The following is a 140,191-nucleotide window of genomic DNA, read 5'->3' on the forward strand; positions in this document are numbered from 1 at the left end:
AGTCCCTAATCATTAACAAACTAACCGGTAACCCGATTTAACAACCGAACCTCCTCGTTCAATGTTTCCAATATAGTTTCATTATGGCTTCAAGTTCATTAATATATGTTACATTATTTATTTTAGCTAAGGTGTTTATCGTTTCAAGTCGGATCTGTTCATTTACCGTTCGAGCTTCATTTATTTATCTATTTATTTCTCGGTTCATCAATCGAGGTGAGTACTTTCATACCCCTTTTTCCATCTTCCGTTTTTGGGTGACATTTCATACTTATCAAACTAAATGCTTTATTTACTTGAATCTTAAACCCACAAACGTGATTGTATACATTACTTAAATAATTGCTTGATTTGGTGTTCTATGCTATATGTCTATATGTTTATCGATTTCGGTTGGCTAAATCTATAAATCCTAGACTACTTGGCATCCCCTTGTAGCAAGGTGTCGTTAACGTAATGCAATTAACGATATTCTATTAAATCCTAGACTACTTGGCAACCCCTTGTAGCTGGGTGGCGCTAACGTAATTCTATTAGCGATTGTCAATTTATCCAAGTTGTTGCTTTTATTTATCGTTTTGTATACAAGTTTTGTGGCTTTTTATTACTATATACTTTTATGCTCAAACTTATGAATTGCTCACCAACCTTTGTGTTGACAAACTTTATTTTATGAAATGTTACAGGTTTGACTTTTTGTTGACTCGAGGACTTGATGAAAACGTTACCAAGACTATTAGGATATTAGTAAAACGAACAACATAATTTCTACTTGTATTCAACTTGTTTGTGTGGACGAGATGTGTTGTTTATTGATTTGTTGAAATAAAATGAGTTGATTAAATATTTTCACTTTAAATAGTGTCTTGTGTATTTGTCCAGTCACGTTGCACCCCGGCATGTTCCGCCTTTGGTCGGGGTGTGACAATTAACGCCAATCAAAATCACATAAATTCTTGTCCATATATAACTGGTTTAAGAGTGGGTTAAAACATTTACTATCAACCATAGTAATAAAAACAACATAAAATAAATTACTTTAAACATTATTCCCTCCACGTATTTATTTTGGAGAACCAGTTTTAAAATATGAGTGAATTATTTGAACACTCGGGTATCTATTCTTCCATCGTTTTAGTATTGGATCACGTTCCTTAGGTTTACCCACCTCACTTTATGCAAACTCTTTATAGAGTGAAAACAGTTCTTAAGGCTTGCCTCGAAGGCGACATAAACTTCATACATACAAATATCGAACATTGTAATGGAGAGGCTGAAACGCTTCTTGGCGAAGCATTGAAAGCTCTGTGATGGAAACGCTTGGATGCCTTCATTGCAAACCGGGTGTCTATGGAGCTCATCACTAATGGGGCATATACATCTTTATATTATTCTAGAAATTTATTCTGGAATCTACAAAAGCATCGATAGATCAGTTAATGTGGATTACGTCGATGTGCTAGTATGTGATATTTCGCAGGCAATTTGATGGGCAAGATTCGGTGATGTTGGTTAAGGAGACTGTCCGGGCAATGAAAAATGTCATTGGCAAGGACCTAGCTTTATACTTGAGCGTCGCGAACTATGACATCTCTAAAATCAGAGAGGCCCTTCGAGTAGCCAATGAATTGAAACTGGTCATGGTTGTGGTTCATTGCAGTTAATTCAATCAAACGGCTTCATAATTCTTTTTTTTTACATTTATTTATGAATATATTATTTAGATACCCGGATAGTTGTTGATGTATATGAATTCCAACAACCCTGACACATGCAACGAACTTGGCCTAGCGGTCATTTATTGTCGCTCGCTAGAGGATGTTTTAAGCTAAAAATATCATGGGTGTGCCCCGTAAGTGTCGTTATCGCTTGCCAGTATTGAGGAATCCGGTAATTCGTTCATTCAAACTAATTAATAATTAAACATTTAGGTTGAGTTACATGTCTGTTAAATGACAAAAAACAAGTTGGTGAGTAATGAACGCAAAGGAAAGTGTGGATATATATGTAATCTGGTATATACTAAAAGTCCAAGATAAAAAAATCCAGGATTTGTGGCTTCTTAAAAACCGTTTTTCATCCCATAATAAAAGGCACAAACAAAATGCACTTTTTATTATACCCAAATAGCTTATTGGGCTTATTGGAATTTTGAAAAGCCAATAAACAAATAAGCAGTTTCTAAAAGCTTAGCTAAACACCCACTAAAATTGTTTATAAATTACCATGATCTAAGCTTGGTTTGTGTCAAATAAGTTATACAAATAAAGTTGTAACGATATAGTGAGTGAATATGAGGTAACTAAAAATAATAAAAATGAACAAAATGTTACCTTATAAATTTCCTTCCGAGACCACTCATTCCAACAATCATACAACCACCATGAATTCTTATATTTTTCAAGTCTCCAAACGAAAACAAATATGTAAAAAGAATAACACATTTAGAAGAGGTTAAACTCTTTTGTTATGTTAAAAAAAATACAGACTGTAATATAACACACCATCTCCGACAACTCCGACCTCCGGCCACCCAATTACGGTGTAGTTAAGTCTCAAATATGGGATCTTTATAGATGAATAAGATATAAGAAATAAAGGGAGGGTGGAAATAAGAAATAGAGAGGAGACAATGTCGTTTAATGGCTGAACAGAACACGTATTAAGGGGATGTATGGGATTGCTTATTTAAGTCCATAAGGACTTTGGGTGAAAAGGACTTATAACTACTTTACTAAAATAAATAAAATGTGTTTAGATTAACTTATAAGAAAATAAGTCAATAAGCCAATCATTAATAAGTCAATAAATTGTTTCTTAAAAAGTGTTGAAGTTTACTTATTTATGCTATTAATACTTGTTGTCACCCTGACACATTGAAAAAAGAAATTATGATTTTTATAACATAAAATTCGTTTACATATTTTATATTTTTTTACTAGATCATAATAATATTACGTTCAGATTACTAAAAAAACAAAATGCACAATAATAATAAAATAATGTCATACTACATTCCTCTTCTCAATTCCATTATGTCTTACGCAACGTTTAGTTTTCCCACCCAACTCTATTAAAGTGAGTGTCGGGACTATTCGCTTTTCTAAGTTCAAGCAATCACACATCAATCATCTCCTTAAACGTATCATCATTCCATGCGAATTTAAGTTCATTTTTCACAAGCAACAACATTTGGACGGACAAAACCGAATATCAAAGAGGAAAAGGAGTAGCTACCATGAAAGAGGACAAAAGAGTTACCATAAAACTTCATATAAACTGATGGCAAGGACAAACTACACCATGTGTTTTATGATCGACGAAGAGGGTTGGCAGGGGTGTCGTTTTCATACAGATATTTGGATCTAAGTGTTATTACCTTTTACATAAATAAGGCCAACTAAGAACGAGGGATGTGGGGCTTCAAAGGGGGCGCTAGAGCCCCTTCGCTCGCGCCCCCAGGCGCTAATACCACACCAAATGGGCGCTAGAGGGGGCGCTACCGAGGCGCAAACACCACCCGTGAGCATGGTAGCGAGAGAAGAGAGAGAGGATGTGGGGCTTTAATATGGGTGCTAGAGGGGCGCTACCCACACCAGGGGCCAGGGGCTCCACCAGGGGCTCCAACACCCCCCTTATCAAGTTTCTCTCTCTGCCACACGTCATAATATTATTGGTTCTTGGCTCTGCTGGAGCCCCCACTAGAGCCCCCACACCCCTTAGTCTAAACTTGCAGGACTTAACCCAAAACAATAAACATTCCCACTCATTTAATCAAAAGGACTTGAAAACAAGGGCAGGCCTAAGTGGTCCGCATAAAGGTCGCCTGCACCACATTAATTTTTCGTCTTTCTTGTTGTATATACGATTTAATTTGACACCAAAGAAATTTAGACACCGACCCTCATGATTGTTTTACATGGTTTGTTTGAGTAGAGAGGAAACGGTGCAAAGAAAGAAGATAACTTTTATTATTTAAAATACACATATCTATTCTAATAAACAAAATAACTGAGACACATGTCATTTGTAGATTCATTCATAGCATAATTTTCACGCTCAAACTATTTTTCTATTTTTAATGAAAACATATCTATGTCCGTGTAATCAAAACATATAAATATATTCTTTAATTAAATAACTAACTTAACTAAATTATATAGATTAAAAATATGAGGTCGTTTATGTCAATATAATCCAAATATTTATATTTAATGAAAACAAATCTATCTTTTTTAATATAATCAAAATATTTATATACACTTTTGAGTGTAGGAGATGAATATTGTAAAAATATAATATGATAAATCCAAGAAGAAATTGCGAATGAATAACAGTTTTATTCTCACATATTCAATCAACATTCATGGATTCATGGATTCATGGAGTTTTAATAAATCTCTTTCGAAAGTGTAATACAAAATCATGTTTTACTCATGTTATTTTATATATGATGCTTCTTTTTTTATGTTATTCATAATAAAACATCTTATCATTTTTTTTAGAATTCGTTATTTCATTAAAAAAATATAATTACAACTTATAAAATCAGTAGGTTTATTTATTTCATTGTTATGAAGAAATTTCGTGAGAATAAACCACGTATTCGTATGAGTATTCCATTAAAAAATATAATTTAAACTTAGAAAATTATTTAATTTGATAAAATATAGTTTCTTTTTTAATTTAATCATTATTGCTTAGTTTTATTTTTCTTAAGCATCCCATGGATCACAAATGTTCTAAAGCTAGTATATGTATATAACTTAAAATAACTCGTTGTGTATCGTAAACAATAATAATGTAACGAGACTACCACTGTAAACACGAACCCAGTTAAATAATTTACTCAGTTCAGACCTTAGATCAAACTAATTATTATATTGTTATTTATATTGTTAGATATATGCTTTTATCTAACACACGATTAATTTTGTTTTAATTAGATTATTTTATAATGTAATTTTGTTTTAAATTTTGTTGGGAATGCTTAGAATACTCTTACTCTTAATATTCAATGAATTTTCCCTTCTTTATATTTTTTTAATTTCTTAATTCATTTTGTATATAATTGTGTGCAACTTAGGCTCCAACCATATCCTATCTTCAATCTCCCAATCTCCTTCAACTCCAAAACACACAAACAACAACACAAGAATCAAACCACAATGCATCCTTCTTCTTCAACAGCAGAGGATCCATATAATAATAATAATAATAATAATGTTAACTCCACCAATAATATATCCACAACAGGTCTACCACTTTCCTCTCTATTAATCTTCAAACCCATAACCACAAATCACATCCAGAAAATAGTAACTGAGTCTTCCAACACTTTAGTTTCCAACATTCATAAATGCATCAACTTTCTTCATATCTTTGCTTCCCAAAACCCATTTTTCACCAAATTGCATTCTCTTCACTCAGAATACCACAAGTTTTGTCAGGTATTATTATTATTATTATACCTGTGTTTCTGTTAATTTATATACAGTTTAGCTACTTTTAGTTGAATTAGTTAGTAATAATTTAGGGCAGTTTTAGTTCATTGTGTCTCTGTTAAATTAGGGCTCCATTTATAGCAATTTTAATGCCCAAATTAGTTCAAAATAAGAGGGTCAGGCGGGCGGGTTGAATAACGGGTCAATGACAGTTTCGGTTGGATGACTGGATCGTCCCTCGGTCACTTTTATGTTAGTTTTTTACGGCTGTAAGCGAACCGAACCAAACTGGACGAGACCTTGTTCAGTTGTTCATGTTTGTTAAATATGTAATGTGATCTTCATACACCACCCCCATAGTGACTGTACATGCCTATTCAACTCGTATAGTGTTATATGGGCCACACATAACTGACAAGTGTATAGAGGGGACCCACAAAAAAAATCCTTTTTGGCCTATATATGAGTCATATCTCATATACAGTCTGTATAGCTCTATACAAGTCGTATAGGCGAGTGTGTGTGAAGATCCTATGCCTTAAAATATTTATCAGACAACCAGATGTACATGAACACATAACGTGATGGATTTTGTTAAATATTTATGTTCGTTTTTGTTCATTTTATTTGTCAATTCTTAGTGGGTGTTTGGGAATTGGGATTGCTTATTTTCACTAACTTATGACTTATTAATTTTTTGAAAATTGAAAACTAATAAGGTGTTTGGGATTGCTTTTAGTGTGAGAGAGAAAAGTTAATAAGTTATTAACTTATTCAAAAGTTATAAGGAGGTAAAATAAGGAATGCCAAACACCCCCTTAAACTCAAGGATTCTACATGGTTACCCAAGGTCAATATAAAGTTCAGTACTTTTGACATAATTATACAATAATACTTAATATTATAAACTAAAAATTAATAAAATCTTTAAGGGCCAAACATAAAAAAACGAACACGAACAAATGTAAACGAACGAATATTAACAAATATAAACGAGCTAACGCGTTAACGAATGTTCACAAAAATGATTAAATGAGCACGACTCTGTTAATGTTCGTTAATTTAGTTAATCGAACAAAGTTTCTTGTTCATGTCCGTTCATTTATTAAACGAACTTCTCACCGAACGGTCAAATGAACATTTGGTTCATACATTCCTATCAATTTTTGAAATTTATAAGTTTTTGTTTGAGCTATACGTATAAGGCAGTTGTATGCATTTGAATACACGTTTCACGAAAGTTTTTACCCATAAACATGTATAGTTTTATCCATTTGACCCGTTACAGATAGAACATAAACAAACCCGTTTATGACTAATCTTCACTGTTTCAGATTAACTACCAAAATCAAAGGAATTCAAGGCTTCTACCAAACCATGATTTTGCAGCCATTATTCCAGGAGATTCAGTTGCAGGGCTTGTGATCTCTAATGGTGTTCTAAATTTTTTAAACATCTACAACACATTATTAGTTGTGAGACTAGTTCTCACCTGGTTCCCAAACTCGCCTCCAGCCATTGTTAATCCCCTCAGGTATAACATTTGTTAAACACGGATTGGTTTAAATATTTAATCATCAAGTTACAATTTTTTTGGATTATAAAGTAATGTTTTCTATGTTCTGCAGTACTTTATGTGACCCGTACTTGAATATATTTCGTGGGGTCATCCCGCCTCTTGGAGGGACATTGGATCTTTCTCCAATACTTGCGTTTCTTGTGCTGAACGCGTTAACTAGCACTGCTTCTGCACTTCCTTGTGAGCTTCCGTCTACAGAATCGTCTCAAAAAGGCCCGTTATCTCAAACGGGCCAAACGGGCTCGTTGTTTCATACTTCAATATCGCGTCTTACTTCTTCCCAAGAGAAATGGATGAAAAGATTCTGTACGAAAAGGTCAACGGGCTCGGGCAGTGATGAGTAAAACATGGATAAAGTGTTGAACTAGATGCATGATACAACTATATGAACTATTGAGTTGATTATTTCTGTTAGTGTTTTTGCTGTATGATATTTTTTTATTTTGTAATTTGTGAAGTTGAAGTAACCTTCCACACCAAATTGTTACTTTTTTGAAACGAAATGTTTTTACCCGAACTCATTTTACTCAGAACTCATATTGACAGGTCACCCAAAGCTTCTTGTTTACCCGAACGACCGAACTCGTTCTACTCTTAAAAGTCTTAAATGGAATTTGACTAGACTAGGGGGTTGCTTGATTCGCATGATGTTTTTTAAAGAAATTGAAATCGGTATGGAATCATTTTAAAATTAATAATGTGTTTGGTTGGTAATTTTGTTAATCAAATTGGAACGTTAAAATACTGAAAAGACAACTTTGCCCCTCCACTCTTTTCTTCAACGCCGATTGTCTTCTCCATTTCTAATCTTTGAATTATTGCGAGAGAAAAAAAACAGAAATCCTAAATCATTTTTTTTCTCCATCATTGGTTTATATTTTTAAAACTTTACTTCTTACATATGTCTACGTTGTGTACTTAAAGAAAAACTTTTAAACTACAACATGTATGAGGTTGTGTAGGCGTGTAGGAAATAACATACACATGATTTACACATGTATAGGTTCTTAATTAAAAGAATTTTGTTTATATGTTTTTTAGAATGTTAAAGGAAATGAGTAAAATCACATTTCAACTGTCTTCATGTATTTTATTTTTTCTTTAATTGAGAAAATGAATGATTTATTCTGTGTTTTTTTTTCTGTGCTTGCAACAAAATGATATATTAGTGATCAAAATATGTAAATATGATTATTTGATACAAAACTTTAAAAGATTACTAGTAATGTCACTGTTAGATTATAAACAGGTTTGCATGACTATAAAACATCCAAATAAATGTTGAAGAGGTATGTACCCGCCTCAACACCGAGCGAGGCGGGTCAACCCACAAGATATAGACAAGAGGCTTGAAATCAAGACATTATGAAGGCACAAAGCCAAAACCTATGCGCATGGCGCATATCACATATGCTCATGCATCACATGCTCATGCATCACATGCTCAGGCATCACATATGCTCACGCATCACATATACTCACGCGTATCACATCTGCGCGTGGCGCATCCGCGCGTGGCGCATATCACATGCTTGTGCATATCACATCTGCGCATGAAACATCTGCGCGTGAGAATAAAGAGAAGACCTCGCGCATCCTCAGGATTGGCGCATATCACACATGCACATAATCAACCTCGTCCTTATCCAAATTAGGGTAAGGACAACCTTGATTGTGCACGTCAGACAACCTTCCAGAAGGTATCTTTTTAAGGAATAAGAATATGCTGATGTTGACAGCTGCCAATGAAAGGTGGACAACTCAGCAAAACCCATGTGCAACTAACCAGTGAAAAAGCACCAGGTGTCCCAAGGACACGTGGTGTGAAGCTATAGGAGGAGGCCACGTTTGGCCCTAATTGGGTCTGAGCCCAATCATTGGAAACCCTAGCACTATAAATACCACATCAACTCCACAAGGAGAGGGACACCTTATTACACAGTATTCAGCTATATTAGGCAATACACTTCAATTTCCTTACTCTGAGATTATTATCTTCTCCTACAAACTCTTATTCTCACACCGGAGGGTTACCCCAAAGAGGACCCCTCTGTCCCTTTCTGAGGGGTAAGTTTACGGTGCTGTTCATTTTGTAGGTGGAAGAATCCAGATCCCAGAGAACCATCGGTGAAATAGCATAATCACACCCGAGGAAAGTAGATCGTCTACCAGTGAGTCGATCCACGTTTCTTCATTGGCGCCATCACCTGTTACAACGGCAACAAAATCTCCAGTTCTCTAAAAAAAATTCTCACCATGGTTTCTGGTGTTCGTAACGTCGATCAAGTTCTGGAGGATATTGAGCATGAGGATGTTAATGGGGGGACAGCAGTTTCTGAGGGTGCCGCGTGATTCTACGTGCACCACCAGTAACCATCCCTTCATCACAACTCCTCATAGCCAGACTGAAACTCCTCCAGACGATCTCACGTTCCAAAATCTTGCCGGCGCGAAACAAAAAGGACCAATGGGTCCAGAAGATGAAACCAATGACCCTAAAGAATGGCTCATAAACGAGCAACGACGTCTAATGGACAAGTACAATGAAATGGTCAAACACAAAAAGACAGCCGACTTAACACAAAGGCTAGCGTTTGACAAGCAAACCGTTCATGGAACAAGAAGGGCGCGCGCGCCGGAAGATGGTCATTCTGTTCACACTGAACACGCTGAGTTTAGTGATGAAGAAGTGCACAGCATGAGGAAGACGCGAGATACTCATGCAGGAGGCTCACAGCTCCGCGCGCACATGAACGTGACGCCTGGAGCCAAAGCCGACATGGATCTGCACACACCGTACAGCCCACCAGTGAGAGGGCAAGTGGACGTAACCACACCATACATGCCAGCCATCTTGGTGAAACATTCAAAATTCACTGAGCGCATCGCGAAGGCTCCCATTCCGCACAAAACCAAGATGCCAAGTGGTTTGGGCAAATATGACGGCACAACAAATCCAGACGATTTCTTACAAGGTTTTTACAACACCGGAAACCTAGAAAGCTGGACGATGCCAACATGGTGTCACATGTTTGCTCGCTGCCTCACGGGCGCGGCGCGTGTCTGGTTCGAGAGTTTGCCGACTGGGCAGATCGATGGGTTCGAGGAACTATTGGAAAAGTTCCAAGCTCACTTCGTACAGCAGCGCAGACACACGCGCGACCCTGATGACATCATGCACTGCGTGCGCAGGAATGATGAAACGATTGAAGACTACATAACTCGTTTCAATCATGAGTCTCTGGCAATCGAGGTATCACTGAGCAACTCTTGCGCGTGGCCTTTATACAAGGCGCGCGCAGTGATCAACTCCGCCGAGCTCTCGTAAGCAGAGATGGCATGCCAACCACTTGGGCCAAGCTAATGGAAGCATCGCGAGTCTTCGCGAGAAATGAAAAACAAATTGCCCAAGATAGGGCAAGAGAAAGAGGGCATCAAGCTGAGACACCGCGCAGCAACGAAAGAAGGGGCAAACAGAACTCTGTATGGTCCAGGTTGCAACCAACCAGTTTTTCTTCCGCAGAAAAGCAGGCGCAACCAAGCTCACCCCAGCCCCAAAAAGACGTTCGTAATCGCGGGGAGGGTGACAAGAGGGAAGACGGCAGAGATCCTAACAGACCTCTGCCAAGAATATGGACTCCCCTCACTAAAACACCTTCACAAGTGTTAAGCACTGAGAATGTCCAGTTCAAAAGCCCCAAGCCATTACACTACAAGGGACCATCAAACAGTGGCAAGTATTGTGAGTTTCACAAGTCCACAGGACACAACACTGATGCATGCCACCACTTGAAGGATGCAATTGAAAAAGATGTAAAATCAGGCAAGCTGGCTCACCTGGTGAAAAACTCAAGGCCAGAAGATGAACAAACAGAAGGTGCCTCTGCCAGCAAAAGGTTCAAAAGAATCTGTGTAGCCGAGGGAGGAAGGCAAGGGCAAAATTCAAGAAAGAGAAGCGCGCAAGTCCACGGAGATTGGCGCGAGCAACAAGTAATCTTCCCAAGAATCAGGGGAGGTCCTTCTATCAGCAGTCCTCTTGTCATCACTACACACATTGCTCATTATGAAGTGTCAAAAGTCCTGGTGGACACTGGCAGCGAATCAGACATCATGTATGAGCAATGTTTCAGGAAGTTGGATCTGGCAGACCAAGCAAGACTCGAAATTGTGAATGCACCAATCTCTGGTGTTTCAAATGAAAGCATTCATCCCCTAGGTCAAATACAATTTGAGCTAACTATGGGGGATGAGAAACACAAGCGAGCCGAAGTTGTCAACTTCTTGGTCTTGCCCACCACTTCATGCCACAATATGATCTTGGGTAGAGGAACGATTGCCCAATTCAACGCCATACCGTCGCCAGCGCACGGCGCGTTGGGGTTCCCAACACCAACAGGTGTAACTTTTGTATACCGAGATCATTTGTGTGCAGTGGCAAGTACTCCGCGGGAAGGGAGAATGAAACTTCCAATGGCAGACAACGCGCCAGAGGAATGGATTCTCAACCCAAAATTCCTGGAGCAGACAATCACAATTGGCGCTACGATATCAGACGACACGAGGTTGAGAATGAAGAGATTGCTCACAGCATATATGTCGGTCTTCGCGTGGCAACACTCTGATATGACTGGGGTTCCGCGAGACCTGGCGCAACATTCTCTCAACACGTTCAAGTCTGTAGAGCCAATTGCTCAAAAGAAGAGAGTCGTGGGGGATGAGAAGGCGAGGGCCATGAATGAGCAAGTTGAGGATCTATTGCGCGCAAACATCATCCGTCCTATACGATACCAGACATGGGTAGCCAATCCTGTGATGGTAAAGAAAAGTAACGGGTCGTGGAGGATGTGCATTGACTTCAAGGACCTCAACAAAGCATGCCCAAAAGATTGTTACCCCCTCCCAAACATCGACGCAAAGGTGGACTCCGTGGCGCCATTCAAGCTCAAATGTTTCCTGGATGCCTACAAGGGCTATCACCAGATTCAAATGGCACCACAAGACGAGGACAAGACTGCCTTCAGAACCGACAAGGGTGTTTTTTGTTACACAAAAATGCCCTTTGGTTTGAAGAATGCGGGAGCCACCTACCAAAGACTTATGGATGCTGTTTTCAGCGAGCAAATTGGAAGAAACCTAGAAGTCTACGTGGATGATTTGGTGATCAAAAGCAGGGAGGAAAAACAAATGCTCAAAGACATCGAAGAAACCCTTGGGCGCCTAAAGGAAGTTAACATGAAGCTCAATCCGAGCAAATGCACTTTCGGCGTACAAGAGGGAAAATTTCTAGGTGTAATGGTCACCAATGATGGTTTCAAGGTGAACCCAGAAAAGGTGGAGGCCATCCTTGACATGCCCTCGCCATCCACCATGAAAGAAGTCCAGAAGCTGAATGGTAGATTGGTTTCAATCAACAGGTTCCTAGCGAACCATGCAAGCAAATCTACCCCATTTTTCAACACATTGAGAAATTGCTTAAAGAAAAGCCAATTCAAATGGACTCCTGAGGCCGAGCAAGCTTTCAGTGAGATAAAAGAATGTTTGATAAATCTGCCCGCGCTCACAGCTCCACTTCCTGGTGAAACTTTGACATTGTACCTATCAGCAGGAGAGCGCGCCATCGGCGCAGTATTGTTGGTGGATCGCAAGGGAATCCAAACGCCAATATACTATGTGAGTCGGGTGCTGACAGATCCTGAGACGCGCTACTCCATCATGGAAAAGTTAGTTTTGTCACTAACACACGCGTCGCGCAAGCTTCATAGATACTTCAATGGTCATCCTATTGAAGTTCTGACTGGTTACAACATCCAGCAAGTCTTGCGGCGTCCCGCGCTCTCAGGAAGGCTGACAAAATGGGTGCTGGAATTAGGAGAACACACGATCGCCTATAAGCCCCGTCCAGCAATAAAGGGACAAGTCTTGGCTGATTTTATCGCAGAAATCCCCGAAGGAAAAATTGAAGAGGCTCAGCGCGAGGTAGACCCTCCGCGAGCCAATGATGAAGAAAATGTTTGGAGATTATTCACTGACGGAGCTTCAAACAACGAAGGGTCCGGCGCAGGCCTCAAATTGGTGGATCCAGAGAATCATGAATATACTTACGCCATCAGGTTGAACTTCAAGAGCACCAACAATGAAGCTGAGTATGAAGCCCTGCTGGCTGGCCTGCGCATCGCGCACAAATTTGGAGTTAAAAAGCTAGAGGCCCATGTTGATTCATACTTGGTAGCAGCACAGGTCAATGGCCTTTATGATGCCAAGGAGAACACCATGCCTCTGTATCTAGAGCAGGCGAAAAAGCTCATCTAGCAATTTGACTGCTTCAGAATCATTCATATTCCGCGCAGTGAAAACAAATCTGCCGACGCGCTGAGCAAGATGGCATCAACCAGCTTCGATCACTTTGGCAAAGATGTCAGGGTAGAAGTAATGAGCAACCCGTCGGTGGGAGCGAAGTCTGTCCTGGTAACTCATACAACACCTTCATCATGGATAACTCCAATAATGGAATTCTTGATGGAGGGAAAGGTACCAGACAATCGCGCACAGGCGAGGAAGATAAGACACAAGTCGCAGAACTATGAATTGCTTGATGGTACGTTATATCGACGCTCCTATCTTGGACCGCTCATGAAATGCCTAGATGCTGAGGAAGCAAGCTATGTGATCAGAGAGATACACGAAGGAATCTGTGGAATACATGCTGGCCCGCGCATGGTGGTTGCCAAGGCAATGAGCGCAGGTTACTATTGGCCAGGCATGTACTTAGACGCATTAAAAAAGATCCAAAAATGCAAAGCATGTCAGAGCTACGCGCCAAACACCATGCGGCCAAAGAACAACTTGATTCCGGTGACCTACCCATGGCCTTTCCACAAATGGGCAATCGATATTGTGGGTCCCCTACCGCAAGCGCCTGGGCGAGTAAAATTTTTGGTAGTGGCAGTAGACTATTTCACAAAATGGGTCGAAGCCAAGCCACTAGCAAAAATCACAGCCGAGGCGATGAAGCAATTTATCTGGAGCCACATCATATGCCGTTTTGGCTTGCCCATGGAAATTGTGAGCGACAATGGCAAACAATTCACTGACAAAAAGATATCCAGCTGGCTCAAGGAATTGCGCATCAACCAAATCTTCACTTCAGTATACCACCCTCAGGGGAATGGCCAAGTGGAGCGCGCGAACCAAAGCTTGCTAAATGGGCTGAAGAAAAGGTTGGAGGGGGAATCCCATTCTTGGGTCGAAGAGCTACCTAATGTCCTGTGGGCGCACAGGACATTAAGCAAAACCAGCAATGGGGAATCCCCGTTCAGCCTAACCTATGGAACGAAGGCTATGATTCCAGCAGAAATTGGATGCCCATCCCATAGGGTGCTCATGATGAGCAAGATTGATAACGAGCGCGAAAGGAGGTTGGATCTCAACTTACTTGAAGGGCGCAGAGAGGCGGCTATCATTAGTGAAGCCAAATACAAGAAGAAACTGGAAAAATATTACAATCAGCGCGTGAAAGAATGCCACTTCAAGAAGGATGATTTTGTCCTTCGAAACAATGAAGCTAGCCGCGCGATATCCCTGGGAAAGATGTCCCCCAATTGGGAGGGACCTTATCAAGTCTCGGAAGAATTGGGAAAAGGCGCATACGCCTTAAAAGATTTGAATGGAAAGAAGATCCCGCGCGCATGGAACGCGGCACAGCTTAGAAAATGTTTCATGTAAAAATTGTACAAGTTTGTAATCAAGGCTTTTTAAGCCATTATGAATAATGATATGCGCTATCTTCTCTTAATGTGGATTCTACTACATTTTGCATACATGTTTCACACTTCCCTTTATTAATTTTGAGCAATATGACAACATCGTATTGACATCAAAACAAAATAAAACGAAGTAAAACATACATGCGCGAGCTTCAAGCTCAAACGCGTTAATGAGTCTTAACTCTAAAACGTCAGGGCCTTAGCCCAATAATATGAGCCTTAGCTCAGGGCCTTAGCCCAATAATGTGAGCCTTAGCTCAAATCACTCAACATCCATCCTACATGCTGCGCAGCCTGACCATAAAAATACCTAAGCACAACTAAGGCAAAGCACATGCCAAAACATAGTTGTTAAGGTCTCAGGTCGAGGTCGCGCATGAAATTGTAATGGATATCTGAGTAACACATACTGACACGTAAAGGCTAAAAAACTCATAATTCCCTATAATAAATGCGCGATAACGTCGCGCAAAAGAGGAATAATGAAACGCCAAAGCACGTGTCAACATAGTCAGGATATTGCAAAATCACTTACAATATGACAAGGATTAAGTAAAATAATTTCATTACAACCTTGTTCTTATTTCAACGTGCAAGCATATCTTATATTCAACAAGCAAACATGCAATATAAAGAGATGATTCGGGAATGCGCAAGATGCGAATAAGGGAAAACAAAATTTCATTCCAAAGCATTGAAATTTACAAGTTTACAAGATGATGAGATACAAACTACAAATAAAAAAAAAAAAAAAAAAAAAAAAAACATGAAGGGCTTCTCAAGTCTCCACGTCGACGTCAGCCTCTTCATCGTCCTCATCACCGCCTTCAGCGTCTGGCGCAGCCCGCTCCTCGTCATCTCCAAACTGACCATAGTCAAGTTGTTCATCCTGAATGGAGTCTTCTATCACAATAGTGTCAGGAGCGGGTCCTTTGGCCACGCCAGAGCCGCTAGCAGGGGCAGCATTCCCCGCGCCATCATCGCCGCCACCAGCCCCTTCGCACTCGTCAAGTAATTTCTTTAGCGCGCCGAGATCGGGCTGGTCAGCAAGCGCGGATATCTGCAAATCATAAGGAAAAATATGAGTACAAAAAGACTTGGAAAATAAGTCAAGGTAATCTCATTAAGGTTAAAATACCTGCGCAAGGATGGGAATGGGAGTATTCAAATACTTCTCCCCCATCTCGGCCATGTCCGCGCAGGCAACGTCGAGCTGATAAGGGTAATCGGATGGGTTCTTCTTCAGATTGCTATATTCACAGCCATCCTTAAACCCTTCAGCTCGTCCCACCAAGCGCGCGGCAGCGTTGCAATCCATCACAAGGGCCTGAAACTCGTCTGAGTATTTCATCGCGTAAGCGCAACGAGTCATACCCTGTGAGATTAGCCATTGGCGATCCTGCGCGAGGGAAGAAACAGACGTCTCGAGAGCAGGAATCTGAGAGTTTAACAACTCAACAGTTTCCTTAGTCTGTTTCAGCTCTTCTTTGTCGGACGCTGCTGCCGCCAAGGCTTCTTCCTTTTCCGCTCGCGCAAAATCGAGGGCTTCCTGGCTAGACGCTGCCGTCGCCAAGGCTTCATCTTTCTCGGCCCGCGCGGCCGCCAGCTCCTTCTTCAGGCGCGCAACCTCACTCTCCAATGATGATTTGTCAGTTATAGACTGGACAAGAGCTTGGTCACGCGCCTCCGCGTCCAGCTCCAAGTCGCGCACTCTACGCTCGTACTTGGCTGAGTCCGCCTCGGCCGCCTGTAGCTTCTCCCGCGCAGCCTGTAGCTCATGACCGCGCTTCACGAAGGCGGTGTTGGCACTTGCTCTGTTCTCACTGAGCTCTGCTTGGAGCTTCTCAGCTCTCTCTCGAGCATCAGAAAGATGCCAAGCAGACACTTTAGCCTCTTGCTTGGCTTCCGCAAGAGCATCACGTACCTTTACGTAATCATAGCGAAGCTCTTGGGAGGCAGCAAAGAAAGCCGACCCAGCAAACAGATGATCGTTGAGCAAGTCATCGCGAGCGCGGCCCTCCTGAAACCTCCTTTCAGCTGGAGGCACAGAATGAGCTCAGAAGTCCTCACACACACCCATGGACTGAAATGAGCTGTCTTCAGTAATATTCCATCTCGGGCGGTAAATGTGATCGGCTTCCTGCAAACACAAAGTAATGATCTAAGTCATCAAAACACTAATATGGAAGTCCGCGCAGCGGAGCAAAAACAAACCTATACCTGCGGGGATGAAGTAGAAAAGTCAGCGCCAGCCCCACGAGAAGACTGCGCCGCGAAATCTCGTGGCGCTGCAGGGCTGGCGCGGCCGCTGTCGGAGCCTTCAACTTAAACCTCCTCATCCTCTGAAACAGGCCTTTTCTCCTGCGACCTGGAAGAACCAAAATCAGTCTCGCGAGGAGGGCTGCGCGCAGGAGGAGGTGAGGGAGGTCTCGACGCCGCCAGATCGGCGCGTAAGACTGCCTCCTGCTCCTTAGTAATCCCGATGAGGGGAGATTCAGCGCTTGCAGGAGCAGGAGCAGAACCAGCGGCGCTGGCACCGGCGCCAGCAGTGCCGCCAGCAGCTTGAACGCCAGCTATGACTCCTATGAAAAATCAACAAAAACAAATGATTCATGACTTGATCTAAAAGAAAAAGTCAGAAAATAAAAGTGCAATGCATACCTTGGCGCAACGCAGTTCGCGAGTCAAACATCGCCATGAAGTTCATTCTCCCCTTTTTTGAGGGTAAAACAGGGGACTTCGAAGCGACCTCCGGCGCAGCCTCGGCACCTGGTTGCGCCTGAGGTTGATCCACCAACGTCGCCGGCTCTACAAACATTTGAGTGAGCAAAGATTCATTAGTAATTCTATCAGAATCGCGCTCATAAAACCATAAAGTATAAAGTATACCTGTCGATGAGGAAACGGCAGGCGCAGCGCCGGTTCCCTTTTCCGCCGCGCTAACGGAGGAGGTAGCGGCACCATACCTCGTGTGGACAGGAGGTCTGCCCACTTTTTGAGGCAGGGAAGAAAAGGAAAACTTGGAGGTAAACTCCTGGGTTTTCTCAAGTTCCCTCGCCTGAGTAGGAGGATCCTGAGCAACAGGGGCAACATCTTTCTTCTGTTTCTTACTGGCCCCTGCGCCAGTTTTCCCCTTAGCTTTACGCTTTAGTTGGGGCAACTCAGCCTCCTCTTCCTCCTCCTCTTCCGCGAGCTCCAGCTCGTAGTTCTCAAGCGCGTCTACATTACGTGCAACATAAGTGTTAGCCAAATTTGGTATTATAAAGGCAAATGCATAAGTACAAAGGCTTACCAGGCGCATCGCTGTCAAAGAGAAATCCCAGATCAACAGGGATGAACATGTCATCGAAGCGATCGGGGAAGCCAACCTCCCCAGCGCCCAGCGCGACGGAGCCACCCTCCATATGCTCATCATAGGCGGCGTGGACATACTCCTTGCTGACTGCACAAAACAAGTCAAATGATATCAGCAAAACGAATTATAGTCGCGCAGAAGTAATGCAATGAGTTAACTTACACAAGCCGTCAACTTGGATAACGGGCTCAGTCGCGCTGTCGGCCCACCTCCTGCTCATACCAACCCCCACCAGCGCCTCCTCACAAATGTTCTTGGCGGGGGATGGTTCGGCAGTCAACTTTTTAACCCAGGCGCCAGTTGGGTTCTTGAAGACACCCACATCCGTAGGCGCAGAAGAGATCGCGCGCATGGTCATGCGGATGGGGATCACACCAGCCTTAATGTAAAAAAATCTCTCAGACCAGTCATGAAGGCTCTTGAAGGAAACAGTGCAGCACTTGACCTTCTGACTACGAGGAATGAAGGAGAACCAAGAATCTTGGATCTTTGGCTTATAAAAAAATTGAAAGCGCCGAGGGGTGGGCTCCTCGCGCTGAGATTTGCACATGAACTCAAAGTGAGTCATGCGCACAAGTCCAAACGGATGGACTTGGGATATATGAATCCCATAAAACCTAAGCAGCGCACCCACTAACCTTGTCATCGGGAGACGAAGGTTGCAGTGGGTGAAAAAATGGCAATAAAGGGAAATATAGCCGGTGGGCGGGTCCGCCGCCGTTTGCCCGGCCCCCGGCAACATGCAGCCATACTCAGGGAGAAAACCCTGAGAGGCGATAAGGCTGTCAAAATCGGACTGCCTAAGTTTACAGGGGATCTCATCCCACTTCTTCACTGCCTTGGTCTTCCCTACCTCCTCCGATGAGGCCTCAGCAGCCTTCTTCCCCTTGCCGGTCTTCTTCAACATAGACATTGCTAACGATTTCACACGGCGAAAGATGGGGGAGATTGTGTTGTCTGAGCTATCAGACATACAACTTTAAAATCGGACAAAGGATGCTTCTGAAGAACAGAGATCGGGAAGCAGAAGACAGGTAATCGGAATAGAATGAAAGAAAGGAAAGCTCTGAATAAACAACAAAGAAGATGAAGGATAAAAAACTCAAAAGGGGTTGCTTTGCCCAGGAGAGAGAAAAATTGGTACTGATCGGACTTCACGCGCCACCACTCGCAGGTGTAAGCCAACGCGAGCGCGACACGTGTCCCTGACACTGTCTGAGGGGACACGAAAAGAAACGATACAGGGCCTGCCAGAATTCACGCGCCACCACTCGCAGGTACGAACCAACGCGAGCGCGACACGTGTTCCTGACAATATGTGAGGGGACATGAAAGGCAACTGTAGCACCTCGAGCACACGAAAAGCCTGACACGTCTCCATCACTGACGCATGTCAGCAACAACCAACCACGTACAGGGACGATTCGTTTCAACCAAAAGGATAGAATTTCGCGCAACGATGAGTAATAAGAAGAAAAAGACAAACCCCTACTAAAAGAGCAAACTATTAAGTCTAATATCTATCTTACCTCGCTCGCGCGAGACAAGACACACATTAGACTGGGGGGCTTGAAGAGGTATGTACCCGCTTCAACACCGAGCGAGGCGGGTCAACCCACAAGATATAGACAAGAGGCTTGAAATCAAGACATTATGAAGGCACAAAGCCAAAACCTATGCGCATGGCGCATATCACATATGCTCATGCATCACATGCTCAGGCATCACATACGCTCAGGCATCACATACGCTCAGGCATCACATATGCTCACGCATCACATATGCTCACGCGTATCACATGCTCACGCATATCACATCTGCGCGTGGCGCATATCACATGCTTGTGCATATCACATCTGCGCATGAAACATCTGCGCGTGAGAATAAAGAGAAGACCTCGCGCATCCTCAGGATTGGCGCATATCACACATGCACATAATCAACCTCGTCCTTATCCAAATTAGGGTAAGGACAACCTTGATTGTGCACGTCAGACAACCTTCCAGAAGGTATATTTTTAAGGAATAAGAATATGCTGATGTTGACAGCTGCCAATGAAAGGTGGACAACTCAGCAAAACCCATGTGCAACTAACCAGTGAAAAAGCACCAGGTGTCCCAAGGACACGTGGTGTGAAGCTATAGGAGGAGGCCACGTTTGGCCCTAATTGGGTCTGAGCCCAATCATTGGAAACCCTAGCACTATAAATACCACATCAACTCCACAAGGAGAGGGACACCCTATTACACAGTATTCAGCTATATTAGGCAATACACTTCAATTTCCTTACTCTGAGATTATTATCTTCTCCTACAAACTCTTATTCTCACACTGGAGGGTTACCCCAAAGAGGACCCCTCTGTCCCTTTCTGAGGGGTAAGTTTACGGTGCTGTTCATTTTGTAGGTGGAAGAATCCAGATCCCAGAGAACCATCGGTGAAATAGTATAATCACACCCGAGGAAAGTAGATCGTCTACCAGTGAGTCGATCCACGTTTCTTCAAATGTCGTGCCTTTCTCAGACAAGTTATAATATTAAATGTTTATTAACATAAGTCGTAGGATAATAATAGTTTTTATAAAATGTTATGTTTTCCCCCGACAATTCATGATAAAAAAAATGGCTGAAAACTATAGTTTTTAAAACATGTATTGACTTAATAATCACAAGCACGTACGTTGAACGTTGAATTTCTTTTGTGTTTTTGGGTTTAATAGTAGTTTTGACAAATAAAAAGGGATTCGAAACTTGATTCAATGAGGTTTTTATAGAGTGGTAAGTTTCATTCTTGATAGTCTTCCAGAGTGAGTCAGGCAAGAAACGTCAAAATCAATATAGAAATTTTCTATAATCATACTTCCACATTAAAATTTAGTCTACGACTATTTTCATATACCCAATACTTTGTTATGCATACTTATGCCTACCATTCTTCATTATTCGCCACTTCATTGCAATTTCAGCACATCCTACGTCATTCAGCCTTAGCACTCAACCTATGTTATACTTACAATTTTTCATTCTTTATTTTTTTTGTATTATTTAAATAAAAATCACAGAGAGAGATGTGCGGGCTGCATGGAATGGACCAAGCACACCACTAGTGGAACGGAGATCGGGGATGTGATATTCCCCTTGACCATTCTGGTCCCACATCAAACCACTAATGGATATTTTATGTTCAAGACAAAACGTACGGTGGCGTTTTAGAAGAGGAAAAAGCCCCATATCGCCCAGAACACCACCCCTCGGGGCGTTATGGGGCGTTTGGAGGCTAAATATGTCTTGGGTGTTTTGTAGAAAGCGCCAATATTGTGGGTTTGACTTTGGTCAACCACACTTCCAACCAATAATCAAAAAATTGGGGAGGCGCTTCCACCCCACGTACCACTACACCAGGTCTAAGAAGAATGTAACTTTCATATTATTTTGTAAAATCACAATTACGATTTATTGCATATGAATAATTTAGAATAATGACTAGTTTGAGTTACCTACTAATGTTGATTCATTGTAAATGAAATGGTAAAGATCAAAACTTTGACCAAAAAACTACAATATTAATCCCATGATTTCAGCAGTTTTTTATTTTCATTGTCACTGAATTCATGAACATGTCTACCTTAAAATTATCAAATGTTTTCTTAAGATACTCTTGACAGTTCCTTAACTATAAAAACAAATCTAATATGTTGGCACTCCAACTATCATCCAAACACTTAGGAACACTATCACCATCAATGAAGGCATTTCCCATATTCTTCATGTGTTGTTTAATTCATTTCCATGCACTAGCCGATCATACCTTCGAGCAAAGAAATACAACGTTGGATTGTGGTGTAGATGAAGGGTTTGGAAAGTATTTGTCTCTAAAACTACCAGACACACGACGATCATGGGTTGACATGAATATGACCTTAAAGCAGTGCGCGGCTAAATGTAGAAAGGAGTGTAATTGTACAGCTTTTACGACTTTAGACATCAAATATGATACCGGGTGTTTGTTAGTGTACAATGAATTGATCGATATTCACACATTTCTGGACGATGGACAAGATACATACGTACGAATAGCTACTATTAAAATAGGTACGTAAAAAACCATAATATTTTCTATACACTATATACATGGTCATATAATCGTTTCTAACTGTGGTGATGTGTGTTTACATTGATAGAAAAATATCATGAAAGGGTCTACAAAAGCAAGAAAATGATGATAACCTTTATCGTCGTCTTGATCATCGTTGTCTTTATTCTCGGATTAGCCATTTTGCTTGGGCATTGCTTAAAGGCAAAAGGTGATTATCTTTTATCATAGTCTTTAGTTTCATTTGGGTTTCATCGATCGTTTAACACTTTAACTCCAACCATTGTTGTTGTTTTATAGGGAGGCTTGTTCCACTTCCGGAAGATAATGTTCTAGACTTACCGTTGTTTGATTTGTCGACGTTGCTAAAGGCAACCAACAACTTCTCGGACAATAACAAGATAGGGGAGGGTGGGTTTGGGTCGGTTTATAAGGTAATATATTAAATTTAAGACTCAAAAGTGAACAAGTATCAACTATGTCTTATTGTGCTAGCGTCTTGCTAGTTTTGGTTACAATGGTTGTACGATAATGATTGTAAGCATGTATGCAAATGTTTAAGGGGCTTCTTGAGGACGGAAGAGAGGTTGCAGTGAAGCGGCTTTCCAAGAAATCAACACAAGGAGTAGAAGAGTTCAAGAACGAAGTTATCTTCACTTATAAGCTTCAACATCGGAATCTTGTCAAGATTCTAGGATTCAGCATCCAAGGTGAAGAAAAGCTATTGGTTTACGAATGGATGCCTAACAAAGCCCTCGACTTATTTCTATTTCGTAAGATCTAATTTCATGTAATACGGAATATCATACAATCGAATCGAATGAACTTAAGAACTAGTGATCAACACCGAGACTTTTTCAGGAGAAACGGAGAAACATTTACTTAGTTGGCCACAAAGATTTCACATCATTAAGGGAGTTGCTCGGGGTCTACTTTATCTTCATCAAGATTCTATTCTACGAATCATCCATCGAGATCTCAAGCCCGCCAACATTTTACTTGATCACGACATGAATCCTAAGATATCAGATTTCGGCATTGCAAGAAGCTTCAGAGGAAATGAGACCCAGACAAAAGCAAAAAGAGTGGTTGGGACACAGTAAGATTGCATTACAAACATAATTATATCTCTATATATTTAATATGTTATACTTAACCACATTTTTTATGCAGTGGATACATGTCACCAGAGTACGCAGGAAAAGGAATCACCTCCACGAAATCAGACGTATTCAGCTTCGGAGTTTTAGTTTTGGAAATTGTTAGTGGGAAAAAGAATAGACAATTCTTTTGTCATGATCACAATCACAACCTTCTTGGTCATGTAAGATAAGCAAATACTTTACATGTTAAGTATCAAGTTAATTAGTTCCTTAATCAATAGTCTTGATGCGTTAGTTTTAAGTTTTAACTATTGGTCGTTAGGCGTGGTTACTTTACAAGGAAGGAAAGAGTTTGGAACTAGCTGACGAGTCATTGATCGAGTCACTCCTCACACGTGAAGTGGCACGAACAATCCATGTGGCGTTGCTATGTGTTCAAAGCATCCCAGAAGATAGACCAGACATGTGTATGGTGGTTATGATGTTGAGCTGTGAGTGTTGTTTGCTGCAACCGAAACATCCAGGGTTTTATACACAAGATGGTCAATTTGGAACTGAGAGTTCATCAAGCATGCAAACACAAGTTTCTAACAACAATGTCACAATTACAATAGTTCCTAGATAGAAACCAACACTCTAAAAACTCACCTTTTGTAGTGTATTAAGGAAACACCTACTTAAATTCATATCTTACACAAAACTACCATAGTGTAAAACATTTTCTTTGCGTGTGTTCTTATATAAAGCTACGTTCTGCGTATGAGTTCAAATCATGCAAAATTAGTTTTTCTATTAATGAATGAAGCTTAAACGCGTCTATAAACCAATTACACAACTCATCTAAACAATAATAGTTCGAGTTCACTACGAATCAATGGTATTTTATCGATGATGGTTATTTAAGCACATCAAAACTATTTAAAATCTGTTAATAGGAGTTGATTGTTTAATTAATTTGATAATCAAGTTTATTATATGTTATGTTTATTTCTTGATCTTTTCTTGTTCATATCGGTCTATAGCTTGAATACCAACAAACATATCATCATCATCATCATCATCATCATCATCATCATCATCATCATACTTGTACTCAGTAAATCTCACCAATAGTAAGATTATTGTATGATTTGAGGTGAGTAATATGTAAACAGTCTTACCTCTACCCCGTAGAAATACCAACAAACATATATATATATATATTATAATAAGTTGGCTTACACTATCCAATACCCGAAAAAGTTTTAATTTTGATTTTTATTTATCCTTACCATTGTCTATTGATGCTTCATTTTAATAGATACATAGATTAAAAAAAAATATTTTTATGGGATACGTAGTTATTGATATTCTTTGTATTTTGTAGGTTGCGAAGTACATATATAAAAAGTTATATAAAACTTATGATGCTATTATTTATTTATTGTAAACACTTATATATATGAATTGTATAATATTTTATGTAGTAGTTTTTATATAAATAAAAGAAATAAAAGAATTATAATGATAAATAAAATGTACTTGAAAATCCCAACTTATTATTTTTTTTAACAATGGAACAAACGTACACAGTAATGGACTAGGTTTGAGACTCGATTTTACAAAAAGGCACGAGCATAGGATTACCAATACCCTGTCCATTGCCAACCCATAACCACAGATATAGAGGGGTATAAATTGTTATTAAATAGACATTGAAGGGATATCACTTCCAAGGGTAAAACTGTAATTTCAAACAAAAGTGAAGAAACGGATAAGAGAGCATCACTCCCGCGAAAAGTGAGCGAACGAGATGACGACGACCACCACCACCACCCATGCGCATTTTAGCACCAGCCACCTCAACTACCGGCGGCGATTAACGCCGGCGAGGAAGCTGACCGCTGTAACGGTGAGGTGTAGCGTGTTCTCCGATGAACAGAGGCAAAGCAGGCGATTGGTTTCTATCTCTCTTGTTCTCTTTCATTGTTTATCAATCCCTAAAGGTACTCAACATTTGATCGTTTGTTAGTATTTGAATTGAGATGTGAATTTGAATTTGAATTTGGATGCAGATGCTGTGGCCAGCCCGTTTGATAAGTATGTGAAAAGGTAATAGTGAACATTGATTTTGACTTTGGTCAAATACCAAAAAATCAATAGTAACTAATATGATGTCAATTGCAAAATTACATAATTAGACTTCTTTCGTGTTAGTTGTTTGAGCTATGCCTATAGCAGTATAGCCAGGGGTGAGCTAAAAACCGAATTAATCGAACTGAAACCAAATTAATCGAATCGAAAAAACCAAACCGAAGCATTATCCGACGGTTAATTTTTTTGAAAAACCGAATTTTCGGTTTCATTTCGGTTTTCCATTTTAAAAAAAACCGGAAAAAAACGATTAATTGTGATGAAGGTTATGAAGATGATGAAAACTGAGACTAAACTTTAAAGATGAACAAGATAATGAATGAAGTTTAAAACTAAACTTATTAGTGTTTTTTGATTAAGAACTATGTTGAATTTTAAACTTTGTTACTCTAGCAATTTTATATTCGTATGGTTCCACGTAAGTACGTAACAAGCGTCTATTTTTGTTTTTTGTATTCAATATATTTGTGTTACTCTAATACACTCTTACATGCTTAAAATTATCATCTTTATTTTTTAATTTTTTTTTGCAATGTCCATACATAATTGAAAAAAAACGACTATAACCGAACCGAAACCGAAAATAACCGAAAAACCGAAACGAACGGTTTGTATTTCAAAAAACCAATGACTTCGGTTTCGGTTCCGCTTAAAAATCGAACCGAACCGAACCGTGCACAGCCCTACCTATAGCTGATTTCAACTTAATCGCATTAACAAAATTTGTCAACTTCTTTATGTTAATTGTAAAATACAGCCTCTCCAAAATCCAATTAAGAAATATATTTATAGGTTTATGATAGATGGGGCTATGCTATATGGATGGTATTTTAGTATTTTCCTATAAATGGGTTGGGTTACAATTTTAAATGGTCAAACAGGTTAAAATCCCAAAAGATTAACTAAAACGAATACGGTTCAAATGGATCGTTACTGTAGTATATAATTTTGTTTTTATAATTGTAATCATATTTAGGTTATTAACATTATAAGTTAATAAAGAAAATATAACTAAAAGGTTTCTTGGGCGTCCTGCGCTTAAAGATGACCTGCTTGACTCATTCCAATCCCGACCGACACAGTCAATTTTTCACCTTAACTGTGTGCAATTGAATTATTATGTTTGATATTAATCATTTCTTTAATATATTAACCAGAAAAAGGCTTGAACCGTTGGAGTCATACGTGCCGTCTATCATCTTGACAGAATTGCAGATTAAAGAATTAGGTAATGTTAGTCTTCAGCTAAGTTACTTATGAATGGGCCTTTTTGGGTTATGTTTTTTTTCTAACATGTAAAACGGTTTTAGTAAAACAACTAGCTTTAAAAAAAACAGGTTGAAAGTTACCCAAAGTGTATTTTAGACTTTTATTCAAAGGTCTACATAAATACCAACTCCTCGGAACTTGGTAAATTCAACATAGTGAAGTAATATAATATAATTTCTGTAATCGAATATGACAGACTATAAGTTTAGCATTCCCTAAAGGAATTGTTACATTGTTTTATTATAAATGTTCTAAGTTAACTTATACGTACGTTACCTTTATTCATGATTTGATCATAACATAATCTTAGCTTCATTGAATCTGCTCAACAATATTTCCCTATCATGTTATCCTAGGGAGGGTATGTTAGACATTTGACTTACTGTTAGACACTTTAATCTTATAGTATTATTTTGGATTATATAGATATTGTACCATGATTTATAAAAAAAGCCTTCTTACTGTATCTTTATACAGGCAAAACACTGGAAACAGATCGGCCTGAGTTTGCTGCATGCAGGAGTCTGTTACGTGCTGGCCCAGCAGCATCACTGCGTATGAACATTCGAGCTGTAAGTCAAAACCTTTGTGAACTATCAAATAGTTCAAATAATATGTGGATGATTATGTGTTTGTGTAATGAATGTATAGGTAGCACAGTATGCAAATGAAGTTGGCAATGATCAAAAAGCTTCCAATGACGTGGATCAATGTCTCAGGTACCACTTTTATCATAAATTTATTTATGTATATATAATTTTCACACTTTTTGCCCGACTAAGGGATTTCTTCCGTGAAGAGCGTTGGAAGAACTTGACTCACTGTTGCTACACGCATCAAGAAATGAGCCCGGAGCTTCGGTTAAGTCAATGAAGTCAAACATTGGCATAGCTGTTAATGCGTTGAACAGGTTTGTTTTTTTAAACTACGCAATTGAATTAATTTACAATCCTTTTTTAAAACCGTTTGATCAACCATGTTTTAAAAATGCAGCCTGCTTCAAACTGTTCCAACCGATGTACTGGAAAAGGGTAAGGCTATAGCTGATGCATACAATACTCCTGAAGAAGATTATCCACCAGAAAACTTAGATCCGAACTTGAAGCAGTTGGAGTCGATACTGTGATCACACTGCACAGTTTGTGACTACAGACATGCTGACACGGTATTTTTTTTAAGTACGGTTGGTATTAATACTATGATGAGGTGAAACCGTGAAATAGGTAAATATGCTATGTACTTGCGCACATACAAGAGATGTCGATTAAATGTTTGTACTTTCTCGATAATATTGTCATCCGTGTTTAATCAAAAGAGAAAATTTAAAAATATTCAAGCTTCCTCAAGGTTAGTTTCCAAGGCAGAGAATATGTATTTACTTGTTTTTTTTATTTTCTAAACTTGAAGCAAAACAATGGACTATGTCAAGATAAATGATACAAGAAAATAATGAAATGTTTAGTCCAAAAATGTGGCCCATTAAGTTTGTGGTTCAATCATCAATGTGACTATGTGTGCCTTGTTACATATTGTATTCTTGCCCATTGACTTATTTAGGTTACTTTATTGAGCTCGAAAGGCCGAAACCAACCAAACCCAAAGAATCTGAAATCTTATTTGGTCCAGTTATCAGGCAATATGTCAATTGGTCAAAAATCAACATGAAACTAAACCGATCCAACATCCTTAAGTTATGAATGCTGACCACAATCATCATAGACGCTAACATTATTCATTTCCACCAAATATAGAACACAAAAAAGTTGAGAAAAATAAGACTTTATCTGTATGATTATGTGTATGCTAGATGATATAATGAAGCTGACTCGGTACTGTTATTGTATAGAATGAAACACAATAAAAAAAATAATTTATTATGTAAAACAACAACGACGCTTTGGCCGAGTGGTTAAGGCGTGTGCCTGCTAAGTACATGGGGTTTCCCCGCGAGAGTTCGAATCTCTCAGGCGTCGTTTCATTTTTTACTTCAATTATTCCATTTTACTTCAATTTTTATATTACATATAATCACGGCCCAAAAAGCTTATTTTTAGTAAGGAATTAATTTTCTAATTTTATAAAACTGATCAATAATAATCTCTTTATCACCTCTTGTTTTTAATAAAAAAAAAAAAAAATCCTTATCACCTCTTTATCGATAAACATCTCAGATGCTTGTTAGTTGTTATGTGTCTGAATGTTATTGTGAAGGTTTACCTAAAGACCTGATACAGAGCACCTAAGGATACGAGTGGGGTTACACAAAATACAATAACAACTTCACCTATAGCGCTAATATCGTCCACAAACCTAACATGTGATGGTAAAGAACCATTATTGAGGAGAACCAAACTTGTGTAAATACGAGCCTCTGTAGCCGATCTCTAAATGGAGAAGCACATCTTCTTATCTTACTATTTTTTTAATTTGAAATTATTTAGCTGGAGAACTCACACGCACAGAGACACGCCCCCTTGAAACCCAATGCTCTGTTAACCGCCAAAATTCATTTGCTTTGTAATCTTAACGATAAACTTCTAATGATAGCGTCAAAAGCATTTCCAAAATCAACTTTAAACAAAAGACATAAATTTGAAGTATTTATTCTTACTCAGCTGATACGGGTTTAAGCCCCCACAAATTTGACATTAGTTGGATTTTAGTGGTATATATTCATCGTTAAAAAATAAAAATGAAAACTCATTTTGTATTTTATATTCTTAAACTGAATATGTGCGGAAAATATATTATTTTTAACTTGTATTTGTTTACTTTTGTTTGACTTGTAATTTGTCTTGTTGAATCATTTGCTTACATACATTTTCAAAACACAACCGTACCCTACACAGTGGAACAAAAGAAATTGTGTTTAAACTGAATACTTATAGATTTTGTCCGTATTATAATTTGGTTTTTATATGGGTAATATAATAGTTTCACAAGGGGTACTGGGGTACCTAATGTTGTATTTCTCAGGTGTGTTGATTGCGGGTGTTTTGGTGTTTGGATGGCTAGTGTTTTGCTAGTCTTTAGTTTTAATAAAATTGGTTGTTCAAAAAACAAAAACCTAATGTCGTATTTTACTTTACAGTTATGTTGATAAGTATAAACTTAATTTTATGTTGTCATTATTAAACAAATAACGTTTTGGGATCGCTTTGCTAAGGTAAGTAGTTTTTAGCGTGCAAACCACAAGCCCATGCAAACGATACGAATTGAAAAGCAAAACTGCGTGATGGCATTTTGGTAATTATGCTAAAAAACAATTACACTATATTATAAAAAACAACTAAAATAATTAAATTGCGGAATAGAATTTACAAATGAATTCAACACACAATACTTGTCAATTATTATTATTATTATTATTATTATTATTATTATTTTGCGCAATCACATCTCGTCTTATCAAAACTTCTTATTAATCCTTAATACAAGCGTCTCATTCTTCTCCAAGACTTCAAAAAAGATCTCATCTCATGTGTAACACATTAGTTTTTGATATAAGGTCAAAAACACAAATACACCTAATATTATTATGACTATTATAGGAAAACTCTTCAAAATAGTCACAATAGTCCATTTGTGAATAAATGTTCTCAAAATAGCCCTATCTTTTTTTTTTTTACATTTTCAGAGTCTCTCCAAAACCTATCAGCGGAGACAAGTTTTGAACCAAATTCGTCTTCTCCGACGAGTTTTGTTTGAACCAATCAAAACTAACTTGTTTCAAATCCGTCTTCGTCGACAAGATTTAAACGAGATCTTCCTTGGACAACAACTTTTGAACCAAATTCAAATTCCAATAAAAGTTGACGAAGACAAGTTTTGAACGAAATCAGTCTTAAACAACAACTTTTGAGCCAAATTCAAACTCCAACAAGACTTTTCAAAAGTTTTATTTTAATATTATATTGTAATCATTAGTTTTATTTGTATTTTGTTTTTCTTTTATAACTTGAAATATAAAGTTTTATAAAATTTCGAATATACCGTTGAGATGTACTTACTTTATATACCTGCCAACATAAATTTTATTCAAAATTGAGTTGGCTCAAGTTTTTATTTAACGCTTCAACATAAATTTGACCTAACTCGATTTTGAATAAATTTTTTATCGACACGTATATATAAACATGTTCGTCTCAACGATATTCGAATGTTTTTATAATCTTACTATATTTCAAAAGTATAAAAGAAAAACTAAATATGAGTAAGACTAAGTATAAAAATTAAATAAAAAAAAAGGAAGAATAACCAAGTTTTGTTAAAAAAATTGTCTTTCAATACAGACTTATTTGAAACAAGTGAATGGTTTTGATTGGCTCAAACAAATTTATCAAAAAATACAGAATTTATTCAAAACTTATCTACACCGATGAATTTAGAAAAGAATTTATGAAATCTTGAAAAGAAAATAGAGCTATTTTTGGTTTCTCTTTTCAAGATTGAGTCATATTAAATTAGTTGGTCATTTCAAAAAATAATCATATTAATTTTTTTCCTATTAATATTAGCAGTTATTAGGACATAAAGAGTCATATTAAATTTTTTTCCTATTAATATTAGCATCATATTAGGACATAAAGAAAAGTTAAAATAATAGTCAAAGCTTAGTCTAACTTTTGGTTAAGTTTGGTTGTGGCTCAATGATAAAGCACTTACTTTATAAGTGAGAGGTAGGGGTATCAAACCTCATTACCACCAACTTATATGGGAGATATGAAGGATAACCCTGACTTGCCAGGGTTCGAGTCCTGATGGGTTTTATCCGGTGAATCCCTCAACAGGTGAACCGCTAGGGGCTCCGTCCGTCCGGACTAGTGGCCGGCTCAGACTACCTTTAGCTAATGGAGGCCGCGTATAAAGTACCTGACGTTAATTAATTAGTCGTTAAAAAAAAAGTCTTTTGGACTTTTGTGAAGTGAACACACAGACACACACATTAACTTATAACTTAACCTAACCATGGTTCCATCAACTCTGGCTTCACTTTAGGTCTTCCTTTCTTTCTTTCAGCACCAAACAGATCACTCTCAAACTCTTTCATCAACAGATCCTACACTCTCTCCTATCGGTAATTAGTTCATTACAATACATACATTTGCTTATTATATTCATTCTCTATACAAATTTATACAAATTGATTCAACTTTACTACGTCTATATATGTTTTATATTCATCCGCAATTGTTCGATTCAGCTTTTAAGTACCACGCCGCTTCAATTCGATGAGTTTTGAAGTGTAATTATAGCGTTTGTTAGTGTAATTTGTGCGTTTAAATGTGTTTATGTGAAATTTGTTCGTTCTGCAATGGCATTGTTGTTGTAGTTGTTGTTTGTAACTTATGGATGCGGTTAGTTAGGGTTTTGTAACCGTCGTTAGTGTGTAGTTGACTGATTGTGCTTGTGGTAGGTTATTTGTAAGTGTTTACTTGCTAAATGAAATCTATGCACTGCTTATCGGTTATTGTAAACACGTTAAACTTGAGTCCGCGTGTGTTATATAGGTTTGCGAATGTTTGATTCAGCTTTTAATTATCGCGCCGCTTAAATTCGATGAGGTGTATGGTATAATTGTAGCGCTAGTTTGTGTAATTTGCGTGTTTGAATGTGTTTATGTTTGTAACCGTCGTTAGTGTGCAATTGACTGATTCTGCTTATTTTAGGTTATTTGTGAGTGTTTACTTGCTAAATGAAATCTATACACTGCTTATCGGTTATCGTAAACATGTTAAAATTTAGTCCGCGTGTGTTATATAGGTTTGCAGATGTTCGATTCAGCTTTTAATAATTGCGCCGCTTAAATTCGATGAGGTGTATAGTATAATTGTAGCGCTAGTTTGTGTGATTTGTGCGTTTGAATGTGCTTATGTGAAATTTGTTTGTTGTGCAATGGCATTGTTGTTGTAGTTGTTGTTTGTAACTTATGGATGCGGTTAGTTAGGATTTTGTAACCGTCGTTGGTGCGTGATTGACTGATTCTGCTTGTGCTAGTTTATTTGTTTAAGTAGTTATTTCGTTATTGCAATCTAAGTGTTTACTTGCTAAATGAAATCTATACAGTGCTTATCGATTATCGTAAACACGCTAAACTTTAGTCCGCGTGCGTTATATAGGTTTGCAAATGTTCGATTCAGCTTTTAATTATCGCGCCGCTTAAATTCGATGAGTTGTATAGTATAATTGTAACGCTAGTTTGTGTAGTTTGTGTGTTTAACTTTGAATGTGCTTATGTGAAATTTGTTCGTTCTGCAATGGCATTGTTTTGTTATTGTTTGTAACTTATGGATGTGGTTAGTTAGGGTTTTGTAACCGTCGTTATTTGTTTAATTAGTTACTTCGTTATTGCAATCTAAGTGTTTACTTGCTAAATAAAATCTATACATTGCTTATTGATTATTGTAAACACGTTAATCTTTAGTCCGCGTGTGATATATAGGTTCGCAAATGTTCGATTCAGCTTTTTAATTATCGCGCCGCGATGAGTTGTAAAGTGTAAGTTTGTGTAATTTGTGCATTTGAATGTAGTTCTGTGAAATTTGTTGGCTGTGCAATGACATTGTTGTTCATACGAATAGTTATTGGATGCGGTTAGCTGGTTAGTTAGGGTTTGTAATTTTTGATTAGTTAGTGTGTGACTGTGCGTGATTGACTGAATGTGCTTGTTTTAGCTAATTTGTTTAATTAGTTACTTTGTTATTGCAATTTAAGTGTTTGATTTATTTTAATTTTCTTTCATGTTGTGATATAATTGAGGATTTCATGATTTGATAAGCGGATATACCTTTTTATTTTCTTAATTAGGAATGTTGAAAATGAGCCCATTGAAAATTTTTGCTTATATGGAAACTTGAATAACCAGTTACATTACATAAGTTCATCTTTGACTTGGTCTGCAAAATGTTACTTGAATTTGAATGCTTATGTTAATTAGGGTTGTTCAATGAACGAGTTTGGGCCCGGTCAGCACCAACTCGGGCTCGAGACAGCGATAATATGAGCCGAGTCGGCCCGACGGGCCGGAAATTGAGCCTGTATTGCACTTTAGGTTAGTTAATCGCAATTTGCACCTAGCATTTTGGATGTTTATCTGCTAGGTAACTAGTTTTATATCCATTGGTTTGAAGATATTTTAATTTCATTTTGAATGTCCAATACACAGGGACTTATCATGTCAACAGTACATATTTGAGCATATATTGAAGAAGCTTGTTGTTCTCATTATTTACAACTACCAAACTTCTCTCTATTTATTTGCATAATAAGAAAACAATTGTTACAAAATTTCACCGATATTGAGTTTCAGTTAAACCCTTGTATTGGGAAATTTATTGAATTTCAGCCTTTTCAGGTGAGATCTGTATTCTAAAGAAATAATATTCCACAAGATTGTCTTGATAAAAATGCATCTTGGAAGTTAAAACTTGGTTAGTATAAGCTATAAACTTCCATGCTAGATATTGTAGTTCACAACATGGGCTTGCTGTGCAGTAGACACAAGCGTGGTAATCAAGCTACCTCAGAAGAAAATGATCATGTAATCCTCACAGCATTTAATTATATTCCCATTTTGCCCTTTTGTTCACGTATCCTTCAATTTGATACGAATGCAAATGGTTTTCAGGCAGCAGAAATAGAGAGGCGGATCGAGCAAGAAACAAAGGCTGAGAAACATATTCAGAAACTTTTATTACTTGGTATGTAATATAACACATTCTTGAGTAACATATTCAATTTTTTCGTTTAAATATCTCATGAATACGTAACTGGAATAATTAACTTTTAGGTGCTGGAGAGTCAGGAAAGTCAACCATTTTCAAACAGGTAGCATTACTATGCAAATCTATTTCTTAATGTTATCAGTATATTATGATTTTTTACCTATAAAGAGGGAACACGTGATTATTGTGCAGATAAAACTATTTCAAACTGGTTTTGACGAGAGAGAGCTTCAGAGTTATACCTCAGTCATTCATGCAAATGTCTACCAGACAATAAAAGTATGCAATACTTGAAAGGGTGTGTTTAGATTAAAATATTTATTTTGATTTCACGCCATCTGGAAAATCGTATTGATGTAAACTATAAAAAAAGTGATTTGAAAACTTGCTGTGTTATTTGATGTTGAGTTTTGAGAACACCAGATACCCGAAGTGATTTTATTGATTATAAACTTATATCATGTTTGAATAGATATTACATGATGGGGCAAAGGAGTTGGCTTTAAGTGAAGCAGATTCATCAAAGTATGAATTATCGGTTGACAACAAGGTAGTATTCATTGACTTTATTAACCTGTATTCTATCATTTGTCCATATGGAAGTTGCTAATGTATCGTGACCTTAATATATTTTTTACCAGGAAATTGGAGAGAAATTATCAGAAATTGGAGGTCGGTTGGATTATCCCCGTCTTACTGAAGAGCTTGTTCAGGACATCTTAAAAATCTGGAGTGATCCAGCTATACAGGTAGCTCTATCACATGTGCAGACTAATATCTTGTAATTTTATTTTTTACTTTTCATTGATTTGCAGGCTAAAATTTCACTTCTAGTTTTTTTATAGTTATATTGTGTGTTGCATGCAGGAAACGTATGCACGTGGGAATGAGCTTCAAGTTCCAGATTGTGCTGATTATTTCATGGAAAACTTGCACAGATTGTCAGAGTCAAATTATATTCCTACGAAGGTATTTAACGCTTTTTTGTCCATTTCTTATTTAATTTTCTAAATACTGAATTTCTATCTGCTTAGGCTAAAAGAAATCACTATTATTACTATATTTATTTTAAATCTTCGGACAACAATTTATGATTACTGCAGCTTTTTTTTTCCAGTATAAAGTATAAACTGTGAAGACTCCATGTTGTAACTCATCCGTTATACAGTCACTTCTTTTAATGACGACAATCCTCTCTGCCTAGGGTTATAAATGAAATGAATGAACAAACATGAATGAAGTATGTTCGTGTTTATTCATTTAACTTTACTCGAACAAGCAATCGTACACGGACGGTTAAACGGACAAGGTCTTCTTGTTCGTGTTCGCTTGTTAAGAAAATGAACATTTTCAGGTTCGTTTATGTTCGTTCATTAACAGTATAAACGAACGGTTCACGAATGTAAACGAATGAGCATAACTGGACATAGATGAACGAACATAACTATGCTAATACTAGTTAAGCCTGGAAAGTTATTTAAACTATACTGAGTTGTAACAACTAACAACAACCATACCTAGTAAAACCCCACATGTAGCAAAGCTGTTGTTAGGGTCTCAGAAAGGTGGGATGTAGCCATGTAGGCAGACCATACCTTTATCGCAGGGGATAGCGGGGTTGCTTCCAGGGAGACCCTTGGCTCCAAACATGGCATGCGAACATGAATATACTGAGTTGTAAAGGGCCAAAAAATTGAACAATGAATATATTAACCGAATGTAAACGAACAATTAAAAGAAACGTAAACTAACAAACATAAATGAAAGTAAACGAATTCAGATGAACAAACGTTCACAAACATAAATGAACGAACAAGATGTGTTCATAATCGAACTTACCGCCAAATGGTTCACGAACTGTTCACTTGCTTATCTCTTCCTGTGTTAATTTTCCGTTTAAATCAATTTAGGTAAATAAATATTCTTTTTGTTGTATCTCGTATTGCTGATATTCTTTTCATGATCAGGAGGATGTTCTCCATGCCCGTGTTCGTACAACAGGTGTAGTAGAAATCCAGTTCAGGTATTGTTTCTAAATGTTATAATATATAAATTTTATCAACTTTTAATGATTAGCTTCCATTTGTTTACATAATTTCGCATATTCCCAATTTTGCAATATATTTCTCTACATATGCAGCCCTGTTGGCGAAAACAAAAAAAGTGGTGAAGTATATAAACTTTATGATGTTGGAGGCCAGAGAAACGAGCGAAGAAAATGGATTCATTTATTTGACGGTGTTACAGCTGTCATATTTTGTGCTGCTATTAGCGAGTAAGATTAATTATAGTTTTATAATTTATATCATATGCATTTTATTAGTATATACCAATTTTAAACAGTAAGGTGACTTGATTTATTTTAACTGTTTTATTCAGATATGATCAAACCTTATATGAAGATGAAAATAAGAACCGGATGATGGAGACAAAAGAACTCTTTGAATGGGTCCTAAAACAAAAATGTTTTGAGGTTAAAAGCGGTGTTATTTATAGTTTTATGTAATATTTTTTTGTCAATAATATTCATGACTTGTCTTTTTGGCATGCCTGCAGAAAACATCCTTCATGCTGTTTCTAAACAAGTTTGACATTTTTGAGAAGAAAGTTTCAAAAGTAAGTGGTGGTTTGAAGTTTATATCTAATTACTTTATTTATCTTGCATCTTTAGTTAAAAATTTTGGAATTGATTTCTTAGGTACCGCTAAATGTGTGTGAGTGGTTCAAAGATTATCAACCCGTTTCAACAGGAAAGCAAGAAGTGGAGCATGCATACGAGTAAGCGTTTATCTCATTCGTAATCTAAACGCGTAATTTGTTGCTATGGGTGTAAGTGAGCCGAGCTCGAGCTCAGTTTGACTTACGAGAGTTTGAGCTCGGTTTGTTTCGAGCTTTATTTCTACTCCTTTATTATTTATTTATTCATTTGCATACATTTTTAATCCCTTTTTTTATTTATTTATAGTTATAATTTTTCTATATAACCTAATATATATTATTTATGTTTTTTTTTAAATTTTTATATATAGTAATAGTAGTTATATAACTATATATATAATAAAGGTTATATAAATAATAAACTCATTTATCGCAAGCCAGCTCGAGCCCAATGAGTGAAGCTCGGGCTAGGGCTCGTTTATAAAATAAACTCATCTTTAGGCTCGACCATGTTTAAGATCAGCTGAAATCGATGAGTTTTAGCTAGCCAATCTCGAGTAGCTCACGAGCGGCTTGGCTCGTTTACACCCCTAACATTATTCAAATTTTGATAAATTGATTATGTTTTCAGGTTTGTGAAAAAGAAATTCGAAGAGTTATACTATCAAAACGTGACATGTGATCACCAGGACCGTGTATTCAAGTTCTACCGAACGACAGCTCTTGACCAGAAACTTGTGAAGAAAACATTCAAATTAGTAGATGAAACCCTAAGACGAAGAAACCTCTTTGAAGCTGGATTATTGTGACAAATGACCCGAATTTCACATGCTACAATGTCAATATTTCAGTAAAAGCTTCATCAAAATTTAATTTTTTTTTGACAGTGAGATCTACAAAATCAATCAGTATGGTATTTCATTGGTTTAAAATATGATTTTATTTCTTATCACCCGTTTTTTCGTCTGTTACCTGCGACTGTTTTTTACATATGTTTTCACCTTGTATGTAGCTTTCTTGTTGAAAGAAGAAGTTGGATTTATGATTATACCTCTCTTTTAACTTTATAAATTTCTTTCGGGTCTCCTCTTAACGAAATCACACTTAAGACTAGAGGTGCATAAACCGGGTATTTTCAGGAACCGGGAACCGGGTAGGAACCGGTTCCGGGTTTGGTCAACAAAAGTCAACACCGGACCCGGGTAGGAACTGGTTCGGGTATAGTCGGATATTTGACCGGTTCCACCAAGTTTTTTTCAGGTTTCGGGTAGGGTAGGGTCGAGTTTTGACCGGGTATTTCTTGTTCCGGTTCCGGGGAGAAATCCTATATTTGGTCCTACCCACGGGTCGGGTACGGGTAGGAACCGGGTATTTTGTGCACCTCTACTTAAGACTATTTTATTATCTAAGTGATTAAGAAAAGTTAAGTTGTGTAAATGTACCGCCATGTTTTGAAAAGCGGTTTGGCAAGTTGAAGCGGGAAGGGAACGGTGATCTTGGCTCAGTTAAAAGCTAATGGATTGGAAACAAACCGGTCGGTTTAAGTGAGCTATAAAAAAAACCCAATGAAAACTGAGCAAAGCTAAGTTCAAACTGATGGAAAGCCACTGATGTTTACCTCTTACCTTTGATGGCTTTCCGGCTTTCTAGATGATTAAGTGTTAGAACACAGGTTCGGTTTTTAAAACATCGAGTTAACGTGGCATAAGAAAATTAAAATAGGAATGAATTTGTTGGTAGTTTAGGGAAGAAGTTGCGGAGTTGGAATGATTGAGTATTTGTAGGGGTAAAAATGAGTTGAAAAGTTTATAAGATACTTGAGGTCAAATCGTTGGAAGCTTGAAGTGAGCCATGCTTAAAAAAGATCGAGCTTATATTGACCCATTCAATAAACGAGCTCAAGCCTGAGCCTCAAATATCGAATTTGACTAGGCTCATGAGCTTGTTATCTATATAATTTTTATTTGATATAGTAGATACATATTTATAAGGGAAGATTAACATACAAATGAAATTAACATGCTAAACATGAAAATCAAGTAAAGTAATTATATATACAAGTAGAGTATTTATGTAATTACATCATATAGTATTTACATAATTACTCTATGATGTAATTACATAATTACTCTACTTGAATATTAGGTTTAGCACGTTAATTTCATTTGTATTTGATTCAAACCCTATATAGATTAATAGTTATCATATATAAAATTACAAACAAAATGGTTAAATAGTATGCATTATTTTATAAATAAAATTGTATATCTAAATAAATACAATAAAAAACTAAAAATATAATTAAATAATTAAACAAATAATAAACAGGTTGAGTATCTGTTTATTAGTGATAAAATATTATATGGAATATATTGTATATATTTAATCAAATATATTACTTATAGTTTAGTGTAATTATCTTTATCGTAATTGGGAGGTATGATTTAACAGGTTCTTTTGTAATTATCCTTGTTATGGCCGTAATTTTAATTGATCAATAATGTATAAACATGGGGTTTCCGTTATTCAATTGCGTTAAACCCACACGGAGTTCACATTAAAAAAAATACTTACGAGCTGAGTTTTAGCTTAAACAATCTCGAACCAAATTGAGCTTATTTACACCCCTAATTATTAGCCCAACAAAGATGACTCGTCGATAATCATCCGGTCAAATTATATACTTATCAAACAAATACAAAATGACATGGTTTTTTGTAGGGGTGTCAATTGTGTCGGGTTGACGGGTTATCGGGTTAATAGGTTCCGGGTTGGCGTGTTGAGATTCTTCAACCCTAACCCAACCCATATATTTATTTGTGTCGTGTCGTGTCGACCCATTTAAATTCGTGTCGTGTTCGGGTTGTGTTTCGGGTCAACCCGTTTACGTTCATTTACGAATATGATTAATATCTAGTGGCTTATTAATAACCTATACAATCAATTACTCTTATTCATATAAAACATTTTAATAACTTTGTGATAGATCTAAATATTTTTGTGTATTTATCTCTCATTTTCATTTAACAAATTTAGGTTCACATATTTTGCTTAACATAAGAATAAACTAATAGAAATAATAATAGAATAGACGGTTATGACCAATAGAATATAAATACTGGAAAGTAAGAGTGGATAAAAATATTTAATAAGTAATTAGTTTAACTTTTAAAAGTTAATAATGTATGAAAAATTATACATCATATTACTTAACCTTAAAATTTAACATTTCTTCTCTAATATCAAAATATTAACTTTTATAAAAGTTTTAAACGGGTTAACAGGTCAACCCACTTTTTGATGGGTCGGGTTCGGGTTGACCCATATTTTTTACGGGTCGGGTTCGGGTTGACCTATTTAAGAAAACGGGTCGTGTCAGTCGACCCAAAACCTATATTTTTTCGTGTCGGGTTTCGGGTCGTGTCAGGAATTGACAGCACTAGTTTTTTGACAACTTAGGCCAACATCAACAACTCTAGTTGCAACATGGGACCGTCCAATTTTGTCGGAAGACTGATGTTTGCAAGCAACGTTGTTAACAATCCAAAAGGAAACGCAACATAAATTTAATTATTGAATTTTCCTGTTTTCATTCGATATTCAATAAATTAGAATCATAGAACTTTAATATAATTGAGATGTGACTTCAAATTAAACGTCTACGCTTTAATATCTTAGCTAAACACGTGAAAACCACTCGTAAAAATGTTTATAGGGTAAAATTATACATTTCAATCAATAGAATAAAATGTTGATTTTACGCTTTTATTAGTTTTTTTAACGACGAATATACTTTGCGTTACTCACCCGCACGGCCACACCACTTTAGTGGGATAAACACTAAGTGTCACTAGACCAAGAGATTGTTGGCTTTTATAAGTTATTAAATGTTTATTTTTAGTTTTGTTGAAAAGGTTTTAATTGATATGCGAAAAGCATTCAACAATACTTATATTTTAATAAATATACAATAATTTTGTGATACACTATAAGAACAAGGTGGAAAATAAGTTTGCTAGTAAAAAGTATAATGAACCTTCACATATGGATCTTGTTTGTTAGGTTGGACCGATTCTAGCTTTCCCATGCATGCTTGGATCTAGGATGCAACATTAAATTAGTTTGTGAGAAGGAGTCTCGTCTCTAGTGAGTATGTACAAATACATCTCAGTGTTAATGTATACTCGAAAGAGAGTATAGGATAGGGAGAAAGAGACGTTCTAGAGATGAGTCCCTCATCGAATGAAAGGGAGGGGGCGTCAGCCACGTCTGGCTAGTGGATTAAACTTTTCAAAGCGTAATTGGACTATGTTTGATTTACTTCATCCAACTTAATCGTTTTACACTTTTACTCAAATGTATTTTATCTCCTTATCACGTCAGCAATTCCGTCTTTTCTAAAGCATTATACACCCATATATCATTTTTACAAGGGAATGACATTAGAATTGAAAACTTAATCATAGAAGTACCTAAATAGTTGTATAATTTAATATTTTAAATAAAAAGCAATATTTTCAGTTTACATATCATTCTGATTTATATGCTACTAAAATTACTTTAATACACATCATCGTTGTTATATCATCAACATGTGCAACTCTACTTTTATGAAAATGTTGTTTTTTGAGAATTTGACGGCAACCATCGAAAACAATATTGGTAAAATCGATTATACCAAAATAGATCAAAAACTATTAACATGGTCCACTCTCCCTTGAACCAAACATGACCGAAATGAATACATGGTTCATTCCCACTATGTATCTAGTCAATATTATAATAAACATTCATGATTCATGACTCTTGACTATCTTTATAATGCCAAAACGATATTTTTGTAACCTTTTCGGTTTATGATCTTGGAACAACTATAGAGAATATTCTTTTTTTCAAGAAAATATATTATTGATTATCGGAGTTCATATACGAATCACTATCATCGGACATGTTATATACAGACACATGCCGAATCATAATACTGGACTCGCACCACATGCCGGGATGGGAGTTTGCCCATAGAATATTATGTAATAATATACACTGCGAACATTACAGGACGACTTCGTAATTTATTATTATCATAACAAAATATCACAAAGTCCAATCCTCCCGTCATTAGTCAAATTAAAGGAACCTGGTAAACTTTAATAAACAATTAACAATAAACGTGTCTCAACCGGCTATAATCACCCATACTGATATCTATCATTTAACAACCATGTTTGCATTTAATAAGTAATAACCCCTATATTATATGCCCTCTACTATATGTACTTATTTTCACTCTAGAGACGGACCCACGTTATAGAGATCATGGTCATGAGAACCTATTGAATTTTAAAATGAAATATACAATTTCATATATTTAATTTTAGTAAATTGAAAAAAATCATATATACTAATACGTAAACTAAAAATCTATAATATATATAAACGAAAACATAAAAATCCTACGTGTCGCGATGTAGTCGCTCCCCCTTTTTTTGGAGTCACCAGATTTGCTTGATTGTTAAATGGAGGTTTCCCATGCATTTGACCCGAATTCATGGGTATGGGTCTTACCAAACCCGTATATTCCTTAAACGAGTTATAACATCTCATTAAATAAAAAATTATTCTTACCAAATTATTGATGTAAAAATCCTATAAATAGGATATACTAAAAATTAATATCTTATTTATTTTAAAAACGATAATTTTATAGTAAAAAAAAGGTTTTAAATATTATTTATAATTAAAAAACCAATATTATAGTATATTATTAACTTTTATAAATATTATTTATAATTAAAAAAACCAGTAAAATAAATAAACGGGTCTTGGGTCTCATCGAAATCATATAACTTTTAAACCGGGTTATAACATCTCATTTATTTGTAAAGCAACTTATCATCAAACCATAAGTATATTATTAACTTTCATACAATAAAAAAATATAAATTCAAAAAATAAATAAATATTAGAACAAACAATATAAAACAATTCTCGTAATACGGGGGATAAAAAGATAAATGGAGGTTTTCTCATGCATTTGACCCGAATTCACGGGTATGAGTCTTATCAAACTCATATGTTTCTTAAACGAGTTATAACTATTCATTAAATTAAAAACCAATCTCACCAAATATTTGATATAAAAATCCTATAACATAGGAATATACTAACAATTAATATACGATTTATTTAAAAAAATATTATTTAATTAAAAAACCAATTTTATAGTAAAAAAATAAACGGGTCTTGGGTCTCATCAAATCCATATAGCTTTTAAACCGGGTTATAACATCTCATTTATTTGTGAAACAATTATCAAACCATAAGTATATTACTAACTTTCATACAATAAAGAAAATAAAAGTTCAAAATATAAATAAATATTAGAAACAAGTAATATAAAACAACTCCCATAATACGGGAGGTTAATACTAGTATCATATATGTCATTACAAATATATACAACAGACCAGCGTCCAATGTAATTGGTCTAAGTGTATAAGTTTTGCAGCAACATTACATAATGTGTCTAGAATAATTCTTGCATAATAACTTCTTGAATAAAAAAAAGAAAGAAAAAACGTGACCAAACTTTTAAAAAATTGAAAACGTGACAAAATCTTTAGAGAAAAGAATGGGATTGAATTAGCGCGGCAGCCTTTGACCATCTCTATACGAGATTTGTCAGCTAACTTCTTTTAAAATCATAAATGTATAACTAGATTTACTAAAATACGATATATAATTTTGAAATTTACATATGAATAGTTTTTTTATTTATAAAAAGGTTACTTTCATATACCTTTTCATACAAATTGCCTACACATTCATAACCGAGTTTAAGAGCTAAATCATTAGTAATAGTTCAATATGGGTATTCGTTGAACCGATCTCACATTTGACATGTCTGAAACGAATTCGAATTGATCCAAATTCAATTAGTTTGAAATTGATTTGAATTCAATTCCAATTTCACCAATTCGAATTCAATTGAGTATGAAAAACATAAGAAAACCATTATATAAATATATTTTAATAAAAAAAGCATGTAATTTCTGTTAAAAAAATAAACCATTATATAATTTGAATTCGAATAATCAAATCAGTTTGGTTCTTAATTCACATATTCAAATTCGAAATTGAATTCGAATAAGGATCAATCGGAACTTTCATAACTCTAATTATGAATCCGTATTCGAAGTCAAGTCAAGCTGAATGTCATAATTATCAAATTCGATTCAAACTGGATATCAAATATTGAACACACACGATTTGGTTTTGGTTTTGGTTTCCTATATAAAGAAAAAGAACATTACTAACGATTATACCCAAAGCTATATCTTCATAATTCATTAACAACAATTTGGTAGACATCTATATAGAAAACATAAACACAAGAAATCAGCAAAAATGTGTGGTCCCACACAAACGTGTCGGTATACACGTTCCTTGGTTCCTTCACCACCTTTATAAATTTACATTTTGTTTATTTAAGGTCCTATAATTAATATCAAATTCAAAAGTGATCCCATAACTTTAGTACAATCCTCTAACCTTGTGATACTTGTATCAAATTTTATTAGGTGTAGTATATCTCTTCATATAGCAGTATTTGTTCGTATATATGCTGTCTATACAATTATTATTAGAAACATATGGACAAATAAATTGTGTATTTTTAGGGTTATGTTTGACTTTGACTCGTTAGCATCTCAATACATGTACTGTATCAATATACTTTGAAATGCAAGTAAAGATTTAAGAAGAGCAATGTTTTCAGGGTTGTGTTGGTGTCTATAGAGGTAAAGTGGTGTGTCTATTTATGAACTAGCGTGGTATAAACATTGACATGCTACTATAAATAATTTAGGTTATCCGTTGTCAGGATCCTTAAGGATCGAATTAAAGTTTTGCATTTAATTCAAGAATTCTGAAATACGATATCGTGTGATGATGAAACACCTAACTGAAAGGACACCAACAATTAGATCAAAGCTAATACATGAAAAACAATATGGTGTTGGTAGTTTATTATTACCCTATACAAAGACATCGAATATAGTAGAATGATTTATTTATTTTAATAACAGTGAGACTATATTAATAACGTTTTAATACATACCCACAATTCATAAAGATAACACACAAATTAATTAGCATACTGCAAAGTCTAGTATGAATCCACTCTAACTTACCATCTTATAAATATGCTTGCTTTATTTTTATTTTATTCTTTAAATAATTCTATTATGTATAGCATTTAAAACAATAAATGAAAATATCTATATTCTTTTCACATTTATATGACCGATTACTTAATGAGGATTTCATATTAAACTTTTGTGTTCTTAATCAAGGGGGGACGAAACGACTCATCAGGCTCTCATTATTATAATTGAAGTTAAATAAGTAATAAATAAATAAAAACATACTTATCAATTATAAAATATAATAATTCATTTAAATTTATAAAAATATGAGGTTGAATAGAAAAGAGTAATACAGTTGAACAATTGCATCCCTTTGAACCCACCACGAGTTCCACTACCCGCTCACAATACTTGGGAAGAGCCAGTGTGCTAGACCAAGTCGCATGAGGGCAAATAAACCGGTTAATCAAACTGACTTGAAAGTCGAACCGGCTTGAAACTGATTATGTAAAAACCGGTTTGGAATCAATTGAAACCGTAGATTCATAACCGGTTTGTAATTTTCTCCATCAAAATTGGTTAACTGAACCGAAACCAGGCAAAAACCCGTCAAAATTCCGAACAGAAGCCGATTGTAACCTGGTCAAGAAACGGGTTTTCAACCCGAACTGAAACCGATCAAAAACCAATTTTAACTTTTGTTGACCAAACTGAACCGATTTCAACTAAAACACACCGTTTTGTGCACCTCTATGCTCGTGTGCCCGCCCACCCTGAACCAGAGAGGATCTTATTGTAACTCTGTGTTGTATAAAGGGTAGCTTCTGAAACCAATACCACCCTTGAAGGTAGGTTTCATAAATATAATAAATAATAATAATAATAATATTTATAGTTTATAGTTTGTTAAGAAAGAAAGAAAGAAAGAAAGAAAGAAAGTGCCTGCCTTTGCACGGGATCAGAATCTTCCTTTCTTCCTTCAATTCCATTCCATTCCAGAATTAAACCCCAATTTATTTCTGGAAAAAAATTAAAAAAACGAGATCAACTGATTAGGGTTTACCCAATTTCTTTCTTTTATATTTTTTTTAACCAAAATCTCACAAAATTTTGTTACTTTTTCATCGAATTAAATTCCAATTTCTTATATTCATTGATACTTGATATTATTAATATTAATATTAATAAAACCCTAGCCGGACGTCCTTCTTGGACTCGAAACCCTGATCCATCATCTCACTTTGTTGCATTGTAATTTCAGGTTCGTTATTTTTGTGCTTAATTTGCTTTGTGATTTCATATTATGATATCATTCAGATACACATTTGATATGATGATTTTTATTACAGAGTTTATATTATTGTTGAATTTTCATTGGAAACTAATGATTAGCTTAAAAACTTAATTTAGTTATTGTTGAATTATTGTCAATTACTCAATTTAATGCTCATCTAGGTCTGTAGGTCTGTAAATTAACCGAACTTTTGGTAACTGTTTGGTGGGGAGTTCATTTATGTTTGTTTAATTAACAAAAAGTTTTTATTCATTTAATTGAATGAACGAACATGAACACATGTTTTGTTTGTTCGTTTATGTTCACGAACATCCGTTTATGTTTCATGTTTAAATTTTAATAAATACGTAAGTAGTTATATTTATATAAATATAAACATATAGGGGCTCATTTTAATTATATGTATATTTGTGTGTGTGTGTATACTTGGTTATGTTTGGTCTATTCTGTTCGTTTACGTTTTTTTACGTTCGTGAACTGTTCATTTATGTTTAAAAGGAAAGAACACAAACATGCCTGTTTTCTTAATGAACGAACATGAACCACAAAAATTTGTTTGATTATATGTTCATGTTATGTTATAGTTAAAATGAACGACGACTGAACATGCCCCTGTTCGTGTTCGTGTTCGTTTACAGGGCAATAATATTTCATCTACATGTTACACAAATATTTACAATCTGATTGATTTAATTGCAGGTATACTGTTAACTTGTAGGTGTTTCATCATTAGAAAATATAAAATTTCTGAGTTCTTGAATTAAAGGCGAAAACTTTAATTCAATTGTTATGGATCTCGACAACGGGCAGCCTAAGTTCTTTCCAGTAGCATCTCAATATCTATACCATATAAGTTCATTAATAGACACATCACATTATCATTCTAGACACCATCACAACGCCGGAAGCCTTGCACTTCAAGAAACCTTTACTTTCATTTCAAAGTTTACTGATACTGTTCTCTTTTGGCGCGCTAACGGGCCAAAGTCAAACATGATCCCGAAAAGACGCGATTTTTCGGTTCATATTAATAATGTTGCTAGTAATAATAATAATCATAATCATGGTCTTCCAAGATTTTTCATCAATTATAGAAGAAAAGCACTTGAGATTCCCGAACTGTTTAACAAGTTCTCGCGATTTGCGATAAACCAGTTATTGGGAAAGGCTAAAGATCTTCAATTTATTCCTGCAATATCATTAGCTGGTAATTTGGTTCCGCCACTTGCAATTGAAAATGTGAATGAAATCGCTGGGAGATCCGTGAATTACGGTCCGTGTGAGATTCAGCAACGAAGATGCGGTGATTTTGAAGGGAATATTAATACAGTCGAGCCAAGAACCGGCATTGAGTTCCCGACTATATTGGATAATATTTTTGGAGCGAGTAACTCAAGTTTAAATACAGAGGTTCTTGTTGGAACTGGATCGAAAACGATGAAGATTATTAAAATAAAGTCATTAAAGCTCTATGCTTTTGGTTTTTGTAAGTAAATTTAAAAGTTAAGCTGAAGTTTAAATGTTTAATTCATGATATTGATTTGTATTGTTTAGATGTTCATCCTTATGATGTTTGTAACAAGTTGGGTTCAAAGTATGCTTCTCTACCGGAGAATGAAGTGACAAAGCATCATAACTTTTATAAAGATCTTTTAAGGTATGCCATGATAGTGTTTTCATAAAGTCGTATGACTTTTTTGGTTGTTTTTTAAATAAAAATAAAAATTCAGTGTTTGATGTGGTGCTGCAGGGAGGATATAAGCATGACGGTTAGGCTTGTGGTCAGCTGTAATGGGATTAAAATCAGTACGGTTAGAGAGTGAGTCCACTTTCTATCACATACATAAAATGAAAAAAAAGTTTATTTAATTATGAGAATACATATATGTAATGTTTCACCATATGGATTTTTTTGATTTGTGACTTTATGTCTTGCAGTGCTTTTGAGAAATCACTTCGTACGCGATTAATTAAGGTGAAATAGTGTTGAATTTTTCAGTTTGATGATATGAAAGTTAATATGTTATATCCATCTGTTTTTTTTTATATTTTTAATATTTTTGTCTGTATGTGTGTGCGAGTTACAGATGAATCCGGACACTGATTATGACTGCGTAAAAAGTTTTGGTTCCCTTTTCTCAGATGATATTCAAATACGAGCGGTAATAATTCGTTATATATGTTTGTGTGTTCGTTTTACATATTCCTATAATTAATGCTGGCAATCTTCAGGGAACAACGATAAAATTTCAGAGGACATCTGATGGACATCTTGTTACTGAAAGTGAGTCTCACTGTAATCAATGCTTTACATTTATTCATCTATGTTAATTAGAGGTGCCAACATCGACTGGTCGGGCGTGTTTTGTAACCAGTCAAAAGTCGGTTTGTTACAAAATGGTTTATTTTTTGTATGGGTTGAGTTGAGTTTGACCCGAAGCACTTTTTTGTTCAAAATCTTTGAACTCTATTTTAGATCATACATGAATAGAAAAAAAATATGATTAAAATCAAGTTTTTTTGGTTAACCCTTTTCTTTATTTTTATGCAGTTGAAGGCAATCGGATTGGTGCAGTTCATAGCAGGGATTTGTGCAGTAAGTTTTTTTTTAAATTTAGACAAAAAACATTCCGGGTCGCCCCAACTTGACCCAAATGGGTTTGACCCGTTACCCTACCCAGCTGACCCACTCATTTTGTCAATGTCAGATGGATATTGAATTTGACTAATGCTTGTATTAATCCAGGGGCTTTCTTTGATATGTACATCGGCGATGGGCCCGTTTCGGAGGAGACAAAAACAGAGATAGGCGAAAATGTCACCAATATAATTAGAAGATGCTAATTAATGTTTAATGCATCCTGCTTGCAATTTGTATTGAACAAACCTGTAACTTTGTCTATCTAGCCCATTTGTTGAATGATTTTATTAAATAGATCGTTACTTCGTAGCAACATTATACTTGATTCAAGACATCTGCAATAGTTGACATTAACATTAAAGTGTTTTAATGTGAGGTACCAATCAACCGAAGTACGATCCCTTAATTGTTGTAACCTGAATACGACTTGCATAACCTGTTTATCAAGAAATTGTATTAATAATTTTATCTAGTTTTAAACAGTTGATTGGTCAGTATGTTTAGTTTTAGTACAAGTGTACAACCCGAATTAGACTTGTTTATTCAATGAATTAAACACATTAACTTGAGTACGACTTGTTTATTAAATTGGTTAGACTGACCAACTCAAAACCTAGTTATTTTCGTGTTGAACAGTTGTGTTAAAGAATTTTCACCCTATTGAAACAAATTAATCTTTAAATAAACATTCTATTTAAATAAACGAAGTAATTGTTATATACCCAAAACGATGATCTGATAAAAGGTAAAAAGTTAAACGTATTTTAATGTCATGTATGATAATTTATATACCGATATTTTTAATGAATTTATTTATAGCAATTTTGTTTAATATAAGTGTACGCTATAATGATTGTTTGACATTCGTGATAAATTAATTCAATTTATTAACAATAATAATCATCATAAATCATAAATCATAGTTTTATTTAGTGAAAGCTGATTTATAAATTTTCCAAAGAACCAATAGCAAACAACCTTAGCCCACTGTCTTCGGCCCATCATTTATGATTCATGGATCACATGCATCATACATTGAGCTTTTATTTATTTATTTAGCTCAAATCATTACAACTTCCGTCATTTTGTATGTTTAAGGAGCCCTTTAACGATTTGTAATAATGTTTTAGTTCAACTGGCATTGGAAAGGAATTAAATACTTGGATCGAAGATCGCAAGGTCTTAACTCTAATTGAGTGAATGTTTTCTAATTTAAAATCCTTTATTGACCAACCAAACACAATTTTATATGAAATATTTTTCAATTTCAATTTTTTTGAATTCCATGCCCCAAACGGGACCTTACACTTTTAACCAACTCTTTTTAACACATATTTTTTCAATCTACCATTTCGTATGTTTAAAGAGCCCTTTAACGAGTTATAATAATTGTCAATGAGCTTTAGCTCAACTAACATTACATTCCAGAGGAAACAAAGACTTTTCCTGACGGCCACAAGGAAAGTAATCTGATCCCAACCAGGTTTTACAAAGGTTCAAAACAGACCTTCGGATGGTGGAGTTTTTCACAAAACTAGAGATGGTGAGCCCTGTCTACAATCACAAAACCCTAAACCCTGTCTACAATAAAAAACGTATGAATACCCACCCTCTTATCATTGAGTTATTCAACCGTAAAAAAAATGAACTTAATAATTCGATTAAACCTCCTCATTTTAGGCTAAATTACAAGTTTTGCCATCTCATTTTTCATAATAAAAATCCTGTCAAATATCCTCTCATTTTATTTTATAGGGTTTCGGCGACATCGTATTCCAATTCAGGTTCAATTTCTAACTTATATGCTAATATTTTGTGAATATTATGAGCAATTCTTCTGGCTATTATTACAATTCCGTTGCAAATCCGATAGATTAAGCAAGTTTCAATTCTTATTATGCATCAAAACTACAAGCAGATGTTATACTTTAGCTTAATTTAACCATAATTTGGTTTTTGTGTTTTAAGTTTTTAACAAATGAGTGGTTATACAATGTTGCACATGATTACTTAATTCTGCAATGCAAATTGAACTTCTTGTCTGTAAGATTTAAACTGAAATTAAAATCCAAACAGCAAAAGTTAAACATTAACAACACTGGCTGAATAGTAAATAAATTAGTAATATTATGATTATGATAAATTAGAAGTTTACATCTATTGGTTTTCACAGTTGTTTACTTGCAACAGCTATGTTTTAAAACGCGCTCGGTGATATTGTCTGCGGAGCCAAGGCTGTTGCTTGTTTTTCTTTTCCACGTTGGGCTTTTCCGGAACTGTTTTATATTACTTTTTTAGGATCTTTTATATGTTGCTTGGGCTTGTAATTCGGTGCGGATTTAATGCAGTATGCAGCTAGTTATATGAGATATTCGATAATGTAATGATTTAAGTTTTGTTAAATATTTTAATATTATTTGGGTGTTATAATTGTTGATTATATAAGGTTTTCACTTAGGCTATGTGTAGTGAATGGGCTACAAAATGGGGCGTTTTGCGCCATGTGGCGCCCACTCAGCAAAGGGTAGGTTTTTGTTTTTGGGGTGTAATGGTATTGTAGTCCAATATATATATATATACATATATATATATATATCACACACATAGTAATATAATAATATACACACACACACAACTCCCGGTGACAATTACCCCCCTTATCGCCCCTAAAATCGCCCGGGGGGGGAGGGGGGGGGGTGCTTGCCCCTCATCGCCTGGATTCGCCGCCCACTACGGGTGGCCTTATATATGGTAGTAGTATCAGTTTATATATATATTATATTAACTTCTTTTATGGTCCTGTGCCACGCGCCCTTTGTGCCTTGACCGTCTTATAAGATTGTTATCTGCTCTATGCTAGTTTAATTATGTTGATTATTGAATATTGAGTATACGGATGTAATCAGGATGCTGAGTTTTGATGAAGTTATAATGTATAATTTTTTAGTGGACTTTAATCCGCTGTTCCTACTGTTTTTGCAGGCAAACAGGTGTCATAGCCCCTTTAATACATGAAAAACGAGCCAGATAGAGACGGAAGGTGACTCCGTGCCTTTGGAGACGAGAAAGAATTCCAAGAAGAGCAAGAAAAATAAGACCAGTAATTTTCAAGATATTGACAATGGAGACAGTTCCCTAAACGCAGCTGGTGGTTTTTCACAGGATGATAAGTTAAAGTCTGTCTTAATATCAGATGAAGCTGAGAAGGGTAACACAAATGATGGTAATTTAGCAAAAAAGATTAAGAAAAAGAGGAAACACAAGATCACGGAAAACGAAGCTAAGTTAAAAGTCAAATCTCAGGAAGTCAAGTTTTCGAGTAATGCAGAAACTTTTGTAGGCAGTCGCCTAAACGAAGCTGGTGAATTGGCAACAGATAATAAGTTAAAATCAGTCTTAAATGGAGATGGTGTTGAGAAGGGTCAGGGAGATGATGGTAGTTTAACAAAGGTCAATGAAACTGAATCTAAATTAAAAATCGAATCGAAGAAAGTCAGCTTACCGAGTGAAGCAGAAACTTTTGAAGGCAGTTGCATAAACGCTGCTGGTGATTCTTCAAAAGATAATAAGTTAAAATCATTTTTAAATTCAGATGGAGTTGAGAAGGGTAACACAAATGATGGTAACTTATCAAAGATTAAGAAAAAGAGGAAGCGCAAGATAACGGAAAACGAATCTAAATTAAAAGGCAAATCTGAGCAAGTCAAGTTTTCGAGTCTTGTAGAAACTTCTGTAGACAATCGCCTAAACGAAGATGGTGAATTGGCAAAGGATAATAAGTTAAAATCAGTCTTAAATGAAGATGACGTTGACAAGGGTCAGGGAGATGATTTTAGTTTAGCAAAGGTCAATGAAATTGAATTTAAATTAAAAGTCAAATCGAAGAAAGTCAGCTTACCGAGTCAAGCAGAAACTTTTGAAGGCAGTTGCATAAATGCTGCTGGTGATTCTTCAAAGGATAATAAGTTAAAATCAGTCTTAAATGAAGATAAAGACGAAACCGAGAAGGTCAAAGAGAATGATGATAATTTAGCAAAGACGACCAAGAGGAAACGAAAGCATGAGGCCGCTGAAAACGAGCCAAATTCAAAAGTCAAAGCCAAAAAAGTCAGCTTTTCGAGCCACGTAGAATTTTTCCCATCATCCGACACTGAAAACAAGAAGCTGAAAACCGAAGAAGACAAATTAGTGCAAGGCAAAAGGTTCACTCCAGAAGAAGACGCAATAGTAAAAGATGCTGTTTTAAGTTTTATAAAATCACGTAATTTAGGAGAAGAAGGTTTAAGCATGGTTTTGAACTGTAGAGCTTACCCTGAGTTAAGAAGCTGTTGGAAAACTATCGGGACTTGCATACCATATCGCCCATATCTCACCATCTACTACCGGGCCCACTCTCTATTCGAACGAGGCGAAAGACGCAAGTGGACCAAGGAAGAAACCGAGTTTTTAATTGAATCTTATGAAAAACATGGTAAGAGCTGGAAAATGGTGGCGGAAGGACTTGGTAAAAACCGAGTGCATGTGAAGGATAAATGGCGAAGAATAAAACTTCGAAACAAAAAGGAAGGAAAATGGAGTCAAGACGAGTACCAAACTTTATACGATCTGGTCGACTTAGATTTACAAACGAAAGCGGTTTCACAAGAGAAAAAGTCAAAGCATGGGATGTTGAGAGATAATATATCTTGGGGTGAGATTAGTGAGAAACTTTCAACCCGAACCGATGACAATTGTTGTGTGAAGTGGTACAAACAGTTGACATCTTCACTTGTTCAAGAAGGTAAATGGTCTAATGCTGATGATTATAGGCTAATTAAAGCTCTTTATGATTTGGATGCTGCTTGCATTGAAGATGTAGATTGGGACTGTGTTCTTGAGCATAGGTCCGGTGATATTTGTAGAAAACGATGGGATCAAATGGTTAAGCACATTGGTCATCACGGGAGTAAGCCGTTTATTGACCAAGTGGAGATTTTGTCGCAACGGTATTGCCCGGAGTTAGCAGAAACAAGAGAGGTTTGGGACAGTGTACCTTTGACAGAATGATGTTTGTCTGATGGTATTCTTTTAGTTTCCATTGTTTTGCATTTTTGTTTTGTTGGTATCCTTGGATTTTGTGACGTGTGTATTTTTGCATCCTTTGGTTTCATCTTTTACAAACTAATTAAGTAAATGGAAGGTGTTGAAGGTCAAAATGGTTTTGGTTAAAGTTGCATTATTATGCATTTAGTTTATGAGAATTGTTAGAACTTAAGATCACTCAAAAATATTTTAAAAGTTTGAAGATTTTAATTTTGCCATATACACCACTCACAAATACCATCAACTATCTAAGCATGAGGCGACATTAATGGTTAAAGTTGGCTGATTATTATGATTGTGAAATCCTCTACGTGCTAATGTGATAGCCGATGCGCTCACTAGGAATATCATACATACGCGGATTGAAACCTTGTAGATGTTATAAACGATATCTCTACTTATCTAGCGAGATAATACAATAACTATCAAACGGATAATGATTTTAAATGAACTAATTAACGATCTTTCAAATCACTATCTTTGTGTTTATGTGACATGCTCTCAGTCCAATGTCTTCACTTTTACTAGTTAAAACAATCAACCTTTTCGCTAGAAATGTCTTTTTTATAATCATCTTTTTATAAACAAAATAATATTTATTACCACTAGATTAAAGTAAGTTAAGTAACATATTTACCAAATTCTTTTTTGTAAAGATATCACTAAAAGATGGGTGTTTGGAATTACAGATTTTTTTTAAATAAATATTTGAATATTGAAAACCTATGTTTATAAAATCACAAAGGTGACTATTTGACACTAAAAACAAAGTAGAGGTGCACAAACCGGTTTAAAACTCAAAACCGGTTCAGTTTGGTCAACAAAAGTCAAAACCGGTTTATGATCGGTTTTGGTTCGGGTTGAAACCCTTACCATGTTATGATCGGTTTCGGTTCGGTTAACCGGTTTGAAACCGGTTTTGGTGGAGAAAACTGCAAACCGGTTTCAAACCAGTTCGGTTTCGGTTCGATTTTCGGGTCGGTCCGGTTAACCGGTTTGTTTGCCCACCTCTAAAACAAAGTTCATTAGAGCAAATGCGTAAAATAATCTAACTTTAATAAAAAAACAAATTTGATATGCGTAGTTGTATGGTTGTAAAAATCTTGACTAAATACTGATTAATCACTAGTCCCTACCCCCATCGCCCGACTACATTAATTTGTAACATATTTGAGGTTAACCATTCATTACCGTTTAAAAAATCTGTCAATCTTATGCAGAATATATGCTTACTCATTTACAAACAAAGCACAGGGACTAATCTTGCAATTTACTCATACTAGAATTATATAAAAAAGATTATAAGACCACCAGTCACCACCGCAGTTAACCTCTCCGGCGATTATCCAGCCGGCGAGCTTAAGATTCCACCGTTTCCGGCGACGCCTCAACCACCGCCTTTGCATATCACCTTACAGATTATATTATCCGAATTGGAGAGCGATTTCAGCAGGTTCATATTTTGCTGCAATTCGTCCGATTTCAGATTTCAATTTGTTTAATAAATTATTAAATATTAATTCATGGAACCCTAGGTCATGAGTTTGTTTCTGTATTTAATTCAATTTTATTAATTGATCCACAAACCTTAGGTTAGCTTAGCATTCTATGCAAAAAAATCCTTTTTTGTTTTAATTATATTGCTATTTACTGTATAATATTAGAAAAATAAAGAAAATTTTTATCAGTTTTTCTAAGACTTTATGTTTTACAAATGTGACAGATTGATTACATATGTGATGATATGTTCACTAATAATAAAAGACAAGAAGAACGAACCGGTAAATATGGCACTCCTAGGGTACAATATCTTCAGGTGTGATTCATAAATCTATAAATTTCATTTCATTTTTCATCATAAGTTATAGATCTTTTTTTTTTAATTATTATTGTATTGGTAATGTTTATATGTTTGTAGGAACTCGTGAGCCAGTTCCAAAACGCGTCCACTGAAGGTATGTTGCAGACTGTGTCGAGTTGTCGAGTGATTGTCTTTTGTAACAACATTTTCTTACTTCATGGTTTTTGTAATCACAGAGTCGAAGGAGAAAATCGTTGCTAATTTAGCAAACTTCGCATATGATCCTTACAACTATACGTTTCTTCGCCAGGTTAATTATCTTTCTTTTATTTCTTTCATAGTTTGTAAATTCAATATTTACTTTATTTAACAACCGTATTCAACCATTTACAGCTTAATGTTTTAGAGCTTTTCCTTGACTGCATAACCGAACCCAATGAGAAACTTATAGAGTTTGGTGCCGGAGGGATCTGCAATTCGTGCGTTGGTATGTGAAAAATGTAAAACTATATTACAATAATATCTAATATTTCTAACATTTTTTACGGCTACAGATCCTGCAAATGCTGCGGTAATAATTAAATGTGACGGGATACCTCTTCTTATACAGTGTTTATCAAGTCCTGTTAAAAATACGGTAATAGCAATATCCGTTTTTGTATATTTTATCATCTATATTATTATTTTTAAAGATTGTGGTGTTTGGTAGGTGAATTATGCTCTTGGGGCTTTATATTATCTGTGTAATGTGTCTACTAAGGAAGCAATTTTGAGACCAGAAGTGGTGGATATTATTAAAAGGTATGCAGCTGCAGGCGCAGTTAGTGTTAGTTTCAGCAATCTTGCTCAAGCTTTTATAGATAAACATGTTACAGGATGAAACCATTGACTGTTACGTTGACTTTATTTTTGTCGGTCAATATATGTTATTGTGTTTGTTTTGAGGGCTTTTTTTTACTGTTTCATACCAAAGTTGAGTTTTTGTCACATTTTATATATTGACGGTTTTCAGTAACATTGATGGTGCAGTAAACTTAAGTGATGGTGAAAACAGGCCGGTTCGGCTTGAGTTGACTCTTCAAAACAAATGTAAAAACAAATTCTATAGAGTTGAATAATAAAATTGTCAAAAAAAATAAAATGATAATTCCAAATTTGCGTTTCGTTTGGTTCGATAATAGGTTTTTTAACGGCCGAAACAAATATTATTTTCAGAAATTACTTTCTGTTGACATAGATACATAGTCTACAACTCTTATTTTCCAACACACAAAATTGCAACCTTGATATTACAAACATATTATCACAAATTGATTACTAAAAAAACAAATCAATCTTGTTTCAGGCTAACCATTCCCCATTCATTCCTTCAATTTCACCAATGTCCATGCTGCATACATTAAAAAAAAATAAAAATTTACCACATAATAATATTATAAAACTATGATAACAAATATTGTTAAATCATATAAAAGTATATAACCATAACACACTAAGACACCTCCGTCGCATACCTAATTTATTCGCGTACTACCAAAGTTATTTATTTCTCGCGTCTTTATTAAATGATACACGAATCATATTCAAATATTTGTCGTTAGTTTTCACGTATCCTAAAATAGACGTTTTCCGTCTTTTATACTAAATGATACGCGAATTAAATTCGAGTTGATGTTTATTTACACTTGTAGAACTCATGATACAAGATAGTAAAAGTAAGTAATGTGTATTAAATCTTATATGTATGAAATTATGGTTGTGAAGCAGACATCATGGTGGGGTCTCATTGCCATTGCTTTAAATTCACATACTGCAAATATTCAGAAGCAAGCAGAGTGCTGCACCCCCTTATTACTAGCCCAACAGAATGGACATTAACATCAATGGCTAAACAAGATCTATAATAAATAAACAAATGTATAATATAAAAAAAATTAATTTCAAATTTTTGTTAGTCCTAGGAACAGAAAACATCTCAAGATACTTAAAAGATCCAGTTTAATAAAGAACAGAATCTTACCAAGAATGAAATTCATTAATCCGATTAACCTCGTTTTCGCCTTCTTGTTCGGTTTCAATCGTTTTCAAAAACGTGAACCATTGTGCATACGTTAACATGTTCATGGTGTCGTTCCACTCCATCTGGTGCTGCTCACCTAACGATTTAATCTCTTCCATCCCCTCATCATCTAAGGCGCAGTGAAGCCCTTCAGATGATGAGGTGATGGAGGAAGTGGCGGCAGCCACCGCTTCCTCTGTTATACCTTCATCATCCATGGAATGTGGTACACCTATGGATGATGAGGTGACGGAGGAAGTGGTGGGTGTCTGTGTCACCACTTTCTCTGCAACCGTCACTTCCTCTGCGCCCGCTACTATAGCAGTCGAAGAGGAAGTGGATGGTGACGAAGATGAAGATGATGACGTGGAATAATAATTGGATTGCGGGTTATGATAAAGATTGGTATCCAATGCTTTAAAATCTTGTAGATTGAGATTCAAACCCAAGGTTTGGTTAGGAAGTGCGAAATTGATGGTTTGTGTAGGTAAAGGGGGAGGGTTATTATTATTATTGGGTACATTCCAATAATAAGACGGTACAGCAGCCGCAGTGTTAAACACTGCAGCTGCTGAAGCTTCTGGTGAACAGTGTTCACCAGAAGCTTGTCGTTGTTTACTAGCTCTATGAAACCGAAGAGCGGTGACAATCTCTCTTCTGGCTTCCGCCATATTAAGAAGCCTTTCTTGATAAGGTTTAGTGGTGTGTTGTCTTCTTCTAACTTGTTTTTTATACGGCTGTTGCGGTGGCGGTGGTGGTGGTGAAGATTCTTGGTGAATAATATCTTCATTGGAAGATATGGAATCTGGTAATTTGGGATATTCTTCATTATCTTTGGATTTGACAGAAGTGGTTAAGTGTTTGACAAGGCTGCGTATGTAAGCACCAGAAAGACGAGGTTGTTCTTGTTGTTTAACCTTATGGTGTTCCATTGATACACCTAGTATGCTAACTTGTGCTTGCTTTGATGATGATAATAATGATGATGATGGTGATGATGGTTTTCCCATTAAGGTTGAAGAAAGTTGGTTTCCTTTTGTGTAAGCAAAAAATGGCAGAGGTTGCAGGTCTCATGAATGTTATAAATACTTGCTCATCAATTTGTTTTATTTATTTATTTTTTATTTTTTTTGTTATTTAATAAAAAATCCAGTTTTTTGTTTTTTTTTAAATAAATATATGATGACTAGTTAGACTAGATGTGCACAAACTGGTTTAAAACTCAAAATTGGTTTGGGTTGAAACTGATTCGGTTTGGTTAACAAACGTCAAAACCGGTTTATGATCGGTTTCGGTTGGGGTTGAAACCGGTTTTTTACCTGGTTATGATCGGTTTCGGTTTGGTTTTTGCCGGTTTTGGTTTGGTTAAACTGTTTTTATGTAGAAAATTTCAAACCGATTCGGTTTCGGTACGATTTTCGGTCGGTTCGGTTAACCGATTTGTTTGCCCACCTCTAAGTTAGAATGTCCGCAAAAAGGTTTTTGCTTTCTTTAATCATGATGTATTGGATTTATGCAAGTTGTCGTTTGTTATATAACGGAAAGTAAAGGTGTTTCAAGCGATATGTCTTACTATGATTTGGTGTGTTTGAAGGGCTCGTAACGCGGCGATGTTGAATTAAAATCGGCTCATTTAAATAGTGTGATTGGTGAGATCAAAGCTTTGGGGTTCTTATGGGTTCACAAAAGGTCTAAGAACCCAGGCTTGACTAGGGATAAGTGGTGCTTGTTTGACTTGTGATATGGGTGGCTATTGGGTTGGTTTTGTTTTTGTTGGGTGGCTTATTGTATGATATGGCGTGACTCGCATCATGCTTGGCTCGGTTGTTGTTTTTTTTTATTAATTTGACTTTTGTTGCCTGTTATAAAAAATAAAAATTTAGATTGTCCGCAACACTACATTTTTCCATTTTTTTTTTCACATACAACCTACTTTTTACTATAAAATTGCATTTCTTTGTGAGAGAAGAAAAATTAACCTACGGAAGCCGCACCTATCTATGATGGAGCTCCAAGGGTAGCCCACTCTCAACGTTATGAGTTGTCATAGGATAAAAATAAGATCAAAAATAACCGATGAAGACTGTGTTAGGTCCAATTATAGTGTCAACTTTTTTTATATAATATATTATATAAATAACAGGCTTTATAATTATTTCTATTTTCATAAATAAAACTATAAATAATATCTTTTAGGACTTTTCCTAATTTGGAAAACTACTAGGTTGTGACATTTTTGACTTGATGGAAATAGTTTATGCCCTTTCACTTCAAGTGTAATTACATGTCGTACCATAACGAATAGATAGATAATGTGTGTATTATTTTGTTTTTGTGTACAACCAATTAATATTTTGTAAGGAAAGAAGATCATGACATATCCTATCTATCCGGCCACTAGATAAATACGGCGCCAACAAATAAATAGGTATATGACTATATCTTCTTATGTCACAAAACAATAGTAACGATAGGAATCTTAATATAAACATTTTCTTTTTTTTTTTATTATTCAATTATATATCTAGTACACCTTTGTTAATTTAAGGGTATCTTGATCCGTCACAAAATATTTAAATTTATAAATATTCGAGTTGTAATAATAATTGTTAATTCAATTATATATAAATAGTGATATACGGAGTAATAAATAAATTGGTATTATAATGTTGTGACAGTGTAGAAATAGAAAATTGTTTGTAAAAGATGATAGACTGGAAAGAAAATCAGTGTTTTTTCGAAAACTAATGTGCTTTTTTACGTGAGAGTTGATTGAGCGTGCTTTCTTTTTAAGAGTAAATTCAACTTTAAACAATACTATTTACCATCAATCTTTTTGTAACTACAAGTTAGTGTTACACTCACTCGCGCCACTTGAAGAATCCTGTGACGAGCTCCCCTTGATGAATCCATTTGGATAATTGTTGACTGTAGATTTAAAGGGTAAATAAAAATGATGTGAGAAATGTAAAATTTGATTTGACATTTATTGGCTTTTATTATTTTGAAAAATAATATAATAACCCAAAAGAGTCGTTGGCCAAATGAGATCATCGGTGCTCCAATGTCCCCATCCTTCAACTGTCTTGGTAACGCACAAGTGAGGCAAGGTTCCCTCTGGTAGCTGCAATTATCATTGCGACGTCCTTCATCTAGCTTTCATCCTTCTACCACTCCTCTTCCTCGAAAAATTGCTGGAATAATCTAGTCGTGTCAGCTGCAATTATTAAAAGAAACCATGTCAATATAGTGGATTAGCTAGGTCCATTTCATTGTAAGTTACATTGATACCCAAACCTAATTTTGATCACTTGATTCTTGTCTTATGTTTTCTTATGTTGTGTGCAATTAACTTATAACATTAGTGTAATTTCAAATCAATCAAATCTATGAATTTTATTTTCATAATCAAATAAAACATGTAACGCAAACACAACAATAATCGTCGATATAATACTGGGTTTCCCTGTCAAATAAAGGTTAATTGGTTTTTAATGATTTAACCATTGTTATCACAAGCTCATAGTAGATTTAAAACTCCATTAATTTGTATATTAAACATTGAGAATAGTATTAACACTTTCATCTAACTTTTCATAATGTTTTGACAAAATAACACTCATCTATATCAAAATTCAATATTCTTAACACATAAGAAATGTGACACCTCATGCTATATACCTATAGGATCATCAAAAGTTGCCATACTAAAAGAATCAAAAATAATAAAAAGCGGTTTTCTAAAACTAGTAAAAGACACGTCATATAACCGGCACAACAGTTTCTGTGTGTTGTGATGATGCCAATTATTGGAAAACAATTTTTTATTCCAAGACTGAAGAAACACTAACCTGATCCCGGGCAGGTTACTGGTAACCTGGGGGTTAGATAGATGTTTCCCACGAGGTGTTAGACCCTGAGAAGATGATTCTTCTGATAACCTGCAAAACAGACACCGTGAGCTTGTCACTGAGAAGGGGGGGGTTCCTCCTTGTGACCACCCTCCGGCGTGAGAATCAGACTAGATTGCTCTTTAAATATAAATGTATATTAAGAGATTACTAGAGCAGATATCAGGTATAATATGATGATATAAGATGATAATATGATCCCTTGAGATGGTCATACCATTTGTGGTATTTATAGCCGAAAGTAGGTTTCCAAGGAGGTATGGCCGGCTGCAACAGTGTTCCTGTTCCACCAACAGTAGCCTACGCACGTGCCCTGCTGGTAGTTGGTGGGTAGGCAGCGGCTGATAATGACCAGGCCTGCTGTATACCATTCCTTTTCCACCAACTGCCGGCTACGCACGTGGTATGACAGGAGTTGGTGAGTAGGCAGCGGCTAATAGTGACACAGTACAGGAGCATGCTGCTCACCATACTGTTGTCAATAAGCTGTCGTATCTTTAGTCAGATCTTTTTCCCATACCTCGTCAGGTACAGTACAGAAGATCTTCCCGTATCGTACGGACTGGCTTATTTGGGCGGGAGTATTCCCCCTCCCGCCCTTGTGCGGGATTGTTCCCGGCTTCGCTCATTCCTTCAGGTGACACTGAGTGATTGAGAGCTAAGTGCCTTGTGCGTGTAGCCTTGCTGCGCGGGTGGCCTTCCCTGATGGCTTGTATCCGAGGCTGCGGGGACAGGCGGAGTCCTTCACCATCGGGAGGCATTTCCTGCGGGACCAGCTTGCGTACTGCGCGTAAGGACGTCACGTCTCTGAGCATGGTTGGTCCTGCGGATCCAGTTGGTTTCTGCGCAGACGTCCCTCTTCAAGGTGAGTCTTGCGGGTCCAACTGGGCTCTGCTGGGACCTACCTCTTCAAGTCCCCCCAGTCCAATGTTCTTCTCATGAGTGTTTAATAAATTGAGGTGAACTTTTGGACTTAAGCAGAGGGTTTTGAAAAGGGTTTTTTAAGGTTTTCCATGGGGATTCCTCCCGCGGAAGTCCTTGTCACTTGCAGAAATGCCCGAGTTTCCTGCTTGGTCTTTGGGTATGATGCGGGTAGGCTGTAACCTCCTCGCAAGTCAGGAGCGTTGAGTCCCACTTGTGTGGATTCTCCATGAGGTTTTGGTAGTTTTGAACATAGTGATCAATTATGTTAAGACCACCAATTCCATCCTGGAGCTTCGAACAACGTAGTTCTCGACGTTCCCGCTATGCGGGGATGTTATTTCCGTTTCCGCAAGCATTGCCCAGAAGATCCTTCTTGGTTTCAATTCCCAGCGGAGCGCTAGGTATGTGAAGGGTTTTGCCTTAACACTGTACCTGCGCTCGTCTTACGGTTACTTTACTTCCAAGGTATTCCTGGCGTCAATTCCCTGCGGGTGCTAGGTATGTGAAGGGTTTTGCCTTAACACTGTACCCGCACCCGTCTTATAGTTACTTGGTTGCCGAGGTACTTGGCTTCAATTCCCTGCGGGTGCTAGGTATGTGAAGGGTTTTGCCTTAACACTGTACCCGCATCCGTCTTACGGTTACTTGTTCGCCAAGGTTTTCTTGGCTTCAATTCCCTGCGGGTGCTAGGTATGTGAAGGGTTTTGCCTTAACACTGTACCCGCATCCGTCTTACGGTTACTTGTTCGCCAAGGTTTTCTTGGCTTCAATTCCCTGCGGGTGCTAGGTATGTGAAGGGTTTTGCCTTAACACTGTACCCGCATCCGTCTTACGGTTACTTGTTCGCCAAGGTTTTCTTGGCTTCAATTCCCTACGGGTGCTAGGTATGTGAAGGGTTTTGCCTTAACACTGTACCCGCAGCCGTCTTACGGTTACTTGTTTGCCAAGGTAAGGGGTATTTTCCCGCCTACTTTTTGATCTTTTTGAATTTTGAATTTTGAAATTCGAAGAGTTGGTGGAAAGATAAGAACAGTCCAAAACTCTGAAACGTCGTGCGACGGTTTCTTCTGACTGTGTCAGATCGTGCAGGAAGTTATGGTGACGTGACAGTACATGGTCATTCCAGACGCTTTTTCAGGCGCGTGGGCGCGATTTTTCGGGCGCGTGGCCGCGAAATTAATGGTACGTGTCCTGTCAACAGCTGTTGCCAGCTTGCTCGGTGCCACATGTCACGGTTTCATTGCACCTTCAATTTCTCTCTCCTTCGCATTAAATTCACCGCATTAATTGCGATCACTATATAAAGGGGAAGAGGGTCCTTTATAATTCACATCTTCACTTCTTCTCTTTCATCTCTAAGGCGATTTCTGGTGAATACTCTCTTATTCAGTTGAGCATTCCTCCGAAATCGTTTCTTCTTCCTCTGCAATATGTCTTCACATGATGCTGAAGCTGTAGTCGATGATAAGAGTACTGCTGGCGAGTGCCAGTGTGCTCTGCCCGGCGATCAGTACAGGTATGTTGTTAGGAAGTTCATGCTCGATCCTCTCGAGCCTGAGTTTCCTGAACCCCATCAGACCGTGTACGATGCCCCCAGTGGCAAGATCGGGGTATATGCTGCATTCTTTGTTTATGGGAACCTTAGGTTCCCATTGACAAAGTTTGTGTACCGTGTCCTGGAGAGGCACGGTGTGCACCTGACCAAGGTGCATCCGATGGCGATTGCCAAGATTCGGCACTTCGAGTGGGTGTGCCGGATTCTGGGTATTGAGCCCTATGTGGACCGCCTGATGACCTTCTATACTTGGAGGTGCATCCAGGGGTGGTACACCCTGACAACCCGGATCAAGGGTTTGAAGATTTGCGCGACCGAGCGCAGTCTCCGATCGTGGAAGCGGGAGTTCTTCTACATTTCTGCCCGCGCCGTCCCCATTGCCATGAAGTTTAAAAATGGCCAAGCAATTCTGAGCCACCACGCCACCAACTACCAGGAGGCGGAATGGTTCGCGAAGATATCCCGGGTCCAATCTCCGGTTTACCGGTTTGCGGAGTCCGGGATGGTGATGCTGGGGATGAGCCGGGTATGGAAGGAGGCGTCTCAGGTTCCCATCCTTCTCGAATACGGTTTGAACTCTACTCCTTATGGTATGTCTTGTTTTTCTTGCTGATACGAGTTTGTCTTCTAACTGTTTCTTTTTTTTCAGAGGGGAACGATTTGGAGTCGCTCCTGTACCCGCGGGAAGCTGATGGTCCCGCGCGGATGGGTACTCGTGCTCTAGACGAGAACGAGCTACCCATCCTGGAACAAACGGCGGATCGGTTTGTGGAGGTCTATCCGCTGGGCCACGAGATCCTGAGCCACCGGCGGCCAGGTAAGGCGTTATTCTATCCTCCACCCCTCAATGCTGTACCCGCTGCTGGAATTCCTGACATCCTGTCTTCTTCTGAGGAATCCGCAGATGGTCCTCCGTTGGTGCGGAAGAAGAGGGCTGCCGGCGGGAAAGGGAAGGAGAAGGTGGCCTCCACAGCTGATCCGGTGCTTCTATCTGACACCGAGTCAGATAGTGAAGAGGTGGCGGGGAACCCCGGTGGTGAGAAGACCACTGGTCCGGAGGCTACGACTGTTACCTCCGGAGAACCAATGACGACGACGGTGACCGGCATCAAGAGACCGGCTCCATCGGGTTCGTCCCCGCCCGTCCGTACGTTCAAGCTCAAGAAAACCCGTAAGTACAAACATCCTTATCTTTGTAGATTTATCACTTTATAAATTTATTGAAACACTTATCTTCTTGTGCAGGCGTGGATGTTGACGCATTCCAGGGTGGAGCGCAGAGGAGTACCCCTCCGCCGATGACGGTAGGCTCGGTCAGCCTACCTGAGGCGATGACCCAGGCGCCTGCGCCTGCTTCCGCTGGATCAGTTGCTCACTCCCTTGAGCCGACTGTTCCAGTTGAGATGACGTCACCGCCGGTGGTAAGTGCGATTTTCACAGCATCTTTCACCGAGCCGGCGGTTACGATTGCTACGGATTCTGCGGCGGCGACCACGGCGGCCGCTACTATGCCTCCGCCACCGGCAACGACAGCCGGCCCATCAGGTACGCGGATTGCTTCTCGCAAATCTTTGTCACCTTCCCATCTGCCCGACCTTTTGGATGGATTTCCTTTAGGTTCAGGCGATGGGTTCGGTGGCTATCGGCCTGTAATCGACCCTACAGGTGCGTAGGGTTCTTTTGGCCTTCATATTTTTCTTCATCTTTTCCTAACTGCTTTGTTTCTTTTGCAGTGTCGGATTCCAATGAAGTGTATGTTCCGCGATGGAACATCCGCCGAGGAACAACCCTTCGTACCCCTGTGGAGTGCGTGGAATGGGCTCGCCACGCTGCTCCCCATGGTGCGTTGGGGGAAGCCATGGCTAGCTACCAGGAGGGTAGGCTAACCAATGAGCTTCAGGTTCTCCAGGCTCGGATGCAGCCGCGCGTCGAGCTGCTTTGTCGTGAAAACGACAAGTTGAAAGCAGCTCGCGCCAAGGAAGTATCTCAAGCGCGGGCTCTTCGGGAGGAGAACCAAAAGTTGGCCGCAGCTGCTGCGGAGAAGGAGAAGGCCTTCAAGGCCCTCGAGGTTGAGGTTCAAGCGCGACTCGAGGCCCGCTCCAAGGCTGCCCAAGCTGTTAACGAACAGCTTCGGCTGGCTAAGGAGACTGCGAGGAACGCAACCGAGAGGGCCACCAAGGCTGAAGCCGTTGCTGAGCCTTTACGCATGGAGAACGAGGAGCTCAAGGCCAAATTAGAGGCTCTCCAACGTGCTCATGATGCCTTGGCGATGGAAGATGCCAAGAAGCTCCAGGAGATCTTGGACCAGAGGGGCGTGCTTGACCATACCGAGCGGAAGCTTAAGGGTGTCGAAGAGGCTGCCGCAAAGGAAGTGCTACTTGCCAACCTTAACAAAAGCGAAGCCGAACGCGCCTGCACCCAAGCTCAAGCCGCCCTTCAAGAAGCTCTGGTTGCCAAGGAATGGCTTCTTCGAGAAGCGTTGTCTCAGGTATGTTTAGCTTTACGTCTTCACGCTTTCCTTTGTACATAGAAAGGGTGTTTGACACTTGTATTTTCTTTGTAGGTTGTGCATCGGGTCTTCTCAGAGACTACTTACGATGATGCCATGAGCGCAGCCCTCAACGCTTCTCATGAGGATGGGGAAAAGGCCGGCTTCCTGCTTGGTCTAGGGTTCGTTGAGAAAGGCGTCCCGCCTTCCAACTTCCCTTTGTTCGATGTGGACACCGAAGCTGCATATGACCAAGCGGTGAACCAATATGCCACCTTCCCGCATCCGGTGGTGGAGAAGGTGAAGGAAGTCGCTGTTGCTGATGATGGACTTGCTATCCTCAAGGCTTTCCTTGAACCGCCACGCTCTACTGATGGGGCGGGTCCAAGTGGAAGTGGTCCTGAAGCTTGATTCTGAATATCCCTTCCCGCTGCTAGGATAGACTAGATTTTGTTTTGTAGGCGGGTAGTTACCCAGCCATTCTTTGTAATATATCTTTGTGAAATACAAATCTTTTTGCGTATAAGATTGTTATTTCCTTCTCTGGGTTCCTTGCTTTATAAACTTATGACTTGCATACTTAGTTTAAATTAGCAATTTTCCAAGTATTTAGAATAAGTTAACCTGTTGAACGTGGTTGATAATGGGTTAAAGTTTTGCTTCCTCTTTCGTGATTGTGCGGGTAGAACCGTCACTTGCACTTAATAGGATGGCTAAACTTTAACCTTCATCTGACCTGCGTGTAGGTTTTCCTCATCTTTTGAGGATAAGTTAACCTTTGAACGTGGTTGATAATAGGTGTGAAGTTTTGCTTCCTATTTCGTGATTGTGCGGGTGGAACCGTCACTTGCACTTAGTAGGATGGCTAAACTTTAACCTTCATCTGACCTGCGTGTAGGTTTTCCTCATCTTTTGAGGATAAGTTAACCTTTGAACGTGGTTGATAATAGGTGTGAAGTTTTGCTTCCTCTTTCGTGATTGTGCGGGTGGAACCGTCACTTGCACTTAGTAGGATGGCAAAACTTTACCCTTATCTGACCTGCGTGTAGGTTTTCCTCATCCTTTGAGGATAAGTTATCCTTTGAACGTGGTTGATAATAGGTGTGAAGTTTTGCTTCCTCTTTCGTGATTGTGCGGGTAGAACCGTCACTTGCACTTAGTAGGATGGCAAAACTTTACCCTTATCTGACCTGCGTGTAGGTTTTCCTCATCTTTTGAGGATAAGTTAACCTTTGAACGTGGTTGATAATAGGTGTGAAGTTTTGCTTCCTCTTTCGTGATTGTGCGGGTGGAACCGTCACTTGCACTTAGTAGGATGGCAAAACTTTACCCTTATCTGACCTGCGTGTAGGTTTTCCTCATCCTTTTAAGAATTTTGTTTTGAACCGTTCGACGCGCGGTTGTCGATAGGTTAGTGTTCAGTTTCCTTTCATGATTCATGCGGATAGACCGGCACTTTCATTTAATGGGATAATTGAACTCTTCCCCTTCAACTGACCTGCGTGAAGGTTTGTCACGTTATTGGGTTTGTGCGGGTAGGACCGCCTTCCCACGCAACGACTTCTCGTAATGTGAATGCCGTCACCAGTGTTGCATAGTTTAACCGTTCGACGCGCGGTTATTGATAGGTTATTATTCAGTTTCCTCATTATGATTCGTGCGGATAGACCGGCACTTTCATTTTTGGGTGCTGAACTTCTCCTTCAACTGACCTGCGTGAAGGTTTTGTCCTGTTATTGGGTTTGTGCGGGTAGGACCGCCTTCCCACGCAACGACTTCACGTAATTATGCGGTGAAAGCCGGCATATTAGTGTTCAGAAAAGTAAAATCATCAGCTTCGATGTTCTAAAGAGAATCATTTCCATTAGAAGTGGCTCTTGGCCTTTTCTTTACAAATTGGAATTGATTTACATGCAAATTGTGTAAATGAGCTCCCTTCCATGTTGGGATGGGAGTGCCATCGAGCCGATACGCACCTGGTTCGGGATCTCGTTTTTTACGCAGCATGTAGTCTCGACATTGAAGCTGGAATTTTTATTCGTGTTTTCCCCAGCTGAGGTTCTACACGCACCCGCCTGCTCAGCCTTTATTGCGCCACGAGGTGCGCGAGCGTCCCATCTCTGACAAATGCTTCGACCATGTCTTTTACGTCTATGCATTCTTCAGTGTTGTGGCCTTTTGTCTTGTGAAAGTCACAGTATTTGCTCCGATCAGCATCATGACGATGTCGGATTATTGGAGGCTTTGGCCACGGGAGCTCTTCAGTAGCGAATATCTCAGTGACGCTTTTGATGAGTGGCGTCCATCTGGAGTTCCGGTGCGGATGTACATTATCCCTTCCGCCCAATCGATGTTGCAAGCCGGATGAGGTGTCAAAGTTTACCCTTGACTGCCAAATGCCTAGCTTCCGCTTTTTATTTAGTCGGGCGGTGAGGACGTTGTCTTCTCTCGTCTTCTGAGTGTAGAGGTTTGTGCTCTGTGGGAGATCTCTACCCAGTTGCTTCTCCGTTTCCGCATAGCGTTTTGCTGCTGTCATGATGGCATCCCATGTGGACGGCATGCCATCTTTACCCGTTAGGGTGCGGATGAGCTCTGGGTCATGCGCGCCCTGGATGAAGGCAGCGCGAACAAGATCTTCGCTGATATTGCCCAAACTTAGCTTCTTTGAGTTGAAGCGAGTGATGAAGTTTGGCAGAGATTCATCTTCTTCTCGTATGCATTTGAGGATTGTCCATTGCTCCTCGGTATACTTCCGTTGCTGACTGAAGTGTTGGCTAAACTTCTGCTGGAAGTCTGCCCAGTCGTAGATGTGGTTGGCCGGTAGACGATCAAACCAAGCTCTAGCAGCCCCAACAAGCGTCATTTGGAACATGTAACACCACGTGGGTTCTGTCCAATTGCTGACGGTTGCCCCCGCTATGAACCTGTTCAAATGATCGTCTGGATCAGATATACCGTCATATGTGCCTATGTTAGGCATTTGTTTGGCACTCTTTGGGGCGATTGCTTCCGCAATGTCCCTTGCAAATTTGGACGTTCCCGCATTTGCAACGTTTGGTCTGAACGTTTTGGAGAAGTCTCGTGGACTTCCACCTGTGCTTTTTGGTTTGAAGGCTTGTCCAAAATGCCTTATCGGTTGGGATTCCATTTCCTTACGCTTCCCTTTTGCCCTATGGCGAGGGTTCGCGTCGGAGTCGGATTCCTCCGAGTCATCCTCCCAGTATTCGAATTCGTCGGCCTGTTGTACGGAACGCAAGCGTTCGTCCAACTCAGCCTGGAATTCCTTTTGTCGTGCCTCCGCCCATGCCTTAACTTCATCGAGAGTTTGGCGGGGGAGTCTTCGTTTCTCAAACTGGGTATCAGTGGATCCCAGTAAGCGGTCATTTACTGCACTTGCCCCAGCTTGAGTAACTGGGGTAGTGTTTGTAAAATTTACTTCACTTGCCCCGGCTTGGGTAACCGGGGTAGTGTTTGTAAAAACTGTGTTGCCGGTATTCCCCCCAGTAGCTGGGGTTGTGGTTACCGGAATTTCTCTAACCATCTTAGAAGTTTGAAAAAACTGGAGAAAAATAAAGTTCTAGCTTTATGCACGGATGGCGCCAATGAAGAAACACTAACCTGACCCCGGGCAGGTTACTGGTAACCTGGGGGTTAGATAGATGTTTCCCACGAGGTGTTAGACCCTGAGAAGATGATTCTTCTGATAACCTGCAAAACAGACACCGTGAGCTTGTCACTGAGAAGGGGGGGGTTCCTCCTTGTGACCACCCTCCGGCGTGAGAATCAGACTAGATTGCTCTTTAAATATAAATGTATATTAAGAGATTACTAGAGCAGATATCAGGTATAATATGATGATATAAGATGATAATATGATCCCTTGAGATGGTCATACCATTTGTGGTATTTATAGCCGAAAGTAGGTTTCCAAGGAGGTATGGCCGGCTGCAACAGTGTTCCTGTTCCACCAACAGTAGCCTACGCACGTGCCCTGCTGGTAGTTGGTGGGTAGGCAGCGGCTGATAATGACCAGGCCTGCTGTATACCATTCCTTTTCCACCAACTGCCGGCTACGCACGTGGTATGACAGGAGTTGGTGAGTAGGCAGCGGCTAATAGTGACACAGTACAGGAGCATGCTGCTCACCATACTGTTGTCAATAAGCTGTCGTATCTTTAGTCAGATCTTTTTCCCATACCTCGTCAGGTACAGTACAGAAGATCTTCCCGTATCGTACGGACTGGCTTATTTGGGCGGGAGTATTCCCCCTCCCGCCCTTGTGCGGGATTGTTCCCGGCTTCGCTCATTCCTTCAGGTGACACTGAGTGATTGAGAGCTAAGTGCCTTGTGCGTGTAGCCTTGCTGCGCGGGTGGCCTTCCCTGATGGCTTGTATCCGAGGCTGCGGGGACAGGCGGAGTCCTTCACCATCGGGAGGCATTTCCTGCGGGACCAGCTTGCGTACTGCGCGTAAGGACGTCACGTCTCTGAGCATGGTTGGTCCTGCGGATCCAGTTGGTTTCTGCGCAGACGTCCCTCTTCAAGGTGAGTCTTGCGGGTCCAACTGGGCTCTGCTGGGACCTACCTCTTCATACAAGTATGTCTCTATGTGTTTGGTGTTTATTATAATATATTCAAGTCTAGATACGTATATGTATATGTATAATTTAGTTTGACATTTTAATTTCCACAATACAGGTAAAACATTCAACAGGATAGGATAACAGAATACCTACCCTAACCTTGACAGTTGACCCAAAGGTATAAGTAAAAGCAAAAATACAAAATGTTCACTAGAGCAGCTAGCATACTTTATTTTATAAATGTAAATTCCCAAAATATCACTTTTATAAACAATGACTTCGTTTATGTCCTCACAAATCAAAAGTTTAAGAGATGTCCACTCCAAACATATAGTCAACGACGTGTTTTAAGGCGGGGCGACATGTTTGTAGGATCAATAAGTAGGCGTCACGTGTTATCAATAAATCAACAAACGACCTATTTGTTCCAGAGGCGAACCTAGGCTTTGGGAATGGGTGGCGGCCGCCCACCTTAAATATTTTTTTATTGTTATATGTATGTGAAAATCCTATTCGCCCCACTTAAAATTAGTGTTAATTCCCGACGTCGCCCCCCCCCCCCCCCCCCAAAAATAATTTATGAGTCCGCCACTGATTTGTTCAACACACTTGTCGGAACGACCTGTTTCTTTAACTTGTCGGAAAGACTTGTTTTGTTCTACAAATCGTCGGGACGATTGTTTACAAACTCGTTGGGACAACCTGCTTGTGCAAGAAACTCGTCTGGACGGTATGTTTCAATAAACTCACTTAGACAACATGTTTGTTCAACAAACTCGCCTGGACGACCTGTTTGGAGCCATCTGGTGTTATTTGACTAGAGGACAAACATGTCAGGCGAGTGAAAAAACCGCTATAGCAACGTGTTTAAAAGGGACATTTCTAAAACTCTTAATCTATAGGGACATAAACGGATTTCTTTATATAAAAGACATTTTTAAGAATTTTCTCAAATCAAAATACAAAATGTTCACGAGGGCAGCTAGCATGATTTATAAATTCACCGCCCAATATGTCATATATAAAACATAATAAAAAATGAAATCATTGGGAATTGAAGCTACAAAATATAAAGATACATAAATAAATAAAGAACAACATGATTGAATAGATTTAGATGTGAATTCGTGTCTTGATTTCTGTTCGTACAATTATATACCCCATGTGTGGGAGTAAAACACACATGTTTTTAAGCTGTCTAAACATGTTTTTTTATGGATGATAGAACCAAAAGTAGCTTTCTTCATCTTATTATTTTAAATTAGATAATCTTTTTATAGTAGACACGTAACACATTCATGTCTTAGAACATGTTTAGACTGAATTCTACATTAAATGATTGAACCCTATTAGGTTTCTATATAACTGGATTTGGATCAAGAATTCTATTAGCATCCCCCATAATATGACTAAATAGTATATTTTTTTAAGCTTAAGAGATGTATATAAACTAAAACGTCTAGATTATAAAATCGTAAACAAAAAACAGACAAAGTTAAATGACCAATATAGAGTTTTAAAGCCACTTGATGCAGCTAATTTTCACCTTTCGGTTTCTATTTGTTAATTCAACAAAAAGAAAGCTGAACGATGGAAAAAAAAAAAGAGATCATTCTTCACACCAGTCGCCCAAAAAATAGATCTAGTCCCAAACGGTCTTAAGACCCACCAACCCGTCGTAATAATGGCTTCCGACATTTGATTAAATAGTATTATTTGGTTTCTGAACATTTCAAGCGTGCAAGATTTGTCCCTTATCAGTTAGTTAAGATACCAACCATAAGTGAGGTTCGATTGTGAATAATGCTTTCATCACCGGATCAATGGCGGCAGGATAGTCACCGGTGACCTTCTTTTTGGCTTATAATGAGAAAACCTAGTTGTACAAAATCATCATGAAAACTTGGTACATCAGAAATTAACAAACCAGACTATATGTTCACCATATTGAACAAAATGCATGAATTCACATTATCGTCTAAACCACATGTATCAATATTGACTTTTAAGGCCAATGTGAAAGAGGTAAAAACACAAACAGCTTCAACTTATATGAATCTGAACAATTAAAATATTAGGGATGACCCATATTTCAAATTCAAAGAAAATAATAATATATAAATTCTCCAATATAAGACTGAGATGATGGCTCATGATCATATTCACATCATAAATGTAACAATATATTAAAATCATAATGTGGGCATTTAATTCTAGGATTATAAAAACAATAATTATAACATAGTTATTGCAAACTGGTTTAATTTTAATTTGTAACACATCTGTAGTATATAAAATTTATATCATTATAAAATTGATAAATTAATACAAATTACGTATAAAAATAAGATAATGTGGTACACCATACTTCGGTGAGCAGCTACGGATTAATGTATTAAATGTATGACTTTCTACATCCGCGTTTGCACAGGGTCTGGGGAGGGGCCTTCACGATCTGATGTACGTAGACTTTCTACATATGTAACTTATAAAAATCTTACATGAAAGTGTGAATTTATACCATATACATGACAGCAATGTGCATAAAAAAAGGTTTCAAAGAATAACTACTATAGAAGAAGTTTTAATTTTATCAATCATTTCTACTAAAAGTATAAAACTGATGATTTTGTTAGTAATATTCCTTTTTTTTAAGTCACCTTTTTTTTATATCAGCTTTCACAATCTCAATGATTATCCATACAACTTTCAATTTGCTTTATCACTATTTATTTATTTTTATTCTTGAATATAATTATCAATTGTTTTATTTGTTGTCAATCTCCTTTGTAACGAGATGGCAAAGTAAAATCCTAGTTTTATATAACATAAAAGTATGAGCTTCAATAATAAAACGACTAACGAGCAAACCAACATGTTAGCTAACAAGCAAGCTTACATTGGGCTCGGGCTCAAACTCATCTCACAAATGAAAAAAGAAACGATTTCAAGCGATGTTTAAGCCATGAGTTTAGAGAACGGTCATACTTGGATCATCAAAATGTTACACTTACAAAAAAAGGAAAATAGGTTATGTTATAAGATATTATGAAGTTAAGAAGTATTTATTTGGAAAAAAATTCTAAGAGCTTGTAAATACATTGAATCCAAATAGGCAAATAAAGCCCAGTTGGGTGAAGTGAATGTACTTAAGTTTTTAGCCCAAATGGGACATTACATAGGTTTATAAGTTTAAAACATGCAATCTATGTTAATCAATATTTATTAATAGCCCATATAGAGAGTACAATATTGATGTGTAAACTAGGAGGGTTGTTAATGTTAAGAGAGCCCATAGGTAAACAACTATAGATATAAGTGATCACCGTATTAATCAATGTTGATGGTAGGTTTATCATGTTTAATTTAACTAGTAGCGTGAGTAGTTATCAGCTGAGTTTACAACCTACCTTAATGTTGCTAAGCATGTTACAATTGTTCCTTTAAACACCTAAGCGTGCTAGGTTCAAGTACCAAAAGTTAAAAAGAATTTGTCTTTAAAACTTATATATAAATTAGCCTAACAAAAGTATGTATCTAAGCACATCTTGGGACTAATTAATTCCGACCCATGTGAGAAAACTTTATAGATCCGCCACTGATTAAAAATCAGTGGATAACAAGATAATATTCATCTTTCTATTTTTACAAAACAAACAACTGGCAAAGGCTGTTTTGATTCTCAAACATCTTTAGCATTAAAACTAAAGGAAAAACTTTCCAACACAAAAACACTCATATCTATCTGAATGAGTAACTGGATCATAAAGCACTACTTTAAAACCTTAACCTAACCAAGTGACCGGAGTCGCGAAGTTGCCAGGAGGCTGTTGAATCATGCAATGTTGCTGCCATTGATTCCACTGTTGGCTTCCACTTGCTGCAACATTATTATGATTATATTGCTTTATCTGCTGAGTGTTGCAGTTGTCTTCCACATTCATAGCATCCGAATCCATCATATCGGGAACTTGCGCGTCACGAGCCTCGAATTCGAGCGTCGGACGGGTATGGCTAGGCGCCCACGGTACGACTGCCAAACATCCATTACTCATCCCTGAATCATCATCATCATCATCAAGCTTCTGTGTTTCATCAGCTGACGGTTTATGTGTATCCGATCGGTTTGTCCAAATAACAGGATCTGCATAATATATTCAACAAGTATTCAAATTAACATTTAAGGCCATGTGGCGTAATGGGCGATAAATTGGGGCAAGAAGGGCGGCAAAAAGGTGGAAACCCCCCCCCCCCCCCCCCAAAAAGGTGATATTGGGGCGAATTGTGTGAGTGTGGGGGGGGCAACTACTTTTTGTCGCCAGTTGTTATTATAGGTTGTGTGTGTGTGTAATATATATATCTATATATATGTGGGGATACAACACCATTACAGCCCTAAAACAAAAACCCACTCCTTGCTGACTGGGCGCCACATGGAGTAAATCGCCTCATTTTGTAGCCCCTTCACTACACATAGTCTAACAACGAAGCTCTTTCGGTTGTGGAAACAAAGGAAGGTTACATGTGAAGTAGTAACTTACTTTTGAACCTTGAAAGGAAGTTTGAATCAGGTGATATAGAGTACGGAATCGGAGAGTGTATCGAAGGCGTATTGTTGTTCGGGTTGTACAGAACAATAGCTCTCTCTTCATTCACAGGCACATCAATTGCTATGGGACAGCTTTCAGCTGATTGTCCAAATTCAACAGAATTTGAAATGTCTTGTTCATTGATTATTATCGGTGCCGATTCAGTATCCTAAACACAACATAGCAATGTAAAATTAGTACATGTTAAGACGAATGCACATTAAAAACAAGGGAGAATTTGAAACCCTAGGATCAGTAGCAATTATGTCAAGTGCTCAATTAAGACCTAGAGTTAGCAGATAGTTCAAATTCGAGCCAAGTCGTTTGCGAGCTACTTGTGCTCGGATCGATAAACAGCTCAAAACGAGCCGAGCTTCATCGAGCCCGATCCATGCCTCAGATAAAGCCAGTTTAATTGGTTAGCGATAATTATTGACTTAATAGTTTGATGTAATTGCATGCTTATCTAGTTGTTTGAATTACTAGATATTAGAAGTTCAAATCATCATATGTAGTATTTAATATAAATAGATGGTAAGTTATGTAATTAGTGTCAAAAATTATAATAAACAATATTAGTTAATCTAAATTCCGTGTTCGAGTTTTTATGCCCGCATCGTTCACCTAATTTATACCCATAATTCAATATTCACATTTTAAAGATATTTTTAATACAAAATATTAATGAAAAAAACCTCTATCAAAACTTATCAAATGATGTACGAGACAGGTGACATTCTTACCATAATGAAGGGACGCGGTGTTCTCGCTCACCATTCAACTTTCATCTAAACACCACATAGCCTAACAACGATTGATTTAATCTAAGTTATTTATTTTTAAACCAATCCAAATCGAGAATAACAACACCAATTAAAAACAAAACGCATTCATCTACCAATCCATTCCGTACATTTGTTATTCGAAAATATGTTTTGGTAATCCGGCTAGCTGTCCAATTTAATAATAATTATTGTTATTCATTGAATTTGTCGATTCTTTCATAATTATAATTTATAAGTTTTATATAACCTACTGGCGATGTCAAATAAAAAGAACAAAATTGGCAACATCATACATGCATGAAATAAGATTTAATTTTCAGTAATATATTTTTAAAAATATGTGATTATCCATTATTTAACCTATAAAAGTAATAAGTTTATTCAAAAACATTAACGTTTAGGCCTGTAAATGAACCGAATGAACACGAACAAGCACATGTTCATGTTAGTTCATTTAACACTAAATGGTCACTATATACGGACAATATTTGTGTTCATGTTCTTTCATTTAAAAAGTTACCATACATGTTCGTGTCGTTTATGCTTGTTCATTTAAAATAAAAAACGAATAGTTCACAAACCTAAACAAACATATATGAACAAACGTGAACAAGCACAAATGAACAAATATAAAAATAAAGTAGATTATTCATCCAAAATGAATATAAACGGACATAGATAAACGAACGAACGTTAACAAAACTTCACGAACATAGATAAATGAACGAACCGCGTGTTCATATTTTTAATTAAGAGAACTCCAAGTTGATCATGTCCGTTCGCTTATAAAATGAGCAAACATAACGAGCTTTGTGTCAACCAGTTCACGAACAATTTACGTTAATCCCGAAAACGTATATTATTGGATTTGTTTTGATTAAAATTCGGCCAATTGATGTAATTTTTCGTTTTTTTTATCTTAATGTGTTTGTCATTTATATAATTTGTATCTATCATGTATGCTAGTGGCTTGTACTCATGGTAAAAAAATGAAAGAAAACAAAATAATATCATAAGATTTTGTAATCCGAAACTAAAAACCAAGAACAGCTTATAACTAAGATAAATTGCAAATTTAATCTCAATGAAACCTGATTTTCAATAATCATGTGAGATCAAATATTCAATATTCTAAATGATTAATACATCATGCATATACAAAAAAATTTTTAAAAAAAAAAAAAAACTCTAGTGGTACTTTTACTAATTCACCGTATAGAGATAAACCAGGGCACGTGGGATCGATACTAAAACCCTAAATCACTTTAGCTTTCTGCAAGCAAAAGTGAAGTGAAGCTATCACGAGAATCCGAAACTTTACACGAACCAATAACCAAATCCGAAAACTTCACCGTGAATTCATCAAACTCCAAATCTCCCACACCTCGCTCGTTTTCATCTAATACTTTCAACAATTTCTTGAACGTAACAACGTCACATAGGAGTAGGAGTCCACCAGTGGTTTGAAACCCGAACTCCTCCTCCGCCTTGTTAAGTAACGACACAAACACATGCAATTTTAGAAAACGTGTAGGAATAACGAAACGACGACGTTCAGAGCCTAAGTAAACCGCAAGCGAGCCGGCTGAGAATCGACGGTTGCGCCACCGTTGAACGGCTTGCTTCAACCGGACAATTTGGCTAATCTTGTCACTAGTCTTCATTTCACTTGTGAAGCAATAGTTGGAAATGATGAGGAGTATTTATACTCCAGTTTAGGTATCTTAATAAATATAATATATTTGTTGTAAGATTCCATATTAAAATTAATGGATTCTGTTGTTATCATTAAGTTTTGAAATAATATCTTGCCATGACAACTAAGGTTTTAATATTGTATTATGTGATCAAATCAAATATGGAACTACTAGAATAATTGACTTTTATATATTATAGTAAATAGTAAATGGGAGATATGTGACAACTAAGCATAACTTGTAGTGTATATATTTAGTTTTGGAAACATGAGTAATCAAATATTTGTCTAATTTAGAGTCTTATTAATAGTTATTAAAAAATTCATAATTGCATCTTATGTTACATAATAAAATATAAATTAAAATAAATATAACTAAATAAATAACTAGTCCACAAAACGCAAAAACCACACAAAGCATCGATTTAACATGAATTTAACCAACTTCAAGTTTTATAGCCGACAAACATTAAAACATGTTATTTATTTATATACTATTAAGGTACATGCATCATGGATATTGTATGTAAAACATTGTTGTATATTAATATATATATTATTTTAAAATACTGTCTTAAGGTTAAAACATGAACTTAAGGTATGTAAAGAAATTAAATATTGATTCTTTTAAGCTACAATTCGTTGCAATTTGTTAAGTGTGAACCGCTTTTTGAAATGAATAAAATATTTTTTAAATAACATATTTAAATTAAAATTTAAAACAGTATAAGTAATAAGTTTAATAAACCGTGTGGGAATTTGATAAAAAGAAAGAAAAAAACAATTGTATCACGGAACCGTACCAATTAAACTGTGCCTCAACATTTTGTATTATTGTATATCTTTCACGTACCATCCCTAGTCAGCATATAGAAATGTTTACAAATATTCTTTATTCGACATAGAAATATCTCATCATTTATAATTCAACACGAATGCGATGTTTTCGATAAAATATTAATCTTAGAAAGATTTAAAATAGGTCGGTTCTATAATATATAAAATAAAGATATATAGCTACTAATTAGTTTTTTTTATCATTACGAGTTGGAGAGTGTGGAAAGCGCGGAATGAAAAGATTTTTGGAGGTAAAGATTTAAATGTGGTGGAGATCATTATGGAGGTGAAGACTTTGGGTTTTTTATGGTATAGACATAGATTCAAAAAAGGTACTATAGAATGGTCAAAGTGGTGTAGTTTTGAGTTTTAAGTGATAGTTTGGGCTGTTGAGTTGTATGCTTCTTTCTCCATCTTGGAGATAGAGGTTTGCTGTTTTCGTTTTTAATGAAATTTGCGTTCCAAAAAAAAAAAAAAAAAAAAAAAAAAAAAAAAAGTAATCGTATTAGTTTTTAATATTTTTCACTGTACATATAACTGTAGATTATCCTATCGCCAACAATAAAAAAACCCATGTTACCAACATTTAACATACATATATATATATATATATTTAAATTCGGGGCTCGAAGCTTTGTTTTATTTCACTCTCCATAAGTTGCCTCAGCCAGGTGGTAGTACCCGAAGTGCATGGTGTCGAAGGCCAATTGGTTGGATATTGTGATTGTTCGATAATGATTGTGTGGCAAACAATGAGCTTGGTAGATGTTTGAAGACATGTAAGAAGTTGTGCTACGTGAGAGTATTACCACGATGGGTAAACTCTTTGAGAGTCGACATGTGATGTACAATGTCATAATGAAGAACACCCCCCGGACGTGGTAGTGAGGGGGTGTTGTGTATGTTATTTTAGTAATCCCTATGAATGTTGGGTATGTGGAACTACTTGGGGGGGGGGGTAATAAAGAGGTGCTCGTCACTTGAGGTTCACCATACAAAGGACTAACGTCACTTGAAGTCACAAATAGTCAAACACAAGAAATCTCAAATCTCCCGATAACTTAAAAGTTAATTGTGTTAGAGTAAAAATATTACTCCCTCCGTCCCATTATAAGTGTTCAGATTTGAAAAACACAAAGTTTTAGGTTGATTGAATAATTACTCTTTTTCTTATCAAATGACAATAATACCATTAAAAATTGGGTCCATCAATATGTGTGGTCTCAAGTACTCTCAACCCTTAAGTATTTAGCCATGAGGGTATTGGACCTAGTGTACGATATTAAACAAGATATTAATCTGATCATGATAATTAGAATGTTATTCCTAGCCCATGTAATAACCAGTTACAAAAGACCCCTCATACTACGGGGAAGGTTAACGTAAAAATTATATTAACGTGTTAACCGTGAGAATCAAACAGTGTAATTACATTATGTTGTAGTTACACTACGTTATAGTTATGTTGTATATATAATTAAATTATTTGATTCTAACAGGTAACACGTTAATTTAATTTGTATTTAATCCAGACTTCTTATACTGCTTGCACGATAATCCCTGTACTATTTATTAATTACCGTAACAGTGTAGGTCATTTCGACTACGTTCTAGTTAATTAACTTAACAAAATAAAACAAAAGAAACAGATTGAATACTTTGCAAATTACAAGTACCAAATTGCAAAATATAATCTTATCCAATTCTATCATAACAACTGGATATGATCTTCAAATCCATTGTCACAAAACCTGCAAATTAATGAAGATGATATCTTCATCACCAATGCAAGCTTTGAACGTCCTTGAAAACCCAAACATACCCAAATCAAATAACCACAATTCAAGAATCTGTGCAATGAAACTCAGTGAATCCATACCTGCCCACCAAGTGTTCGACGAAATGCCTCAGTCAACTGATTCTTTAGTTTGGAACACTATTATCCAAACCCATTTAGGCAATGCAGATTACCACAAGGCAGTGACAACTTACAATGCAATGCTGGTACGTGGCGTTCGGCCCGATCGCCACACGCTCCCCTCGGATATTATCGGTGTGTAGATTATCCGGGAGGTTGAGATTAGGGAAACAACTTCACGGGCAGGCGATGAAACTCGGTGTGTGTGATGATGTTTATGTGACTGGTGGGTTGATTGAGTTGTATGGGAATCTTGATGGCATTGATGCTGCAAGATCAGTGCTTTACGGTTCGGGAAAGACGAGTTCGGTGTGTTGGACATTGTTGTCCAAGTTGTGTATTAACAAGAATAAGCCTTTATTGAGTATTGGTTTGTTTAAAGAGATGGTGGATTTGGGCGCTGAGATCGATCCGGTTTCGGTTATTACGTGTGTTACCGCTTGTATACTTGCGAAATCTTTGAAAGACGGAAGGTATGTGCATCAAACAGCTAGGAAACATGGGCTAATGTTTGATTTGCTTGTAAGTAATTCTCTCTTGAAAATGTATATAGAATGCGGTAGCATCAAAGATGCGCGTTTGCTTTTCGACCAGATGCCGTTACGAGACGCGATTTCTTGGACTTCGGTTATTCAAGGGTATGTGAAGAATGGTGAGATAAATGAAGGGTTGAAGTTATTTAGAAGAATGGTTATTGAAGATAATATTAAACCAGACGTCGTATCGGTTTCTAGTGTTCTTCCAGCTTGTGCACGAATGGCAGCAAGTAAAAACGGAAGAGAAATCCATGGTTACTTGATTAAAAACATTAGTCGTTTATGTATAAACGCTAAAGTCGAGAATGCATTAATCGACATGTATGCAAAATCAGGTTTTTTAGAGTATGCTTCAAAGATATTTTTAAATATGAAGTCAAAAGATATTGTTTCATGGACTGTGATGATACTAGGCTATAGTCTACACGGTCAAGGTAATATCGGAGTTGACTTATTCCAAAAAATCCCAAAAACCGATATAGACGAAATCAGTTACGTTACAGCTCTCTACGCTTGTTGCATGTCTCGCATGGTTGACGACGGTATGCATTATTTTAACCACATAAAGTCACCTAAACTAGTGCATTATGCATTAATGGTTGCACTTTTATCGCGTGCTGGAAAGTTTAACGAAGCAAGAATCTTTATTAACGAACATGGGATATCAAGGAATGCAGAGGTGTTGAAAGCATTGATAGATGGATGCAGGATTCATAAAAAGTTAACCACTGGTAAAAGATTAATTGAGCAGTTATGTGACTTGGAGCCGCTTAATGCGGATAATTATATAATGATGTCAAATTATTATGCACAATGTGGGAAACATGACATGGTTTATAAATGGAGACAAACTATAAGAGATATGGATTTAACACCAAAGATTGCATACAGTTGGATAGAGTTCAGAAATAAAGTTCATGTTTTTAAAACAGGGGATGTAAGTCATCCGAGATCAGAGGGTGTGTATCGCGAGTTGGAGTGTTTGATGAAGGATTTTGAGAAGGAAGGTTTTAGTTTGGTTAAAGATTTTAGTTTTCATGACGTGGATGAAGAACGCGAGTGTGTTTTGATTGGTCATAGTGAGTTATTGGCGATTTCGTTTGGATTGATTAGCATAAAAAGTGGGACTACGGTTCGGGTGACTAAGAATCTTCGGGTTTGTCATAGTTGTCATGAGGCTGCAAAGTATATATCGAAAGTGGTTGGAAGGGAGATTATATTAAAGGATCCGGACCGATTTCATCATTTCAAGAATGGGATTTGTTCTTGCCAGGACTACTATTAATCGGTTATAATCATCGCATAATTTGTATGCTAAGGTCAAATGGATCTAAAACCCGAGGAGACAATAGCTCGAAGGCCCAACAAAGCCCATAGGGCCAATGGACCCACAGAAGCAGCTATTCAATATGGCCCGCAAGGGTCTGAAGGATTAACTGGCCTGCAATCTGCATGGTGTACAGTAAGACCTTCTAAATGCTTTTATTATTCTTAAGCTGTAATATTTCTGCATTTTGTATATTTTTTTTAATATTAAGTTGATTTTACTAATATATTAATATTTTGATATTAGAAATTCATGAAGAAGGTTCAAAGGGGTGAGCTTGTTTGATGGGATCGAACTGCATGCGATTCTTGAAAAGAATAAGTGTGGATTCATTTGCTTGATAGAGGTGACGGGTACTAGTGTCAAATAACTAATTGTAATTATATTTAGATACTAGTTTAACATTGATATTATAAAAATTATGATTCAATCTACCAAATGGTGTTTTGCATGCTCACAAACCACAATCTTTTTTAGCTTGACTATGCATATATGTTGTTTGCATAATTTTAAATTTGTTAAAATAAGCATGGGATATTTAACATGCTTAAATATTATATTTATATTATATGATACTATGATAGTACTTGTAAAATCGATACTTGATGTGTTACATATTACTTCTCTTCTTTATATAAAGTTACAGAATTGTTAGAACAAATAAGATGAGATTTCCTTTGGGGAACCACTACGAAAAAGACAAAGATTTATTGGAAACGAGTAGTGGTGGATAAAAAGGAGGTTATATACGAAATTGGTAGAATCCCAAAATCAGATGCGCTATCTAGAAGGAGGCTATAAACGAAATTAAATGATGCATATTATGTGAAGATGAAAGGAGATAAGTGAAACATATATTATGTGAAGATGAAAGGAGATAAGTGAAACATATATTATTATTATCTTGCTACATGGCATCGTTGATATGACACTTTATAAGTAGTTGGTGTGGCCGGTGTACTCCCTTGAAGTCCGTGATCTCCTAAAAATCCATCTCACTATTGACATGTTGGTGTTTATGGAAGGCAAGAAACGAAACTTTATTCAACAACAAATGAGCTTTGGATATTAAAGTTTGATCTTTCTTTGGGTAAAACATGAGAAATTAGTGGGGTTAGATTGAGAAGCACGGTGTTCAATTTCTTTTTTAGAATAACTTTGTAATCAGATGTGTATGCAACTGAGTGGGTAAGTTGCATCTAGGCTAGCCTCTTGCTAGTCTAGCTTAGACGTGCACAAAAAAAACCGGTTCCGGAACCTAACTGGTGGAACCGAACCAGAACCGGTTCCAGTTCCAACCCGGTTGGTACAATACCCGGTTTGGGTATTTTTGTACCCGAAAATCGTACCCGGTTCTCCTATTTGTATGTCAGTATCAGTTCCAACCCGGTTCCTACCCGGTTCTTAATTGGAACCGGTTCGGTTCGTACCTGGAAAAACCGGTTCCGACGGGTTTTTTTTGAAGGGTCAAACAAAAGTCAAACTAGCCGTTGGAACCGATTCCAACGGTAATATAGCCGTTGGAACCGGTTTTTTTAGACACCAATTAGCCGTTGGAACCGGTTCCAACGGTAATATAGCCGTTGGAACCGGTTTTTGAGACAATAGATCCGTTGGAACCGGTTCCAACGGTAATATAGCCGTTGGAACCGGTTTTTGATGCCCAAACCTATATGTAACTTGTTTCCACCACTTGTTTCACCACCAAACTCAAAAACAAACTAAAATACTACTCCTTTAGCAAACCCGTTCCTTTACCCGACCATCCAACTAAATATTATTATGGCACCCATCAAAAAAACTAACAAGAAGGCTAAGAAGAGTGCTTTTGTTGCCCCCGTTCCTGTTACGGAGGACCCAAGGGTTGTTACGGTAGTCAACCATAACCGCAACCAAGACATATGGAAGAATTGGGATTTGATTGTGGATGACGAAGGTTATCAAAAGGCTCGTTGCAAACTATGTGGTTCAATATTAAAGCACGATTCCAACTCTACTATGAGAAAGCACATCGAGAAGCCATATTGCAAGGCGTTGAAAGGGATTGGCACGACCGATCAAATTGACTTGGGTAAAGATGGTACACTATTTCGTTACAACACGACTCAAGTTCAAGATAGAATGGCAAAGTTCGTTATTCAACGAGGTTTGCCGTTTAACCACTTTGATGACCCGGAGTTGACGTCGTTGATTCGCGAAACTCTACAACCGAGATACACACATGTAAGTCGTACTACCTTAAGACGTCATTGTATCAGGTTGTGGGAGTGTGCTAAAAAAGAGTTAATCGAGTCTTTTCATTCTTTAGAAGCCATGGTTAGTTTAACTACCGATGTTTGGTCGGCACCACACGGGTTGCCCGAATCATACATATGTGTCACCGCTCATTGGGTTGATCCGGTGACATGGCAATTGATGAAACACACCATCGCTTTTGAAAACTTCCCGTTCCCACATACCGCCGAAAAATTGTTTGAATTACTTGATGAAGTTATAACGACTTACAACTTGAGAAATAAAATATTTTCGATTTCGTTTGACAACGCTTCAAACAATACTAAGGCGGCTGAAAAATTTATCATTAAATATTCACCACCTTGTTTCAGGGATTTTTTTTTATGTCCGATGTGTTGCACATATCATCAACTTGGTTGTTCAAATAGGTCTTGACAATGAAAACATTTGTGATGATTTAAAATACTTTAGACTTATGTTACAAGATGTCTTCAAAAGTGGTAAAAGAAGACATCTTGAATATAATAACTATTGCAAGTCGGTTGAAAGAAAGTATTTGGGGCCGAATTGGGACGTTCCAACCCGTTGGAACTCAACTTGTCATATGTTAAAGTTAGCTTTTGCCCAACGCCAAACTTTACAAGCTTTTCATAACAATCTTGTTGAAGAACGCGAGGCCGATATGTTTCCGGAAAGTGTTTGGGTCCAAGTCGGTTATTTGTTGGAGTATCTTGACGTGTTCAAAAAGTCAACAACAAAATTATCGGGAGTCTATTACCCTACTAGTTGTTGGGTTTTGCAAGAATTGTACTATATGTCTTGTGTTTTTAAAAGCTTTGCGGAGAAGAACAAACTATTCGAAAATATTGTTGCGGTGATGAAAGAAAAGTTCATAAAATATTTTGAAAACATACCGCCGGTCTTTACTTGTGCCGCCGCATTAAACCCCTATTGGAATGTTAATGGGGTTGAAACAACGATTGAGGAAATATTCTACAACTTGGGTATGCACGAGATTGACCCGAAGTTGTCGACGGAAGCGAAGGACAAGTTCAACAAAAACCTTCAAGACCTTTATGACCATTATTTTCAAATGTATGGTCCAAGCACGAGATCGTCTTTTGTGAAAAAAACAACTAGTAGGCCGTGCAATGACCCACTTATAAACTTGATGAATGGGATTCGTGAATCGGCATCTAAGAGGCAAAGAGGAAACACACCAAGTAGCGAACTTGGTCGATATAGTGGAGCAAACTATGTTGAGGGCGCAACGGTCGACGAAATTCGCAATATTGATTTGTTGGCTTGGTGGAAAGGTAAACAAAACGAATTTCCCATTCTATCCGCCATGGCTCGTGATTTGCTTGCCGTACAAGCCTCAACGGTTGCTTCCGAATCGGTTTTTTCTCTTAGTGGGAGGGTGTTATCTATGCGAAGAACAAAACTAACTCCCGAGTCTCTAGAGGTTTGCATTTGCCTAAAGGACCATTTGGATGCGGTGGATCGTGTACAACACAAGGCGAACTTTGAAGACGAAATACCAATAGAGTGTCATATTCATGATGAGGAGGCGGAGGACGGGGTTTCTTCCGATAACGAAGACGAGGGTGAAGACGAGAATGAAGACGAAGAAGAGTTGTAATTATTTGTTTTGGTAAAATTATTTGTAACTTGTTCAACTAATATTTAGTTTTGATTTGTTTTATTATAATTACTTCTGTTACTCATGATTAATTTTTGTTACTTTTTTAATAACGACGAACATTTTATTTATTTAAAAAATAACTATTACAAACATTATTAAAACATAAACGATACTAAACATAACAACTAAAACATAAAAAACAAAGTCCGTCGTTTTAATTCGGGAATACTTATTTTTGGGTTGTAGAGCCGGACGACTCTCCCACTTCCGTTTTTTTAGCTTCCAACCTTCTTTTCTCTCGACAATACTTATTCGTATGTTTTCGTAATGTCGAGTTGGACCCTGCTTTAAGAAACTTCGAGCAATATTTGCAACGTGCCAACTCATGTGAGTCGGTCATGAGACACAAATCGTAATGAACCCTAACATCGGGGCATCTTGTTGTTTCGATCACCATAACAACGTCATCATTAGTTGCCATTTGTTGTCGGTTTAAGGTTAATTGTGGTTTGGAGTGAGTTTTATAGTTTTGGAATTGGTTTAACAAGTACACAAACAAACCTTGCTATTTATAGTAAGAAAATAACCTATTTGTAGTTAAAAAACCGGTTCCAACGGTCAAAAACGGCTATATAGCCGTTGGAACCGGTTCCTAACGGCTATAATATTTAAATTTCAAAAAAAACCGGTGGAACCGGTTTTTACGTAAAAACCGGTTCCGGTTCATACCCTACCCGGTTCTTAAAAGTTAGCATATCTGGGCATCGGTTCGGGTCGGGAACCGAACCGGTTCTTGATTGGAACCGGTTCCATTTTACAACCCGGTGTGAAAAAACCGGTTTCGAACCGGTTCGGGTTTTCCAGTTGAACCCGATTTGTGCACGTCTAGTCTAGCTTTTGGTTTTACACTTTTACTACCAAAATTTGTCAGTAATAATGCAACATGCTGAAAATATTCAAAAGGGATTGTGAAATATGCTTAGATGTATTTTTTATAAACTTGTGCAATATTCAAGCAAACAAATGATATGATAGTTTAGATATAGTAATAAATATCAAACCACCATACTTAAAACAGTTAAATGGATCATTTCACTACTACCACCCAAATATAGAGTATGTGTTATGGGCGTTATTGTTAGTTAAATATGATACTAAAAGACACGTCACGTAGAAGCCACCTAGGCAGAGCGGGTGCTCACAATGGCGAAGGATATTGAGGGCCAGGGGTGGCCCCGGCCCCCCTGTTTTCCGCGCAACAGTGTACATTTAGCCGTTTTTTGTCCGAAAATTTTTATGCGTAGTGTAAATTTACCCGCTTCCGGCCAAAACTTTGAGCCCGCCCCCCCTCATTTAGGACTTTTTTGATACATTTTGAGTCCCCCCTCCCCGATATTCGTGTCCAAGCTTCGCCACTGGGTGCTCACACTCACTATTACTTGAGACTTAATGGGCGTTATGACTAGTAAAGGCGAGATGTTACTTAGTGATTGGCTCCATTAAAATAATAGAATATTATTTTAAAATTAAGCCATCTCCTATCACGCGTGAAAATACCCACGGCCAAACTAATAATTCTCACATTCAGGGGTGACACGGCGGATGTGCGAGAGTAATGCCCATGCGATTTGACGGTTCTAACCAATATCGTTTTTAAATTGTTATTTTGTACAAAAACTTTAAAATAATAAATATTGTTGATGGCATATTCAAAAAATGGCTAAAAAAAGTTATGCATCCGGTTCCAAGTTTCAAACAGCCAAAACCAAACTGTGAAAATCTCAAATATGTCAGTTAATAGGGGCACTTTTATTGCCAACACGGATGTAATAGGTTACAAAGAACGTTTTCTTCAGCGAAAAAGGGTACCCAAACATAAGCTCCCCTTAAATAAAAAACTTGACAGATTGAAAAGACCATAACATACCAGATGTATTCATTCAGAATTTAACCTTTGAACATCAACCAAGTTGTAAAGGTCACCGCGACGTTGTTTCTGCAGGGGCAGATTTGTCCTGTACATACAATTATATTTCGAGTGTTAAACGCTCGTTATTAATATCAAAATAATAACGGTTTCACTATAGCATTGGAGTAAAGTCTCACCTCCTTAGCTCAAGTACTGAATAATCAATCTCTGATACGATGGTTGCCTCTTCATGCTCTGTTGTCACCAGTACCTCTCCAAACTGTCAAATAAACATATAAAATTTCATCTCATCCATATACGAATCACCAGCAAATACAATATAAAAGAGTCATGAAGTTGACTGACTTACAGGTCCAACTAGGGTTGAATGGCCCCATGCCACATACCCAGATCCAGCATCTCGAGCAGGAGAGCAAGTCGCTACATATAACTAACAAAATTTGTAATAGTTAGAGGTGGAAAAGAAGTTTGATATCAGAGCAGTCCATATAAAGAAATGGAGTTTGTAGCATACCTGATTATCTACAGCCCTGCATGTTATAAATAAATACAGTAAGTAATCAAAATGGAATAAAGAGCATAAGTTAAAAGGGGAAAAACTGAAGAGTGAAAAGAATCATACAACGATACTAAAATAACAAACTAAGTGAAGAAATATAGATAATGTGTAAAAAAATGTCTACATACCTTGCTCTTTGTAGTAACTCCCAATGCAGAGGACCAGTAGTCATGTTGAATGCCCCAGGATAACATAGTAAGTGAGCACCTGATAAGCAATTAATTATTAATTAACAATAACGCACCAAAACATTACTGAAACTACTAATTAACAACAAATTACTTAGTATGCACTTACAACACTATACAAACAAAACTGAAACAACTACATGTTAAATAACATTGTTTTCATTGGATTATTGTTGTTATTAGAGTTAAAGAAGTGAAAATGATACCTATAAGAACACAATGATTATATTTAGCAATGCCATTTATTGAATCTGCTAATAATAAGGATTTTTATGTTGGGGAAAAAACCTAGTATGATCATCTTGGTATAGTGTCATGATAAATTACATGACAGCTTATGATAAAACCAAAATAAACAGATATCAAGATTAAAAGGAACAAACTGTTGGAGTTAACAAACCTCTAGCTGCATAAATCATGGCAAGTTCTTGAAAACGAATGTCATAGCAGATACCTATACCTATGCGTCCAACATCTGAAAAAAAATATACAAGGAGAATCTCAGTCATAGTCACAGGAAACGCTACACCACCCATGATCCGCGTACCAGACCGTTTCGTACCGGATCGCGGTACAAAAGCGTACCGATCGCCAATGGTACGCGGTCCGGATGGGAAAATAGAAGCGTACCTGTTTGATTGACAAATCGAACTTTCACTTACAAAATCGCGTTCCCGATTAAAGAAAACGACGTATCGGATAGTAGAAAATCACGTACCAGAATTCCAAAAGGCAATTTCAATTTAAAAAAAAACCAATTGAGATCTCCTTATTTATCTCAATTATTAGCTATCAAATTATCAATAACTCAATATTATCTTCAAAAATAGAAGATTGTTTATTTAATATATATGGATGGTTAAATATTTTAAAGACCGAGAATGTAACTGTTTCGATTATAAACTTTTTAGTTATGAATATGATTATGAATTTTTTGTTTTGATTAGGAATTTACACTTATGAGTTATGATTATGAATATCGGTTTTGTATATGATACGGCGTACCGGACTATATGGTACACCGTACCGCGTACTGAATTGGCGTTCCAAATGAACCTACCCTCCCTAGTACCGAATTTTAGAAAGGCACGAATCGCGTACCACGTTTCGTACCGTGTACCGGAACGTACCGCGATCCATGTGACTATGACCTCAGTATTGTAAATTTGGAAGCAATAGTATTCCGGCTTATTATGAAGTAACTCAGAGTGTGTGATCAAACAGTGTAACAACATTCAGCATGAAATTATAAACAAACCTGTATCCACAATAGTAGGAGTTTCTCCAGCAGTAAGAGTTCTTGATTCCTCAAATATAATCTTTCCAGGAATGTTGATATCAAAAAGATGTATCTGTCATGGAGTCATATCACACAACTTCTCAGAAGTTTGTCTGTGTATACTACTTAAAATGGCAAATAGTTTCAGCAGATTAACAACTATAATATATTTAAAATTTGCATTGCATATAGACTAGAAAAAAAAACAGTACCTTTCTGTGTTTAGCTTTCAGCTTTCCATCAGTACCAAAAACACAACAGGTATTATACAGCTTGTCCCCACATCTTTCTGGTATGGATCCACCAACTATCGTGATCTTCAAAGCACAAGCAGCTTCAGACAACATTGCTGTTGAAGGAGATGAGTCTGTTCCTGCATCAATATCTTCAGCATACACTGGGAAACTATCATTCGAATAAGGACTATTCCATATTTCCTGACATAAGAAAATCACAAGATTAGAAATAAACAAATAGAGAGGCACTTAGATTGTTAAATATAACTATATAATGATATAAGGATGATAGAATATTACAGGTAGAAAACAAGCTTGGCACCCTTTTCAGCAGCATCTTCGATTGCTACACGAGCATGAGCAATATTCTTCTCCTTGTCTGCTGTTACAGCCAACTGACATAAACCAATCTTGAACTGCAAAAGGGAGTACAAAAAATGTGATTAATATAAAACTGCATATGCTGATAAGCATCCAAATTAACTACTGCTAGACCTCAATTATCAGATTTTTCTAACTTCACAACAAAGATTATTCAAAATGATTGGCATGATCACATGACCATTTCTAATTTCCAAAATCCCTAACAGCATTATCCACACAAATTAACATAGATTTGAAAGTCGTACAGCTAAAAGGATACCCAAAAAAACGCCAATTTCCAATAAGAATATGACAACAGACGCAGAAGTTAAAATGGTTAACAAATAAAAACCGATGGAGTTCAAATTTCATGAATGCATACAAGTATTACCAGACTGAAAAACTTTACAATTCAGATGAGACTTCTAACCAATCCAGTAGGCCAGTTTCTACTAGGTGTGCAAACACGCCAAGTTGCTCAAGAGCTGCTCGAGATCGGGTCGATAAAAGCTCGAAACGAGCCAAGCTTTTTCGAGCTCAAGCCAAGCCCAAGCCTCGAATAAAAGCTCATTTAGTTATCGAGCCCGAGCTCGTGCCTTGTACGCAAACTCATTTAGGCTCATCGAGCCTTCACAAGCCTTGTGTATTTTAAGTCTTACATCTTTTAGACTTCTGTGCGTCTTCACAAGCCCAGGAAATACATAGAGATAATTATGGATATGTATACCAGGAGTGAAACAAGTGTCCGTGCGCCAGTGGGGGATACTGATTTCTTTCCTGTAGAGGTAGGTCTTCACCAGGGGTCAACGTTGAGCCCGTTTCTTTTTGCAGTAGTCTTGGATGAGTTGTCAAAGTCGATTCAGGGGACTCTCCCATGGTGCATGATGTTCGCAGACGATATTGTGTTACTTGCTGAGAAAAAACAAGATCTAAACATGAGGCTTGAGGAGTGGCGAACAACCTTAGAGACAAAAGGTTTAAAGATTAGCCGATCTAAGACGGAGTACCTCCACTGTGATTTTGGTGGGATAAAAGACAATGAAGACGCACAGATCACAATTGAAGGGCAGGTGGTCCCGCAGGTAACGAAGTTCAAGTATTTAGGATCATTTGTACAGAGCGATGGGGAATTAGACAGTGATGTGACCCACCGAGTTCAGGTAGGATGGTGTAGATGGAAAGCAGCCACAGGTATATTGTGCGACAAGAGTTTCCCGACTAAACTAAAGGGAAAATTCTATAGGGTGGCAGTTAGACCTGCAATGCTATATGGAACAGATTGTTGGGCCATCAAGAAGGCACAAGTGCGGAAGATGGAGGTAGCAGAAATGAGAATGCTACGTTGGATGTGTGGGCACACAAGGCTAGACCGAATAAGAAACGGTGTGTTTCGCGAGAGATTAGGGGTGGCGAACATAGCAGACAAGATAAGAGAGTGGAGATTGAGATGGTTTGGACATGTAAAGAGAAGACAGACGACGAATCCTGTTAGATCCGTAGAAAACATTACTATAGAGGGGAGGAGGGGTAGAGGACGACCGAAATTGACTTGGGATGAGAGGATTAGGCATGATTTGATAGACCTAAACCTCTCCGAGGACATGGTTGAGGATAGGAATTCGTGGAGAAGTAGAATTAAAGTTAAGGATTTTTAGAGAGAATTGAATACCTTAGGGCTTAGACTTAACTTATTTAGGTCACATACCATAATGGTATTTCCCTTACATATATTATTATTATTATTATAATTATTATTAGCTTTTATATAGCTGTTAAACTGTGATCTTATTATTAATATTATTATAATTAGTAGTAGTTTTTATATAACTGTTAAACTTTGATTTCCTTTATTTTGCTTCATTCACATGTACTTAGAGCCGAGGGTCTCTCTGGAAGCCACCTCTCTATTCCTTTGGATAGAGGTACGGTGTGCCTACATCCCACCCTCCCCAGACCCTACTTATAGCTTTGCTGTCGGTGGGATTTTACTGGGCATGATTGATTATTGATTGATTGATCTTTTAGACTTCTATGTAATTATGTATAATATATTAAATTCACAGTGCATAGCCGAGTTTTGGCTCGTTTAAGATACTACACAAGCTTAAGCCGAGCTTAGGCTCATTTAAGGATTTCTCAAAATATATAAAAAAAAGCAGTTAAAAAACATATGTAAATTAATTAATAAATTCATGAGCCGAGCTCCAGGTTTAGAAAAGAAATTCAAAATGAGCCGAGCTCGAGCTGAAGCTCTCGTAACTGAAAACGAACCAAGCTCAAGCCTAGTCGAGCCCGGTAGCTCGTTTACACTCCTAGTTTCTACCTCTAATTTGGAAACGGGTGAGGATATGAAATATGAACAATTAAACGGTCACACAGCTAATTACAACATCAGGTGATACTAATTAAGCAAAAACACACAAATTAAAATTAAAATAAAAATTAAAATAAGCTGCATATGCGCATGCATAATAATAAGCCTAACCTTGGAGACTGGAGGCACTGGTAATTCAATGGCAGGCGGAACCCTAGCTTTCTCAGGATTAAACGATGACGCCATGGCTGATGCTGAAGCACGAGTGGTAGCACGTGCGGCGTTGATTGGATTGTGACGAGCACGTGCGGTTAACGGAGACGAGAAGCTGTGTCGAATTGGTAGACGAGGTGAACCGGCGAATGAAGCAACGGCGGATGATCGGAGAGTTGTTGAGAAGAAGCTGATTGATCCACTTATCATTTCATTACCACTGTTACTTTCACCATTGATGCTACGGTACACCTTTTGGACGGACCAGGGTAACCCAAGTGTCGTCGGTACCAAGCATTGAGATTGAGACGATTAGTAACGCAAATTCGGTCGGTTTCGATTATATGTGTTATTACGCCGAAAGTAAAATAAAAAAGTAACACATAAAAAGTTATTAAAATTGAGGTGGGACAATGGGTAGTGTCGGTCGGTGGTAAAACCCTACTGTTGCTGGTCATAGGCGTTGAGGCGGTAAGTCTGCACAAATTCGGTCGGTTTTCGTTACGGTACTGAAAATAAAACAAAAGACGGTGAGTACATGTGAATTCGGTCGGATTCCGTCAAATTCATTACGGCACCAAAACTAAAAATAAATTGTCTTCTGGTCGATTTTCATTACGTTCGTTATGGGCCAGAACTATAACAAAGAAAACTAATAATAACATAAATAAAATGCGTTGACCAATAAGGTGCCGCAAAGTAGCCCAATAAGGGCTTTGCGGTACCAAATCTCTAAATAATAATAATAATTAGCCTTTCTAACATTTTCTACAAACACATGTCAAATCAAGCGAGCCGTACGATGTCATACAAACCATGTGAATAAAATTGATTTTGCATGCCAATGTCTGTCATATCATACAAGTCGTATGTAAATATGATGAAAGATGGTCATACACATACGACTTTGTTAGTGGTCAGGTTTGGTTCGGTTTGGTTTGGTTTAGTTTAGTCATTAGCCTAAACCGAAACCGAAAGTCATCAGTCAATTTATTCTATTAACCAATCGGTTTTCGGTTAATTGGTGTGGTTTATTCAGTTAGTTTATCGATATCCGGTTAATAACCAAACTAAACTTGGGTTAAATTTCTACTTATAAATACATGAAATAGAGATAAAGTGTAACTATAAATATATGAAATTGAGGTATAAATACACGAAATGGAGATATAACTACACAAATTGAATAAAAAAACTCCCTTAAATAAAAAAAACTTGACAGACTGAAATGTTCATTCAGAATTTAACCTTTGAACATCAACCAAGCTGTAAAGGTCGCCGCGACGTTGCTTCTGCAGTGGCAGATTTGTCCTGTAAATACATTTATATTTAAAGTTTTAAACGCTCTTAATTAAGATCAAACAATAATGGTATCACTATAACATTGGAGTAAAGTCTCACCGCCTTAGCTCAAGTAGCAAATAATCAATCTCTGATACGATGGTTGCCTCGTCATGTTCGGTGGTAGCCGGTACCTCTCCAAACTGTCAAATAAACAAAAATAACTTCCTCTCTTCACATACGAACCACCAGCAAATACAATGTAGATTAGGTTGTTTTGTAGACTGACTTACGGGTCCAACTAGAGTTGAATGACCCCACGCCACATACACAGATCCAGCATCTCGAGCAGGCGAGCAAGTTGCTACATGTAACAATAACAAGATTTATAAAAGTCAAGAATTTAAATGAATAATCAGGCCAACCATACAGCCATTAGATATGGGAAAGAAATTTGATCTCAGAGCAGTCCATATAAAGAAATGGAGTTTGTAGCATACCTGACTATCTACAGCCCTGCATATTATAAATAAAAACCGTAAGTAATCAAAATGGGATAAAGAGCATAAGTAATCAAAATGCCTACATACCTAGCCCTTTGTAGTAACTCCCAGTGCAACGGACCAGAAGTTATGTGGGACGCCCCGGGATAGCAAAGTAAGTGAGCACCTGATAAGCGATTATTTACTAATTAACAATAAGGCACCAAAACGTTACTGAAACTACTAATTAACAAAAAAATACTTAGAATGTTACAATACTATACAAACAAAACTGAAATAAAACTACATGTTAAACAACATTATTTTCATTGGATTATTGTTGTTATTTAGAGTTAAAAAACTGAAACTGTTGCATATAAGAACACAATGATTAATCTGCTAACAATCTATCTGACATCAGTATGATTAAAATAAAATATATGACAGCTAAACTATCGTATGATAATTGATAAACCAAAATATCTAAATGTAAAAACTAGAAAGGAACAAACTGTTGGTGTTAACAAACCTCTAGCTGCATAAATCATGGCAAGTTCTGGAAAACAAATGTCAAGGCAGATACCTATACCTATGCGTCCAACATCTGAAAAAATGATTTACAAAAAGAAGTTTCCGTATAGTAGATTTGTAGGCAAAAGTACCTCGATGATGTAACAGATTTCCATCTCATCGAAGTAAATAAGAGTGTTATGATGCAAACAGTGTAGCATACTAGCATTCAGCATGAAATCATAAACAAACCTGTATCCACAATAGTAGGAGTGTCTCCAGCAGTAAGGTTTCTTGATTCCTCAAATATAATCTTTCCAGGAATGTTGATATCAAAAAGATGTATCTTTCATGCATTCATGTCACACTACTCAGCAGTTTGTATATACTGTTTCAAATGGAAAAGAGTTTCTGCAGACATAATATAATAAAGGTATATTGGTTTTTATTAGTCCCAACTATCGCCTTTTGGTCGCTGTCGGTCCCAACTAACGAATTGGCTGCTGACGGTCCCAACTTTTTAACGTATTTGTTCCCAATGGTCCGCGACTAACAGAATCCTAATGTCGTTAGTTGCAGGTCGCTGGAAAAACGTTTTTGGCCGGAAAACTCGCATTTTTTCCGGAAAACTCAACATTTTTGCCCCAAACATCTTTGTAACTTTGTATCGCACCTCTAGGAACCTTTTTCCAGTAAAAGCCCCAATTATTGAGGTCGCCGGAACCCTAGAGCCATCGTCGGAAACAGTTGGTGGTGCTCAAGTGGTGGTGGTGGTGGTGGTGTTCGGGTGGTGTTTTCTGGAAAAAAATGTGACTTTTCCGAGAACGTTTTTCCAGCGACCTGCAACTAACGGTGTTAGGATTCCGTTAGTCGCGGACCGTTGGGAACAAATATGTTAAAAGTTGGGACCGTTAGCAGCCAATTTGTTAGTTGGGACCGACAGCAACCAAAAGGAGATAGTTGGGACTAATAAAAACCAATATACCTATAATAAAAGATATTCATTGCATATAAGCTACAAACTAACAGTACCTTTCTATGTTTAGCTTTCACTTTTCCATCAGTACCAAAAACACAACAAGTATTGTACAGCTTGTCTCCACATCTTTCTGGTATCGACCCACCAACTATCGTGATCTTCAATAAACGAGCAGCTTCAGACAACATTGCTGTTGAAGGAGATGAGTCTGTTCCAGCATCAATGTCTTCAGCATACACAGGGAAACTGTCATTTGAATAAGGACTATTCCAAATTTCCTGACATAATAATCACAAGATTAAAATCAAACAAAAAAATCTGAGAGAAAGTTTAGTTTGTGAAATATAACTATATAATGATAATAGAATATTACAGGCAGAACAATAAGCTTGGCGCCCTTTTCAGCAGCCTCTTCAATTGCTACACGAGCATGAGCGATATTTTTCTCCTTGTCTGCTGTCACAGCCAACTGACATAAACCAATCTTGAACTGCAAAATGGATTAAACAGAAAATGTGACTAATACAAAACCACATATGCTGATAAATATCCAAATTAACTACTGTTAAACCCCAATTACCAATTTTTTCTATTTTCAAAAAAGAGATGATTCAAAATGATGATTGATGAGCATGATCACATGACCATTTCTAATTTCCGAAATTCCTAATAGCATTCTCCACACAGATTAACATCGATTTGAAAGTTATACAGCTAAAAGGATACCCAAAAAAACGTCAATTTCCAACAAGCATACGACAATAGATGCAGAAGTTAAAAAGGTTAACGAATAAAATCCAATGGAGTTCAAAGTTCATGAATGGAAACAAGTATTACCAGACTGAAAAGCTGTACAATTCAGATGAGTTCAAAGTTCATGAATGCCAACCTCTGTCGAGCTGGAGCTGAGCCTCAAATAAAACCTCGTTTAGTTATCGAGCCCGAGCTCGAGCCTTGTATGGGAAACTCAGTTAAGCTCATCGAGCCTTGTGTATCTTTAAGTTTTACCTCGCTTGGACTTCTACTTATTAATTTCACACTGAATAGCTGATGTCAAGCAAGCTTAGGCTCGTTTTAAGGTTATTCTCAAAGTATATAAAACGGTTAAAATCGTATGTCAAATTGTCAATCAATTAATAAACAATAAACAAGCCGAGCTGAGCTGAGTCTGAGCTTGAAATACGATTCATGAGCCAAGCTAAAGTTTTAGAATTATGAGTTCACAGACTAGCCGAGCTAGAGCTCTCTCGTAAGTTAAAACGAGACAAGCTCGAGCCTATTCGAGCTCGAACGTGGCACGGCACACAATCTCTGCCGCTATTTTGAAAACAGGTGAGTGTATGAACAATTAAACACACAAACGCATACACCAACAATTGAGATTTGAACACAGCTAAATATGCACTCGCAGTCATAACATCATATAACACTAATTAAGCAAACACACAAATAAAAATTAAAATTAAAAAGCTGCATAGGCACATGCATAATAATAACCGTAACCTTGGAGACTGGAGGCACTGGCAATTAAATCGCTGGCGGAACCCTAGCTTTCTCTGGACTAAACGATGACGCCATGGACGATGCTGACGCAAGTGTGATCGTGTTGAATGGATGATGCTGAACCGAAATTAACAGATAATCGAATTAACGGTTATCAGTTTTTTTTTCACTCTCCGAAATTAACCGAACTGAACTATTCGTATTTTCATATGTTTATAACTTTTATACGTCCATTTCATGTTTTTTAAACAAAAACTTTAGCTCAAGTTTGGTTTTGGTTATTAATTTAAATTAACTGAACTAAATCGAAAAGTAACAAACTAACTGAATAAGCAGAACCGATTAAACGATAACTGATTAGTTAATAAAATAGATTAACCGACGAACTTGATTTCGGATTCGGTGGAGATAATAACCAAACAGAGCCACAGGAATGCCCTACACTAGTGTTCTTGTGACGTCATGCGAACCATATGATGTCATATGCATGAGCGAAGCTTCATTGAGGCCTAGGTGGCCCCGGCCCCCTGTTTTTTTGCGCAGTAGTGTAAATTTACCCGTTTTCGGCCGAAAAGTTTTATACGTAGTGCAAGTTTAGTCTTTTTCGGCCGAAAATTTGAGCCCCCCCCCCCCCCAGGTGCCTCAGTCCAAGCTTCGCCACTGGTCATATGAACTGTTTGAAGTTTGATAAACTGTGTTTACCAATGTATGTCACATCATATGAGTCGTATATAATTATAGGGTGAAAATGGTCATACACGTATGACTTTGTTGGTGATCACATCAATCATTTATTTGGTAGTTACAAACAAATGCGGGACATATTATTTTTCACTCTCTTTCGTACGGCCCATATGAGTATATGACTGACTGTTCATTGTGATGTCTAGATAGTGTGAATAGTATTTGCATGGCTCTTTTGCAGGTGGGAACTTATCATATGTGTTACTCCAAAATCATTAATGCCAAATCGTCAAATCTTCATTTACTTCCTATGTGTGTGTGCAAACAACAATCATGGACGTGCATTGCTCTTTTGGTTTGCTCATGTGGGTGTTGTGGATCAAGTTTTTTTCACAAGAGTTAAAAGAATTCAGCCTGATTCGGTCACTCACGGTTATTGGGATATCATAGTTGGTCACAAGTTTAAGCCATTAGTTTCTATAAAAAGATGTTTTATGATCAATATAAGGCGAACTTAAGTACCGATCTTAAATTGCTTTCTCTAATTTCCCTACATGAAGCTCTTTTTCATGGTAATTTGATCCATTGTAATGGAATAAAAACGGGTTATGATTTGAGTATTGCAATAAAAAAGAAGTAGCGACACAGCATGTTGCTCATTTTCATCATGTACTCCTTTGTGTATATACTCGGAACACCCTAATTTCTACATAGTGTTAAGTATAATGACCTTAATGTTGCTATGATTAGTGGGCTAGTGGGTATGCTAAGAACGACCCAATGTTTTGTGTTATACCCCGGCCCTCACCCTGATATTGAGCAAGACGGAAGCAACTTTGGGCCACTAACAAGCCCAACATCTCATGAATCTTTTAGATTTTCTTCTAGGACGACTCAAAATGGGTTTACGTTGACATTTAATTTACCTCCAAAAAATTTAGAGGTGCGCGGACAGGCTTTTGTAGGAACCGGGAAGAAACCGGTTTCAGGTTTAGTCAACAGAATCAAGAACCGGGCTGGGTAGGAATCGATTATGGGTATGATCGGGGTTTTGGTTGGATTGGATCTGGGTTTTGACAGGGTAGGTAAAACTGCTTTCAGTGGGTCTAGTTCAGTTATGGGTCCAATTTCTCTAAGAAACTGAAACTCAATACGTACTTGCGGTCAAGTATATTGGGTCAGGTTGCGGGTTGGTCCAGAATCGGTTTTAACCCAAGTCAAATCATGTTGGTCGTGGAACTGGTCGATGAGAGACGCCCAATGGTAGCATACACCATTCTTTTTTAATTACATGTTGTCATATGTTTACAAACAATCCATTTGATTAGTATATCAAGCCTAAACTATTTTTATGGTTTGTACTAATTTAATAATTTTATTATTCCTCCAAAAGTGGCGTTTTTGGAATATTATGTTTTTGGATGATTAAGAATTGAATGTGATAGCAACAAAAGAAAATGTAAATAAATAACATGGTCCCAAAAAGTACTTCACTAAAGGCCCTTAAAATCAATCAAGATGGACCACCTTGGTTAGAATTAGGCCTCTTGTCAGGGACATGTAACTCTCATAACAATTACACCATGTAAAAGAAACTTTGGTTGATTTCACAAGCAACTTCATAAACAAGAATATAACTTTTTGATCATATAAAGTCTTTTAGTTAAGAATAACTTTTTGTACTTTATAGACCGGGATGAAAATAGTTAAAATCAAGCAATGGTTAAGAATTGTGTGTGTATGTATGTGTTAGATTGGAAATGTACACGACTAGACCAAGCCAAACCGACAATAAAAATAGTGTAATTAAAACCTAACCCATCTACAAATAAAGATGATTGTTAGCTAAATTATAGAGATAGAGATGAAAGACTCGTTAAAAATGCATTTAGAAGGGACTCCAATCTAAAGTGAGTTGTTTAATACATAAAAAAATTTATGCTCTAGAAGTATGTTATTCAAAGCAGTGAAAAAACAATTTTTTTTTCCTGTAAGTATTCAAATTATGAGTGTTCTAGTGTATACAAGTTGATTTGAATGTGAGCTTGTTGAAGCTCAAACTCGATTTGTTTAAATTGAGAAGCTCATTTCCACGTTTATGTTAAAAGCTCAAGCTCGACTAGTGGATAATCTTTCAAACTTAGGCTCAACTTGTTTATCAATTTATATTTATTGTTTATATACATAAATAATTATTATATTTCTATATAATTATATATGTACGCAATCTGTATTACCTATTACATTAATAAAAAGGTTGTGTTAGTCTCATTAGTGGGCTCGTTTAGTCTCGCAAACCAAGCAACTCGTTTCATAAGCCCATTAACTCATGCTCAAGCTTGTTTTTGAATGTGCTTCAGTTTAACTTTGCTCGTTAAAACTCGACGTGATTCGGAGCCTTTAGTGAGTTGATTTTGATTATCTCACAAACACTCAGCCTGCTTATGTCCCTTATTTTGCAACTATATTTTGTTACATAAATTCTTTAGCTTCTTATATAACTTTTTTTTGAACAAATTTCCTTTCCACTTAAAAATCTCTATAACCTTGCACGTATTTGAACTCACCACCTTCATATTGAAAGGGTGGACGCGATACCACTAGACCATTAGGTCATGGTTTAACTTCTTATTATCTTATATAACCAAACATGTAAAACTCATGGCTCTAACTAAAAAGACTACAGTGCATAAACTCTTTTATTAATCATGTTCGATTTTAATTTTTAAAGAAGACGCGTCGTAAAAGATGGGGTCGACGATGGTGCTGACGTGCTACTAGGGGCGAAGGTTGTGGCTAAGGCTGCTACAAATCGATCTTCCACGTCATATATATTTTTTTTCTTTATCAAGTTTTTGATGCATGGATGAACAATAAATATATGAGATCGATGCCACCAAGAGTATGTCATAATGCACATAGGATACCCTACTTACAACATGAGTTGTCTTGATCGCCAATATAATGCATTATTTGGATGTGTATGCATCCATAATTGGTTGTCTTCATATCCAATAAATTTAACAACTTTTGTTTATAAAATAATTTCTTTTTTTTAATTATATATTTTCTTTATATGTAACATAATTTGTTAGTTTTTTTTAAAGCCCAATATATTAAAAACAAAAGGGAAACTTTTTGCTAGAAGCAGGAAGCCCAACATACAGGAAAAAAGACGATATACAATCCGAAAATGTAATTTTATAATTATTAATCATGATTAAAGACTAATAATACCAAATTTTGCCATCTTGTTTTGCTTTAATAATCTTTAAAAAAAATCACTAGGAACATGCAAACACATACACACCATACAAACATAACTCATGAATTTAAACCCGTAAAAAATGTATTTTTAAAATGTATATTTAATTCATAATATCATCTTGCATTAAATGCTTTTGTTTGGCTTGTGATCCTATGCTAATATCCACAATGGTGATATGATATCCCATCTCTACCTTGTTTGTGTGTGTGTGGCTTTCTTTCTTTTCAATCAATCCTGTTTAAGGTTTGTGGCTCTAGAAGAATAGAATGTGATGCTCTTCATTTTCACCATTGGTTGCTTACAAAAGTCTCACTTAAATATGGTGTCATGTCAATAAACTAGAATATGTTTAGTGAAGAACCCAATGATAATACTTGAGAAAGTAGGATCGGTAATCGTGTCACGCTGGCGAATTAATGGCTTTAGTTTAACGGGTTAAAACGTACACAAATACGACACGTGCATTTATTCATGTCAAATGCATTAACTACACCCGGACACGTTTAAAACCGTATAACACGAACAATTATCTAAACACGTCAAAATGTAAAATTGGTTCTAATCAAGTTGTAAACGGGTTGGTGAGTTATGGCAAGGTTATGGCTCGTAAACAAGTTGGTATGTTGCAATTATAGAACTTATGCCTTAATTTAAACGGGTAGGGCTAGTAGCTAGGCAAATCAACCCATTTGTTTACAACAAACATAACACAATCCGTTATTAAACATGTAAGACCCAAACCAGTTTAGACTCAACCCAAAACATAATTATTTTTACAATAGGTTCGTGTCTTATATCACGCCATAGCTTGCTAGTTGCAACCCACACTGAAATCAAGAAGACAAGCTTGTTCATGTATTATGTGTAGGGCTGGTCGGGCAGGTTTGGATCATGGGTTAAAAGGGTTCATATCAACATGGATTCTGAGCAAAATGAGTTCACACTAAAACGGGTTATATCGTTATGGCCATAATGGGTCGGCGATGAAGACAAACGATGATCATGAGTGGTAGTAACTCATTTGGACTATTATAAGTTAACAAGATTATAATGGTTGCCCTTTTTGATCAAGTGACTAATTTAGGTAAACCCAAATTGACTTATTTGAGATAACCCAAGTGAACCCATAATCCAATATATGATTTGTTTTTTTTTTAAATCAACTCATTCTTTGTAATGAGTCATGATTGCTACCTACAGTTATTCATGGTAATTTATGGGTAATTTTCATGGTAATTTACATGACATTTAAATGTATTACAAAACTCTAAAATATTCAAATGTATAGGGGTCAGATATATAATTATTTGAAACTTAGAGTCAAAATTGTAATTAGGATTATGGAATTAGACAAATAGCTATTAGTCAACAAATAAAAAGAAGAAAAGATATCTTAATGGGCCATTGAAAAATTCAATTCGGCCATCTAACATCATTTCTTTCACGTGTACGTATCAAGTTATGCGTAAAAATGGGTCGGAGGTCATGGCCGGTCACAAGTTCTTTTGATGGTTCATGAATCATGCCTAGTTTTAAAAAACTTAATGTTGATTAGGATTGGTCTCATTACCTAACAAAAGATGGACTTGGCAAACGCAACCCGTCATAACTGGTAGGGTGTAAACAAGTCAGGTATTTATCATTGTGGTCAAATTCAAACTGGGCTGGAACTTGTTCGAGTCAAACTTTTCGAGTTTGTGTATTGAAAAGGAGATTGGCATGTATGACGAATAAAATATACGATTTGATTATTGAAGAAACACTAATTGACCCCGGGCAGATTACGGATAATCTGGGGGTTAAATAGATGTTTCCCACGAGGGGTTAGGTCCGGCAAAGATGGTTCTTCTGATGACCTGCAAAACAAACACCGTGAGCTCGTCACTGAGAAGAAGAGGTACCTCCTTGTGACCACCCTCCGGCGTGAGAATCAGACTAGATTGCTCTTGAATATAAGTGTATATTAAGAGATTGCTAGAGAATATAAGATAATATATGGAGATATCAGATAATGTAAGATAATGTAATGTGTCCATACCATTCCAAGGTGTTGGAGTATTTATAGCCGAAGGTAGGTTTCCAAGAAGGTACAGCCGGCTGAATAGTATTCCTGTTCTGCCAACTGTGGGCTACGCACATGCCATGCTGGTAGTTGGTGGGTAGGCAGCGGCTGATAGTGACCAGGCCGGCTGTGTACTATTCTTTTCCACCAACTGCAGGCTATGCACGTGCTACGACAGGTTGGTGAGTAGGCAGCGGCTAATAGTGACAGGGGTTGGTGAGTAGGCAGCGGCTGATAGTGACCAGGCCGGCTGTGTACTATTCCTTTGTCACAGTGAGCTGTCGCTGCTTTGGTCAGACCTTTTGTCCATACCTCGTCAGGTACAGTACAAAAGGTCCTCCAGTAGCGTACGGACTGGCTCATTTGGGCGGGAGTATTCCCGGCTTTGGGCGGGAGTGTTCCCGGCTTGCTCACTCCTTCTTCAGGTGACATTACTGAATTATTTAAGAGTTAAGTGCCTTGTGCGTGTAGCCTTACTGCGCGGGTAGCCTTCCCTGATGGCTAGTATCCGTTACTGCGGGAACAGGCGGAGTACGTCGACCATTGGGAGGCTTTTCCTGCGGGAACAGCTTGCGTACTGCGCGTAAGGACGTCACGTCTCTGAGCATGGTGGGTCCTGCGGCTCCAGTTGGTTTCTGCGCAGACGTCTCTCTTCAAGGTGAGTCTTGCGAGTTTAGCCTTTGCGCAGACGTCCCTGTTGAATGTGAGTCTTGCGGTTTCAACTGCGCAGACGTCCCTCTTTGAGGTGAGTCCTGCGGGTCCAACTGGGCTCTGCTGGGACCTACCTCTTCAAATCCCCCCAGTCCAATGTTCTTCTCATGAATTGTTAATAAGTGAGGTGAACTTTTGGACTTAAGCAAAGGGTTTTGAAAAGGGTTTAGTTTTAAGGTTTTCCATGGGGATTCTTCCCGCGGAAGTCCTAATGTCACATGCAGAAATTCCCGACTTTTCTGCTTGATCTTTGGGTATGATGCGGGTAGGTCTGTAACCTCCTCGCAAGTCAGGAGCGTTGAGTTCCACTTGTGTAGATTCTCCATGAGGTTTTGGTAGTTTTGAACATAGTGATCAATTATGTTAAAACAACCAATTCCATCTTGGAGCTTCCAACAATCTAGTTCTCGACGTTCCCGCTATGCGGGGATGTTATTCCCGTTTCCGCAAGCATGGCCCAGAAGATCCTTCTTGGTTTCAATTCCCTGCGGAGTGCTAGGTATGTGAAGGGTTTCGCCTTGACACTGTACCCGCACTCGTCTTATAGTTACTTTACTTCCAAAGTATTCCTGGCTTCAATTCCCTGCGGGTGCTAAGTATGTGAAGGGTTTTGCCTTGACACTGTACCCGCACCCGTCTTATAGTTACTTGGTTGCCGAGGTATTCTTGGCTTCAATTCCCTGCAGGTGCTAAGTATGTGAAGGGTTTTGCCTTAACACTGTACTCGCACCTGTCTTATAGTTACTTGGTTGCCAAGGTAAGGGGTATAGTCTCGCTTACTTTTGAATCTTTTTTGAATCTTTTGAAATTTGAAGAGTTGGTGAAAGGATAAGAACAGTCCAAACTATTGAAACGTCGTCCGACGGTTTCTTCTGACAGTGTCAGGACGTGCAGGAAGTTATGGCGACGTGACAGTATATGGTCATTCCAGACGCTTTTTCAGGCACGTGGGCGCGAGTTTTCGGGTTCGTGGCCGCGAAGTTTACGGCACGCGTCCTGTCAACAGTTGTTGCCAGCTTGCATATTCCACGTGTCATAGTTTCATTGCACCTGCGTTTTCCTCTCTCTTCCGCATTAAATTCATCGCATTCATTGCGATGAGTATATAAAGGGAGGAGAGGTTGCATCTCAACTCACAGTTTCACCTCTCTTCTTCTTCTAAACGATTTCCGGCGAATACTCTAACTTTTCTGTCGAGCATTCTCCTGAAATCGTTCTTTTCATTCAAAACATGTCTTCCGTTCATGATCTTGAGGCTACCGCCGAGGAGTCTGACGTGTATGCCGAGAATCCGTCATCTACTTCTGATAAGGACGATAAGAGTACTGCTGGTGAGTGCCAGTGTGCTCTTACCGTCGACCTGTACCAGTACATTGTTAGGAAGTTCATGCTCGAGCCTTTCGAGCCTGAGTTTCCTAAGCCTCATCAGACGGTGTACGATGCCCCCAAGGGCAAGATAGGGGTGTATGCCGCATTCTTCGTTTATGGGAATCTCAGGTTCCCTTTGACGAAGTTTGTGTACCGTGTTTTGGAGAGACACGGTGTACATCTGACGGAGGTACACCCAATGGCGATCGCCAAGATTCGCCATTTTGAATGGGTGTGCCTCATTCTGGGCGTGGAGCCCCATGTCGATCGCCTGATGACCTTCTATTCCTGGAGGTGCATCCAGGGGTGGTATACCTTGGTCACTCGGATCAAGGGTTTGAAGATATGCGCTACCGAGCGCAGTCTTCGGTCTTGGAAGCGGGAGTTCTTCTATATCTCCGCTCGCGTCGTCCCCATAGCGATGACGTTCAAGAACGGGAGAGCTCTCCCGAACCTTCACGCCTTCAACTATGAGGAGGCGGAATGGTTCTCCAAGATTTCCCGGGTCCAGTCTCCGGTTTACCGCTTTGCGGAGTCCGGGATGGTGATGCTCGGGATGAGCCGAGTGTGGAAAGATGCTGGGGCGGAGGCGCCACAGGTTCCCATCGTCCTTGAATACGGTTTGAACTCTATCCCTTACGGTATGCTTCATCTTCTTTGCTGATTTAAAGTTTTCTTCTAACTGTTTCTTTTGTTTTCAGAGGGAAATGACCTACAATCGCTCCTGCATCCGCGGGAGGCTGGTGGTCCCGCTCGGATGGGTACCCGTGCTCTTGATGAGAACGAGTTGCCCATCTTGGAGCAAACGGCGGATCGGTTTGTGGAGGTCTACCCGCCGGGCCACCCGATTCTGAGCGCCACGCGGCCAGGTAAGGAGTTATTTAACCCTCGCCCTGTCAATGCTCAAACCTCTGCTGGAATTCCTCTAATTTTATCATCTTCTGATGAGGAATCCGCAGATGGTCCTTTCTTCACGCGGAAGAAGAAGGCTGCTGGCGGGAAGGGTAAGGCGAAGGTTGCCTCTACTGCCGATCAGGGGAATCGGTCAGAGTCAGAGACCGAGAGTGAAGAGGTGGCGGGGAACCCTGGTGGTGACGAGACCACTGTTCCGGAGGTTGAGACAGCTGTCACCTCCGGGCAGCCTAGTACGACGGTGAGCGGCGTGAAGAGGCCGGCTCCATCGGGTTTGTCCCCGCCTATCAGAACCTTCAAGCTGAAGAGAACTCGTAAGTATAATTTTCATTTACTTTAACTGCATATCCTTCCGCCATTATATTTAACTATCTTGTCTTCATGCAGGCGTGGATGCAACTGCATTCCAGGGTGGAGCGGGGAGGAGCACCTCTGGACCCATGACGGTAGGTTTGGTCAACCTACCCGAGGCGATGACCCAGGCGACTGCGCCTGCTTCAAGTGTTGGTTCAGTTGCTCACTCGGTTGAGGCAACTGTTCCAACTGTAACATCATCCCCGCCGGCTGTCAGTGCGATCTTCACGGATCCTTCACTGAGCCGGCGGTGATATTTTCTGCGGGTTCTTCCGCAGCGGCGGCCACGGTTGTTAGTTCACCTCCAGTGAGTTCACCTCCGATGGTCTCTATCGCAGCGGCTTCGACCGTGCCTCCGGCGCCGGCGACTACCACGTCCCCGGCCGGTTCAGCAGGTATGTTCGGGGCTTCAAGCCAATCTCTGCCTCCTTCCCATCTGCCTGACCTCTTGGATGGATATCCGTTAGGTTCGGGTGATGGGTTTGGCGGCTACCGGCCTACTGTCGACCCTACAGGTGCGTAGGGTTATTTTGGCATTTTTATATATATTTTTGTTTTTTATCATCTTTTCCTAACTGCTTTTTGTTTTTGCAGTGTCGGATTCGAATGAGGTGTTTGTTCCGCGATGGAATATCCGCCGGGGAACCACCATTCGGACAGCTGTGGATTGCGTTGAGTGGGCGCGCCACGCCGCCCCCAGTGGTGCACTGGGAGAAGCTATGTCGAGCTACCAAGAGGGTAGGCTGACAAACGAGCTTCGAATTCTCCTTGCCCGGATGCAGCCGCGCGTCGAGCTGCTTTGTCGTGAAAACGACAAGTTAAAGGCGGCTCGTATCCAAGAAGTAGCTCAGGCGCGGGCTATCCTGGAGGAGAACAGGAGACTCTCCGCCCTCGCTGCGGAGAAGGAGAAGGCCTTCAAGGCCCTTGAGGTTGAAGTTCAGGCCCGTCTCGAGGCCCGTTCCAAGGCTACCCAAGCTGTTAATGAACAGCTTCGGTTGGCTAAGGAAACTGCACGGAACGCAACTGAGAGGGCCACCAAGGCTGAAGCTGTTGCTGAGCCTCTACGCACTGAGAATGAGGAGCTCAAAGCCAAATTAGAGAGGCTCCAGCAGGCTCATGATGCCTTGGCCATGGAAGATGCCAAGAAGCTCCAAGAGATCTTGGACCAGAGGGGGGTGCTTGACCACATTGAGCGTAAGCTAAAGGGCGTCGAAGAGGTTGCAGCCAAAGATGTGTTGCTTGCCAACCTTACTAAGAACGAAGCCGAACGCGCCCGTAATGAAGCTCAAGCTGCCCTCCAGGAGGCTCTGGTTACCAAGTAATGGCTTCTACGAGAAGCGTTGTCGCAGGTATGCATAGCTTCATAATATCTTTACGCTTTTCTTTGTACTTAGAAAAGGTTTTGATACTTGTATTTTTGTTTTGTAGGTTGTGCATCGGGTCTTCACGGACACATCATATGACGATGCCATGAGCGCAGCCCTCAACGCTTCTCATGAGGATGGGGAAAAGGCTGGCTTCCTGCTTGGTCTAGGGTTCGTTGAGAATGGCATCCCGCCTTCCAACTTCCCTTTATATGATGTGGATACTAAAGCTGTATATGACCAAGCAATGAACCAGTATGCCGCCTTCCCGCACCCGGTGGTGGAGAAGGTGAACGAAGTTGCTGCTGCTGATGATGGGCTAACCATTCTCAAGACCTTCCTTGAACCGCCACAGCCAACTGATGGTGCGGGTACAAGTGGGTTTGGAGGGAGTGGCCCTGAAGCTTGATCTTTTAAATCCTTTCCCACTATTAGGATAGATTTACGTCTTTGTATAGATTTATATTCTTGTAGGCGGGTAGATACCCGGCCATTCTTGTAACAGTTGAATTTTTATGGAATATAAATCTTTTGTGCGGGTAGGACCGTCACTCTTGCTTTATAAACGTTATACGACTTGCTCATGCATATTATAGTTTAATTTGGCACTTGTTTTGCCGCATAAACAATATATGATTCGCTTGTGCATACTTTAGTTTAACTTAGCAATTTCTTAAGTACTTTGGATAAGTTAACCTTTCAACGTGGCAGATAATAGGTTAAAGTTTTGCTTCCTCTTTCGTGATTGTGCGGGTAAGACCGTCACTTTCACTTAGTAGGATGGCTAAACTTTACCTATATCTGACCTGCGTGGAGGTTTTCCTCATTTGTTCCTTAAGAGATTTTCTAAGTGTTCTGAATAAGTTAACCTTTCGACGCGCGGTTGTCAATAGGTTAATGTTCAGTTTCCTCTATCATGATTGTGCGGGTAAGACCGTCACTTGCATTTAGTAGGATGACCAAACTTTACCTATGACTGACCTGCGTGAAGGTTTTCCTCATCTTTTCCTTAGAAATTCTTGCTGTTTTTTGTGTTTATGCGGGTTTTTCCGCCTTCCACACGCAACGACTTCTTTTCACACTTATTTATGCGGTGAATACCGGCATATCAGTGTTTTGGATAAGTTAACCGTTCGACGCGCGGTTGTCAGTAGGTTAACGTTCAGTTTCCTCTATGATGATTGTGCGGGTAGGACCGGCACTTTCATTTAGTGGGATGACCGAACTTCACCTATGACTGACCTGCGTGAAGGTTTTCCGTTTTTTGTATTTATGCGGGTTTTGCCGCCTTCCACACGCAACGACTTCTTCACACTTATTTATGCGGTGAAGACCGGCATATCAGTGTTTTGAATAAATTAACCGTTCGACGCGCGGTTGTCAATAGGTTAGTTCGGTTTCCTCTATCATGATTTGTGCGGGTAGGACCGGCACTTTCATTTAGTGGGATGACCCAACTTTAACTATAACTGACCTGCGTGAAGGTTTGCCGTTTTTTGTGTTTATGCGGGTTTTGCCGCCTTCCACACGCAACGACTTCTTCACACTTATTTATGCGGTGAAGACCGGCATATCAGTGTTTTGAATAAATTAACCGTTCGACGCGCGGTTGTCAATAGGTTAGTTCGGTTTCCTCTATCATGATTTGTGCGGGTAGGACCGGCACTTTCATTTAGTGGGATGACCCAACTTTACCTATAACTGACCTGCGTGAAGGTTGGCCGTTTTTTGTGTTTATGCGGGTTTTGCCGCCTTCCACACGCAACGACTTACTTCCCCACTTATGTATGCGGTGAAGACCGGCATATCAGTGTGGAAAGTTCATAAGTATAAATGTAAGATTATCAGCGTCAATGTGATAAGGAGAATCATTTCCATTAGAAGTGGCTCTGGGCCTTTTTCTTTTACAAGTTTGGAATTGATCTACATGCACTGTGTAATTGAGCTCCCTTCCATGTTGTTTGGATGGGAGTGCCATCGAGCCGATATGCACTTGGTTCGGAATCTCGTTGTTTACACAGTATGTAGTCTCCAACATTGTAGCTGTAGTTTCGTGTTTTTCCCAAATGGGGTTCTACACGCGTTGGCCTGCTCAGCATCCTTTACGCCACGAGGTGTGCGAGTTCTCCATCTCTGACGAATGTCTCGATGATGTCTTTCAAGTCTATGCATTCATCGGTGTTGTGGCCTTTTGTCCTGTGGAAGTCACAGAATTTGCTCTGATCAGCGTTGTGACGCTCTCGGATTATTGGAGCCTTTGGCCATGGGAGCCTCTCGGTGTCGAAAATCTCGGTGACGCTTTTGGTGAGCGGCGTCCACCGGGGGTTCCGGTTCGACGACTGCATGTTGTCCTTTCCGCCTAACCGAGGGTGCGAGCCGGATGAGGTGTCGAAGTTTACCCTTGACTGCCAAATACCTAGCTTCCTCTTTTTGTTTAGTCGGGCGGTAAGGACGTTATTTTCTCTTGTTTTCTGGGTGTAGATGTTTGTGCTTTGGGGAAGATCTCTACCTAGTTTCTTTTCCGTTTCCGCGAAGCGTTTAGCTGCTGTCATGATGGCATCCCATGTGGATGGCATGCCATCTTTACTCGTTAAGGTGCGGATGAGCTCTGGGTCTTTCGCGCCCTGGATGAAAGCAGCGCGAACAAGATCTTCGCTAATAGTGCCCAGACTTAGCTTCTTTGAATTGAAGCGGGTGATGAAGTCTAGTAAAGACTCATCTTCCTCTCGGATGCAGTTGAGGATTGTCCATTGCTCTTCAGTGTACTTTCTTTGTTGACTGAAGTGTTGGCTGAACTTCTGTTGGAAGTCTGCCCAATCGTAGATGTGGTGGACCGGTAGACGGTCGAACCACGCTCTGGCTGCTCCAACCAACGTCATCTGGAACATATAACACCACGTGGGTTCCGTCCAGTTGCTGACGGTTGCCCCCGCTATGAATCTGTTCAAATGATCGTCTGGGTCGGATATACCATCATAGGTGCCGATGTTGGACATCTGTTTGGCACTTCTTGGGGCGATTGCTTCCGCAATGTCCCTTGCAAACTTGGAGGTTCCCGCATTTGCAGCGGTTGGTCTGAAGGTTTTAGAGAAGTCACGTGGGTTTCCACCCGCGTTTTTTGGTTTGAAGGTTTCTCCAAAATTCCTTCTTGGTTGGAAGTCTGTTTCCTTACGCTTCCCTTTCGCCTTATAGCGAGGGTTTACGTCGGTGTCGGATTCCTCCAAATCATCGTCCAAGTACTCGCACTCATTGCTCATGTTGAGCTGTTGTCGAGTGCTTCCGAATTCGTCAGCCTGTTGGAGTGAACGTAAGCGTTCATCCAACTCAGCTTGGAATTCCCTTTGACGTTTTTCTGCCCACGCTTTAACTTGTTCAAGTGTTTGGCGGGGGGGGGGGGGGGGGGGGGCTCGTCTGTTGTCTTTCCACCTGGGTATCAATGAATCCCAGGGGAGGATTGTTTACTGCACTTGCCCCGGCTCGGGTAACCGGGGTAGTGTTCGTAAAATTTACTGCACTTGCCCCGGCTTGGGTAACCGGGGTAGTGTTCGTAAAATGTGAGTATTCGCCGGTGTTCCCCCCAGTAGCTGGGGTTGTGGTTACCGGGGTTTCTTGGTTACTCCCTGGCCTGGGGACCGGAGTAACGTTAACCATCTTTTCGGAGGTTTTGAAAAAACTGAGAGAATTAGTTCTAGCTTTTATGCACGGATGGCGCCAATGAAGAAACACTAATTGACCCCGGGCAGATTACGGATAATCTGGGGGTTAAATAGATGTTTCCCACGAGGGGTTAGGTCCGGCAAAGATGGTTCTTCTGATGACCTGCAAAACAAACACCGTGAGCTCGTCACTGAGAAGGGGGGGTACCTCCTTGTGACCACCCTCCGGCGTGAGAATCAGACTAGATTGCTCTTGAATATATGTGTATATTAAGAGATTGCTAGAGAAGATAAGATAATATATGGAGATATCAGATAATGTAAGATAATGTAATGTGTCCATACCATTCCAAGGTGTTGGAGTATTTATAGCCGAAGGTAGGTTTCCAAGAAGGTACAGCCGGCTGAATAGTATTCCTGTTCTGCCAACTGTGGGCTACGCACATGCCATGCTGGTAGTTGGTGGGTAGGCAGCGGCTGATAGTGACCAGGCCGGCTGTGTACTATTCTTTTCCACCAACTGCAGGCTATGCACGTGCTACGACAGGTTGGTGAGTAGGCAGCGGCTAATAGTGACAGGGGTTGGTGAGTAGGCAGCGACTGATAGTGACCAGGCCGGCTGTGTACTATTCCTTTGTCACAGTGAGCTGTCGCTGCTTTGGTCAGACCTTTTGTCCATACCTCGTCAGGTACAGTACAAAAGGTCCTCCAGTAGCGTACGGACTGGCTCATTTGGGCGGGAGTATTCCCGGCTTTGGGCGGGAGTGTTCCCGGCTTGCTCACTCCTTCTTCAGGTGACAACACTGAATTATTTAAGAGTTAAGTGCCTTGTGCGTGTAGCCTTGCTGCGCGGGTAGCCTTCCCTGATGGCTAGTATCCGTTACTGCGGGAACAGGCGGAGTACGTCGACCATTGGGAGGCTTTTCCTGCGGGAACAGCTTGCGTACTGCGCGTAAGGACGTCACGTCTCTGAGCATGGTGGGTCCTGCGGCTCCAGTTGGTTTCTGCGCAGACGTCTCTCTTCAAGGTGAGTCTTGCGAGTTTAGCCTTTGCGCAGACGTCCCTGTTGAAGGTGAGTCTTGCGGTTTCAACTGCGCAGACGTCCCTCTTTGAGGTGAGTCTTGCGGGTCCAACTGGGCTCTGCTGGGACCTACCTCTTCAATTATGTTTCATTCTCTTGCTTTTAACCTGTTTTTTATTTCAAGATCTTACTTAATTATTTTGAATTGTACTTTTTATGTTGGTATTGAAGCCATGTATTTATCCACTAACTTGATACAACATCACTGCACCAGGCATATTGAGATTGACATTCACTTTGTTAGCAAAATGGTGATTATCTTCACGTTTTTCATGTTCCATCAAATTGTCAATATCCTTACATCTTTATTAAGGGTTTTTCATCATTATAACTATTGATTTTCGTACCAGTTTGAACGTTTGACTTTCTCTCATTCGAACTATGACGGAGTAATATATATTGTAATTATGGATTTAGCCCATTTGGCTTAGCCACTTAGGTTTCCTTCCATATACATATACATATACATATACACACACGCTCATGAATATCACAGTATATATGCACACATAAAAATGCAAGGTTGTATCGTAAAATATATGTGTACAGCGTGTTCACGAGATATGACAACAAATTAAGGAAGAAGCTAAATAAAGTCGGACATACAACAAGCATAAATGGGATAGTAGTGGTAGCAAATTAGAAGGATATAAAACAAGTCGTAGGCTAGAACACTTAAGACATTATAATCTACTGTCATATTATTTAATGAAAATTCGTAAGATATATTATAGTGTATTGTTGCTTACTATTTATAATGTAAAATAAATATAGTTATAGAAATAAACACCTAACCACGTCACATCCTTTAAAAACTATTATCATAACTAGCGTCTATTATATCTTTATAGTATTTGACAAAGTAACATGACTACATGACTTGAGAAAAAGGTTTTTGGTGATTTTGAAATATTTTTTTTATTTAGATGTGTCAAAAATTGGGTTCCAATATGTAGAAACATAGATATTACATCAATATAGCAGGTAGGCGGGCAACAAACTGCGCTGCCACCCCTTTCTGAATTGCAAACCCTAACCTGCTAAAGACATACCCCTGCCCCTTTGGAGTCGACACATTGCTATGCACAACCTGTTGGACCCTGGTTAGAAAACGGATAGCTTCCTATGCCAAGGAGCCAAATGTATCAAAAGCCAATTAGCTAGTATGTTTAATACGACCCTCATCTCTCTCCGTATACGTTTGTTACTTGGTTTACAATAAATTACTTGCATAAATATTAAAGATTAAAGAAAAATGATAACAGGTTTCAAGGAAATTCCTTGAAATATACGTTTATAGTGTGTTTACGAGGTAGGACAACATTAAAAAAAGAAGATAAATATAGTCGGCATACAACAGGCATGAATGGGATAGTAGTAACAACAAAGAAGGATATAAAACCAGTCGTAGGCTAGAACTCTTAACACATTATAATCTAATGTCATATTATTTATTCAATGAAAAGTTCGTAAGATATTTTATAGTGTATGGTTGCTTAACTATTTATTATGTACAATAAATTAGGGTATATTATATCTTATAAGTATTTGACAAAGTAGCGTTACTTGACTTTAGAAAAAATCTTGGTGAAATTGAAATATTCAATACTAACTAGCATACGTATACGTTGGTTTACAACATATTACTTGCATAAATATTATAAAAAAATGTTTCTAAGGAAGTTCATCATGAGAATCAAGAAAACCACAAGTTTGACTAGAAAAGTCAAAGAAACATATAAAGTCAAAACAACCATAAATCGAATTTATAAATACAGTGAACTTTGAACACAAATTCAATTATTACAGTGACCCAAATAGGGTCTGCTACACAAACGTATGTTGACCTGTCATGTGACACACTGACCCGGTTTTAATATTAGATAGGAGTATAGGACCATTTTTGGAAAACAAAGGAATGTTACAATATGCAAATTAAGGTTATTGGTTATGTGACAATCAATTGATTTGTGTTTTCTGTTTTCATATGTATTTACTTTTCTAGTCTTGTGATATATTTAATAAAAACTACATCATATACATATTATGATGTACATGGGTTGAATATGGTACAAACAACATTTAACGTGAGAAATGTAAAAATCATTAGGATAATTATGTTCCAAAACCTTCTCGATCAGATTGATAGTTCCAGAAACTTCTCGGTCAGATCTCTTAGACCCTTAAAGCCGCTTGGTTTAGTTTAATCTGGAGTCTTATGCTTATACTCGGAACGTTAGGTACCCCTATAAGTAAAAAAAATTTACAGGCGCTTCGTCTTAAACATGCGCTGCCCACTAAAAAAAGAAGCATTATCTTACCGCGTTTTTTTTTAATTTGATAATCATGCTTGTCCTGGGTGCGGGCGAGTCCCGGAATCTACTAATATTTATGCGAAAAAAAGGTTTGGGATAGGGTCAACGAATTGTCTCTAGTCACACCTCCGTTTGTCTCGGGACAACAAAGACTTCAACGATAAGCCTTACAGGTATAGAGGATTATAGAAGTTGTTAAATTTATCGTTCTTATAGATCTCTAATCGAGCAAGAAAACCCGAGAATTGGATTGGAACATTTTGTGTAATTTTAGGTTTTGTTTCAAGATTTATTTCAGTCATGTAGGTGGTGTACTCTATTCCTAGCAATTCGCTAGTTTTCTCGTATACGTTATGATTTGATGATGCCGTTAAAAATTGTATTTTATTTGATACAATTCTATTTTCTTAGTATGGGATGTGACACGTGTTTTATTGTTATTCTACGTCACTTTCTTTATTGATGTGGAATAAGGTATTTTTTTATAATTACTTAAAAATATAATATTTCTTTTCTATCGATATAAAGTGACAATTTATATGCTCACACGAAAAATTTATTAATTATTATGAAAAATTAATCTGAAATTAAAATTTTGCTTGAGGTATCATATGACATTAAGCCGTCTCCAAGAGTGGTCTATAGGTTTGGACTGAAGAGACGGACTTATATACAAGTTTATCTTTAAGGACGTACCAACCTAGCACCCCACAGTTCTGATGGGCCAGTAACTTGATAATGATCCAAATTGATGTTAAACAACAAAAGAATTAACCTAAAATGCACTATTGCTAAGTTAATATAACTCAAAATATGATCTGCAAACTCGATCTGGTGACTAGATCAGCAACTCTTGTGAACAATTGCCCTGATCATTGGGTTTGGTCAAATGTCTCTTACGGAATTTTTTCGGTGGCGTATATGAATAATTTATTGCCCGTTGCTTCAACGCTCCCGTCTAGTCTATCATGAAGTGGAACAGCTGAGTGACAAAAAAAAGCTAACATCCATGCTTAGAGGTGGAAATGGATAGGATCGCGTCTCTAGAGGTGCTTTCTAGTAGAGAAACATCGAGGTGGGCTCCACGACTTGTAGATTCTGTGGGGAGCAAGAGGAAACCAACGATCATCTTTTTACTTCTTGTTACTTCGCCGCAGTGGTTTGGTAAAGAATTTCCACTTTGTGTCAAATTCCTACTATGTATTCTTTCTCGGTAACCGACTTACTCAAGATTCATGAAACAAGTAATTTGGATCATAGGAAACGTAAGGTGTTGTATGGTCCTTGGTGGTGCATTTGGATGCTAGAAATGATCCCATCTTCTCAAATATCCTGGTTAGCTTATTGAAGTCAATGGAGGGCATAAAATCGTTGTGTTATCTTTGAGTGAAAATTCGATCTCCCCTCAAAAACCATTAGATGGATAGATTGAAGTCATTTCGTTTTGTAACCGTTTTGGGTTATTGTTTGGTTTCTAGTGTCTTGCTAGTTATTTTATTGAAATTTGCCATTAAAAAAAAAAGCTAGATTGGTAACTTTATAAAACACATATAAACTGCCTGGGCCAAAATATGTTGGAAGCTTGTTATTGAAGATTTCATGATGCATAATAAATGTTGGGTCCTTGCTTCCTATTTATTGTACATCGATAGGTTTAGCTAATTGGGGCAGCTTCTAATAGTTGCAATCAACTTATTAAATAATTAAGATTTTTAGAAATTATTTGTTTACGCACTGTATGTTTGCCAAATTCTTGTTTCCGCCCGCCCTACCTGTGAATTGATGGTTTACGACTCTTTATGATACATTGGACGACACTTAACATTAATGTCGCCTAGTCTCCACTCTGTCTATACCCATTATTATGTTCTTTTGCCACACACATCACTATTAACCCTAGAGATTATGGATTCAGAGAACTAGCGCGTTTTTAATTGATAATGAAAGTTTTTAGTTTTTTTCTTTTTTATTTCTTTTAATTATAGTATAGTGAGTTAGTTATACGTCGTTGATGTCAACTTCTCTTTTGATGTTGTGGACAAAAGAGGAAATAATAATTGAATTGCCACTGGTGTTGATGGTGAAGAAGATGGTGATAGGCGACAATACAACGTTATCCGCAAGGGTAGCAAGCATGTGTGTGTATGAGTATGACCAATGTAGATGAATACGTTAATGATATTGATATATGAAAGGCACCGTGTACTCTACGAGCATACAATCAAGTTTATTTTATCAAAGAAGTGTTATATCTTCTTATTAACACTACTAAAGTGTTGGACTTAATTTCCGTCCTCGAGTCAATGAGGCAGGTTGGGCCGACTCATCGAGCCTATGATGAGTTGGTGTCTTGTTTATCAAGTTGAGCACGTGATTTGGTTTACATGGAATAAATTACTTGGTGAACAAGTCGAGCCAATGACTTGGACAACAAGGAATTTATTTATTAATTATTATTTAAATATGTTTTTACTAATTAGTATTTGAGTATGATAAGGAGTTTGTATTCTAGTCTAATTAGGTTTTCATGTTTAAACTAGTATATATACCCGAGCTTGTGGGTTATATCATTAAGAGTTTATGCATTGTAATTTTTCAAGCTAATGAAAGTTACAAGGATCGAGCTTATGATCTAAATTCGTTTTGTGTTTTTGATTCTGGTTACCAAACTTCATAAAGTAACATGAAATAGAAACGAGTCCATCAACAATGTATCAAGTTGCATCTTGTAATTAAATGCACATGGATGATATTAGTAAATGAGGCTAATTGTTTTATGTATAATGAGATTGTGATTTTCTTCATTCATAAATGAAGGCATGACACAAACACATGCTATGTATTTATGTTGTAGAATCCTAACCAGTTTTACCTAGAGTTTACGGTTATAGATCGATACCTATAGTTAGGATTTCATATAATTTGAAAGCGTTATGTGATCTCATGTGTCACGCGCTCTCGAGGACCATAATGTACTTCTTCAACTCTTTCTTTTGTTATTGTGTGTGATCATGGTTTCATAAGTATTCTAAGATCATGTTTTGTTCCTTAGTCAAGTGAGAACATAAATGTTTTAATTCTCAATAAAAACAAATCAATATATTTTTGGGGGTTAAAATCAATCCAGTTTGATACACTTGTACACTAATAAAGTCCACTGTAATTATACCCCAATACACTTAAGAACATATGTATGCATTTAAAAGTTAAAACACTTTAGCATTATTGATGATTTAATGAGAGTTAATAGCATCCACAGTTATAAAAGTTTATCCACTTTAGAACCGACCTTTTTCAGGCTCATAAAAGGAAGAATTAACGTGCCATAAATAAAAACATTTGGTGTGTATTTAGTTAGAGGTTTTATTTTACATGCTCATAAGTTTTTTAAAACAACTTTATTTTTTTTCTTGAAAACTATTGAAAATAAAAAATAATATATATATTTAAAACATATAGGACAAATCACATTATATCTCTAGTCTTTTAGACGAAAGAAAAACCATGGCGATTATGATGGGCAGTGATGAACGGCGGTGAAGACGATAATAACAAGAGTTGTGGTGTGTTTTTACTAAACTTGTTCAATAAAAGTTTATAACCAAAATAATTTGATTTTCACAAGTTTTGACTCTTAATATGAATACAGGCTTAATCAAATTAAAATGATTAAGTGAGTTTATAAATTATGTTTAAACCCACAAATCTAGGGATGTTTAAGGTTTTATGGCCAAAAGATAATCTTTCTGTATAATATATCAAGCACACCTTAAGCTTTCGTACAATCATATAATACCCTAATAAAATAATTGTATATTGGTTGTTAGGAAAAAACTTTAAGTGATAATGAAAGAAAAAAATATATAGAAACATATTAAACTTAGCTACTCTTTGTTACGTGTAAAAGGTTTTATTTATAATATTTAATTCTTGTTTATATCATTCTGATTTCTAAAGCGATTTTATGGTCCCGCGAGCCTCACTAAACTTCAAATTTCACATTAGAAATTCAAATTTGTAATACTATTTGAAAAGTTTTGTGTTCTTTATACCTTTGAAAACCAAGAAAAATAATATTTGGTAAAGCTATAACAATAAAAATTAATACATACACGTCATTTAATTTTATAAAACCTTAAATTTAATTCAACACGCAAAGAGTTGTATTATCTCATGAAAAGTTTCTTATCCTATTGAACTATATATAATGAATCATTAAATACTAATATATATCCCTCTATGTTAATAAATTTGTTACTTTACTTAAGGTTTCATTCCTAATTACTAATTAAATTTTATATGTTCTTGTCCCATGTTATCAGTGTCTTGAGAAAATAGATCTGAACTATCTAGTCATGCCAGTTTAACCAAGACCCGAACCACATAATAGTTCGGTAAGCATGTAGCAAACAATCCATGGTTGAACTGGCTGATTACATGGAACATGGATCAAATTGGTATATCGTGAATTGACGAATCCTGAACCCACATAAAAACCACACCTTGTTTGAAACGCTCATTAACCCCAACATTTGTTATCCCTCGTTGTTGATGTGACAGAGAATAATGAGAGGAACACGATAATAAAGAGGTGAGTTTTTTTTATATATCATGTATCTCTTGTTAACTAACTTTGTTTATTCAAATACATAATATGATCGTATTAGAGACTTCTTAGAAAAGGACAACAAGAGAGTACGTATTTGAGGGTTTTCTTCTTATATAAAAACATCGTATTAGAAGTTTGCTTGATTATGATTTTCACCATGGGTGACAATCTTGCCCGTTTGATGGTTGTGTCTGCTTGTCTTAAAACAAATATGTGGATTGAATTGATGAAGCCGAACAAGGATTGTCTATTTATTCGTGTTAAATGGTTGGACACACTTGTCAAACGGGTTTATGGATTGATAAGTTGTAATAAATGGGATAAAAGGAGTCGTAAATAATTTGACAGTTATCCTTATAAAAATATATTTTAATTAATAATTTATTTAAACGACGCTTTCAATGTTTGAACCCTCACCGTTTTGTTGTATTGTAGTCTTTACTACCACTTTGCAACCATTGGAACATCCTCTTTGAGGACGAAAAATAATATGTTTATTATACGAGTTGGACACAATAACTCAAAACTAATTGTTTCATGTAAAACTTAATTATTTGGTGTGGTTTTCGTATATGTTTCGAGTATTGTTACATACTTTACCCTTCTATTTTCTACTTTATAGCAGCAAGGATGAGTTAATTATGTGTATCATTAATGTATTGTAATATCCAAGTTTTACTTTCACAAAAGTGTAACAAGTTTTCAATATAGTTAAGTATAACTTAAATTAAAAACTTAAAATATTATTTGAGTGACATGCAACAAAGTGAATGCTTAATAATCATTATTATTTGCAATGATTTGAGAAGAAAAGTGAAAATAAAGTTAATATGTCTGATTTAACATATCTTTTATAAAGTAGGAACATTTACATGCATATTACTTTTTTAAGTATTATTGGTTAAAAAAAGATAAAAAGAAAGAGTTTTGTTAGAAAAAAAAAAAGTATTTAAAAAAAGATGGGATGTGAAAATGAAGTAATTATTAATTTATTATTAAAATTTCCACTACCCATGTGGATTAGTTTAGCATCAAAACCCGGAAAGGATTAGATTGTAGTGGTGGACAAACCATATATCATATTTAGCAAATTTTATAATAACAAAAAGTTTGTTCCACCAAACAAATTATGATTTTTATTATACTTCATCAAATAAAACAAACTTAACATTAGATTACATTATAACAAACTCAAAACACTTTGTTTTTTTAAATCAAATATTACATATATTCTAAATTTTATACTTCTTACATGTAGGTATAGATTATATACATAAAAGCTATCAAACAAATTTGTTCGTATATTTTCAGTTGTGCGCCATTTAGTTAGAGCATTCTCATCCCATTCTCCATCTTTATCCCTATAATTACACTAAAAAACACTACATTTCTCTCTTCTGTTTAATTAAATAATATTTTTTTATACCTTTATTATTACAGTTTTCTCTTCTCTACTCACAACCAATCCAACAAATATTAAAAAATAAATAGGGGCAAACAATGTTCCCCAAATTTACAAAAAATCACTACATTTTTCTCTTCACCCTATAATTTACATACTCTCCTCATATAAATTTAGGGGATGGGATATGAATGCTCTTATACATAGTATAGATTATACATATAAACGAACAAATTTTCACACACACACACATGCACACACATGATATTCATGTGGTTGGTGATCGGAAGGGTTTGATTCATGGATGCTAACCAAGTGAAATGGAAATTATTTCTCATGTCGCATGATGGTCTTAGACTAACACACAACAAGGTAGTGTATCATGGGCATGGACTTGCCATGGTTGTGTCCATAGTGAAAGGTGTTTGGGAATTTTGACTGGGCAATAACACAAAAACAGCCACTAGGGGCCACACAATATTTAACCGACATCTTACACATGGAGAGCTGACAAACACCCTAGGTGGCTATAAAGAAGCTGAAATGGAATTGGCATTTGTGTAGCTGAGAAGTGGGTAATCTGGCTCTCTCTTAGCCGTTGCAGAGCCAACTACTCTATAACCGGAAAGTATATTAGTCAGCCCCCATGTAGCCGAGTTAGTCCACGTGTAAGTTGTTGGATGGATAATGTATGGACCCAAGTGTTTTCTTGTATTATTTTGTGTCAGCTACACGAATACCTCCTATGTATTGCTGAATGAGCTTTGTTATCAACCTCCAACTACGTCTTCTTAATTTGCTTATTTTTGGAAATCAAAAAGTCATTTCCTATTTTGAGAAGATTTTTGATCAACTTGACTTTTTTTGAAGATTTTCCGATTAACCAAATTTCTATACGATCACAATTCACAACACATTTAACATAAAGCTAAATGTATATTGTATGCTTTATGGTATTTGAAGAGGTAGGTCCCTGCAAAGCCCAGTTGGACCCGCAAGACACACCTTGAGGTACGTCTGCGCAAAGACTAACTGGTCCCGCAAGACCCACCATGCTCAGAGTTGAAGACCTTATACGCAGTAAGCCAGCTGTTCCCGCAGGAAAGCCTCCCTTGGTACAGTACCCTGCCTGTTCCCGCAGCTATGGGTACAAGCCAAGAAGAAAGGCTACCCGCACTAACGGTAAGGCTACACGCATAAGGCACTAACTCATACTTCAGCAATGTCACCTGAAGAAGGATTGAGCAAGGCGGGAATATTCCAGCCCTAAAGAGCCAGTCCGTACGCTTCTGGAAGATCTTTTGTACTATACCTGCCAAGGTATGGACAAAATAAACAAGATCTGACCAAAGCAGCCCATGAACCAATCACAGGGTGACAGCTCACCGACAATAGTACGAGGAGGAGCACGCTCTAGTACAAAATGTCACTATCAGCCGCTGCCTACCCACCAGCTCCCATTGTGGCACGTACATAGCCCGTAGTTGGTGGAAAAGGAATAGTATACAGCCGGCCATGTCATTATCAGCCGCTGCCTACCCACCAACTCCCATCGTGGCACGTACATAGCCCGTAGTTGGTGGAAAAGGAATATTATACAGCTGGCCGTACCTGCTTGGAAACCTACCTTCGGCTATAAATACTCCAACACCTTGGAACGGTATCATCATCTTATCTTCTCTAGCTATTTCTCTTAATATACACTTATATTCAGAGCAATCTAGTCTGATTCTCACGCCGGAGGGTGGTCACAAGGAGGAACCCCCCCCCTTCTCAGTGACGAGCTCACGGTGTCTGTTTTGCAGGTCAAGAAGAATAACCATCTTTGCCGGACCTAACCCTCGTGGGAAACATCTACTTAACCCTAAGATTATCCATAATCTGCCGGGGTCATTTAGTGTTTCTTCATTGGCGCCATCCGTGCATAAAAGCTAGAACTAATTCTTTTTCTCAGTTTTTTCAAAACCTCTGGAAAGATGGTTAAGGTTACTCCGATGCCAAGGCCAACGAGTGACCAAGAAACCCCGGTAACCACAACCCCAGCTAATGGGGGAACACCGGCGAGTACACAATTTTTAAGAACACTACCCCGGTTACCCAAGCCGGGGCAAGTGCAGTAAACAATCCGCCCCTGGGATTCATTGATACCCAGTTGGAGAAACAACAGACGAAGCTCCCCCGCCAAACACTTGATCAAGTTAAAGCTTGGGCGGAAGCACGTCAAAAAGAATTCCAAGCTGAGTTAGATGAACATTTACGTTCACTCCAACAGGCAAATGACGAATTCGGAAGCACTCGACAACAGCTCAACATGAGCAATGATTGCGAGTATTCGGATGATGAGTGGAAAGAATCTGACAGTGACGCAAACCCTCGTCATAAAACGAAAGGGAAGCGTAAGGAAGCAGACTTCCAGCCGAGAAGAAATTTTGGAGAAACCTTTAAGCCAAGGAACGCGGGGGGAAACCCACGTGACTTCTCCAAGACTTTCAGGCCAACTGTTGCAAATGCGGGAACGTCCAAGTTTGCAAGGGACATTGCGGAAGCAATCGCCCCGAAGAGTGCCAAACAGATGTCCAACATCGGCACTTATGATGGCATATCCGACCCAGACGATCACTTGAATAGATTCATAGCGGGGGCAACCGTCAGCAAATGGACGGAAGCCACGTGGTGTTATATGTTCCAGATGACGCTGGTCGGAGCGGCCAGGGCCTGGTTTGACCGTCTACCGGTCCACCACATCTATGATTGGGCGGACTTCCAGCACAAGTTCAGCCAGCACTTCAGTCAACAGAGAAAATATACTGAAGAGCAGTGGACGATCCTCAAATGCGTTAGAGAGGAGGATGAATCTTTGCTAGACTTCATCACTCACTTCAACTCAAAGAAGCTGAGTCTGGGCACCATAAGTGAAGATCTCGTTCGCGCCGCTTTCATCCAGGGCGCCGAATACCCAGAGCTTATCCGCACATTGACGGGTAAAGATGGCATGCCATCCACATGGGATGCCATCATGACGGCAGCTAAACGCTTTGCCGAAACGGAGAAGCAACTGGGTAGGAATCTTCCCCAGAGTACAAACCTCTACACGCAAAGGACCAGAGAGAATAATGTCCGCACCGCCCGACAAAACAAGAAGAGGAAGCTTGGTATTTGGCAGTCAAGGGTAAACTTTGACACCTCATCCAGCTCTCGCCTTCTATTAGGCAGAAGGGATAACACGCACTCATCAAGCCGGAATCCTAGATGGACGCCACTCACCAAAAGCGTCACAGAGATATTTGCCACTGAGAAACTCCCATGGCCAAAAGCTCCAATGATTCGACAGCGCCATAACGCTGATCAGAGCAAATCCTGTGACTTCCACGGGACAAAGGGCCACACCACCGAGGAGTGTACATCCTTGAAGGATATTGTCGAAACATTCGTCAAAGATGGAAAACTTACACACCTTGTGGCATCAATCAAGAATGGGGGGAGAAATGATAATCGGTACAAGGGCAATGGACGAAAGCCCGTCGACATCAGCATTCACATGGTTCATGGTAACGTCAGAGGAAGAAAACGACGAACGACAGAACCATGTGCGTGGAAGGAAGCTGAAGTGCGCTTCCCGCGAGTGCCAGGAGGGCCCAACAAAGAAGGCCCTATAGTCATCAAAAGCCAGCTGGGGCACTACATCACTTCCCGCACTCTTGTTGATAACGGCGCTTCGTCAACGGTCATGTACAGACAGTTCTTCGACAAGCTAGATGACGAAGACAAAGAACGCCTGGAAACGGTCTACGCCTCGATGGAAGGGTTCGATGGCAGCACAAACACCCCCCTGGGTATCCTATCTTTCCCTGTCACTCTCACGGACGGGAAACACTCCCGCACAGAAGACGTGGACTTCGTCGTAATGAGGAAGCCACACCACACATACGACATTCTCTTCGGGAGAGATGGGATGGCAAGATTCAATGTCGTGGTGTCTTCAGTCCACGGCATGATGGGGTGGCCAACAGCTGAGGTTGTAGCGATGATCACCAGTATTCCCCATGTATGCATCGCATCTATCTCATCTAAACCCAAACCAAAGATAGCTAAACCAACCATTACCGAACCAGAAGAATGGGCATTCAATGGCAAATACCCTGACCAGGCTGTTACCATTGGCCCAACAATCACCGAGCCCACACGCACCTTACTCAAACGCTTACTACAGAAAAACACTGACATCTTCGCGTGGACACCAGCTAACATGACTGGTGTACCTCGAAGTAAGGCAGAGCATAAGCTCAAGTGTGACCCGGCTTTTACGCCGGTCATACAAAAGCGTCGAGTAATGGGGGCGGAACAGGCTAACGCGTGTAGAACCCAAGTCAAGGAACTCCTAGACGTGGGCATCGTACGCGTTAGTAGATATCAAACATGGGTTGCAAATCCCGTCATGGTACCGAAATCTAACAAACAATGGCGCATGTGCATAGATTTCAAAGACCTAAACAAAGCATGCCCCAAAGATTGTTACCCGTTACCCGAAATTGACCTTAAGGTAGATTCGTTAGCACCGTTTCGCCTTAAATGCTTCATTGATGCGTATAAGGGATACCATCAAATCCACATGGCCGTTGACGATCAGGACAAAACCGCATTTCGGACGCCCGATGGCACGTTTTGTTATCAAATGATGCCATTCAGACTTAAGAATGCCGGGTCCACATACCAACGCCTGATGGACAAAGAGTTTCATGCCCAAATTGGGAGGAACTTGGAAGTTTACATGGATGACTTGGTCATCAAAAGCCCTGAGCCAGAAGCGATGTTGAAAGACATCGAAGAAACTTTCAACACGCTCAGAAAGATAAACATGAAGCTCAACCCGAGCAAGTGTTCTTTTGGAATGGAAGAAGGGAAGTTCTTAGGAGTCATCGTTACCAAAGATGGCTTTAGAGCGAACCCTGAAAAGGTCGAAGCCATTATCAAAATGGAATCACCTATTACCATCAAACAAGCTCAGACACTGAATGGACGATTAGTCGCACTTAACCGCTTTTTGGCGAATCATGCGGATAGGTCGTTCCCATTCATGTCAACATTGAGAAACTGTTTAAAGAAAACGCACTTCCGCTGGACACCAGAAGCGGAAGCAGCTTTTCAAGAGATTCGGTCACGCTTGATCGAACTCCCAACGCTCACAGCACCAGAAGCGGGGGAGGAGTTAATCCTATACCTCTCCGCCACAGATAGAGCAACTGGGGCAGTCCTGCTAGTAGAACGAAAAGGCATCCAGATGCCCATCTACTATGTTAGCCGTGTCTTAACAGACGTAGAAACCCGGTACTCTACTTTGGAAAAATTAGTCTTAGCGCTCGTACAGGCTTCACGCAGGCTAAGACGGTATTTCCAAGGGCACCCAATCACCATTCTCACCAACTTCAAACTTGCAAACGTTCTAGGCAAACCCGAGTTGTCAGGACGCCTAGCCAAATGGGCAATAGAATTGGGAGAATATGCGATAAAGTACAAGCCAAGACCAGCCATAAAAGGCCAGGTCTTGGCCGACTTTATTGCAGAAGTCCCCGCTTCGCGGGAGAAAGAGTGCCAGAAAGAGGCTCAACCCTCTCCAGCACAGGACATTGATGATGTCTGGAGACTCTACACTGATGGAGCAGCCAACAAAGAGGGTTCAGGCGCAGGGTTGAAACTAACCAACCCAGCAGGCCAAGAGTACACTTACGCTATTCGACTGGATTTTCCAAGTACGAATAACGAAGCGGAGTAAGAAGCATTCTTGGCCGGATTGAGAATTGCGCGTAAGATGGGAGTGAAAAACTTGGAAGCCCACGTGGATTCCATGTTAGTAGCCAACCAAATAAACGGGACGTACACGGCCGTGAACGACACAATGGCCCTGTACCTCGCACAAGCAAAAACCCTTATGCGCGATTTCAACGATTCTAAAGCCATACACGTCAAGCGAAGCAAAAACAAATCTGCGGATGCTTTAAGCAAGCTTGCATCTTTAGCCTTCACCCACTTGGGAAAGGACATCCGCGTTGAACTCCTTGGAGCACCGTCAGTCCCGCACAAGGAAATTTGTGTCATCCAAACCGGTACGGAAACGTGGATGACACCAATCATAAATTACCTTGCGGCGGGCATACTACCAGAGTCAAAAACACAGGCAAGAAAGATACGCTGTAAAGCACTGAACTATCAACTCGTTGATGACATCCTTTACAGACGTAATTTTCTTGGCCCACTCCTAAGATGCGTGGACAACCAAGATGCTGACTACCTCCTAAGGGAAGTACACGAAGGCATCTGCGGAGTACACGAAGGCATCTGCGGAGTACACGAAGGCATCTGCGGAGTACACGAAGGCATCTGCGGAGTACACGAAGGCATCTGCGCTGTTGTAGCTAAGCTAAACAACGCGGGATACTTTTGGCCGGGGATGCATACGGATGCACTGGCATACATCAGAAAATGTAGGTCTTGCCAGCTCTACGCACCCAACACGCATCGCCCGAAGAATGAACTTGTTCCAGTTACCTCCTCATGGCCATTCCAGAAGTGGGCCATCGATGTGACAAGCCCATTTCCCATAGCAGTAGGGAACGTTCAGTTTCTTGTGGTAGCCATCGACTACTTCACCAAGTGGATAGAAGCAAAACCCTTAGCCCAAACAACCGCAAAACATATCAAAAAATTTATTTGGGAATTTATTATTTGTCGTTTTGAACTTCCACAGAATTTGGTGAGCGATAACGGCACCAACTTTGCTGACAAGAAGCTACAAAAGTGGCTGGAAGAACTTCAAATCACTCACACCTTTACCTCAGTGGCACACCCGCAGGGTAATGGTGAGGTGGAAAGAGCAAATAAGAGCATCGTCGACGGCATAAAGAAAATACTCTTGGACCATAAATCCGGCTGGGTGGACGAAGTTCCACACGTCATTTGGGCAAACAGAACGCTGAAAAAGGCAAGTACGGGAGAAACCCCGTTTAGTCTCACCTATGGCACTGAAGCCATGGCCCCGGTCGAAATTGGTCTACCCTCACCAAGGGTCTTGACTCAACCAGAAGACAATGATGCGGAAAGACGGTTAGACCTTATGCTAACCGAAGAACGCAGAGACTTAGCCGCAGCGCGTGAAGAAAATTATAAGCGACAAATGCAAAAGTACTACAACACGCGGGTAAAACTCTGCAACTTCAATGTCGGAGACTACATACTGCGTAACAACGAGGCTTCGAACCAAGAGTGCCCAAGAAAGCTAGCCCCGGTTTGGGAAGGGCCATACATTATCAAAGATGTTTTGGGAAAAGGCGCATACCGGCTCGAAAGGCTCGATGGCACCCCCATCCCAAGAACATGGAATGGAGCTCAATTACGCAAGTGTTACATGTAGATCAATTCCAAACTTGTAAAGAAAAGGCCTAGAGCCACTTCTAATGGAAATGATTCTCCTTTATCACATTGTGTTGATAGCCTTACCTTTATACTTATAAACTTTCCACACTGGTATGCCGGTATTCACCGCATAAATAAGTATGGGAAGAAGTAAGTCGTTGCGTGTGGAAGGCGGCAAAACCCGCATAAACATAAAAACGGTAAAAATTTCTAAGGAAAAGATGAGGAAAACCTTCACGCATGTCAGATATAGGTAAAGTTTGGCCATCCTACTAAGTGAAAGTGACGGTCTTACCCGCACAATCAGGATAGAGGAAGCAAAACTTTAACTTATTATCTACCACGTTGACAGGTTAACTTATCCAAAACACTTATAAAGTTGCTAAGTTAAACTAAAATATGCATGAATAAAACATATAAGGTTTACAAGGCAAGACATTAACAAAAACATTTATATTCCATAGAAATTCAAAGATTACAAGAATGGCTGGGCATCTACCCGCCTACAAAAATGTAAATCTATCCTAGCGGTTGGAAGGGATCTCAGGGTTCAAGCTTCAGGACCCCTCCAAACCCGCTTGAACCCGCACCATCAGTTGGCTGTGGCGGTTCAAGAAAAGCCTTAAGAATAGTTAGCCCTTCATCAGCAGCAGCAATCTCGTTCACCTTCGCCACCACCGGATGCGGGAAGGCAGCATACTGGTTCACTGCTTGGTCATAAGCAGCTTCAGTGCCCACGTCATAAAGAGGGAAGTTGGAAGGCGGGATGCCCTTCTCAACAAACCCTAGACCAAGCAGGAAACCAGCCTTTTCCCCATTCTCATGAGAAGCGTTGAGGGCTGCGCTCATAGCATCGTCATATAATGTGTTCGTGAAGATCCGATGCACAACCTACAAAATAAAAATATATATCAACTTTTCTAAGTATAAGGAAAAGCGTAAAGAAATTATGAAGCTATGCATACCCGAGGCAACGCTTCTCGCAGAAGCCACTCCTTATTTGTCAGAGCTTCCTGGAGGGCAGCTTGAGCTTGATCACGGGCGCGTTCGGCTTCATTTCTGTTAAGGTTGGCAAGCAGCACATCCTTAGCAGCAGCCTCTTCAACGCCCTTTAGCTTACGCTCAGTGCGGTCAAGCATACCCTTCTGATCCAGAAGCTCTTGGAGCTTCTTGGCGTCTTCTAAGGCCAAGGCATCATGAGCCTGCTGGAGCTTCTCTAATTTGGCTTTAAGCTCTTCGTTTTCAGTGCGAAGAGGCTCAGCAACAGCTTCAGCCTTGGTGGCCCTCTCGGTCGCGTTCCGTGCGGTTTCCTTGGCCAACCGAAGCTGTTCGTTAACAGCTTGGGTAGCCTTGGAACGAGCCTAGTGCCGGGCCTGAACCTCGACCTCGAGGTCCTTGAAGGCCTTCTCCTTCTCCGCGGCAATGGTGGCAAGTCTCTTATTCTCCTCCCGGATCGCTCTCGCCTGAGCCACTTCCAGGCTACGCGCCGTCTTTAACTTGTCGTTTTCACGACAGAGCAACTCGACGCGCGGCTGCATCCGGGCAAGAAGTATTCGGAGCTCATTGGTTAGCCTACCCTCTTGGTAGCTAGCCATGGCCTCCCCCAACGCACCACTTGGGGCGGCGTGGCGCGCCCATTCTACGCAGTCCACAGCCGTTCGAAGGGTTGTTCCCCGGTGGATGTTCCACCGTGGAACATACACCTCATCGGAATCTGAAACTGCAAAAACAAAAAAAAACAGTTAGGAAAAAATGATAAAAAAAAAAGATGATAATAGGCCAAAATAACCCTACGCACCTGTAGGGTCGACAACAGGCCGGTAGCTACCAAACCCATCACCTGAACCTAAGGGATATCCATCCAAAAGGTCAAGGATATGGGAAGGAGGCAAAGATTGGCTAGAAGCCCCAACCCTGAACATACCTGAGGAACCGGCCGTAGTCGCCGGCGCCGGAGGAGGCATGGTAGAGGCCGCCGCGGTAGAGACCAACGGAGGTGAACTCACAACCGTGGCCGTCCCTGCGGAAGAACCCGCAGGAAAAATCACCGCCGGCTCAGTGAAGGATGCGGTGAAGATGGCACTGACAGCCGGCGGGGATGACGTCACAATTGGAATAGTTGCCTCAACGGGATGAGCAACTGAACCAATAGTGCAAACAGGCGCAGCCGCCTGGGTTATCGCCTCGGGTAGGTTGACCAAACATACCCTCGTGGGTCCAGAACTGCTCCTTCCCGCACCACTTTGGAATGCGGTTGCATCCACGCCTGCATGAAGATAACACAATATTAAAAACAATGGCGGAAAGAAACGCGGGAAAGATAAATAAAAAGTATACTTACGGGTTTTCTTAATCTTGAAGGTTCTGACGGGCGGGGACGAACCCGATGGAACTGCCCTCTTCACACCAGTCACCGTCGTAGAACTTGGTGGCTCGGAGGTGACAGTTGTCTCAACCTCCGAGACAATCGTCTCACCACCACCAGGGTTCCCCGCCGCCCCCTCACTTTCAGTCTCGGAGTCAGACTGATTTCCTAGGTCGACGGCGGAGGTAACCTTTGCCTTGCCCTTCTCGGCGGCAGCTTTCCTCTTCCTCATGAAGACAAGCCCATCTGCGGATTCCTCATCAGAAGATGACAAAATTAGAGGAACTCCAGCAGAAGTCTGAGCATGCAGAGGGCGAGGATTAAAGAATCCCTTACCTGGCCGCGTGGCGCTCAAAATCTCGTGGCCCAGCAGGTAAACCTCCATGAACTTATCCGCCGTTTGCTCCAAAATGGGTAACTCGTTCTCGTCAAGATCACGAGTACCCAGTCGAGCGGGACCACCAGTCTCGCGCGGCTGCAGAAGCGATTGCAAGTTGTTTCCCTCTGAAAATAAAAAGAGAAACGGTTAGAAGAAAAACCCTAAATCAGCACAAAAGACGGAGCATACCGTGGGGAGTAGAATTCAAACCGTATTCAAGGATGATAGGTACTTGCGGCGTCCCAGAACCGGCATCCTTCCATACCCGGCTCATCCCAAGCATCACCATCCGAGACTCTGCAAAGCGGTAAACCGGAGTCTGGATCTGGGAGATCTTGGTAAACCATTCCGTCTCCTGGTAGTTGGAGGCGTGAAGGTTGGGGAGTGCTCTCTCGTTCTTGAATGTCATCGCAATGGGGACGACACTGGCAGAGATGTAGAAGAACTCCCGCTTCCAAGACCGAAGACTGCGCTCGGTAGCGCAGATCTTCAAACCCTTGATCCGAGTGACCAAGGTGTACCAGCCCTGGATGCACCTCCAGGAATAGAAGGTCATCAGGCGGTCGACGCGGGGCTCAACGCCCAGAATGTGGCACACCAATTCAAAGTGGCGAACCTTAGCGATCGCCATCGGGTGCACCTCCGTCAAATGTACACCGTGCTTCTCCAGAACACGGTATACGAACTTCGTTATATATGAAGAATGAGGCATAAACCCCTATCTTGCCCTTAGGGGCATCATACACCGTCTGGTGAGGCTCCGGAAACTCAGGCTCGTAAGGCTCGAGCATGAACTTCTTGACGATGTAGTGATACAAGTCAACAGAAAGAGTACACTGGCACTCGCCAGCAGTACTCTTATCGTCCTTATCAGACGTGGACGACGGATTCTCGAGGAATACATCGGACTCCTCGGCAGTAATCTCGGGATCATGAGTAGAAGACATTTTTGAAGTATGAAAGAGAACGATTTCAGGAGAATGCTCGACTGAAAAGTTAGAGTATTCGCCGGAAATCATTTAGAAGAAGAAGAGTGAAGTGAAGGTGTGAATTAAGATGCACCATCTTCCCCCTTTATATACTCATCGCAATGAATGCGATGAATTTAATGCGGAGGAGAGAGAGAAGCGCAGGTGCAATGAAACGACGACACGTGGAAAGAGCAAGCTGGCAACAGCTGTCGACATGACGCGTGCCGTAAAATTCGCGCCCACGCGCCCGAAAACTCGCGCCCACGCGCCTGAAAAAGCGTCTGGAATGACCATATACTGTCACGTCGCCATAACTTCCTGCACATCCTGAACTGTCAGAAGAAACCGTCGGAAGACGCTAACGTCCCTTCAACACTTTGGACTGTTCTTATCCTTTCACCAACTCTTCGAATTTCAAAAAGATTCAAGAAGATTCAAAAAAGATTCAAAAATAAGAGGGAATATACCCCCTCACCTTGGGAAGCAAAAAACCATAAGATAAGTGCGGGTACAGTGTCAAGGCGAAACCCGTCACATACTTAGCACTTGCAGGGAATTGAAGCCAAGAAGGATCCTATGGGCCATGCTTGCGGAAAGGGAAATAACACCTCCGCATGCTGGGAACGTGGAGAACTAGCTTGTGTGAAACTTCAAGGCGGAATTGGTGGTTTAACATAACTGATCACTATGTCAAACTACCAAAACCTCGTAAAGAACCTACACAAGTGAAACTCAACGCTCCCGACTTGCGAAGAGGTTAAACACCTACCCGCATCATAACCAAAGATCAAGCAGAAAATTCGGGAATTTCTGCAAGTGACATTAGGAAAACCGCGGGAAGAATCCCCACGGAAAACCTTAAAAAACAAAAACCTCTTTAAAAACCCCTTGCTTAAAGTCCAAAAGTTCACCTCACTTATTAAAAATTCATGAGAAGAACAATGGACTGGGGGGACTTGAAGAGGTAGGTCCCTGCAAAGCCCAGTTGGACCCGCAAGCCACACCTTGAGGTACGTCTGCGCAAAGACTAACTGGTCCCGCAAGACCCACCATGCTCAGAGTTGAAGACGTTATACGCAGTAAGCCAGCTGTTCCCGCAGGAAAGCCTCCCTTGGTACAGTACCCTGCCTGTTCCCGCAGCTATGGGTACAAGCCAAAAAGGAAGGCTACCCGCACTAACGGTAAGGCTACACGCATAAGGCACTAACTCATACTTCAGCAATGTCACCTGAAGAAGGAATGAGCAAGGCGGGAATATTCTTGCCCAAAAGAGCCAGTCCGTACGCTTCTGGAAGATCTTTTATACTATACCTGCCAAGGTATGGACAAAATAGACAAGATCTGACCAAAGCAGCCCATGAACCAATCACAGGGTGACAGCTCACCGACAATAGTACGAGGAGGAGCACGCTCTAGTACAAAATGTCACTATCAGCCGCTGCCTACCCACCAGCTCCCATCGTGGCACATACATAGCCCGTAGTTGGTGGAAAAGGAATAGTATACAGCCGGCCATGTCATTATCAGCCGCTGCCTACCCACCAACTCCCATCGTGGCACGTACATAGCCCGTAGTTGGTGGAAAAGGAATATTATACAGCTGGCCGTACCTGCTTGGAAACCTACCTTCGGCTATAAATACTCCAACACCTTGGAACGGTATCATCATCTTATCTTCTCTAGCTATTTCTCTTAATATACACTTATATTCAGAGCAATCTAGTCTGATTCTCACGCCAGAGGGTGGTCACAAGGAGGAACCCCCCCCCATTCTCAGTGACGAGCTTACGGTGTCTGTTTTGCAGGTCAAGAAGAATAACCATCTTTGCCGGACCTAACCCTCGTGGGAAACATCTACTTAACCCTAAGATTATCCATAATCTGCCGGGGTCATTTAGTGTTTCTTCAGTATTGTATTGTCCTCATGTCAATTAAGTGCAACTTGAAGAAAATATATGACCGTCGGTCGCCACCATTGTATGCACACAACAATGTTTTTAAGGCATCAACAAGAGCTAGACGAACACGACCACTCACAACACTATCATATAAATCTTTATCAATATATAGTGCGTTCGTTTCACAGAATGGAATGAAATTGAAATTGAAATTGGAATTTGCATAAGATTTGGAATTGGAAAGAATTAGATTTGGAATCTAAACATTCCAATAGGAATGAAGTTGAAAGGAATTGAAATCCAATTCCTTTTTTGATGTGTTCGTTTGACAAATGAATTGGAATCGTTTTTTTTAACAAGGATAACGACGGTAACATTTTAGTTTATATATATTTCACATCATGATTTTTATATTATCTTTTTTGATTTTTTTAATAGGTTTTCTATTAAGATCGAAAACTCCTTAAAAAATATTCAAAAATAATAACAATAAATTCATAACTCAAAATATAAATCAAAAACAAAAAAAAAGTAAAAAAAAAACTAAATGTTTTATTCGTTAACCTCATTAAAAAAAATTGAGAAGAGATTCCAATGAATTTACTTGAATTCCTCTACATTTTTGAAGGATTTTGAATCTCTTTATTTAAAAAAATTGAAGGAATTGAATTCCAATTCTTTGACAACGGACACACCAAAATGGAATTGAGATTCCAATTCCAACGAAACGAACACGCCATCTCATGAGATTTTAATTACAATTTCTTTGAATTCTTACGAATTTCATGAAACGAACGCGTCTTATAGGTTTTTATTAACGAACACCGATATACAGAGCTTACGTAATATAAAATTATTTAAAAGGACAAAAACACTAACATTCCTTTTAAACCTAGCATCAGATAGGACTTAACCGTCATCATTCACACGATTGGTCTTGCAAAACAAACCAGAATAATAATATGGTTTAAAGTTTAAACCTTAAAACACCAAATTATTGAAAAACCTCCTTCCTGTAGTCAACCTTGAGAGGCCCCCCTTCCTTTTTCTCTGGCAAGTCTCCCCACAATATATATAAAGATTGTTTTCAGACACATAAAGATTCAGACAAATATATACACATTTTCACACGCCTTTAGAGATTCAGATACATATTGTCGAAGCACGAGATGAATCTGACCTGATCCATGACGATGTTTCCACGGATTTCGAGATGAACGAACCACGTCTTGATCTTCTTCTCCGGCTGGTTGGGATCTGCAATGACTTTTTGGGGGTGTGGAGGTGACCGCTAAGAAACTCTCGGATCTCTTGTTCACAGACACAAAAATATGGTGGTGGCTCTTATTGAGAATGACCAACCCCTAATAAGGAAGTGGAGACCTCCTTATATAAGGAGCCTCATGGCCACCATCATGGTACCCTAATGGGCCTAGCCCAGTTAGGGTTACCTCCACAAAACCCCCTCAGCCCAATAACATTGTATCAGTCCATATAATAAAATAAGCCAAACATAATAAATTTAGGGTCGTCAAACCGGGTTTAGTACCATACCCCTACAAGCCCCCCCAAGTCCAGCGTTGCTCCTGGGCGCGCAAGCGTTTAGGTGGAGCGCTGGACTTTATGAGGTGTGTTAGGGCGTGAAGCGGTTTTTTCCTTTTTCTTCGGCCTTATCTTTATTGTCTTTGAGTTTTGGGAGGTTTTCTTCATGATGGTGACGTGTTGTGGTTTTTATGATAATGATGGAGCACTAGCATGAATAAGATATAGCACGCCGAATAATAAAAGCCTGCGCGCGAGGCGACTTACGAGCTATGAGAATAATAAAGCTTGCGCGCGAGGCGACTTATGAGCTATGAGAATAATAAAAGCTTGCGCGCGAGGCGACTTACGAGCTATAAGAATAATAAAGCTTGCGCGCGTGAGGCGACTTACGAGCTGTAAAAATAATAAAAGCTTGCGCGCGAGGCGTCTTACGAGCTATATGAATAATAAAGCTTGCGCGCGTGAGGCGACTTACGAGCTATAAAAATAATGAAGCCTGCGCGCGAGGCGACTTACGGATCTATGAGAATAATAAAGCCTGCGCGCGTGGCGTCTTACGAGCTATAAGAATAATAAAAGCTTGCGCGCGAGGCGTCTTACGAGCTATAAGAATAATAAAAGCTTGCGCGCGAGGCGTCTTACGAGCTATATGAACAATAAAGCTTGCGCGCGTGAGGCGACTTACGAGCTGTAAAAATAATGAAGCCTGCGCGCGAGGCGACTTACGGATCTATGAGAATAATGAAGCCTGCGCGCGTGGCGTCTTACGAGCTATAAGAATAATAAAAGCTTGCGCGCGTGAGGCGACTTACGAGCTGTAAAAATAATGAAGCCTGCGCGCGAGGCGACTTACGGATCTATGAGAATAATGAAGCCTGCGTGCGTGGCGTCTTACGAGCTATAAGAATAATAAAAGCTTGCGCGCGAGGCGTCTTACGAGCTGTAAAAATAATAAAAGCTTGCGCGCGAGGCGTCTTACGAGCTATATGAATAATAAAGCTTGCGCGCGAGGCGTCTTACGAGCTATATGAATAATAAAGCTTGCGCGCGAGGCGTCTTACGAGCTATAAAATGATGATAATGACTGGCCCACAAGGGCCTCCTCCGCGCAGGATGAATATCCCGGCCTGTTTTCAAAATAACAATGGAGGCACAAATGGCCAGATAATAATAATGTCATAGGTGTTTGTGCGGCTCGTAACCGAACCTGCAAAAACATGTCAACTAAAAGTGGATGTATTGCATGGTTCCCATCCTCGGGCAAATTATGAGGTGTGCCCAACCTTTAAGCTTGGCGCGTGGCCTATGGGTTTATGAGGATTCCCAACCTTTAAGTTTGGCGCGTAGCCATATGGGATATCATGAGGATTCCCAACCTTTAAGTATGGCGCGTAGCCATATGGGATATTATGAGGATTCCCAACCTTTAAGTATGGCGCGTAGCCATATGGGATATTATGAGGATTCCCAACCTTTAAGTATGGCGCGTAGCCATATGGGATATTATGAGTATTCCCAACCTTTAAGTATGGCGCGTAGCCATATGGGATATTATGAGGATTCCCAACCTTTAAGTATGGCGCGTAGCCATATGAGTACAATCATGGTTGTTCTTATCCTAATTTGGATTAGACTGTTCATTTGTTATGTCGCTTACGCGCGGCCTGCGCAATGTCTCCTTTATTCTCACGCGCAGATGTGGTGCGTGAGCGTGCATGATGCGTGAGCATCCAATATGCATGAGCGTACGTGAAGCCCAATAACATATGTGATGCGTGAGCATATGAGATGCGTGAGCATGTGATATGCGTGAGCATACGTGATGCGTGAGCATACGTGATGCGTGAGCATATGTGGTATGCGTGAGCATACGTGATACGCGTGAGCATGCGTGATGCGTGAGCATGTGATATGCGCCACGAGCATAGGTTTTGGCTGTCTTCATGAGCATGTGATATGCGTGAGCTGTGGCGTAGAGTAATCGCCGGGAGCGCGCATGCGACCCGCTGTGGCGTAGAGTGATCGCCGGGAGCGCGCATGCGACCCGCTGTGGCGTAGAGTGATCGCCGGGAGCGCGCATGCGACCCGCTGTGACGTAGAGTGATCGCCGGGAGCGCGCATGCGACCCGCTGTGGCGTAGAGTGATCGCCGGGAGCGCGCATGCGACCCGCTGTGACGTAGAGTGATCGCCGGGAGCGCGCATGCGACCCGCTGTGGCGTAGAGTGATCGCCGGGAGCGCGCATGCGACCCGCTGTGGCGTAGAGTGATCGCCGGGAGAGCGCATGCGGAATCCGAAGTTGATCCACATGGAGCGATTTTGATCCGCGGTGGCGCGCACGATCTAGAGATTTTGAATATCCACATCAGGTAGGTTTTATGTAAAACCAACAGATCTAATAGGATTTATAGATCTATGAATATGAAGTGTGACTGTTGCTCAAACGAACCCAGATCTGAAAAAATCATAACTAGATTTGGTATATTTCACTTAGAAAAAACACAGATCTAAGGGTTTTCCCCAAAAGTTCGGTGGTATTTCTTCCTGTGTATTTCCAGATCTGGAAGTATTTTTTAGATCTACGGATTTTTGGATTTCCATAGAACATATCTGAAAGAAGAAACCGTAGACCCGAGATATTGATGAACAGATCGGAGGGCCGAGACGAGAAGCGAAGCGTGGTTCATTGCTGTCCCACGGATGGCGCCAATGTCGAAGCACGAGATGAATCTGACCTAATCCATGACGATGTTTCCACGGATTTCGAGATGAACGAACCACGTCTTGATCTTCTTCTCCGGCTGGTTGGGATCTGCAATGACTTTTTGGGGGTG

The 140,191-nt window shown here is 38.9% G+C and overlaps 10 protein-coding genes, 1 non-coding gene and 2 pseudogenes across 13 annotated transcripts; 9 read left to right on the forward strand and 4 right to left on the reverse strand.

Annotated features, from left to right (window-relative positions):
• Positions 1-5,087: 5,087 nt before the first annotated feature.
• Positions 5,088-7,488, forward strand: LOC143551838 (ylmG homolog protein 2, chloroplastic-like). The gene is made up of 3 exons (XM_077042182.1): positions 5,088-5,450; positions 6,779-6,978; positions 7,073-7,488. Exons 1-3 carry the CDS (start codon positions 5,169-5,171, stop codon positions 7,365-7,367), a joined length of 777 nt encoding a protein of 258 aa, XP_076898297.1. The 5' UTR covers positions 5,088-5,168; the 3' UTR covers positions 7,368-7,488.
• A 15,034-nt stretch (positions 7,489-22,522) lies between these two features.
• Positions 22,523-23,960, forward strand: LOC143551833 (G-type lectin S-receptor-like serine/threonine-protein kinase At4g27290; the record flags this gene model as incomplete). Its single annotated transcript, XM_077042178.1, has 5 exons — positions 22,523-22,666; positions 22,795-23,005; positions 23,094-23,331; positions 23,406-23,556; positions 23,658-23,960. Coding segments are annotated over 5 exons (1,047 nt in total), but the record flags the coding sequence as incomplete, so codon positions are not given.
• Positions 23,961-25,085: 1,125 nt separating this feature from the next.
• Positions 25,086-27,866, forward strand: LOC143551839 (uncharacterized). The gene is made up of 7 exons (XM_077042183.1): positions 25,086-25,320; positions 25,390-25,426; positions 26,626-26,696; positions 27,215-27,309; positions 27,389-27,456; positions 27,537-27,647; positions 27,731-27,866. The coding sequence occupies exons 1-7, from the start codon at positions 25,128-25,130 to the stop codon at positions 27,861-27,863; spliced, it is 708 nt and encodes a 235-aa protein (XP_076898298.1). The 5' UTR covers positions 25,086-25,127; the 3' UTR covers positions 27,864-27,866.
• Positions 27,867-28,628: 762 nt separating this feature from the next.
• On the forward strand, positions 28,629-28,710 carry TRNAS-GCU (transfer RNA serine (anticodon GCU)). Its single transcript has one exon. It is a non-coding gene; the product is annotated as a tRNA-Ser (tRNA).
• Positions 28,711-33,930: 5,220 nt separating this feature from the next.
• LOC143551841 (guanine nucleotide-binding protein alpha-1 subunit-like) lies at positions 33,931-38,145 on the forward strand. Its single transcript, XM_077042184.1, has 13 exons — positions 33,931-34,277; positions 34,365-34,437; positions 34,527-34,564; positions 34,654-34,740; positions 34,934-35,011; positions 35,103-35,210; positions 35,329-35,430; positions 36,429-36,484; positions 36,602-36,736; positions 36,841-36,934; positions 37,018-37,077; positions 37,160-37,239; positions 37,751-38,145. The coding sequence occupies exons 1-13, from the start codon at positions 34,191-34,193 to the stop codon at positions 37,926-37,928; spliced, it is 1,176 nt and encodes a 391-aa protein (XP_076898299.1). The 5' UTR covers positions 33,931-34,190; the 3' UTR covers positions 37,929-38,145.
• An 8,079-nt stretch (positions 38,146-46,224) lies between these two features.
• Positions 46,225-49,598, forward strand: LOC143551842 (fatty-acid-binding protein 2-like). Its single transcript, XM_077042185.1, has 9 exons — positions 46,225-46,527; positions 47,260-48,046; positions 48,115-48,217; positions 48,311-48,379; positions 48,499-48,535; positions 48,648-48,722; positions 48,793-48,844; positions 49,112-49,156; positions 49,307-49,598. The coding sequence occupies exons 2-9, from the start codon at positions 47,350-47,352 to the stop codon at positions 49,402-49,404; spliced, it is 1,176 nt and encodes a 391-aa protein (XP_076898300.1). The 5' UTR covers positions 46,225-46,527; positions 47,260-47,349; the 3' UTR covers positions 49,405-49,598.
• A 2,618-nt stretch (positions 49,599-52,216) lies between these two features.
• Positions 52,217-54,299, forward strand: LOC143551834 (uncharacterized; the record flags this gene model as incomplete). Its single annotated transcript, XM_077042179.1, has 1 exon — positions 52,217-54,299. A coding segment is annotated over one exon (2,031 nt), but the record flags the coding sequence as incomplete, so codon positions are not given.
• Positions 54,300-55,987: 1,688 nt separating this feature from the next.
• LOC143551861 (uncharacterized) lies at positions 55,988-57,028 on the forward strand. Its single transcript, XM_077042205.1, has 6 exons — positions 55,988-56,099; positions 56,202-56,238; positions 56,321-56,394; positions 56,478-56,571; positions 56,639-56,721; positions 56,794-57,028. The coding sequence occupies exons 1-6, from the start codon at positions 56,028-56,030 to the stop codon at positions 56,962-56,964; spliced, it is 531 nt and encodes a 176-aa protein (XP_076898320.1). The 5' UTR covers positions 55,988-56,027; the 3' UTR covers positions 56,965-57,028.
• On the reverse strand, positions 56,948-59,245 carry LOC143551860 (uncharacterized). The gene is made up of 2 exons (XM_077042204.1): positions 58,105-59,245; positions 56,948-57,474 (listed from the first exon to the last, which is right to left on the reverse strand). Exons 1-2 carry the CDS (start codon positions 59,151-59,153, stop codon positions 57,426-57,428), a joined length of 1,098 nt encoding a protein of 365 aa, XP_076898319.1. The 5' UTR covers positions 59,154-59,245; the 3' UTR covers positions 56,948-57,425.
• Positions 59,246-78,241: 18,996 nt separating this feature from the next.
• LOC143551835 (protein SMALL AUXIN UP-REGULATED RNA 12-like) lies at positions 78,242-78,640 on the reverse strand. The gene has a single exon (XM_077042180.1). The coding sequence runs from the start codon at positions 78,638-78,640 to the stop codon at positions 78,242-78,244; it is 399 nt and encodes a 132-aa protein (XP_076898295.1).
• Positions 78,641-81,189: 2,549 nt separating this feature from the next.
• LOC143551843 (pentatricopeptide repeat-containing protein DOT4, chloroplastic pseudogene) lies at positions 81,190-83,643 on the forward strand (annotated as a pseudogene). The gene is made up of 2 exons (XR_013138560.1): positions 81,190-83,425; positions 83,537-83,643. The product of XR_013138560.1 is annotated as a pentatricopeptide repeat-containing protein DOT4, chloroplastic pseudogene (transcript).
• A 5,315-nt stretch (positions 83,644-88,958) lies between these two features.
• Positions 88,959-94,534, reverse strand: LOC143551862 (omega-amidase, chloroplastic-like). The gene is made up of 10 exons (XM_077042206.1): positions 94,211-94,534; positions 91,673-91,778; positions 91,339-91,574; positions 91,106-91,199; positions 90,248-90,322; positions 89,788-89,866; positions 89,615-89,630; positions 89,450-89,530; positions 89,277-89,359; positions 88,959-89,185 (listed from the first exon to the last, which is right to left on the reverse strand). The coding sequence occupies exons 1-10, from the start codon at positions 94,460-94,462 to the stop codon at positions 89,107-89,109; spliced, it is 1,101 nt and encodes a 366-aa protein (XP_076898321.1). The 5' UTR covers positions 94,463-94,534; the 3' UTR covers positions 88,959-89,106.
• Positions 94,535-95,211: 677 nt separating this feature from the next.
• LOC143551863 (omega-amidase, chloroplastic-like) lies at positions 95,212-99,161 on the reverse strand (annotated as a pseudogene). The gene is made up of 10 exons (XR_013138563.1): positions 99,008-99,161; positions 97,878-97,994; positions 97,558-97,782; positions 96,778-96,871; positions 96,545-96,619; positions 96,124-96,202; positions 96,030-96,049; positions 95,827-95,903; positions 95,654-95,736; positions 95,212-95,563 (listed from the first exon to the last, which is right to left on the reverse strand). The product of XR_013138563.1 is annotated as an omega-amidase, chloroplastic-like (transcript).
• Positions 99,162-140,191: the final 41,030 nt, after the last annotated feature.

The sequence above is a fragment of the Bidens hawaiensis genome, unplaced genomic scaffold (assembly GCF_021521415.1).
Source record: "Bidens hawaiensis isolate Kalapana, Puna unplaced genomic scaffold, B.hawaiensis_p1.1 tig00016672_1, whole genome shotgun sequence".
NCBI lineage: Eukaryota > Viridiplantae > Streptophyta > Magnoliopsida > Asterales > Asteraceae > Bidens > Bidens hawaiensis.

Bases quoted from the DNA above. Each gene is read 5' to 3' on its own strand.
- LOC143551838 (XM_077042182.1), top strand. From the start codon at position 5,169: ATGCATCCTTCTTCTTCAACAGCAGAGGATCCATATAATAATAATAAT. The intron at 5,451-6,778 runs GTATTATTATTA...TCACTGTTTCAG, and splicing joins AATACCACAAGTTTTGTCAG to ATTAACTACCAAAATCAAAG. The intron at 6,979-7,072 runs GTATAACATTTG...TATGTTCTGCAG, and splicing joins GCCATTGTTAATCCCCTCAG to TACTTTATGTGACCCGTACT.
- LOC143551839 (XM_077042183.1), top strand. From the start codon at position 25,128: ATGACGACGACCACCACCACCACCCATGCGCATTTTAGCACCAGCCAC. The intron at 25,427-26,625 runs GTAATAGTGAAC...TATATTAACCAG, and splicing joins TTTGATAAGTATGTGAAAAG to AAAAAGGCTTGAACCGTTGG. The intron at 27,457-27,536 runs GTACCACTTTTA...TCTTCCGTGAAG, and splicing joins GACGTGGATCAATGTCTCAG to AGCGTTGGAAGAACTTGACT.
- LOC143551841 (XM_077042184.1), top strand. From the start codon at position 34,191: ATGCTAGATATTGTAGTTCACAACATGGGCTTGCTGTGCAGTAGACAC. The intron at 34,438-34,526 runs GTATGTAATATA...ATTAACTTTTAG, and splicing joins TCAGAAACTTTTATTACTTG to GTGCTGGAGAGTCAGGAAAG. The intron at 36,935-37,017 runs GTTAAAAGCGGT...GCATGCCTGCAG, and splicing joins TAAAACAAAAATGTTTTGAG to AAAACATCCTTCATGCTGTT.
- LOC143551842 (XM_077042185.1), top strand. From the start codon at position 47,350: ATGGATCTCGACAACGGGCAGCCTAAGTTCTTTCCAGTAGCATCTCAA. The intron at 48,047-48,114 runs GTAAGTAAATTT...TGTATTGTTTAG, and splicing joins GCTCTATGCTTTTGGTTTTT to ATGTTCATCCTTATGATGTT. The intron at 48,218-48,310 runs GTATGCCATGAT...GTGGTGCTGCAG, and splicing joins TTTTATAAAGATCTTTTAAG to GGAGGATATAAGCATGACGG.
- LOC143551861 (XM_077042205.1), top strand. From the start codon at position 56,028: ATGTTCACTAATAATAAAAGACAAGAAGAACGAACCGGTAAATATGGC. The intron at 56,239-56,320 runs GTATGTTGCAGA...TTGTAATCACAG, and splicing joins CCAAAACGCGTCCACTGAAG to AGTCGAAGGAGAAAATCGTT. The intron at 56,572-56,638 runs GTATGTGAAAAA...TTACGGCTACAG, and splicing joins GATCTGCAATTCGTGCGTTG to ATCCTGCAAATGCTGCGGTA.
- LOC143551860 (XM_077042204.1), bottom strand. From the start codon at position 59,153: ATGGGAAAACCATCATCACCATCATCATCATTATTATCATCATCAAAG. The intron at 57,475-58,104 runs GTAAGATTCTGT...TAATGTATGCAG, and splicing joins ATTAATGAATTTCATTCTTG to CATGGACATTGGTGAAATTG.
- LOC143551835 (XM_077042180.1), bottom strand. From the start codon at position 78,640: ATGAAGACTAGTGACAAGATTAGCCAAATTGTCCGGTTGAAGCAAGCC.
- LOC143551862 (XM_077042206.1), bottom strand. From the start codon at position 94,462: ATGATAAGTGGATCAATCAGCTTCTTCTCAACAACTCTCCGATCATCC. The intron at 90,323-91,105 runs GTTTGTTTATAA...ATTTTTTTTCAG, and splicing joins TCCTACTATTGTGGATACAG to ATGTTGGACGCATAGGTATA. The intron at 89,360-89,449 runs GTAAGTCAGTCA...TTTATTTGACAG, and splicing joins ATTCAACCCTAGTTGGACCT to TTTGGAGAGGTACTGGTGAC.